The sequence below is a fragment of the Balaenoptera musculus genome, chromosome 4, assembly GCF_009873245.2.
Source record: "Balaenoptera musculus isolate JJ_BM4_2016_0621 chromosome 4, mBalMus1.pri.v3, whole genome shotgun sequence".
In the NCBI taxonomy this organism is placed as follows: domain Eukaryota; kingdom Metazoa; phylum Chordata; class Mammalia; order Artiodactyla; family Balaenopteridae; genus Balaenoptera; species Balaenoptera musculus.
In genome coordinates, this window is record NC_045788.1 from 61,791,852 (window position 1) to 61,927,621 (window position 135,770).

At 50.3% G+C, this 135,770-nt stretch overlaps 7 protein-coding genes and 2 non-coding genes across 42 annotated transcripts; 7 read left to right on the forward strand and 2 right to left on the reverse strand.

The window, feature by feature from the left end:
* Positions 1-4,717: 4,717 nt before the first annotated feature.
* PSMD2 (proteasome 26S subunit, non-ATPase 2) lies at positions 4,718-13,567 on the forward strand. The gene is made up of 21 exons (XM_036850647.1): positions 4,718-4,901; positions 5,349-5,405; positions 5,786-5,950; positions 7,049-7,170; positions 7,336-7,560; positions 7,843-8,001; positions 8,155-8,299; positions 8,481-8,541; positions 8,792-8,938; positions 9,109-9,215; positions 9,413-9,540; positions 9,760-9,847; positions 10,587-10,749; positions 10,875-10,976; positions 11,142-11,287; positions 11,528-11,611; positions 11,824-11,992; positions 12,085-12,179; positions 12,409-12,535; positions 12,958-13,076; positions 13,224-13,567. Exons 1-21 carry the CDS (start codon positions 4,767-4,769, stop codon positions 13,404-13,406), a joined length of 2,727 nt encoding a protein of 908 aa, XP_036706542.1. The 5' UTR covers positions 4,718-4,766; the 3' UTR covers positions 13,407-13,567.
* Positions 13,568-18,038: 4,471 nt separating this feature from the next.
* EIF4G1 (eukaryotic translation initiation factor 4 gamma 1) lies at positions 18,039-37,266 on the forward strand. Of its 8 annotated transcripts, none has more exons than XM_036850239.1 (34): positions 18,039-18,192; positions 19,013-19,069; positions 19,292-19,385; positions 19,677-19,763; positions 20,286-20,306; positions 20,888-21,064; positions 21,294-21,393; positions 22,476-22,588; positions 23,390-23,482; positions 23,681-23,747; positions 24,039-24,860; positions 25,117-25,205; positions 25,298-25,484; positions 25,577-25,710; positions 25,839-25,997; positions 26,148-26,336; positions 26,507-26,704; positions 26,914-27,060; positions 27,272-27,508; positions 27,718-27,822; positions 27,938-28,097; positions 28,301-28,401; positions 29,022-29,124; positions 29,732-29,834; positions 30,061-30,293; positions 30,437-30,555; positions 30,682-30,854; positions 31,160-31,285; positions 31,444-31,525; positions 33,080-33,178; positions 33,291-33,425; positions 33,551-33,632; positions 33,770-33,910; positions 36,639-37,080. In XM_036850239.1, exons 3-34 carry the CDS (start codon positions 19,326-19,328, stop codon positions 36,821-36,823), a joined length of 4,827 nt encoding a protein of 1,608 aa, XP_036706134.1. In that variant the 5' UTR covers positions 18,039-18,192; positions 19,013-19,069; positions 19,292-19,325; the 3' UTR covers positions 36,824-37,080. The 8 variants fall into 8 exon arrangements, with proteins under 8 accessions (XP_036706134.1, XP_036706135.1, XP_036706136.1 ...); XM_036850240.1 differs by having other exon boundaries at positions 26,151-26,336; XM_036850241.1 differs by lacking the exon at positions 20,286-20,306 and having other exon boundaries at positions 36,639-36,823.
* On the forward strand, positions 24,913-24,992 carry LOC118895065. The gene has a single exon (XR_005019841.1). It is a non-coding gene; the product is annotated as a small nucleolar RNA SNORD66 (small nucleolar RNA).
* On the forward strand, positions 28,146-28,221 carry LOC118895064. The gene has a single exon (XR_005019840.1). It is a non-coding gene; the product is annotated as a small nucleolar RNA SNORD66 (small nucleolar RNA).
* A 113-nt stretch (positions 37,267-37,379) lies between the features above and the next one.
* Positions 37,380-45,858, forward strand: FAM131A (family with sequence similarity 131 member A). 4 transcript variants are annotated; one of them, XM_036850258.1, is made up of 6 exons: positions 37,380-38,099; positions 40,369-40,511; positions 42,713-42,806; positions 43,041-43,223; positions 43,382-43,498; positions 44,789-45,858. In XM_036850258.1, exons 1-6 carry the CDS (start codon positions 38,063-38,065, stop codon positions 45,262-45,264), a joined length of 1,050 nt encoding a protein of 349 aa, XP_036706153.1. In that variant the 5' UTR covers positions 37,380-38,062; the 3' UTR covers positions 45,265-45,858. The 4 variants fall into 4 exon arrangements, with proteins under 4 accessions (XP_036706153.1, XP_036706155.1, XP_036706152.1 ...); XM_036850257.1 differs by lacking the exon at positions 37,380-38,099 and adding an exon at positions 39,409-39,718; XM_036850260.1 differs by lacking the exon at positions 40,369-40,511.
* Positions 45,859-46,479: 621 nt separating this feature from the next.
* On the reverse strand, positions 46,480-60,662 carry CLCN2 (chloride voltage-gated channel 2). Of its 6 annotated transcripts, none has more exons than XM_036850247.1 (24): positions 60,257-60,436; positions 57,848-58,004; positions 57,575-57,706; positions 57,103-57,231; positions 56,883-57,016; positions 56,700-56,777; positions 56,532-56,610; positions 56,304-56,429; positions 56,123-56,207; positions 55,931-56,032; positions 54,978-55,062; positions 54,685-54,840; positions 54,231-54,300; positions 53,889-53,999; positions 53,456-53,669; positions 52,995-53,128; positions 52,579-52,751; positions 52,338-52,452; positions 52,047-52,120; positions 51,755-51,814; positions 51,574-51,612; positions 51,297-51,401; positions 47,186-47,272; positions 46,480-47,054 (listed from the first exon to the last, which is right to left on the reverse strand). In XM_036850247.1, the coding sequence occupies exons 1-24, from the start codon at positions 60,329-60,331 to the stop codon at positions 46,860-46,862; spliced, it is 2,715 nt and encodes a 904-aa protein (XP_036706142.1). In that variant the 5' UTR covers positions 60,332-60,436; the 3' UTR covers positions 46,480-46,859. The 6 variants fall into 6 exon arrangements, 5 of the variants coding, with proteins under 5 accessions (XP_036706142.1, XP_036706143.1, XP_036706144.1 ...); XM_036850248.1 differs by having other exon boundaries at positions 46,491-47,054; positions 53,456-53,651; positions 60,257-60,437; XM_036850249.1 differs by lacking the exon at positions 57,575-57,706 and having other exon boundaries at positions 46,491-47,054.
* A 94-nt stretch (positions 60,663-60,756) lies between these two features.
* On the forward strand, positions 60,757-66,158 carry POLR2H (RNA polymerase II, I and III subunit H). 2 transcript variants are annotated; one of them, XM_036850263.1, is made up of 5 exons: positions 60,757-60,943; positions 63,738-63,821; positions 63,906-63,999; positions 64,800-64,883; positions 65,791-66,158. In XM_036850263.1, the coding sequence occupies exons 2-5, from the start codon at positions 63,773-63,775 to the stop codon at positions 65,906-65,908; spliced, it is 345 nt and encodes a 114-aa protein (XP_036706158.1). In that variant the 5' UTR covers positions 60,757-60,943; positions 63,738-63,772; the 3' UTR covers positions 65,909-66,158. The 2 variants fall into 2 exon arrangements, with proteins under 2 accessions (XP_036706158.1, XP_036706157.1); XM_036850262.1 differs by lacking the exon at positions 60,757-60,943 and adding an exon at positions 61,174-62,447.
* A 3,579-nt stretch (positions 66,159-69,737) lies between these two features.
* On the reverse strand, positions 69,738-75,899 carry THPO (thrombopoietin). Of its 5 annotated transcripts, XM_036850255.1 has the most exons (7): positions 74,733-74,826; positions 73,217-73,402; positions 72,855-72,982; positions 72,476-72,562; positions 70,805-70,972; positions 70,485-70,565; positions 69,738-70,368 (listed from the first exon to the last, which is right to left on the reverse strand). In XM_036850255.1, exons 2-7 carry the CDS (start codon positions 73,227-73,229, stop codon positions 69,985-69,987), a joined length of 861 nt encoding a protein of 286 aa, XP_036706150.1. In that variant the 5' UTR covers positions 73,230-73,402; positions 74,733-74,826; the 3' UTR covers positions 69,738-69,984. The 5 variants fall into 5 exon arrangements, with proteins under 5 accessions (XP_036706150.1, XP_036706149.1, XP_036706148.1 ...); XM_036850254.1 differs by lacking the exons at positions 72,855-72,982; positions 73,217-73,402 and having other exon boundaries at positions 74,733-75,899; XM_036850253.1 differs by lacking the exon at positions 73,217-73,402 and having other exon boundaries at positions 69,738-70,565; positions 74,733-74,940.
* Positions 75,900-76,891: 992 nt separating this feature from the next.
* CHRD (chordin) lies at positions 76,892-85,919 on the forward strand. 14 transcript variants are annotated; one of them, XR_005019810.1, is made up of 24 exons: positions 76,892-77,105; positions 77,338-77,441; positions 77,920-78,049; positions 78,188-78,331; positions 78,413-78,512; positions 78,636-78,723; positions 79,082-79,223; positions 79,339-79,479; positions 79,564-79,646; positions 79,723-79,870; positions 80,031-80,137; positions 80,262-80,381; positions 81,026-81,182; positions 81,529-81,749; positions 82,188-82,301; positions 82,625-82,897; positions 82,976-83,069; positions 83,186-83,242; positions 83,518-83,621; positions 84,094-84,196; positions 84,702-84,856; positions 85,019-85,121; positions 85,289-85,345; positions 85,470-85,611. XR_005019810.1 is itself a non-coding variant. In XM_036851864.1 (23 exons), the coding sequence occupies exons 1-23, from the start codon at positions 76,958-76,960 to the stop codon at positions 85,523-85,525; spliced, it is 2,892 nt and encodes a 963-aa protein (XP_036707759.1). In that variant the 5' UTR covers positions 76,892-76,957; the 3' UTR covers positions 85,526-85,663. The 14 variants fall into 14 exon arrangements, 12 of the variants coding, with proteins under 12 accessions (XP_036707759.1, XP_036707761.1, XP_036707762.1 ...); XM_036851864.1 differs by lacking the exon at positions 85,289-85,345 and having other exon boundaries at positions 85,470-85,663; XM_036851866.1 differs by lacking the exon at positions 85,289-85,345 and having other exon boundaries at positions 85,473-85,663.
* Positions 85,920-135,770: the final 49,851 nt, after the last annotated feature.

Sequence of the window (135,770 nt, forward strand, 5' to 3'; positions counted from 1 at the left end):
GTGTGGGTTTATTAAGTTTGGGGGGGGTAAGAGTGAAGCTTTGTCAGTGATTGCTGCTGGGGTCAGTGGTTCCTGGGTGATGGCACCAGCACATGTCCCACAGTCTGTATCCCGTCCCAGCATCAGGCTGTCCCCATAAAGAGCTGTATGTGGGTCTCTGTCAAGTTACTTGGAACTGTGGCTGCTCACCAAGGGAAGGAAGTTGCTGCCTACTAAGAAAAAGGAAAAGTGGCCTTGGGAACTCTAAGACCAAGGGAAAGCATGGCTTGAGTCTCTGCTCTGAGAGCAAAACTCTAGGAGGGGTGGCAAAGTGTATTGGAAAGAGGAGGGCCATCACGTCTGGAAATCTGGTTCTGGCTCCAGTTCTGCCAACCCCAAGCTGTGACACCAGGCATGGCTTATCCCCTCTTCAGATCTCAGTAACCTTAGCAGTCTGTAAAATAAGTGGGTTGGATGAGATGATCTCTGAGGACTAGATCAGCTTTAATGTTTTTTTTTTTTTTTTTAAATTTATTATTTATTTTTTATTATTTATTTTTGGCTGTGTTGGGTCTTCGTTTCTGTGCGAGGGCTTTCTCTAGTTATGGCAAGCGGGGGCCGCTCTTCATCGCGGTGCTCAGGCCTCTCACTATCGCGGCCTCTCTTGTTGCGGAGCACAGGCTCCAGACGCACAGGCTCAGTAATTGTGGCTCACGGGCCCAGCTGCTCCGCGGCATGTGGGATCTTCCCAGACCAGGGCTCGAACCCGTGTCCCCTGCATTGGCAGGCAGATTCTCAACCACTGCGCCACCAGGGAAGCCCCAGCTTTAATGTTTTAAGAAGTGAATTCAGGGGCTTAGCAAGTTCCAGAAGCCAAAGAAATATTAAGAAATGGCTTGTGAAGTTTGGGTGTTGCACAGAGTGTGAGATTTATAATGTCACTGTAATGATAGAGGAGATAGGCTTGGTATCACAAAGCCTTGCCCTTCCCTTGACACCTGATTTCAGAGGCCAGCTTGGGATACTGACCAGCTGGCCACTGTGGCATTAAAACTCCATATTTGCAACGGTCCAAGTGTCAAATGATGATGATGATGATGATAATGATGATGAGCAGCCCTCATTACCAAGTCCCTTTTTTTTTTTTTTTGCTTAAGCCTGTGCTAAGCACTTTAAAAACATCACCTCATTAAATTCCCACAACAACTTATAAGGAGGTCCTATCATTGTCTCTATCTTACAAGTGGCAAAACTAAGGAAAAAGATGACATAACTTCCAGTGTCAGTTAAGACAGATTGCATTAAAGTCAAATTTGGAACTCAGATCCTCAGATTTGGAATTCAGATGTTCTTAATCATCACCATTTAGTCTGCTAAGTCATGGCAGAATTTAGACTCAAGCATATACATCTGCCTTCTGGGCAATTTTATCATGCTTCCAAGTGAGGCCATTAGCAGCAGGTACACTTTCATGGCCCCCATCTCACCCGGGCCAGGTACATGTGACAACCATGCAGCTGCAGGAAACCTAAGCACATGCTGACCTGAAATTAAGCCAGGTGGCACTGTTTGTTGAGCACTCTGCAGGTGCTTGGTTCCACGGGCAAGGCAAAGTGAACATCAAGTGACAGATGTAACCTTCACCCTTAGTAGCCTGCCAAGCTGATAAATATGCATCTGCAATATGCTCTGATGTGTTAAAGCAGAAGGGGGAATAATGGATGGTGCTCCTGGGTGGACACATGAGAGCAGTTATTAGTAAGGTGCTGGGCCATACCCTACACTATCCCATTGGAAGTTTGACTAATTCCCATGCACAATACAGTAACATATGCCAAACAATATGATTTCACACTTGGAAGTGCTCTCGAAATGTCAAGTTGGAAGAGAATCTCCATAAAATAAGCACAGTTTCAGTAGACCTATTACGAATCACAAATGGAGACTCCTGACAGTTTCCCAATGCTGAGCTCTGGGCTCCAAAGAGAGCTCCCAATGGGCCATTATTATAAACAAAGATGACCTGAAGTTGAATGCAAAGCCATTCATTCATTCATTTATTCAACAAATATTTGTCAAGGCCTACCACAAGCCAGCTATTAGATTGGGTGCTAGGGGCATAAAGTTGAACAAGACACAGTTCCTGTCCTCTAAGAGCTCAGAGTGGAGGGAGGGAGAGGTATGTATCAAGCATTGTAGGAGAACAGGGAAGAAATTAATAACTTGAAAGACAGAACAGGAAAGGCTTCCTACACAGGTGATACTGAGCTGGAGTACAGAGGATGGGAGAATTTGCTAGCCGAAAACAGTGAAGGGCATTCCATACAGAAAGAACAGCAACAAGAAAAGACTGATCCAGCTTGAAGGGGCAGGGTATGTTCAGAAATGGTGACATGTTTAGGGTGATCAGAAGGAGGTAGATGAAAGGGGCATAATGAGACGTGAGAGCCTGGAGAAGGGAAGTTGTAACAGTAGTTATAAAAAAGGAGATTGTAACAAGTGCTTTCAGTCCTGGGAATTAACAGTAAAAGGGCCACAATGCAATCTGATTTTGAAAAATATCACACAAAGAAAGTAGTAACCCAGTGGAAACAGTGCAATGCTGTGTCCGGCCTGAAGCATTTCTGGTATTACATAAGTGACACTTTGGGTCGAATGATTCTCAGATGAGTAGAGCCATCCATAAAATGTGTAGCTCTATAGCTCAGGCCATACGTTTGGGGGAAGCATGGCTGGCCAGTGGGTGCAATTTGAAGGAAGGTGGTAGGATGGGCTGTCCCCTGATTGGAGAGCAGTTTGGTCACAAGGCTGGGAGTCTGGCCAAATGGTAGGAAGGAGTGCTTCTGGGAGAGCAATTTGACTGAAATGAAGCTTGAGGCAGGATATCAATGTTATCGTAAGGCCTTGAGAATAATTGCCAGACATCTGCATTTGGCCAGAGAGGTTTGGGGCTTGAGTGTTTGGAGGTAGGGAGCAAGGGGCAGCCCTGCAAATTTGAGGAAGCTGGAAAATGATAACTGCCTCCTCTCCAGTTGCCAAGTACCTAGCTAAGCACTTTATATACACTGTCTTACTTTATTCTCATAAAAACTTATGAGGGAGATACTTTATTACTCTCATTTCATAGAAGAAGAAACCAAGCTGAGAGAGGTTAGGAAGCTTGCCCAAATATCACAGCTGGTGAAGGGCAGAATTTGGTTTTAAATACCAGGTCTGTCCTCTCTAAAGCTTATGTTCTCCCACCCGCCCCCAACTTTTTATTTTGAAATATTTTAAACCTACAAAAAGGTTGAAACATAGTACACAGACATTCGTTTACTCTTCATCTGGAGTCACCAGCTGTTAATAGTCTGTGCTTTATGCCACAATATCACCCCGTCTCCTCTAAGGTACTGGTGGGGATGTGACTGGTATAAAAGACAAAATCTGAGATCTGATAGAAAGAAGTCATGGAAATAGGAGAGATTTAGGAGAAATACCTCTACAGATGACTGAAGAAAGCATGACAAAGTATGGAATCTCGAAGCCAGAAAACAGAGTAGGCAGACCAGCTATGGACCATCCAATTTCTGTCAGTAGACTAGGGCTGGGGCCATCACCGGTGATGGAAGTGGAAGGTCATCCCCAGAATCCAAACACTGAGTGGAAAAGAGCAACAAGTTTTAAAATGGGCATCAGACCCTTACATCAATATCTATACAAATGTTTAGCCAACATTCATTCAATGCTAACTGTGCTGTGACAGGTGGTTTGTTTGTTTTTTTAAACAAACATTTTCTGCATTCTTTAATGCCTCAGGACCCATAAAATAAGACTCCAGGCCAAATGGTGAGTGTTCCCACCAGATGAAGGGGAGAAGAGTTACTTCCTCTTTTCTCACCTTCTAGATATATACACATAGCCCGATCAGAAGAACTTTGAGGTTTGCCTGAAATACTCAAGAACTTGGGAGACTCAAAGGTCGAGATTCATATCCTGATTCTACTACTTACTATATGATTTCCGCTGTAAAATGGACACAATCCTACCAAACTCAGAAAGTTGTGCGAACAATATATATCATTTAAAATAAGTCCTGACATAAACAGTGTCGGTCACATCCCGTCTAAGTCATAAGAGGGAGAGGAAGACCAAAAGACAGACTGAGGACAAAGACCTTATCTTGTTCCGTTTTTAGCTCCAGAACTTCGCATTAGGGCATGGGGCTTGATCTATTCATTTCTACTCCATCTGGCTCCGCAGGTGGATTGAAGATGGTATCCACATCCTTACGGTAATAGTAGAGCACTATTCTTAGCTGGGGAGGTGAATATGCCACAGTAGTGTGGGGCTAAACATAGATTACACAGACTTCACAAAGACGGCAATCAAGTGTCCAGGATTTCAAGAATCTCTTCCGTTTGTCCCACCACGCGGCTAACGGGGGTGTCACTAGGGTGTACTATTCACACTGCTTTGGGGGAACCGAGGGGCGGTCTCGGCTCGCAGCCAGCTCAACTCCTACCGTAGCTGTCGCCCCCCGAGCCCCAGACGGCGTTCAGGAAGCTCCAGGTCCGAGCTGGGGAAGTGCCTATGGCGCGCGGGAAGCTGGGAATTGGAGTTTTCGTGCGGTTTCGGAGGGCGAGGTCCGAGGGCTGGACCTCCCAGGCCGCGGGGGTGGGTGGGTTGCCGCGGCGTTTCCGGTCGCAGGCGGGCTCTGGAGAAGGAGGGGCGCCGTGGGCCACGCGCGCGAGGACATCTGGGAAACGGGGCGGTGCGCGCGCAACGGGCCGGCAGTGGCGGCGGCGATGGAGGAGGGTGGCCGGGAGAAGGCACCGCTGCAGCCCCAGCAGCCCCCGGCGACGTCTCCCGGCGGCGGGGATGAGAAGCCGAGCGGCAAGGAGCGGCGGGATGCCGGAGACAAGGACAAAGAGCAGGAGCTGGTGAGGCGCGGCCCCGGGAGCCGGCGGAGGAGGCCGCGGGCTGAGTCACGGCGGCTCCGCAGGCCTCGGGCCCGACTCCCAACGGCCCCGCCGCGCCCGGGAGAGGGCGGATGGGGCGACCCTCGGGGCTCCCGGCACCCGTCTCTCTGCCCCTCATCCTCCATTCCGCGCTGTCACCGCCGCCGCCCCTACCAGTCCTCACCACCGACTCGTGAGGTGGGCCCGGGCGGGTCATTGTCACCCTCGTTTTTCAGAACGGCATTCAAGCAGAGCCTGGCCCAGAAGCCAGGCTGCCTTCCCACCAGGGCTTCCCATTCCCTCTCTTTCCTTGTCTCACCTGGTCCTTCCTAAGGAGGCAGGCTCACTCTCCACCTGCCCCAGGGTGAATGGGAGGAGGATGTGTTTGAAATTCCTTGTCTTGATGAGCTTCTTCCCCCAACCCTCCAGTCTGAGGAGGACAAACAACTTCAGGATGAACTGGAGATGCTCGTGGAACGACTGGGGGTGAGTCACGATGTTAATAAGAGCCGGTGTACATATGGATCTTTCTCACTTGTTTGCTTTATTCCACTTGGGGCAACAACTCCTATATGAGATATAGGAAAAGAGAGACTGTATTTTGGAGTCATATTACAACCATGTTGTGAGGGAGGGGAGTAAAAAAAGGTAATTGAAAGATTTTGTAGCTTTGTTTCGTGGGAAAGCAGTTCTTGAACTCTTAACCTGGGACGTTTGTTTTTGTGTCAGGCAGTGTGTGTGCAGGGAGTTGGGCAATCACAGATGGATAAGACACAGTTACTTTCCTAGGGGGTTGTTGAACACTTCTGTGTTATGACTTAAGGTATGAGACTCCTTTTGTCTGAGCCCTAACATCTCCTGATCAGGAGAAGGACACGTCCCTGTACCGACCAGCCCTGGAGGAACTGCGGAGGCAGATTCGTTCTTCTACAACTTCCATGACTTCAGTGCCCAAGCCTCTCAAATTTCTGCGTCCACACTATGGCAAACTGAAGGAGATCTATGAGAACATGGCCCCTGGGGAGAATAAGGTAAAACTATTGCAGAAGCTGATGGAGGCCTAGTTTACGAATCCTTTTCATCTAGACCATGGGGCTCATGGTGAATCTCAGGAAGCCTGATAGACCTAAGATCTGAACTAGTTGAACAGTGCCTGGGTCTTCCCTGGTGGTGCAGTGGTTAAGAATCCGCCTGCCAATGCAGGGGACAGGGGTTCGAGCCCTGGTCCAGGAAGATCTCACATGCCACGGAGCAACTAAGCCCGTGCGCCACAACTACTGAAGCCTGCACGCCTAGAGCCCGTGCTCTGCAACAAGAGAAGCCACCACAATGAGAAACCCACGCACCACAACAAAGAGTAGCCCCCGCTTGCCACAACTAGAGAAAGCCCATGCGCAGCAACGAAGACCCAATGCAACCAAAAATAAATTTTAAAAAATAAAATAAAATTAAAAAAAAAAAAAACAGTGCTCATCATAATCGAAATGGTCACATAAGAGCTGACAGGAAGACTGTCTTCAGAAAGGACAGTGTTTCTGTCATTTATGTTGGACCTTGGGATTTTATTATCATGATTTATTATTAACTTACTTTTAACCTTAATTTTTTTTTTCTCTACATTACATGCACCTTCATTTGTTTTACCTCTAAAATATATTCCCAGTTCAGTAACTTTCCTGCCTATTGGCACAACCCTAATCCAAGAAGTTTTCAGTTCTCACTGGAACTACTGCAGCAGCCTCCTAACTGACCCTCTTCCTTTTGTCTGTGACCTCCTACACAGTTCGTCTTTCATACAGCAGCCATAGTGATCTTTTCTAGAGTGTGAATCTTTTCTGCTTAAAACCTTTTAATAGTTTATTACAATTGGAATAAAATTCAGAGTCTTCATTTTTCTCCACTCTCCACTTGTTATCACCTTTCAGTCATGTTGGTTCAAAAGGGAGATTGCAACACTAACCTTAGGATTATTATGAGGCTTAGCTGATATAACATGTTTTAAGTTTTTAGTATGGGGGCTGATGATATAATTAACATTTAATTTTGGGGATAGTGACAGTGATCTTGATTCCATAATGTAACATTCCCCTTACCCTGGATTTGACTTCAAAGGACTGGTTTCTTTATAGCGTTTTGCTGCTGACATCATCTCTGTTTTGGCCATGACCATGAGCGGGGAGCGTGAGTGCCTCAAATATCGTCTAGTGGGCTCCCAGGAGGAATTGGCATCATGGGGTCATGAGTACGTCAGGTAAGACCTTTTCTTCTTGGGAATCTGAAGGGGTTCTGAGATATAGTTCTGAGTTCTGTCTTGGAGTACCAGTGTATTGAGTTTCCCAGATAGTGAATTCCTTGACCCACAGGGAAGTGCTTCCCACGAAGCTCTGCTCCTCTAACAGTCTGGGCCTATCCATAGGCATCTGGCAGGAGAAGTGGCTAAGGAGTGGCAGGAGCTGGATGATGCAGAGAAGACGCAGCGGGAACCACTGCTGACCCTGGTGAAGGAGATTGTCCCCTACAACATGGCCCACAATGCAGAGCATGAGGCCTGTGACCTGCTTATGGAAATTGAGCAGGTGGATATGCTGGAGAAAGACATTGATGAGAATGCATATGCAAAGGTCTGCCTCTATCTCACCAGGTGAGTGAGCAGGGTGGGGAATGGTGGCAGGCCTGCCCTCCCCAGCACGTCTTCTCAACTGTGACTCCTTTATTCTCCAAGAGTATCTGCTTCAAAGGTAGCAATCAAGCTATAGTGAATTTGTTAACATCTGTGAACTTGTTGAGGTCAGAGACAGCATGTCTCCTTAGTAGTCTCAATAACTAGCATATTGCCTGGTATGTAGTAGGCATTCAGTATTGGGTCAGTGAATTAAACGGGGTAAATGAATGCCTGATACCTTTATTATTTTTACCTTTGTAGTTGTGTGAATTATGTACCCGAACCTGAGAACTCCGCCCTACTGCGTTGTGCCCTGGGTGTGTTCCGAAAGTTCCGTCGCTTCCCTGAAGCACTGAGATTGGCATTGATGCTCAATGACATGGAGCTGGTAGAAGATATTTTCACCTCCTGCAAGGACGTGTATGTAAAGGAAAAAGTTGGCAAAGTGATAAGCTCATGGGTGGGACATTTGCATGAAGTGCTGGGACATGTAGTTTCTGGTTAGGGCTTGAAGGGCTTTTCTGTGCCCTTAGTGGATGGGGGCTGAGCAGATGTGATGGCTCTCTCCCACAGGGTTGTACAGAAGCAAATGGCATTCATGCTAGGCCGACATGGGGTGTTTTTGGAGCTGAGTGAAGATGTGGAGGAGTATGAGGACCTGACAGAGATCATGTCCAACGTGCAGCTCAACAGCAACTTCTTGGCTTTAGCTCGGGAGGTGAGATTCTTTGCCCTTTTTCAACAAGGTTTTTTGGTTGTGATTATACCTGGCATTTCGCCTCCCTGATTATGCCTCTGACTAGACTCTCCTTGGTTAGAATTGCCATTCAATGGGGTAACAGAAGGGACAGCTAGGGGAGGACTGGGGGAGCAGTTGTGATCCTCTGACTTCTCTTCAGCTGGACATCATGGAACCCAAGGTGCCTGATGACATCTATAAAACCCACCTAGAGAACAACAGTGAGTAAACATCTCCATGTGTGGGGATTGGAGGATTGTTAATTATGCCCCTTGTATTGAGAGTGATGGCTTGGCCCAACATACTTATCCTATAGAGCTCAGAATTCCCACATACTTTTTCCCTAGGTCACTATTGGGGTTATAGATAGAGGGTTCCAAGGGGCCAGCTCAGAATCAGAGACCAGCTGCCATACTGTGTTCCTATCTTGTCCTACTCTAAACCTTCATTTCCTCCTTCCCTCCTTTGCAGGGTTTGGGGGCAGTGGCTCTCAGGTGGACTCTGCCCGCATGAACCTGGCCTCCTCTTTTGTGAACGGCTTTGTGAATGCAGCCTTTGGCCAGGACAAGCTGCTGACTGATGATGGCAACAAATGGCTTTACAAGAACAAGGATCATGGTATATTTCTGTTTCTACTCTATCTTTGTGTAATTTTGGTCAATTTTGTTGTCCTCCTAGGTTCATGTGTTATAACGGCAGATCCCCAGGGCAGTTCTTTGGAGAGCTCTTTATAACAGTTTTCTCAGGGCAGGGCCATTTTAAGACTGATAGATTTTTCCTTGGTATAGGAATGTTGAGTGCAGCTGCATCCCTTGGCATGATTCTGCTGTGGGATGTGGATGGTGGCCTTACCCAGATTGACAAGTACCTGTACTCTTCTGAGGATTATATCAAGGTTGGTCTGGGTACAACCCACTAATGCAGACATCCCCTCCCATGTTCTAGGGCCCTCTCAGGACCTCCCTTTCACTGGTAAGGTCTACCCTGTTTTTAACTCGAGTTAAGGCGGGTGCTATAATAAGGCCCATGTTGCATCCTTTGTGGTGAGGAAGGTAGAGTAGCCCAAGTGAAGAATCTATTTGCATTTTGCAGTCAGGAGCCCTCCTGGCCTGTGGCATCGTGAACTCTGGTGTCCGAAATGAGTGTGACCCTGCTCTGGCACTCCTCTCAGACTATGTCCTCCACAACAGTAACACAATGAGACTTGGTTCCATCTTTGGGTAAGGCTTCTTGCTTCTCCTTTTGGTAGTACTTAGCCTGTAAGCTCTGTGAAAACAGAATCAGGCCCTTTCACCTTTGTATTGCCAAAGAGTATCACTGTGCCTGTTGAGTATTTGGCTCTTGGTGACTATTTGTTGAAATGACCAATCCTCTTTTTGTTTCTTCCTTGTCCTATCCTCGGGTGTGTGTCGGGGACTGCCTCTCCCTGGCTTTTGCAGGCTTGGCTTGGCCTATGCTGGCTCCAATCGTGAAGATGTTCTAACACTGCTGCTACCTGTGATGGGAGATTCCAAGTCCAGTATGGAGGTGAGTAGAGTTTGTTGATCACTTAGGGGAGATAGTAGGGAAGGTGCTCTGAGTCTTGCCGGTCTCTGATAAATGGTGAAAAAATGTGTGTGTGTGTGAGAGAGAGAGAGGGGGGTGTATCATTTCAGTGAAACTGCTTGGAATTGGGCTTCTAAGCCTCAGGAGATATTGAGGCTAAGAGTTAACATTTTAGTATTGAGTTCCAGCCCTTGGGATCCATGAGGAAGTACCAGACTAGAGTGGGGAGTAACTTAACCCAGCTTGGGGTGGGTACACTGTTTTAGTCATGAGCCAACTTTAAATTTTCTTACTTGTGCAGAATCATTTTAGTGATGGATAAATATAGTATGGTGGCTAAAAGCATAGGTTATAGTCAGATAGGCCTCAGTTCAAATACTGCCACCTCTGCTTACAAACAGTGTGATCTTGGACATGTAACTCAGTCTCCTTAGGCATCATTTTTCTCATCAATAAAAGAGGAATAACAGTAGGACCTGTTTCATGGGGTTGTGAGGATTAAATGTTAATAGTATGCAAACCAGTTGGCATAGTGGCTGACCTGTAGTAAGTATTCAGTGAATGGTTGATGCTACTGTTATTTTGACCTACCATCAGAAAGGGGTTATTACCTCATGTGGTTTCAGTGGACTGTGGGAATTGGCTATCTTGAATCAATATAGGTAAACAACTATTTTAATACCTTATTTTAATAACTTGATGTCGATATTCCTATTGCTAGGTGGCAGGTGTGACAGCTCTAGCCTGTGGAATGATAGCAGTGGGATCCTGCAATGGCGATGTCACTTCCACTATCCTTCAGACCATCATGGAGAAGTCAGAGACTGAGCTCAAGGACACTTATGCCCGTTGGCTTCCTCTTGGACTGGGCCTCAACCACCTGGGTGAGGGGATGTCTCTCTATTTGGGCAAAAGGCTGGTAGTAACTGGATACAACAGGGAGAGTTTATGAGTCAGGCTGTGCTGGAAGGGAGTACATGTCCTCTGACCCCTCGAATCTCTCCTTTAGGAAAGGGAGAGGCCATTGAGGCCATCCTGGCCGCACTGGAGGTTGTGTCAGAGCCATTCCGCAGTTTTGCCAACACACTGGTGGATGTGTGTGCCTATGCAGGTCTGTGTCTTTGTTCTTCCTCAGTGACTCTTCACTTCTCTCTTGGACCTCCTTTCTTAAGTCCTTCTGAATTGCCTTAGATTCTTTAGCTTCTGTTCCTAGAGCAAGCTTTTTCTTGGTGCCTTCTCATTTCTACCCTTTCTCTCCCTTACCACCCTGCCCCAGGCTCTGGGAATGTACTGAAGGTGCAGCAGCTGCTGCACATTTGCAGTGAGCACTTTGACTCCAAGGAAAAGGAGGAAGACAAAGACAAAAAGGAAAAGAAGGACAAGGATAAGAAGGAAGCCCCTGCCGACATGGGAGCACATCAGGTTCTGTGGGCAGCTGGGCATACTCCTAGGGAAGCTCTGAGAAAAGATAACTGTGGGTTTGTTTGTTTTAGAGCCTCTCTGGGTATCACTGTGTATTGAAATAGCATGAGACTGGGTTCCATACGTGAGGGGTCAGGGTGTGCCCCACAGGATGGCTTTTTCTTCTTACATGGGACTTGAGTCAGGGGTGAGTTTTTTGTTCCCTGAGCTTATTGGGCTCTGCTGCCTCTTCAATTGCAGGGAGTAGCTGTGCTGGGAATTGCCCTTATTGCTATGGGGGAGGAGATTGGTGCAGAGATGGCACTACGAACCTTTGGCCACCTGGTGAGTATCCCATGGAGAAGATTGAAGTATGTTAGTTTTGATGCCTGGGGTTTCCCCAGGAGATTTCCCTGATGGGTTTTCTCGGTGGAGAAATGGTCTTTTTGCTGTACCCTTTCTACAAAAATTAAGACCCCGTCTACATATCTGTTCCTGTAACCGAGCTTATTCTTTCTGATTTCTGTGATACCCTTGTTATTTTCTTTTATCACCAGCTGAGATATGGGGAGCCTACACTCCGGAGGGCTGTGCCTTTAGCACTGGCCTTAATATCCGTTTCAAATCCACGACTCAACATCTTGGATACCCTAAGCAAATTCTCTCATGATGCTGACCCAGAAGTTTCCTATAACTCCATCTTTGCCATGGGCATGGTGGGCAGTGGTGAGTATTGGTCAGAAAGAGATCATAAGCATCTTGGGGGAAGGGTTGTTGAGGCCCTTTTTTCAAGCCTTTGTAATGCTTAACATTTCCAGGTACCAATAATGCCCGTCTGGCTGCGATGCTGCGCCAGTTAGCCCAGTATCATGCCAAGGACCCCAACAACCTCTTCATGGTGCGCTTGGCACAGGTAGAGAATAGAACTCTTCTCCTTAGAGTGAGTGTGCCAAAGGAAGTGTCTGTGTGATGGAAGGGAGATGTGACGCTTCATGAAGGGGACCTTGAGTTCGGCCTGGAAAGGAGGGTGTGAACGAGCTGTGAGGTTTCTGTGTGGCGGGGTTAGGTGATTTCTCCTTAGATGTGACTTGTGACTCCCCACGTCCACTTCTCTCCATTTTGTTTTGTTTTCTTTTCGCCAGGGCCTGACCCATTTAGGGAAGGGCACACTCACCCTCTGCCCCTACCACAGTGACCGGCAGCTTATGAGTCAGGTGGCCGTGGCTGGGCTGCTCACCGTGCTTGTCTCTTTCCTGGATGTCCGCAACAGTGAGTCCCTGTCAGGAATCTTACATGGTGGCACATGGTGCCCTCTCTGCACCCCTACCAGGGCCTCCTTGGTAATTTAGGAGCAAGACTCTGAGTTAACTCTGCTGCTCTGGGTTCCTGAGGTTCTTTGGGCCTCATGAGACTTTCATCTCCCACACTTTTGATCTGACCCAAAAAGATTTTCTTTTGAAGATGAAGAACTGAGCCCAGTTTTTGCCTCTGAGTGACTGGGGGAAAGTGATGATCAAGTCCGCAACCTGTAGGCAGAGTATGGGGGTGGCATCTCCAGCTTGTAGTGGGGTGTATGAGGGGAGGGTTGTGGGTTCAGCTATATAACTGAGGGGTTAAAGAGTCAGGGCTGGAGTGGGGTTCCAAGGTTCAGGCATGCCGCTAACTGTATTTGTCCTGTGCTCTTCCCTCAGTCATCTTAGGCAAGTCGCACTATGTATTATATGGGCTGGTGGCTGCCATGCAGCCCCGAATGCTGGTCACATTCGATGAGGAGCTGCGGCCATTGCCAGTGTCTGTCCGTGTGGGCCAGGTGAGGGGCTGAGCAGAGGGGAGGGCTTAGGCTGTATTCCAGAGCTTGAGAATGCAGAGGTACCATTTCTCTGAAACTTGAATGGGCACTGGGTTGCTGCTGTACTCCTATCCAGAGTCCCTTCATCTCAGTCTTCTCACCCCACAGGCAGTGGATGTGGTGGGCCAGGCCGGCAAGCCCAAGACCATCACAGGGTTCCAGACACACACAACCCCAGTATTGCTGGCTCACGGGGAGCGGGCAGAATTGGCCACTGAGGAGTTCCTTCCCGTCACCCCTATTCTAGAAGGTTTTGTTATCCTTCGGAAGAACCCGAACTATGATCTCTAAGTGGCCACCAGAGGCTCTGAGCTGCAGCTGATATGTCAGCGGGTCATGCTTCCTTCCGTCGGGTGGACACTGCTCCAAACCTTTGGGGGAATTGTTATCTCCTGTTCTTTTGTTACTGAGTGAGATAACTTTGTTGAATAAAGACCTTTATCCCCGAGGTCCCTCTGTGTCTGTTTTCTGGGGTATTGTGGCTGGAGGCCAGACTGGGGTGGGGAGCGGATGTGAGAGGGTATTGTTTGTAGCAACTCTGAGCCTGGGCTAGCAGGGAGGCTGCCAAGAATGGAAAAAACTAAGCCCCTTTTCCTTCTCCCCTCCTTCCTAATCATCTTAGAACAGTGGTTCATCTTTAGAGGCATGAACCGTTGAGAAGCTGATACATGTAATGGATCTTCTTTCTAAGAGATGTATGTACACAAATTTTTATTTAAACTTTTACAAATAACTTTGCAAGGGGCTTGTAGATCCCAAACATCCCCCCTATTCCCACTTGCCAACGCACACCCACCTCAAGCCCATCATTCCCTGGCTTTGGACTAAGGATCCCCTCTCTTAAGAGGCAGCAGAGTTAGCTCCACTCTTCCTAACTTGACTTCCGTGCTACTGAATGAAATGGACATCTTTACCTCGTATGACCCGCTTGTCCTTTTGGGGAGGCTGCTATTTGAGAGATATGATCATGTTAACATCTACCCCTAGGCTGTCCTTGCAGGAACAGTGCAAGAAAGCTTGATCCTGACCTTCCTCTTAGTAGAGCAATGGGAAAGAAATGGCCTCCTTCCTGGAATGTAATCACTCCTGATCTGTAGTGCTCCTTCTTGGTGGGACTGGTATGAGTATAGCTACACGGCCGGTGGGGGCCTAGACCCCTGTGGGTGCAGTGGAGGAGAACATGTGGCCCTGTCAGATAATTGCTAGCATTTATCCAACACTTACTGTGAAAACACTTGCTGTGGGTTTAACCTCTGAATAGTGACCAGCATCTAATAGGTCATCAATAAATGTTGAAAGAATAATTGCTCTACATACCTCACAACAACTTTGAGAGGTAGGTATTATCCCTGTGTTTTGGTGAGGAATGTAAAGTTCAGAGAGGTTCAGTAAGTTGTTCAAGATCACATAGTAAGTAGTAGAGCTAGGATTGGAATCTAAGTCCATCTGACTCCAAGGCCCATGCCCTTTTCACTGTTAATCAGTCTCTGTAGCCTTGGAGACTTGTGGACCCCATAGTAGTCCAAGCTCTTGGCTAGGCTGGAGAAGCAGCAGCTTTGGATGGAGTATCTCCATAGTCTTCTCTCTAGTCTCACTTAGCAGCCTGTGTAAAACCTGTATAAAAGGTGGAAATGCTGGACTTGGGAGTCAGCAGACCTGTAAAGCCCCTTTAATGGGAACTGTCTTAAGCAAATCAGTGTGATAAGCCTCTATTATCTCTACATTGGGGATATAGTAATTGTCTTACCTGATTTCTAATGGTGGTGATGTTAAGAAACTAGAAAGTGATTTCCATCCAGTGGAACATTCCTCAACAATAACAAGTGACACAAGGGAAATTCCCTGGCGGTCCAGTGGTTAGGACTCTGTGTTCTCACTGCCAAAGGCTCAGGTTCAATCCCTGGTCGGGGGAACTAAAATCCCACAAGCCGCACAGGAAAGCCAAAAAAAAAGTGACACAAGTAACATGAATGAATGTCAAATTTATTATTTTGCATGAAAGAATCCAGATTTTTAAAAAGTACAAAAATTAAAAAAAAGAGTACATACTCTATCAGTTCATTTATATACAATTCTAGTGACAGAAAGCAGATCAGTGGTTATCTGTGGATTGGAGTGAAGAGAAAGATGATTCCAAAGGAAGAAAACTTTTGAGAGTGATGGGATTGGTCAGTATCTTGATTGTGGTAGTGGTGGTGGTGGTGGTGGTGATGATATTCAATATATCTGTCAAAACTCATCAACTTGTACTTTTTCTTTTTTTTCTGGCTGCGTGGCTTGTGGGATCTTAGTTCCCTAACCAGGGATTGAACCCAGGCCCTCAGCAGTGAGAGCACAGAGTCCTAACCACTGGACTGCCAGGGAATTCCCTGTACATTTTATTTTATTTTTTAAAATTTATTTATTTATTTATTTATGGCTGAGTTGGGTCTTCCTTTCCTGTGCGAGGGCTTTCTCTAGTTGCGGCAAGCGGGGGCCACTCTTCATTGCGGTGCGCGGGCCTCTCACTATCGCGGCCTCTTGTTGCGGAGCACAGGCTCCAGACGCGCAGGCTCAGCAACTGTGGCTCACAGGCCTAGTTGCTCCGCGGCATGTGGGATCTTCCCGGATCAGGGCTCGAACCCGTGTCCCCTGCATTGGCAGGCAGATTCTCAACCACTGCGCCACCAGGGAAGCCCCCCTGTACATTTTAAACATGTGCAGTTTATAACATACCTAAATAAAGTTTTAAAACATGAAACAAAATTAGAAAGTGATTGTAAACTGAAAAACATAAATAAAAGGATAATTCTCTATCCAAGTCAGTGATTGTACTTTAGAGTAAGAAATTTTCACAGTGGCTCTTAACCTTTCACATTTAATGTCATTCAGCAATAAATATCAATGGAGACTTACTTATTCTGCACTGGGCATTATTTTAGTTTGTGGATATGCAAATATAGAAAAACAAATCCTCACAAAGCTTATATAATGAAAAAGAAAACAATTGTGTTGTACTGGAGTGTGAACAAGTTATTCTAGGATCACTGAAATAGGGCCTAAGTGCCTGGGTAAGTGAGGGGAGATTTTTGAGGAAACTGATTCTTGGAGAAAGATGAGTTTATCCAGAGGAAAAGAAGGCAGGATATAGCTAAAGGAGTAGGAAAAGCAAGAGGCAGACAAGCTATTTGTTTTCGGAAACCATGGATAGTTTGGTTTGGCTGTGTATAGAGCTAGGGGAAACTGTGGTAGGAGATAGAGACACAGGCTCAGATGAGGTTTAGAAGAGCTTTGTTGTGCTAAGAAATTGACAGTGTCTCTCAATGGGGACCAATGAATGAGAGCAGGAAAGTGACATCGTCAGCTAGCTATCTGGGTGAGAAAGCTCACCATGGAGGCCTGGAGACCAGGCAAGGGGAATGAACTGAATTAGGGCAGTAGAAATGGGGAGGGGGGGGAAGGGCAGAAGTGCTTTTAAAGACAAAATCAACAGGACTTGATTTTGATTCAAACACCAATAGGACCTGATGTCTGATGAGACATGTGGGTGGGAAGGAATGTAGGATGAATCCAAATTTTCTGGTTAGGCACTTATTCATAAAAAAGAATACATGAGCAAAACATGTTTGGGGGCAAAAGGAGGACTCTATCCAGTGGGGAGAGATGACACATTTCTATCTGGGCATACACAATTTAAGATGCCTGTGGGGTGACTAAGTGAAGATGTCTTTTAGGTAGTACCTTGTTCTGACTGGAATTCGAGAGTGATTTCTGAGCTAGGAACGAATTGGCATGCAGGCAGTAACTGATTTTTATTTATTAGTTTGCTTAGGGAGAAAGAGAAATGAGAAGAGTAGAGAAGGGAGCCAGCCATACATGATAAAGTCACAGAAGTCAAGTGAAGAGTGTAACAGAGAACACTCTAGATCTGCATTTTCTTTCTCCTTATGGTTCCTCCTCTGTGTGTCTATTTTGCTCTCCTTTCTTTGGAGTTTCAGTTACTCAGATACAATGGGAATAATAATACAATCCATTTTGTAGGAAATTGTGAGGATTAAGTGAGATCACAAAGGTCATATATTGAGTGACCAGTTCATCATTGGTGCAAAGAAAATGTTTTCTTTTGGGATTATATGTGTTTGTATACAGAGAGGGGGGTGGGGAGGAGAGAGAGAAAACAGAGCTAGGTACCTAGGCAGTTTTAAGCACTTTCACAAAAATTAATTCCTTTAATCCTCACGATCCAATAGCGTGAAAGTACGGTGGGTAAAAGCCCAGAACTGAGCCAGACTGCCTCGTTTCAAATATCCCCATTTTACAACAGGTATTAAGTAGGTAGATAGATAGTAGGTACATTGCCAGGGGAGTAAGTGGCAGAGTTTGGATTAAAATCCAGGCTGACTCTGAGTAACTAGATGTGGCTCTAGTGTGTCCCTTCAGGCGGTTCAAAATCTTGGCTATCGGGCAGCAAGAGGTCTTGGGATTACTTCTTCCATCACTATTTGAACTTTCCGTGATAGGTTTTAGTCCCTCCCTGGGAGTGGCCGATCTCTATAAAAGATAAATCTACTAATTCCTTACTTAGAATGTTTCAATCCTTTTAACGTAACACTCAGTTTAATAGGTCTTTCAATGATCTAATTTACATTATTTCAAAGCTGCCTAATTCGTATTTCTTTCCGTATTTGTCCATGATTCACTTCCGCAGGACTGAGTCTTTAATTTCAGTGTTCTCAGCCCTCAGCCAGCACTTCGCCTAGCACACAGTATGCAGTCAATAAATGCTTACTCGAAGTATGAATGAACTAAAGAACCGCGGAACACAGACGCAGAGGGGGCTCGGTCTGGGGAGGTCCAAAGTTCGGGAGGGGACACGGGGCGGGCAGTGCCTGTCACATGACGAGGCGGGGCAAATCCCATGTGCTCCGCGGCGCCGGGCGAAGCTCCGCCCTCTGCGCCGGTCACGTGGGGGTGCCGGCTGCGCCTGCGGAGAAGCGGTGGCCGCTGAGCGGGATCCGTGCGGGGAGCCGGAAATGGTTGTGGACTACGTCTGTGCGGCTGCGTGGGGCTCGGCCGCGCGGACTGAAGGAGACTGAAGGTAAAGCCGCCATGTCCGGGCCCGACCCGGCCCCCCCACCCCCTCCCCCCGCATCCGCCGCCATCCGGGCCCGGACCGGCTACCCTGCGCCGCCGCCCCGGCGCCTTGGCCCCGTGGCCCAAGCCCGGGCCCCGGCCCGCCAGGGCCTGATCCCCGGCCCACGTGTGCCCGGCCTAGCCCGGCCTGGCTGCTGGGTGGGGGTGGGGGAGCGCGGGGCCGGAATATGTGGTCCCCGCGGGCTGGGAGGGCGCCGGGTTCCCCGGCCGCTAAGTGCCACCTCGGTCCGACCCGAGGAGGCCCCGCGGGCGCAGGCACCGCGGCTCCCGGCCCGCCGCCCCCTCCCCCCTTTGCGGCCCGGCCGCCGGGAAGTGACACGTTGTTCTTTGGCACTGGCCGGCGCTGCGCAGGGAGGGCGCAGGGGAAGGAGGCGGCGGCGGCGGGCAGGGAGGAGCCCCCGGCCCCGCCCGCCCTCCAGGCCGACCCTCACTTGCTTCAAACCGGCTCCTCTTCGGCCGCCGCCCGCCCGGCCTTTTACGGCCCGACTGCCGCCCTTCCTGGCCTCCACTCCTGGGCAGCGGCAGGCCTCGTCTCTGGCCCCGCGCGGGTGCCCCCGCGGTCACCCGCGGCAGGCGTGCCTCGTGTGCCCCCGGGCCAGGCCCCGAACCCGGTGTCCCCGGGTGGGGGGTGGGGACACCACGGCCGAAGCTGCTAGCTCCGTTTGTGATCCGGGAGCCTGGTGCCAGCGAGACCTGGAATTTCCGGTCTGGTTGGTCTTGGGCCCCGCGGAGCCAGGTTGATACCCCTCACCTCCCAACCCCAGGCCCTCGGATGCCCAGAACCTGTAGGCCGCACCGTGGATTTATTCTTAACCAAGGGGGTGAGTGAGGGGCTGTTTGAGCAGGTCAGGGGGGTGGTTGGAGGCGGTGTGGGTTTGACAGGGTGTTGGTGGGGACATAAGCTGGGTCTTTAATGCTCCTTCACCCGCTTGGCGCCTCCGGGGCTCGCTGTGGGCCCCAGCCCTTGCTTCAGCCCTTCCCCCACTCCATTTGCCTTCAGTTTGGGTCCCTTCCCATTTCTGAGCTCCTCTCTCTCCCAACAGGTGCTGGGGGGACCCTGATGTGGCACCAAATGAAATGAACAAAGCTCCACAGCCCACAGGCCCCCCACCTGCCCCATCCCCTGGACTCCCACAGGTAATTAGGGAGGAATTAGCAGTGACTGGGGTGCAGGTTGGGGAGACCAGGCAGCCGGGTCAGGAACAGGTTCCAGCCTCTGGATTTTCCCACCCCTTTCTGTGTCAGGGCAAAGTGCAGCTTCCTGCTGCCAAATTGAGACAGGGCCCCTGGGCTGTTCCCAGGGGCTGTCATGGGGAGGGTATATGTGGACTGTTGAGGCTCTTGCCACAGATCTGATCCCTTCACCAGCTTGAGTTTCTGCCCCACCTGGGTTTCCCCTCTTGCTGAAATCTGGTCTCCCCCCTTCAGCCAGCGTTTCCCCCGGGGCAGACAGCACCGGTGGTGTTCAGTACGCCTCAAGCGACACAAATGAACACGCCTTCTCAGCCCCGCCAGGTGAGGGGCTGTGGGGAGGGGAGTAGGGGGCATGGGTGGGAGCCACTTAAAGCTTAGGCCAGTTTGGGCCTAGGGTGGAAACTATGGAGGCCCTGTACCTGCCCCAGTTTCCTGACAGTTGCTATGTGTTCTTTCATGGGGCTCTGCACTTCGCACTGTTGATTACTTACGGTGGCTGGCCCCTCGGTTAGTATGTAGTCGGTGGGGATGGCATTACCAGGGGTCCTGGTGCCTTAAGAATTGGGGGCAGTGTTGGGCCCTGCTGCCAACTCTTTGGGCCCTGCTTTCCTATTTCCTCCTTTTACTGGGAGGTTGCCATTGCTCCATTCCCCATCCCTTCCTTCTCTTTGGACTGTGGGAAGATAAACACTCCAGCTGGTTCTTGCCTTTCTCTATTCCATAAATTCTTCCTCACTAAGTGGGAGAGGATTCTTGTCCTGCATCCTTTATTTTTTTCCTTCATCTTTTCCCCTCATCACCTTGGGGATAATTCTCTTCTTTCCTGTCCCCATGTGCTCTCAGGGAGGATTCAGGTCTCTGCAGGTAATACCCCTTTGCTAATCCTGGACTCTCTCCTGGTCTCACCGTTACCCTCCACCCTAGTCAGGGGCTAGAGACAGGGGCTGGGGTTCCTCAGGGTGGGGACTTGTTTGCTGTCCAGGTCCTCATTCTGAGGCTGACCAATGCATGTTAGGGGCTAAATCTTGCATAGCGCGTATCTGGGAACTGGGAGACTTGCATGTTAGCGGTTAGCTCTTCAGTACCTTAGGGTGGAGCAGTGCATGCTGGGGATTATGTTGCTGAAAAAGGCTTTACTTAGGCATGATGCATCTGGGTGTTAGGAAGCCTCTGCTGAAGGATAGACTGGAGGAGGTGACATGAGTATGCATGGCAGGGAGGGAGTAAATATGCAGAGTGCAAAGTGTATATCTGAGTTTGGAGGGCACATTGTGAGTACAAGAGGCCACTTAAACATCAGTTGGTCAGGTGAATCTTGGAAGTGTTGGTCCCCATGCTCCAAAGCCCCTGGCACTTCTCTCCAGACTAGAGACATAGCAGAATGGCCATTTTGCTGTCCACTTCCTCCCCTTCCCAGTGCCAACTGCCTTCCTCCCTCCTGACAGCACTTCTACCCTAGCCGGGCCCAGCCCCCGAGCAGTGCAGCCTCCCGAGTGCAGAGTGCAGCCCCCGCCCGCCCTGGCCCAGCTGCCCATGTCTACCCTGCTGGATCCCAAGTAATGATGATCCCTTCCCAGATCTCCTACCCAGCCTCCCAGGGGGCCTACTACATCCCTGGACAGGTGAGGCTGGAGGCTTGGGGGCTGGAGGCCACACAACCTTGTACCCCAACTCCCACCTTCCTAACCTTGACCCTCCAGTCCCATCTCTTCTCCAGAGGTGGGACTTTCTTCTGGTCATTGCCTAGAGTTGGCTTGTTCTGTCTTGCCGTATATTCTCTTTGTAGTCTGACGCGGTATTCGTAGCTCTGTCAACTCCTCTCCCCTCCTTCTCCCCCTTCCCCTCCACCAGGGGCGTTCCACATATGTTGTCCCGACACAGCAGTATCCTGTGCAGCCGGGAGCCCCAAGCTTCTATCCGGGTGCAAGCCCTACAGAGTTTGGGACCTACGGTAAGCAGGGGAGGGAGTCAGGTGAGAGTGAGTCCCAGGGAGCATCTAAACTCACCTACTAATTGCTAAGACCCTTCGCAGGCTTGTTTCTTGGTCTAGAAATGACAGGGGTAGCAGGGATTGGTGCTTAATATGTAACTGGTGTTGGGGGGTGGTGCGGAGAGGATTTTATACTGTTGCTGAGAGTTGGAGTCCTCCCCACGTTAAGGAATACAGTTCAAGCACTAGTTTGAAGGCCTGTTAGTAAATATTCCCTGTGACACTCATTCCATGGCTGGGGGGAGCCCATGTAACGTGGATCTGAGAGGTTTCTGTAGCTGTTTTTCATTTATATTCTAGGAAAGGATTAGTCTGTTCTTTATGGCAGTGGTTTCCAAAATTTTTTGACTGTCAGGAAAAATTTTGAGTATGTACTTTTAATGTATGTTTTTGTTTGTTATATGTATGCATAATTTAGACAAATAACACTTAATGTTGCTTGTCAAAAACAAACAAGTGGAGGTTTTGGATGATATTAAAGAATGTATCCTATTTTGGAGACCATTGCTTTAAGGAATTTTTCTCATCCTGGGCCTGGTTCATAATGTTACTTTTTGTTTCCTTGCCCCTTAGCAAAGGGCTGGAGACTGGAATTGGACTCAGGTTGAATGGAACAGGGTTGGCAAATCTTGTTTTTATCATTCCCAGCCAAAGACCTGATTCTGTTTCAGGTTAAGTAGTTGCTGCTCTCTCAGAGTATATGTGTGTGTTTTGCTGGGGGTGGGGTGCATACGTGTTACCTTACGGGGTAGAAGAGGAGCAGATATAGTCCTGGTAGCTGGTGTGTGGTGGGGAAGAAGTGCCTGCCTATAAGGGGTGTGTGTGTCAGTGTTAGGAATTCTTGTAAACGCAGTTCAGACTGGTTCCCCAGCTTTGATAGACACCTCATTCCCTTGGGGAGGAGGGTGGGGCAGGGCGAGGGGCCGGCTGTGGGTGATGAGAGGTTCTCCAGGGGGTGGGAGGTGTTCAAGCAGGCATTTGTATGTGGTTGGGCTCTGACCCTGCCACTGTTCTTCCTTTCCGTGTCCCTCCCGCCCCCCAAGCTGGCGCCTACTACCCAGCCCAGGGTGTGCAGCAATTTCCCACTGGTGTGGCTCCCCCGCCGGTTTTGATGAACCAGCCACCCCAGATTGCTCCCAAGAGGGAGCGGAAGACGGTGAGTAGCAGCAGCGGGCTCTAGGATATCTGGGAAAGGGAGAATCAAGGTCAGGCACGTTGTGGGTCAGGGAGCAGGAAGTTGAGGCAGATCTTCAGCTGAGAGTAGGCAAAGAATGGGGATCTGTGAAGTGCTTAGGTTCTTTGTAAGGTGCTAAGATTTCCATGTAGAAGAAGCTTACTGGAAGATTGGAGTGTCTGGTGGGGAAATGCCTTAGAGACCTGGGTTCTGGGTCCGTAACATCTAAGTTTGGTTTTGGGTTTCTGGTGGCTTGCCTTGGAAATGGTTTGCTTTCTGTGGCCCCACCCCCCAGTCCTGGAAGCTCTTGAGGCCTCCGCCTCTGCTCAGTCCTCAAGCCCTGGGCGTGGTGCCCAGAATAGGGTGCCAGGGCTGGGGAAGCCGCTGAGTCACCCTGGCTCCACCCACTGGATCTGGTCCCTGCCCCCAGAGATCAAGCAGACTAGCCACAAGTGAGCCGGATGGGTGCTAGATGGGGGTCCTGGGCCCCAGGGCATGCAGCCACTTCTTGGGGACTTCTGGTTGGGCAGGCATGAGGGAGGGAGGGGCATTGTGATGTACGTGGCTGCTCTGTGAGGTCAAGGGTGTCTTAGGGGTGGGGGCCAAGACGAGACTATAAGAGCAGCCGGATGGGTTGACAGCAGAACTCATGGGGTTTCTGACACCCACCTACCTGCTTCCCAGTGAGGGGTGGGGGGTTGGCCTGGAGTCCTAGGAGTGGGGCAGGGTGGAGAGGTGGGTTCCTCCTGCTTCCCACTCATCCTGTAGCTTTTTTTTCCCCAGATCCGAATTCGAGACCCAAACCAAGGAGGGAAGGATATCACGGAGGAGATCATGTCTGGGGCCCGCACTGCCTCCACACCCACCCCTCCCCAGGTACTGTTCTTTGAGTGATGCCCTGGCTGGGATGGCTGTTCTGCCCTGGACTCCTAGGTCCCTGGATCTTTTTCTTCAACTAAGGGATTCATTTCCCTGCTTTCCTGGATTTCTAGGCGGCTAAAGTAGAAATGGCTCTAGTAAAGAAGGGTTGTGGGACTCTTCAGGGCAAACTTGGTAACCCTTTGTGTCCTGCAGACGGGAGGTGGTCTGGAGCCTCAGGCTAATGGGGAGACACCCCAGGTTGCTGTTGTTGTCCGGCCAGGTAAGTAAGCAGGTGGGGCAGAGCCTTTATGGGGAAAAGGAGTGTGATCATTTAAAATGCCAAGGAAATGGAGTGACTTGCATTGGGTGCCAGAAAAGAATGACTTAGGTGTCAGGTAGTCGGATTTTAGGGTAGATTGGATTTTGAGTGAGAATGGAAAAGACCTAGGTGGGAGAAGACTGGTGTGTGTGTGTGTAGGGGGCTGTTAGGTTGGGAATGCTTGGCTGGGAGGACGAAGAGCAATAGCAGTGAAGGACTTGCCTCTAACTACTCGTTCTTCCTATGGTGCAGATGACCGGTCGCAGGGAGCAGTCATTGGGGAGCGGCCAGGGCTGCCTGGCCCAGAGCACAGCCCTTCAGAATCCCAGCCTTCATCACCTTCTCCGACCCCATCACCACCCCCAGTCTTGGAACCGGGGTCTGAGCCTAATCTCACAGTCCTCCCTATTCCTGGGGACACTATGACAACGGGGATGATACAAACATCGGTAGAAGAATCAACCCCCATGCCCTCTGAAACTGGGGAGCCATATTGCCTCTCTCCAGAACCCACTCCCCTCGCTGAACCCATACTGGAAGTAGAAGTGACACTCAGCAAACCAGTTCCAGAATCTGAGTTCTCTTCCAGTCCTCTCCAGGTTCCCACCCCCCTGGCATCTCACAAGGTGGAAATTCTTCCTGAGCCTAATGGCACGGTCCTGTCTGAGAATTTGGAACCAGAGTTGGAGTCGAGCCTGGAGCTTGCCCCTCTCCCTCCCCCGGCTTGTCCCTCTGAATCCCCCATGCCCATTGCTCCAACTGCCCAACCTGAGGAACTGCTCAACGGAGCCCCCTCGCCACCAGCTGTGGACTTAAGCCCAGTCAGTGAACCAGAGGAGCAGGCCAAGGAGGCTATAGCATTGGTGGCTCCCCCCACCATCCTTTCTGCCACTCCAGCTGTGGCTCCTCCAGCTGCTTCCCCTGCTCAAGAGGAGGACATGGAGGAAGAGGAAGAAGAGGAAGAGGAAGGAGAAGCTGAGGGTGAGAAGGGAGGCGAGGAACCGCTCCCCCTAGAGAGCACCCCTGTCCCAGCCCACCTGTCCCAGAATTTGGAGGTGGCATCAGTCACCCAAGGTAAGGTGTGGCTGGATGGTAGAGGTGGGGCATGCTGGGTGTGGTTCTTTTTCTTCATTGATGACCTCTCGTGCCATTGTGTCTGGGTCATAGAAGCCCTGTAATGGAACTTTTAAGGGTTAGATTAAGGAATTCTAAGTCAAGAGAGGGTGTGATGAAAAAAGGGAATATTGTACCATGGCTGCTTTTTATTTTTCCCAGGGGTTGGGGGTACTCCTTAAGTTATTCTCACTCCTCCCCCCCCACCCCCAAATAGTGGCAGTATCTGTGCCAAAGAGGAGACGGAAAATTAAGGAGCTCAATAAGAAGGAGGCTGTAGGAGACCTTCTAGATGCCTTCAAGGAGGTAAGGGAGCAGAAAGCGGAGGGAGAAGGGCAAAGTTTGGGTATGGAACAGTGGTCACACTGCAACCAAAACGGAATGTCCAATGGTTACAGGTGAACCCAGGAGTATCAGAGGTAGAAAATCAGCCTCCTGTAGGCAACAATCCCAGCCCAGAGCCTGAGGGCAGCAGTGTGCCCCCGCGACCTGAGGAAGCAGACGAGACCTGGGACTCAAAGGAAGACAAGATTCAAAATGCTGAGAACATCCAGCCGGGGGAACAGAAGTATGAATATAAGTCAGGTATGCAGAAGGAAGGGTTGAGAAGGGTTGAGTACGCTTATCAGGGCCCCAGGAGAAAGCAGTGTGATTGGTTCATCCTGTTTTCCTTGCAGATCAGTGGAAGCCTCTAAACCTTGAGGAGAAAAAGCGTTATGACCGTGAGTTCCTGCTTGGCTTTCAGTTCATCTTTGCCAGTATGCAGAAGCCGGAGGGATTGCCCCATATCAGTGATGTGGTGTTGGATAAGGTTGGTGGGCTTAAGGGAGAGGGTAAGTTTGGGCAGGCTGGCTGGCTGGGGAGGAGCCAGAGGTCTTGAAAGAGTGGTCAGTAGCTAGCCCTAGCCTGTTTCTCATACCTTCCCTGTCCTTTTTGCAGGCCAATAAAACACCATTGCGGCCACTGGATCCCAGTAGACTTCAAGGCATAAATTGTGGCCCAGACTTCACTCCGTCCTTTGCCAACCTTGGCCGACCAGCCCTTAGCAGCCGTGGGCCCCCGAGGGGTGGGCCAGGTGGGGAGCTGCCCCGAGGGCCGGTGAGTGGGACTGGCAAGGGGAGTTGGGGGTGTTGGCTTCCTGTATCTCATTGTGGGGGTGGGGAGAAGTCTGCCCTGGAGATGTGTGGTAGTGGTAGTAGGTTGTGCTGACTAGTTCCGTGGCTTCTCTTGTCCCTGCTCCTTGCTTAGCAGGCTGGTCTGGGACCCCGGCGATCTCAGCAGGGCCCCCGAAAGGAACCACGCAAGATCATTGCCACGGTGTCAATGACCGAAGATATAAAGCTGAACAAAGCAGAGAAGGCCTGGAAACCCAGTAGCAAGCGGACAGTGGCTGAGAAGGACCGAGGGGAGGAGGACGCTGATGGCAGCAAAACCCAGGTACCTGCGAGTCGTGGTTTGGTCTCTGTTCCTTCTTTGCAAGGTCTGCCCTCTGAGCCAGCCTTGCCCTCTCATCACTAGTATCTACTTTCTCCATCCCTCCTAGCAGCCCCTGTTCTTCTGAAAACTTCACTGGATTCTTTGTCTTCTCTGTTCCCTCTCCCCTCCAGGACCTGTTCCGCAGGGTGCGCTCCATCCTGAATAAGCTGACACCCCAGATGTTCCAGCAGCTGATGAAGCAGGTGACGCAGCTAGCCATCGACACCGAGGAACGCCTCAAAGGGGTCATTGACCTCATCTTCGAGAAGGCCATTTCAGAACCCAACTTCTCCGTGGCCTATGCCAACATGTGCCGCTGCCTCATGGCGGTTAGTTTCCACTGTTTTCTAAACCTTGTGGTTTAGCTTCCCACTTCTCTTCCTAAGACTCTGAGTCCAGCTTCTTGGTTCTCCTCTATCCTGTGCTGTTGGTGGCAGAGCCAGGGCCAGAGGTCTTCCTGGGTCAGGTAGTTGAAGACTTTTGGAGGGTTTTCCCTGCCCTGGACTGGTCTGAATGTGGCGTTCTCTTTGACATACAGCTGAAAGTGCCCACTACAGAAAAGCCAACAGTGACTGTGAACTTCCGAAAACTGTTGTTAAATCGATGTCAGAAGGAGTTTGAAAAAGACAAAGATGATGATGAGGTTTTTGAGAAGAAGCAAAAGGAGATGGATGAAGCTGCTACGGTGAGAGAGACTCCATTCCCAGTTCCCCTGCTCACCCGGGTGCTGCTCACTGCAGAAGTGGGGGTGGGGATATTGGTGTTTTGGGGGTTTCTCTGCCTTAGGACGTGAGTGCTTGCTGCTAGGTTTAGGAATCTAGATAGTGGAAGAGAGAACAGTTTTAGCTGAGTGGCTGGCTGTCTTTCTGATGTGATCCCTGTCCCATGACTGGCAGGCAGAGGAACGGGGACGCCTGAAGGAAGAGCTGGAAGAGGCTCGAGACATAGCCCGGCGGCGCTCTTTAGGGAATATCAAGTTTATCGGGGAGTTGTTCAAGCTGAAGATGTTAACAGAGGCAATCATGCACGACTGTGTGGTTAAACTACTTAAGAACCATGATGAAGAGTCCCTCGAATGCCTTTGCCGTCTGCTCACCACCATTGGCAAAGACCTGGACTTTGAAAAGGCCAAGGTAGGGGGTCCTGGGGTATGGGAGAGGACAGACTGAAGCGCGTGGGGTCTGCGGTCCACTGACAGACACCCTTCCCAGCTGTTGTGTCTGAGTGGCACTGTGTGCCACTGAGTACAGTGGCGGAGCTGAAGGCCTGAGGAGGGGCATGGCCTGTAGTTGGAGGTGAAGTTTTAGAAGTTCCTGACCTTGATCCCTTTGCTTCTTGTTAGCCCCGAATGGATCAGTATTTCAACCAGATGGAAAAAATCATTAAGGAAAAGAAGACTTCATCCCGAATCCGCTTTATGCTGCAAGACGTGCTGGATCTGCGACGGGTGTGTGTCCCCTCTTTCCCACTGTTTGCTGCCTCTGACCCCACAGTCCCAGTTCCTGACACTTTTGTCTGGCCCTGTCTGATGTAATTACCTTGTGACCGGCCTGTCCCCACAGAGCAATTGGGTGCCGCGTCGAGGGGACCAGGGTCCCAAGACGATTGACCAAATCCACAAGGAAGCTGAGCTGGAGGAGCATCGGGAGCACATAAAAGTGCAGCAGTTAATGGCCAAGGGCAGCGACAAGCGTCGGGGTGGCCCTCCAGGCCCACCCATCAGTGAGTTTGAGGCTGGGACTGAGGATGGACAATGTGAGGGGTTGTGCTTTCCACTGATGACTTCTTGTTAGTGCCACGTGTCTGGGCCACTGAGACCCCATGATGGAACTGAGGATCTGAGGAATGGAGGCTGGGGGCAGCCCTCGGGAACAGGGTTCTTGGGACTTACTCACCATTCCAGTATGCTTTCCTTTTTGTTTCAGGCCGTGGCCTTCCACTTGTGGATGATGGTGGCTGGAACACAGTGCCCATCAGCAAGGGCAGCCGCCCTATTGACACCTCACGACTCACTAAGATCACGAAGGTAGGGGTGTGTGTGTTGGAAGGGCTGATGTCAGTGATGGGAGGATAAAGAGGGGTCAGATGGGCCTTAAGCACAGGTTTGGATCTTAATCCCCTCACTTGTCTGAGGTGGGGAAGGTGACAGCTCAATTTTCCCCCTTAGACTAGCTGGTTAGATTGCTAGAGACGGGACTGCCAACTCTAGGGGGTGTATTCACATTGGTCTGGATCAGTGGTCAGCACCCTGACATGCACACCAAATCCAGCCATTCCCTCCTTCTGTACAGCCCACAAGCTAAGAATGAGAGTTTTCTACGTTGTTTAGTGGTTGAAAAGAATCAAAAAGTGAATGATACTTTGTGATAAGGAATTATATAAAGTTTAAATTTCAATGTGCATAGTTTTATTGGAACATAACCACACTCTTCCTTTTTAAATATTGTCTGTGACTGCTCTTGTGGTACAGCGGCAGAGTTGAGTAGTTCAAACTGCCTGGTCTGTAGTGAATGTTTACTGTCTGGCTCTTTACAGGGAAAGTTTGCATGGCCCCTGGTCTGGGCCCCTTACGGCTGTGTGTGGTGAGGGCTGGCGTGGGCTTTGGCTGGATCAGACCTGTGACTCTCACTCCCTTTCCTTCCTCAGCCTGGCTCCATTGATTCTAACAACCAGCTGTTTGCACCTGGAGGGCGATTGAGCTGGGGCAAGGGAAGCAGTGGAGGCTCAGGAGCCAAGCCCTCCGATGCAGGTATGGAGGCCACTGTAAAGAGCTGGGTGGTTAGGAATCAGCTCTCCTGAGGGCAGCGTCTTCTCTGTATCGGGGGCTTTCATTACAGAGTGGTTAGTTAGGTAATACAGGCAGTGTGTACTTGGCACTAGGGGCTGAACTACTCTAGTGTCAGGACTAGGACCAAGTGTCCTAAACTGGCGAGTAGGAGATAGGATGTACTGAAATAGGATTTTTTTTTTTTTTTTAGAGGCATCCTCTTTTTTTTTTTTTTTTTTTTAGAGGCATCCTCTTTTTTTTTTTTTAATTAATTAATTAAATTTATTTTTGGCTGTGTTGGGTCTTCGTTTCTGTGCGAGGGGCTTTCTCTAGTTGTGGCAAGTGGGGGCCACTCTTCATCGCGGTGCGCGGGCCTCTCACTATCGCGGCCTCTCGTTGCGGAGCACAGGCTGCAGATGCGCAGGCTCAGTAGTTGTGGCTCATGGGCCCAGTTGCTCCGCTGCATGTGGGATCTTCCCAGACCAGGGCTTGAACCCGTGTCCCCTGCATTGGCAGGCAGATTCTCAACCACTGCGCCACCAGGGAAGCCCCGGAAATAGGTTTTAATCTGGGTTTTCTCCTTCCCCAGCATCAGAAGCTGCTCGTCCAGCTACTAGTACCTTGAATCGCTTCTCAGCCCTTCAGCAAGCAGTACCTACAGAAAGCACAGATAACAGACGTGTGATACAGAGGTGAGGTTTCCTCGATGTCTTTGTTTTCACACTTGGAGTACTGATTGGGTTTTGACTGCTGCCATAGGAATCCTTACACCTGTAATGCTCAGAGCTCCTGGCTGAGATTGGGGCATATACCTGATGCCAAGAACAAGGCCTGACAGTTGCTCAGCATGTTGGATAGTTAAACAAGAGTGCCTGTTGGCAGTACAGGTGAGAGTCGATGTGCCTGTCTTTCTTCCAGGAGTAGCTTGAGCCGGGAACGAGGTGAGAAAGCTGGGGACCGGGGAGACCGCCTAGAGCGGAGTGAACGGGGAGGTGACCGTGGTGACCGGCTTGATCGCGCACGGACACCCGCCACCAAGCGGAGCTTCAGCAAGGAAGTGGAGGAGCGGAGTAGAGAGCGGCCCTCTCAGCCTGAGGGACTGCGCAAGGCAGCTAGCCTCACGGAGGATCGGGACCGCGGGCGGGATGCTGGTAAGGGTCTGGGGGGTGGGGAAGGGAAGGGTGTGGGCTGGTTTGGGACTAGCTAGTACCCAGACAGTGTCTTCAGGGCTCCAGACCCTGTTTGCTAGGAAGACTGGAACTGAAGAATCTCTGATCTGTTTTTCTTCGCTCAGTGAAGCGAGAAGCCGCCCTGCCCCCTGTGAGTCCCCCGAGGGCTGCGCTCTCTGAAGAGGAGCTGGAGAAGAAATCCAGGGCCATCATTGAGGAATACCTCCATCTCAATGACATGAAGGTAAGCAGTGGGAGCGGAGCGGTCTGAGTGACGGCAGGGTGGGCGGGAAGGGGCCTGTGCCGACAGGCATGGGTGTAGGGTCTGGGCCAGTGACTGCTCTCTCTTCTGTGTGCTGCGCCCCTGCAGGAGGCGGTTCAGTGCGTGCAGGAGCTGGCCTCGCCCTCGCTGCTCTTCATCTTTGTGCGGCACGGCATCGAGTCCACACTGGAGCGCAGCGCCATTGCCCGTGAGCACATGGGGCGACTGCTGCACCAGCTGCTCTGTGCTGGGCACCTCTCCACTGCCCAGTACTACCAAGGGTATGACTGACTTGGTGGGCCTCCCACTTTTACATACCCACAAATTTCCCTCCTTTGTAGGACCCGTGGAACCTTAGCTAAGAATGTAGGCTCCTCAGCCATCCTGGTCAACATAACTTTTGGCAGGGCTGGGGGTGAGCCATCTAAGGAGAAGAAGATGGCTTTAACTTGAGATAATTGCCCCATGTTTAGGAAATGTTCCTGAAGGGCTCCACATTTGATCCTTTAGCCGTGCCTTTGTTGCCCCAGCAGGAAGGTAGGAGTGCAGCTTGTCTCTCCTAGATGACTTTGAATTCTCTTTGCAGGCTATATGAAATCCTGGAATTGGCTGAAGACATGGAAATTGACATCCCTCATGTGTGGCTCTACCTAGCAGAACTGGTAACGCCCATTCTGCATGAAGGTGGGGTGCCCATGGGGGAGCTGTTCAGGTTAGTCCCCTTTGGTGGAATTCAGGGGAGGTAAAAACAGGAAGAAGAGGGAAGAGGGAGGAGAGGTGTGGCCACTTAGACGCCTGGATTTAGGGAGGGATGGGATAGTGTGTTGAGAGGGTGTGGAAGGCTGTCAACACTGGATTTTTCTCTTGTAGGGAGATTACAAAACCTCTGAGACCCCTGGGCAAAGCTGCTTCCCTGTTGCTGGAGATCCTGGGGCTCCTATGCAAAAGCATGGTGAGTGAGAGAGCCTTTCAGAGGTAGTGTATTGAGAACTTCTCTTCCCACCATGTGGTTTTGCGTGTTGGCAGTGACCCTGAAGCCTCATGGTCCTTTGGTGGGATGGTAGTGCTGTGTGGGTACCTGGAAGAGGAAATGTCGAGGCTGGCACTCTCCCTCAGACCAGTGCCTGTTGTAGGTTCTGGCCAAGGCTGGAGGAGAATGAGAGTCTAAGGCCCTAGGCCCTTGATTGATTCACTCATTCATTCAACTAGCATCTTTTAGAACATTTACCATATACTAGGCACTGGGAACACAGCAGTGAATAAAAACACAGTTAGGAAACAAGTTGGAAAAGAAAGAAGAAATGACAGCTTAATGAAGACAACAGTGTGGAGTAAAGTGTGAAATAAAATAGCTGAAATGGAGTGCTTTAAGTACTGTGAAGTTGCAAAGGGGTGTCTATTTGGTAACATTCACGATGGAAACCGCTTTGTTAAAATTAATTTTGATTAGCAAGGAGAAAGGTGAAATGATGAGAAAGGCAAGTTGGGTGTGGTACTTAGTGGTGGTGAGATGTTGGGAAGTGTAGTTTTTTAAGAGTTCAGTATCTGGAACTTAGAGGAGTAAGTCTTTGAATCGAGAGGAATTGTTCTTTCAGCATCATATTACTTGTTTTAGGTAGAAATATGTACCAGGATAGTTTCTGAGAAATTTAAAATAATAATTTAAAAGAAAAAGCATATGGAACTATATATGTATTTCATTGACTCTGAGGTGCCATAGATTCTACAACATCTTATCTTTATCTATGCACTGCTGAGAAAGAAAAGACATGGTCATATTTTTGAAATGTGGTAATATGCCAACTGTGAGACACCTCAGTTTTAGTGGTGTTAAAATGGGCATTTTTAAAATCCATGAAGTACAGTAATTTTGTCAAGGGTTGATGGCGTCATCCTGAATATCTGTTATTGTAAAACAGTGATGGCTTCAGAATCTCTTGCCCCTTACAGAAAATGAACTCAAACTGCCGTTTACGTGAAGATTTCTGATTTGTGTTGGATTGGGGGTGGGGACTTAACGTCTGCTTCTAAAATTTTCTGGATTTGGGAACCAAATAAGCATACTTGTTAGAAGTTTTTCTCTCCCGTAAGCATTTGTTACTTGGAATAATGAAAAACTAAGCTATTTTTTAAAAAATGTAGATGAGTGTAGAAGGCTAGGATGAGATATTTGGATTTGGTTGTTTACCTTTTGTGGTCCAGTAATTCTTTGAGAATCCTGTGACAGCTAATTGACATTTTCCTAGAGGTCTCAGGCCATCCCCCAGGTCTCATAGCACGGTGGTGGGTGAGTTCTTGTGACTTAGGGTGGTTATTTGACTGATGTTTGTGCCTGTTACTAGACCGTAGGCGTGGAAGCACTGTTCCCATTCAGTACCTCTGTAGCATCCTGAGCTGCTAGCAGGCACCTAGTGGGCTTTCAGTATGCATTTGTTGGATGACATTTGTGGAGCTGTTAGCGTCTTGGAGAGAAAGAGAGTTGCTAAGTTGGTCTTATGTTTTCCAGGGTCCCAAGAAGGTCGGGACGCTGTGGCGAGAGGCTGGACTCAGCTGGAAGGAATTTTTACCTGAAGGCCAGGATGTCAGTGCCTTTGTCACTGCGCAGGTTTGCAGCTGGACTTAAGTTAACTCTAGCAGTTGGGGTCAGCCAGTCCTTTCCTCTTCCCTCATCTCACGTGACATGTTTACCTCCCAACTGTGGGCCTTTTTGCTTGCAGAAGGTGGAGTATACCTTGGGAGAGGAGTCAGAAGCCCCTGGCCAGAGGTTGCTGTCCTCTGAGGAGCTGAGCAAGCAGCTGGAGAAGCTGCTGAAGGAGGGCAGCAGTAACCAGCGGGTGTTTGACTGGATAGAGGTATATTTCTCCTGGATATTGGGGGAGAGAGAGAGAGGAGAAGGTAGTGCAGGTGAGGGCAGCAAGAATGGAGCCTTCCAGGCATAATTCAGAACTTATGGGCCATCTGTCTTTCTTCTGCACAGGCCAACGTGAATGAGCAGCAGGTAGCATCCAACACATTAGTTCGAGCTCTCATGACAACGGTCTGCTATTCTGCAATTATCTGTAAGAGGAGCCAGGGAGTTGGTGGGGCAAGGGTGGGCACAACAGATATGGAGGGAGGGAGGTTTTGGTCTTGGTCTCCAGTTCTGAACCAGGCTGAGGGTGCATTATTCCACTTATCCCTGTCTTCCTCCCTGTAGTTGAGACTCCTCTCCGAGTGGATGTTGCGGTGCTGAAAGCGCGAGCGAAACTGCTACAGAAGTACCTGTGTGACGAGCAGAAGGAGCTGCAGGCGCTCTATGCCCTCCAGGCCCTTGTAGTGACCTTAGAACAGCCCCCCAGTAAGAGCCAGGCCACAGGGATGGGGTGGGCTGGAGGAACTACCAGATAGTAGGGGCAGTTGTGGAAAGGGTCTCAATCCAGGAGAAGTGGGTGGTCACTGGAGAGCAAAATATCCTGATGGTTTGAGTCCTTTCCCCTGCAACAAACATTTGTTTGTTTCCTTACCTACAAGTGCAAGACTCGGCCTTGAAGGTTAATTGACTACCTGTTTTGTGCCTAGCCAACTGTTAGATGCCAGGAGTGCAGAGGTGATAAATGGTAACGTTTTCCAAGTATCCTGTGCTCCCTCTGCCTGGTACAGGGCTGAGCTGCTTTTCTTTGCCTCAGTTAATCCTCACAACTATTGTTTAGGGTAGATGGTGTTCCCCCCCTTTTCCATATTGGGAGACTGAGGCTTAGGTTAACATGCTTGAGGTTAATCATTTAGCAAACAGGTATGTGCCAGGACATTGGGATATTAGAAGTGATTAAGTCAAGCATAGTTCCCATGTTGGCATAGAGTCAAGATGAATGTTGGAAAATGGGTCCTGCAAGGGTACTCTCTGGGAGAATTTACCTAGTCAGAGAATGAGTGGGAATTGACACATGGGAGTTAAATGACAAATGGGAGGGGGAGACTTGACAAGAAGGAACTGTGTGTTAAGGGAAGCCCTGAGGTAGAAAACATGACGCAAGGTAAAAACTGTTGAAGGAATATCAGTGTGGGAGAGCACAGCAACCAGGTGTACGTGAGGCAAGTTGGGTGGAGAGATGGATGTGGCCAGGTCATGCAGGGCTATGTAAGCCATGGGATGAGTTTTGGGCTTTAATCTTAAGGACAGGAAAAGCCCTTTATGGGATTTTAAGCAAGGATTTTAAACATTCTTTTTTAGTTTTTAGATCATCCTGGCCATTAGTGGGAAGAGTGGTTTGGAGTGGGGTGAATGTGAATGTGGCCGGATCAGCAGATCAGGGGTGTGTTGGTAGTGACTCAGCCTCACTGGTGGCAATGGGGATGGGAGAGGAGTGGGCAGATTCAAGACACACACTGGCCTGGGGGGCGGGTGATGAGAGATTGGAAGTCATATATGACTCCCAGGATAGTTTCAGCAGGTGAGGTGATAGTGGGGGGTGCCATTCACTGGGCGGTAGGGAACACTGGGTCAAGTTGAGTTTGGTCATGTTGAGTTTGTGGTCCTGGTGGGGGCGATCAGAGATGTCAGTCAGGTAGACAGCTGGGTATCTGATTTCATTTGGAGAGGAAGAGGTGAGGGCTGGAGGCCCATCTCTTGAACTGCTGGCACAGGGCAACACATGTGCAAGTCACAAGAGGGTATAAGATTGCCCAAGGGATACAGCCTTGAGGAGGTAGAGGTCCCACAGGTAGGGACCAAAGGAGGATAAGACCCTATGAACAAAGGACAGAGTGATTTTAGGAGAGGAAAGTGGTCAGTAATGCTAGATGTGCCCGGATTCCATAGGAGCAGATCTGAAAATTAGGGCCTCTGGAGTGTGAAAACATGGAGGCCACCCTGGCAGAAACAATATTTGGTACATCAGGGGGCAGGATCTGGATTGGAAAGGACAGAGTAATACCTGAATCAGGAGGAAAAGAAAACAGCAAGTGTAGACAAAAATCTTTGAATTCAACTAATCTCTTGTCAAAAGACAGATCTTTCTGGCTGTAAAGAGATAGCAGTTGTAAAGGAGGCCTTTTGTGTTTAGATGGGAGAAACTTGGGCTTGAAAATACAGGGCAGAGTGGGTAATTGATTGTATAGGGTCCCCGGGATGGGTGTGCATGGGATTTGGAGAACAAGCTTGGGATAAATGATCTGTTGCTGCCATGGCTGTGGGATGGGGGTGGGAGGCTGTCCGTAGGCAGCGGTTGTGGATCTGAGGGTGTGCATGCCCTGAGGAACATCCTGGTTTGCAGCTTCTCTTAGATGGCTCAGTCAGTGTTTCACTCAGGCCTGGACTCTAGGTCCTATGCTTTATTCAGAAGAAATGTATTTACTACTCAGCCTCCCTTTTCTTTAAGAATGTATTGTTTTCTTTGGACAGACTGGCAGTGCAGTGTGGGGAATGGAATGGATTATGTTCAGGGATTGTACAAGTGCTTTGGAAGGCTGACGGGTAGCTAGGGGTGAGGGAGAAGGAAGATCAAAACAGAGGGTGCTTGAGTTGAGCCTAAAGGAATTCACTAGGTAGGTGATAAAAGGTTACAAGAAAGAATGTTCCTGGCAAAGGTTACATCACACGTAAAAGTGACAAGGCCACAGAGGGGGTGTATATGTTCAGGAGGTGTATATATGTTCAGGAGGTGTGTGGAAAGTAAGAGAAAATTGGGGTTAAGGGTTTGTCAGATCTAATGGGGGCCAGTGAATGTTCCAGGTTATACCCTTGACTTTTGTGGGAGACACTGTGATTCCTCAAATTCAGGAATACCAATTCTGCAGTGTTCCCCATTAAATATATCATGAATGGAGAAGTTTGAAGCTGCTGAGGTGAGGCTGGGCAGGTTTCTAAGTTTTGGCCAAGTGACTCACTCTTGCGCATCAGTCTCTTAGATCATGAGATAAGCATCCCGTCAGAGACCTAGTCACTCTGGAATGGCCAGACACACAAATGTCAGCACGGTGGGTCAGGGCCTTGTCTCAGCAGTGGAGCTTAGGGGAGGGATCCCTGGGAGGGGGGATGGAGTGATTGTGGGCAGCGTGCCTGTAACTGCTGTCCTGCCTGCTTGCAGACCTGCTTCGGATGTTCTTTGATGCGCTGTACGATGAGGACGTGGTGAAGGAGGACGCCTTCTATAGTTGGGAGAGTAGCAAGGACCCCGCTGAACAGCAGGGCAAGGGTGTGGCCCTTAAATCTGTCACAGCTTTCTTCAAGTGGCTTCGTGAGGCGGAGGAGGAGGAGTCTGACCACAACTGAGGGCGGGTGGGGCCGGGGACTTGGAGCCCCATGGACACTCGGATGGCCAAGCCAGCCGCCCGGACTGCAGTGGGGGGGGCGGCAGCAGCGGCGGCGGCAGTGGGTGCCTGTAGTGCGATGTTGTCTGAGCTAATAAAGTGGCTGAAGAGGCAGGATGGCTTGGGGCTGCGTGGGGCCCCCCTCCAGGATGCTGCCAGGTGTCCCTCTCCTCCCCCTGGGGCACAGAGATATATTATATATAAAGTCTTGAAATTTGGTGTGTCTTGGGGGGGGGCACAACCGCCTGCCCCTGGTCCTTTTTTATTTTCTGAAAAATCACTCTTGGGACTGCCGTCCTCGCTGCTGGGGGCATACGCCCCAGCCCCTGCACCACCCCTGCTGCTGCCTGGGCAGGGGGAAGGGGGGGCACGGTGCCTGTAATTATTAAACATGAATTCAATTAAGCTCACTGCCTCTCTGCTTTATGGCCTGCTCACTCTGGAGAAGGGGTCTGGGTAGGTGGGCAGCCTTCTTTCCAGAGCTGGCACTGTAGCACTGTTCCCTGTAACTTGGCACCCCTCTCGCCTCTTCCCCTGTCCATGATCGGGTGGGCTAGGGAGTCTCTTTCCTGGAGGGTTGGCCCTCAAAGTGGACATGGTAAGGCTCACTGTTGATTAGGAGGGGAGAAGGGGAACACAGCTGTGGGGTACTCCATAGAACACACTTGCCTGTCTCGGCTCCCACCAGAATGTGATGTGGACTCCTGTGTGTGAAGGCCCTGGGTTTCAGGCTGTCTATAGCTGAAACCCATGGCTTCAAGGTCTCATCTTGAAAAGATGAGAACCCTGGACACAATGAGGTTTTCTGTCCCCATGCAGTATGACTGGTAGCACGGGCCCAGTGAGTCTTCGTCCGTGCCCCGTCCCTTCGGTCCCCACCCCTTCTGCCTTCAGGTCACTCCGCAGTCGGGTCTGTGAGCAGAGGACGAGCTTTTCTCGCCGGACTCGGCCCCAGACCCCCTCTGTGTGGCTGTGACGTCCGCTTCGCCCCGCCCGCTTTGGGTGGTGACGCGGGGGTGGCCACACCCCCGAGCTTACGTCACCAGCCCGGTTCCCTCTCCCGGGAGCGTTGGCGGACGCGCGGCTCCCACCCCCTCCCCTCTCACGGGCTCTCCCCTCCCCGGTGGCGGCCGCGGCCCGACCCTCTGCAAGGCGATGGCCCGGGCCCCGAGCGCGGGCTAGCGTGCCTGGGTGCCCGGCCATGGGCTGTATCGGCTCTCGGAGCCCGGCGGGTCAGGGTAAGAGGCGGAGGCCGGGCCGGTGTTGGGGAGTCGGGCTGCGGCTGCCCGGTGTGCGGGCCGCGGGGGGGTGGGGGCCTTGAGGAGGGGGCTGGTGTTGGGAGAGGGAGGAGCCTGCGCTGGGGAGGCGGGCCCGGCAAGAGGAGGGAGCGGGCCGAGCCGGGAGGGGGCTAAGCCGACTCGGGCTCGCTCCTAAAGGCCTGCTGCCTGCCTCTGGGCTTTGCTGGGTGGACTCGTGGTCTTTCCGCCTGCCTCCCCACCGCTGAGGGTGGCAGGAGGCGCACAGCCTAGAGAGGGGCTGGTCAACCCTCTCCAGCCCGTGGCGACTGGCCTTGCACGCCCACTCACGATCACCCCCCTCAGCCTACATCTCTCCTCTCACTGTCCTGGGAGTGGCCCTGTGCTGGGAACCTGCCTCTCCGAGCTGTGTCCCAACCCCCTTCAGGAGATAGTCTGGAAACGCTGGCCATGCTCCCTACCACGGAGTTTTTGACTAAACTTGTTACCCGCTTTAGAGTCTGCAGGTTGATGAAGCGGACCGCGGCCCCATTTGGGGGCACCTGTGAGCACCTGATCACCTCTCACCTCTTAAAACTGTTTTAGTTCCCTTACCCCACTCCCAACGAAAACAAAAATCATCCTACCCTGTGGAGGGAAACAGGAGCCCAAGGGAGGCTATCAGGGCATCCTTCCCACAACTGCTGATCCCTGCTTGGGCCTTGGTTCCCACAGATGGTGGTGCACACTGTGGCCTGGCCTTAGTTCTAGTGTCTGAGGTGGGCCAGCCTACTTAACTCCAGTGTCATGGATTTCCCCACGCCTAAGACCAGGCAGGAACTTGTGACATTGAGGGCCGGGTTTGGAATGGGTCCTGGGCTTTCAGGGCAGGCGGTCAGTCACACAGGCCTTAGTATGTGTGGTACTTGAGGTTCTTTGGAGCTAAGACTCTAGCTGAGATTTGTACTTTACTTGGGTTCCCATGAGGAATTCTGGGATTTGTAGTCCTAAATTAATCTCATGACTTTTGAAGCTGAGAAGCAGCAGGCTGCTCTGATTCCTCTGGCCCTGCTAAGGCTTGGAGTTCAGGAAGTCATCCCTCCTTTAGTCAGGAGAGTTTGGCTGACCTCATGACTAGACTCAAGAGCCCTGATTAGGTACCAGCTGGCGGCCAGGGATGGCCTGTAACCTTGTGTCTTCCTTCTGGTTGGTAGCATTTCTGGGGACCACCAGCTGGCTGAGGCTCAGGGACAGAGACGGCTGCTCCAGCTAAAGGTCAGTTGTTATGTACATTGCCTGTTGGCACTGTCTAGGGGATGAGCCTCATCTCCCTGAGCTCCAGAGAGCTCAGCTGGGCCCTGGCGCTCCCACCTCCTCAAAGCCATGAGGCAGAAGTGTTCTCCTTATGTGACTAGGCACAGGTTCCAAGTGGGGAGGGGACTGGCTCAGCATCCGGAGCCAAAATAGGAATAGAACTGGGAGCTGAGCCTGGAGCAGTTCTGGGCTTTTGGTTCTCTGCATCAACACAGCCAGCATGCCTATGATTTCTGTGCTGGGCAAAATGTTTCTGTGGCAGCGTGAAGGGCCTGGAGGACGATGGACTTGTCAGACAAGTCGCAGAGGTGAGGCCAGGGACGCAGATGTGATTTGGGAGGCGATGGAAAGCTCTGGAGTAGGATGCTTATGTGGCAAGAGGAAAATTACTCTGGCTTAGATTTTGGGAACCAGGCTGAAATAGGAGCAACCAAGTTGGGGCCAGACAGGGCATTAGGAAAAAGCCTTAGGGGACTGGGGCGAAAGTCAGAAAAAATCATGGGTTTGTCAGAAAAGAAGAGTAAAGGGCTGCGCACAAGCTGTGGCTGGCGAGAGGAAGGAACCAGAGCAAGCCTGTAAAGGGTCCAAGTTGGTGGTGGTGGTGGTGGTGGTGATGGTGGTGGAAGACTGTGGTGTGCTTTCCAAGAGGAATGGGTAGGCTGAGAAACTTGAGAAGATTCCGAATTTATCAAAGTTTAGGTTTCATACCTAGGGCTTTGATGGCATGATATATCTTGAGGAGGATGGTGGGGAGTGGCTGCCACAAAACGGCCCCGGAGGCCTGAAGTTCAGGGCTGTGGGATGGGGGCTTTCAGACTTGCGGAGCGCTCCAGGTGGATGCTTATATTCTGGGAGGTGGGGGAGGTGGTATGGAGAAATGGAACGGCAGCCCCGGATGAAAACGGGCATCTCGGCAGAAGTGGGAGCCCCGCTGAAAAGCGTTCCCCCCACCCCTCAGTGGCCTCGGATCCGGCGTGGGCTGTGGAGTGGATCGAACTTCCTCGGGGCCTCTCTCTATCTTCCTTGGGATCTGCTCGGACCCTCCGAGGCTGGAGCCGGTCCTCCCGCCCTTCCTCAGTGGACAGCCAGGACTTGCCAGAGGTGCTGGGCCCCTGGTGTTGGTAGTGGGGAGGGGGCCCGCATCCACGTGAAGGGGATCTGTGTGCCCCACCCCCGCTTCGCCAGCCTACTCCTGGCTCCCTTTTCCTGCGAGCGAGCGGAGGCGCTATCCGGCCGGCGGGGCCCCAAGGCCGCCCCCGTGCCGGTCTGCTCTGCTTGGCGCTGTGCCAGCGGGCGGGCTTGCTTGCGCCTTGGGCCCTGACGTCAGCGCATCCCGGGCCGTATCCCTGGAGACCCTGTTGCATGGTGATGGGTTGCCAGGGAGACATACACCTTTTCTCTGGGCCTGGGCCGCAGCTGCGCGAGCGCAGGCAAGGATGGCGGTGGCTGGGGGGAGTGATGGGAGGGAGGGGGGCGAGCCAGGAAACACCCACCAGGTGCTCCTCCCCCCAGGCCCGGCCAGAAGCTGCCGGCACCACCCTGGGGGCCCTGTCAGCCAGGTACTGAAGGGGAGGGACAGGGTGGGCCTGAGGTCAAGGGGCAGGTGGAGTCCCTCTTCTGAGGGGTGGGAACGAAACGGAGGAGAGCTAGGCAATGCCGAGGAGGGGGCGTGTGCCTCTGAGTTCATTCATTCATTGAGGGAAACGTTTTCCCGGGCTGCCAAGGAGTGCTGAGCCAGGGGTAGGGTGGAGGTAGGAACCCAGGTGAATCAGACTCAGGCTTTGCCATCCCAAGATCCCTCAGGAGAGATGCAAGGGCATCGCTGAGGTGGGGCTGCAGGCATCCAAGAGGACAGAGAGAGAAACTGGACTGAAAACATAATGGGAGGTGGCACTTGAGGGTCAGGCCTTAAATGGTAGGGAGCATTTTGTCAGGCAAGGACGGCATTCTTCGCCCAGCGGAAAGCTGCGTTCCTTTGCCTGGAGGGCAGGTGGGGAAGTGGACTTTTACTGGGCAGAGGAGATCAGTGGTGGATTCCAAGCAGGCCTGGAAGGAGGCCAGGGCCTCACGGAGTGGGTTCCTTCAGTGCCTGACTGTGAAGCTTGCACTTCACTGGGCCTTGGAGGAGTCCAGGAAAGATTTTAAATAGGGACATATTGTGACCAGTTGCACTCCAGGAAAATTATTTGTTTACATTTATACTTTGCCTCATTCATTCAGCCTATGTATTTTGAGAGATTACTGTGTACCAGGCGCTGTGTTAAACACAAGGGTGCAGCAGTGACCAAGAGAGACCAAATTCCTCAAAGAGCTAAAGATCAGCAAGAAATAAGGAAACACAGGAAATAGACCATAATGACACACACGGGGTATGTTGATTGAGGATGGTGACTTGTTACAGACTACAGAGGGAGGATGGACTACTGGTAGGGTGGCCAGGAAGGCTCTCTGAGGGAGTAATATTTCAGCCAAGACCCCAAAGATGAGAAAGAGCCAGACAGTCATGGGAAGGGGGGAGGGGAACACTTACATACACAACATTCTGGGCTGAGAAAACAGCGTGTTCCAAGTCTCAGCGTGAGTCGGAACTTAGGGGACCACCACTTGTGCTAATCTGGGCAAGGGGCACTGAGGGCTTCCTCTCAGTGGCAGTGGGAGTGGAAAGGTTGAGGGTAGTATAAGAGACAGTTTGGCGATGGAATCGTTAGGTCTTAACAACAGATACGGGTAAGCAAGGCCTGGGGGAGAGCTGAGGTTTGGTGCCAGGCTGAATGGACGAATGGTGGGGTGATGCAAAGTCAGGAAGTCTGGAAGCAGGGCCAGATATGGGGAGAAGGTGTTGGGCTTGGTTTTGGTCATGCTGAGTTTGTGGCTCTTGTAGGCTCTAGAAACAGCTAGAATGGGGGTCAGAAGACTGAGAGGAGGAGAGGGGCAAGGGGGGAGAGGACCTGAAGGAAGTCCCTCTTCCCATACCCTTGTCCCCTCCTCTTTGCTCTTCTCAAAGACCCCACTCCGTTTACTTGCCAACCTGCTTCCCTCCCCTCTGCAAGCTGGGACGGTGGAGGGTTAGCGGCGGTTCTGCTTCTTTGGGCCTGCCGGAGTCTCTGTTGCTCCCTGGGAGGACACAGTTTGCTGATCCTGGCTTCTTACCCTCTTACATATCCCAGCAGCCACTGGGACATCTGAGATGCTCTGGCATCTCTTCTCAGCTCCCACATCCGCTTGATGCCTTGGGTGGAGTATGGGCATCTGGGGGACACTGCTGTCAGAGGGGCACTCACCCTCTGATGCTGTCACCCAAGGTGAATGTTGGAGACACAGTCGCGATGCTGCCCAAGTCCCGAAGAGCCCTAACTATCCAGGAGATCGCTGCGCTGGCCAGATCCTCCCTGCATGGTATGCACCCCTTCCCGTGCCTCTGGCCATTTGGTCCTTTCTTTGCCCTTTTGCACATGCCCTTGGGGACTGTATCCTGTGAGCTCTTGCTGGGATCTCCCTTTTCCTGTCTTTCTCAGATGAATCCCAGCCCCCTCCTCTCACGCAAGGGCACATGTGGACCCTACCGCTTCCCTCCCAGATGCTCCCTGGTCTTTCCCCTTACCAGCTTTCCTCACTCTGCCCCACCTTCAGGTATTTCCCAGGTAGTGAAGGACCACGTGACCAAGCCCACTGCCATGGCCCAGGGCCGAGTGGCTCACCTCATTGAGTGGAAGGGCTGGAGCAAGCCAAGTGACTCGCCCGCTGCCCTAGAATCAGCCTTTTCCTCCTACTCAGACCTCAGTGAGGGTGAACAAGAGGCTCGCTTTGCAGCAGGTGGGTTTATCGTAGGGATGCTCGTGTGCCTCTCCTTGGGCCTGATGTGGGGGTTGGAGTCTTTCTACACCCCTGTGTCTACCCTCTCCTGTGTTCAAGCTGAGTCCTAGTCTTAGTTCATCCTCTCTGCTAAACGAATTCTGTGTCCTTCCTCTCAGGAGTGGCCGAGCAGTTCGCCATTGCAGAAGCCAAGCTCCGGGCATGGTCATCAGTGGATGGTGAGGACTCCACCGATGAATCCTATGATGAGGACTTTGCTGGGGGAACTGACTCAGGTGAGGGGACATCCCATTGCTCGTGCTGCCAGCTGGGGTGGAACTGCCTGATGGGCCTTGTGATTCAGAGCTCGGCCTTTGTTTTGGAAGGGGAGATCCGGAATGTCCTCAAGCTGTGGAAGGGGAGAGGGGAGGGACAGACTCTGTCCAGGCCGTCCTTGACATTCAAGGGGTAGGAGGGCTATCTACGTTTGTGGGTGGGCAGTCAGCAGTTGGAAATGGAGTGGTTCCTTTTCCACAGGTGCTGAGCCTTCTCTGCCTGTCTGTGCAGTTGGGCTTTGCAGTCCTGAAAAAAAAAAAAAAAAGGTCCAGAGACCTCACTGATACGTTCTCTGCAGCTGCTGTCTGAGAGGGTCCGCTTCCGGCTGGCCGCAGTGCAGCAGCGCGGCTCCTCACAGGGCCGGGGCCCCAGGCAAACAGGAAGGCTTGCTGGGCCTGGACCGCCCCCAGGGCCGCTGGCTCCAGCTCAGCATCCTTGCCTTCCAGCCAAGGCCTGCCTGTGGACCTTTCTCTGGGCCAGGGCGTGCAGAGGGGGCCCTGCGGGGGGCTGTGCAGCTGTGCAGAGGCCCTCCTTTCATCTTCCATTCTCTGAACCACATGGCTGACTTTCTCTGTAGCTTCTGGGCTCAAACCTCACAGGCCACCTTCCCCCCCCACACCTCTTTGCCTTTGAAGATTGCCTCCACCCGCCCCGACCCCTCCAGCTAATTAACAAGTTCTCCAAGGTGGGCAATACATTAGAGCAGATTGGAGACTGCTGCTGTGGTCCAGAGGGGACTGATTTGGATGCCTGAACCACAAGCGTTTTTGTTTAATTGAGTTCCAGGCCTGCTTTGACTCCTGGTATAATGATAATGACTAACATCTATCCAAGGCCACTGCTAGCCTATGTGGAATCTTTGTGCAAATTAGAAAAAGGCATGTCTTTATCTGGTGGGCACAAACCCATGCTAGGGCACGTTGCTTGGTGGGTAGAGTGAGGGCTGAAATTCAGCCCTCACTCACTGCCTTGGACAGGCTCCCCTTGTGCAGTGAACAACCTGCACCATGTATGGTATCCCTGTATATTTTGTTTCATACGGTGTACTAGAGTCTGTTGTTCTCTCAAGAACCCTGTAAATGTATAACCCCCAATTCACCATTAAGGGAATTGAGGCACTGAGAGGTTAAGTGACTTGCTCCAAGTTACTCAGCTCCTGTGAGGGTGGAGCTGGGAGGATGCGGCTTCCATCCCAGGTTGGCCAATTGAAGTGGGGCTAGCAGGGCTGTCTTCTTTCTCTCCCCCTGCAGACACGGCTGGGCAGCTGCCCCTGGGGCCCCACCTCCAGGACCTCTTCACCGGCCACCGATTCTCCCGGCCTATGCGCCAGGGCTCCGTGGAACCCGAGAGCGACTGCTCGCAGACCGTGTCCCCAGAGACCCTGTGCTCTAGTCTGTGCAGCCTGGAGGACGGGTTGTTGGGCTCCCCGGCCCGCCTGGCTTCCCAGCTGCTGGGCGACGAGCTGCTCCTCGCCAAACTGCCCCACAGCCGGGAAAGTGCCTTCCGCAGCCTGGGCCCATTGGAGGCCCAGGACTCGCTCTACAGCTCGCCCCTCACAGAGTCCTGCCTTTCTCCCGCTGAGGAGGAGCCAGCCCCCTGCAAGGACTGCCAGCCGCTCTGCCTGCCGCCAGCGAGCAGCTGGGAACGGCAGCGGCAAGCCTCTGACGTAGCTTCTTCTGGGGTGGTGTCCTTAGACGAGGATGAGGTGGAGCCAGAGGAACAGTGACCCACATCATGCCCGATGGTGGCATGTGTCCCCTGGCCGCTGCTGGGGGCAGAGCCTCTGTGCCCAAGCACGGGCGAGGCTTCCAGCAGAGCTCCAAAGCCTGGAGGGCTCCTGGGAGCACTCACTCCTCCATTGTGTGTTTGCATGAAAGTGTTCAGAGGAGGCAGGGGCCAGGCTGGGGGCGCATGTCCTGCCCCCACCCCTGGGGTTTGCCGGGGGTTGCCCGGGGCCCCTGGGGCATGGCTACAGCTGTGGCAGACAGTGATGTTCATGTTCTTAAATCAAAACCACCACGTGCACATTTCCTCCTCGGGTGATGTGAACCCCTATGGGGGCAGCTGTGACTGGGCTGCGTGGGGTGGAGCGGGAGGGAGCCCTGCCTCCCCGCCCCCTCCCCCTGCCTCTCCTCTGCTTCTCTCCTCACCTCCGAGTCCACGTGTAGTGCTTGACAGAACTGCCCCCGCCCGGGGTGGGGGGCTGGCTCTGACCCTCCTGGAGCCTCTGGATTGAGCTGTCCCCCCAAGGGCCCCTCGCCCAGCTGGGCTCGTGCTGTGCTTCACCTGTCCATCGTCTCTAAATCTTCTTTTTCCTAAAGAGGGGTCTTGGTCTATTCTTTCAGTCGGATCTTCTCTGGGAGGCACTGGAATGATGAAAGCCTGTACTCTCGGCCCTTTCCCTGGCCCCCCTGGCGGGGTCTGGGCCCTTTCCCAGCTACTTGTAGGACATGTGGTCAGGGTCCTGGTGGCTCTCAGCCCGGGGGCTGCCCCATTCACTAGAGAGTTCTCTTTAGGGTGGAGCTGGAAGAAGGGATGGCTCTGGTTGCCAGGGAGCCGTGATTTGGATGTCCTTCCAGAGAGGGCCACAAGGGGGCCACACGGGTGGCCGGGCAGCTGTCAGCAGGAATGGTGCCAACGAGTGACAGTCATGAGGGAGCGTCTCTCCTTGGGGAGGAAAGAGGGTAGTGCCTTTCTTGGCTGAACAAAAGGCCAAAGCTACCTTACTGGGGGACCGCGCCCCAACCGGGGTGTTGATGAGCGAGCGGTGGTGGCCTCTGCAGACCCTGCATTCCACGGACAGCAGGCTCTGGAGTTTTACGGCTGTCGGGCGGGGGTGGGTGGCTGCTGAATCTGGAGCCTTGTAGGCTTTGGCAGGTGAGAGCGCCCAAGGTAAGAACACGAGCTGGTGGGCACAGGCATTCTACACAGAAGTGGCTCATTAGGTGTTTATTTTGTTCTATTTAAGAATTTGTTTTATTAAATTAATATAAAAATCTTTGTAAATCTCTATATACATCCGGTCACAGGAGGTTCCAGTATAAACCCATATTAGTTATACCCCTTCCCTCAAAGGGGGAGCAGGGGTCAAGTGCCCACCCCCATCCAGTCAGGGCAGTGCCGACATTCCTGCCCTTGGAACACTTGCTGCAGGTGGGCACTGGGTCAGATTTCAGGTAGGATGAGCCAGGAGAAGCTAGCACCCCAGGTCTGGAAGCGGGGCTGGAGCTCCTGTTTTCTCAAGGCAGAAGGAACAGGAGAGCTGCAGGATCTGGGCCGACAGCCGTGGCTACTGCCATCCCAGGCCACCCCTTGAGGGGATCACTGGCACTTGTCGTCGCTGTCAGAAGGGCTGCCCTCCCGGGGGAGGCCGTGGCGGGAGCGGGGCCCCCAGAGTGCATGCACCTCGGTGGTCTCCGTGTCACTGCTGCTGGTGGCACTGTCTCGGAAGCTGGCAAGGGGCGGCCGGACTTTCACACCCTGTGCTGTGACAGAGCCCTCGATAGCCTTCCGGAGCTGGAAAGGTGAGAGGATCAGATGTGTGGACTCGGAGCTCCCTGCTCAGACTCCTCCCCAGCACTTCCCCAGGTGGCTGGACATAAGCCTCTGAGCCTTTTTGGAAGTGGAAGTGGTCACTATCATCTCACCTCCTTTAGGGTGACAATTCCAATGAGTCTGCCAATACTGGTGACATAAGCATGGTCCACTCCCAGCAGTGAGAAGATGGTGTGAGTCTGTGGGGTGGGGAGAAAACACATTGGACTTGATGTGTGAGGGGACAGCTCTAGATTATAGGCCAGAGGGACCCAGAACAAGGTGGTGGGGAGCAGTAGAAGGGGTGAGGATGGATGGTGAGGAAGGGGACAGAACCACTGGAGGAAAAAGAACAACAGAATGTTTCTGTAACCAAGCCTCAGAAACTTGACAGTGGGAATCTTTATGTTGCTTACATTGATGGAGCAAGGGACAGAGGAAGGCTTCTTTGTCCCACATTAGAAAGGAGGACAGAGGAGAGAACAACTGTTGAAATACGACATCAGATGATTGGCCAGGCACCGGGCTAGGTCTTTCCTACATTAACATTTAATTTCAGTAGTGTCCTGAGAAGTAAGTATGATACCCATTCTACAGGAGAGGCAACATGAGGGTCAGAGCTGAAGTGACTTGCTCAAGGTCATCAGGAAGAAGTGGCCTTGCAGCCCCAGCTCACTTTTCATCACATTATAGAAGGAGGAAGCACAGCCCCAGTCGTCCCATGCAGCTGTCCGATTAGTCACGGACTGAAGTTCCACACGCACCCCACTCCCCCTTAGGGGTATTGGCCCTGAATCCTCTGCCTCTAACTCACCTCTGTGGCTGATACACACTTCCCATTGGCTCTCAGTTGGCTGGCCAGTTTTGGTACCCCTCCAATCTTGGCCTGCAGCGCTCTACATCTCTCAAACAGTTTGCCTTTTCTGGGGCCCAAGTAGCATCCCGGGTCCTTTTGAGATGTAGCTTGCAGTCCAGGGGGACAACAGTCACGCCCATCCTCCCATGTTTTTCTTGCTTCGGGCCCTCACCCCAGGCTTTTGAATGTAATCACCAAGGGTTCAGAAATTGTCTGGCAGTTCCCCTTGTGCTCTAAGTGGATTTTCTTGGGCCAGATGTCTTGAAAAACACTCTACTGACTCAGCAGTTCCTGGAATTTTTGGCCCATCATTTATCGCACTGTTTTGAGTTTACTTGTAAGCCTTTTGGCTTAATATTTGAATCAAAATGGGCATTAATAACCCAGCTTCCTGAGTACCACTTACTCAGAACTCACTGTTATCATCTTAACACTTTAAAAAATGTTTTATTATACAGTGCTAAATTCTCCATCTAAGACATGACAGTAATTATAAAAGGAGATAAACAGAAGTTCAGTTTTAGAATACACTTTTCTGTGCTCCTTCCATGCCTATGTCATAACTGTCATGTGGTTAGCAAGTTCCTCCTCATATCTAACTTGAATCCTATGTGCTACAAGTTACTTTTAATTTCTTCATAAGACTTCGGAGGGAAACATATCGTTATAAGGTTTCCTGTTTCAATAATCCCTTAGCCTTGCCTTCTTATCATTTAATAATCCCTCTCATCTTCTCCCAAGGATCCTATTAAATAGTTCCCCTTGATTTTCTGTTCTCCACCATCCTAATCAGAGTGAGCTTCTGGCAGACTATATGCTTTTTAGATTTGCAAACCACTTGTCCCACTAAGCCTTACTGATTGACTTTCTGAACGTCCTGGCCATTCCCCCCAACCTCCTCACCATCCTCACCAGACAGGGCTGCAACATCCTAATGGGTTCTGCTTTCTGCCTCCCTTCCCTCCAGCTTGGCTCTGCCATCCTAAGAGCTTTCCCAAACTTGAGTTAGACCCCAGACCCCCCAGAATGGCCCATTAAGACCCTTCCCAAACTCGCCTCAGCCCGTCTTTCCAGCCTCAGACGCCGCCAGGCACCCCAGCTTCCAGCCTCGGATAATCACTCATCCTTTTCTGAGAACATCCATTTCTTCCACGCTTCAGCCCTTCCCTCACGACACCATCTTTTAAAGTCTCCTGTTGTTCACCTCTCAGTATAAGTAGTAGCAGTAATTCCTAACATATATCGAATACCTACTATGTGCTGGGCACTGTTCTAAGTGCTTCACATGTTATCAACTTTAATCCTCAGAAAAACCTATGTTGGCACAACGATCCCATTTTACAGAGAAGGAATGTGAGGCACAGAGGCTACGAAATGTGACAAGGTTTCGGGTTCAGCCCGCTGGCACCCTAGCTTCCCCCCTCCACCCACTGATGCTCTGCAGGCGGCCCTGAATGAATGAGGCACTCTGATGGTACGGGGACGTCCAGTTGCACAGGTTCCTAAACAGTCTCCAGTGTACTCCTCTCCCCTCTGCATGTTCCTTTCCTGGACTTCACTGGGCTACTACTTACTGACTCCTCAGGCCTACAAGGACATTTTGAATTCTCATCTTGTATGTTCTTATCACTTTCAGTTCTTTGTACTTTTGTTAGTTGGTTCCTCAAAGGCTTCATTTCGTCCTCTGAGTTTTAAGTTTGCAACAAACACCTACTTTGTTCTTTTTCATTTTCATTTAATTAGACACCAGGGAGCCCATTGGAGGGCCCATACTTCTTGGGCTTGGGAACAGTGAATTGACAGGGAGAGGGTCAGTTTCGCCTTCCGAAAGAATCCTGGGATTGGGGCCAGGAAATCTGGCCTCTGGGCCTGACTCTGCTATATTGACTCGGGCAAGTAACCTCCTCACTGCCTCAGCCTCCCTGTGTGTTAAAATGGTTAAATCCACAGGCTTTTGGGTCAGACCATCTTGGATTCCAGGCCTAGTTCTGCTACTTACTAGCTGTGTGATCTTGGGCAACCTGCTTAACCTCTCTGAATCTCAATGTCCTCATAAAAACTAGAATAGAAAAACCAGAATATCACAATACCCATCTTACAAGGTGGTTGTGAGGATTAAATTAAACATGTGAAGAGCTTAGCCCACTGCCTGGCATGTAGCAGGCACTAAAAAAAACACGTCACCATTATCATCATCATCGTGTGATGTCTGAGGATTAAGTAAGGTGATGGAAATGCTTTAGAGGTCTTAGGAAGAAAGGCTTTAAATAAAAGCCATATGTATTATTCACAGGCCTATCTTCTTTTTTTCTTGCAATTGCACTGCAGTTCCCCACTCATTTTGATCCGAGGTCTTTACCCAAAGGCTTATACGTTCCTTTATTACCTTTTGCTTTTTTGTTTTTGTCCCCTGTTCTTCCTGCCCTGCTTGTCTGCACTAGGCTGGCTCTTGGGCACAGTTTGTGTCTAAGCTAGCTGCCCAAGCTGCAGACCTTGGGAAAATTTCTCCCCTTCCCCCGTCTAATGTGCTTACAGGCTTGCACGTTAAATCTGTCAACAATTTAGCTAAACCCCCCTGGTTTTTGCCCAAGCGGCCTGCTGGGTGTGCCTGTACTCCCTGCCTTCGCTTAGAGGCCTGAAGGTGCCCAATGATGCCGGCTGCGCCATTCTGGGGGGGCCCGAGGCAGTTCTGCGAAAAGAGCCCCCGCCCTCTGTTAGCGTCAGCCTCACCCACTGCCAACCTGTCTGCACTCCAGTTTTCCCTGCATTTATGCAGGCCATTGTGCCCTTCTGCTGAGCTATCTTCCTGTGTCTCTACCAGTTTTCCTTTGGCCTACACTGAGTCAGACTTTCTGGGGTCTGACATTCCAAGCCCCCCACTAGGCACTTCTCATCTTTGTTTATCTCTTCTCTGCAGTGTCCCCAATCCTACTTGGATGTTTGTTCGCTTGTTTATTAGATTTTCTTATCCTGCCTATTTCTCACCCATTTTTTTCAGTGTGGGTGTATCAGCCTTGTCAGGCGCTGGCAGCCTCCTGCCTAGCTCTGACTCTAGAGGGTCAGGGGCCTTCTGGCTTCCACCCAGCTCCAGCCCTGTCTTTGTTGCCGCTTTGGTCCAGAGTTCCCTGGGGGCAAGGCTGAGCAGAAGAAAAATGATGCTTGGCTTCACCATAGGCAGGAAGAGGCTAAGGGGCCCTGCTCCTGGCCTCCCATCGTTTGGAGCAATGTGTTTGAAAAACATCTCAGCACAGAGCCCACTCTCTGCTGTCTCTTTTTTCCCCACTGGCTTGAGTCCAAACTTGTGGGAAGACTTAGCTCCCCACCCTGTGCTCCTGAGAGCCCAGGCGGCCCCGGGCCTCTGGCCCTACCTTGTGCAAAGAGGTCCGCTCCACCAGCTGGAAGGGGGCAGGGTCAATTTTGCAGTCACTGAAGTTGACAGGTTCATCTAGTTGCTGCTCCTCCCACTCCAGAATCTGAGGGGACAAGACTAGGAGGGTTAGGGAGAAAGTGCCAACAGCTGCTCTCACCTCCTTGAAAGTTGGCCTGCCCTTTTTCCTACCCCATGGTCCCTCCCATGGGGACAGCAGCCAATATGATGACTGAACACACTCAGGAAGAAGAGTCCAGAGTCCAGTCACACCTTACCTCCTCAGGGGTCATCTCGCCTTCCAGGTCCGAGTCACTCTAGGAGAGGGGAAGGAAGGTTGGCAGCTAGGGGCTTGGGGGAGGTGGTGTATCTCACCAGCTCAGGGGAAGCTTACCCTGCCTAGACCCCGGCCCTCCCTGTCTAGTGCTCCTGAGCTGCAGGAAGAAAGGGAGCACTTACCGCCAGGGAAATTCGGACCCGCTTCGGCTTGCGCTTGTCACATGTTTCCGACTTCTCCAACTTTGTTAGCGCCAAACCGGAGAGAAGAGGAGTGGATGTTATAGGGAGGAGGGAGGTGAGGGAAAGTGGTGGGGCTGGGAGGAAGGGCACAATGCAGGGACAGCTGATATCCAGGAGGGCAGAAGGGCAGAGAGAGTGGAGGCAGGCACTGCGGGGTTAACGGACAGCTGGTCTCAGCGTCAGAGAGAGAGCTGGAGAGAAAGAGCCAGATGGAGAGGCTCTAACCACTCACCTCTGAAGCAGGCTCGGGGGGCGGACTGCCACAGAAGAGGCTTCTGAGGGCGATGCCTGCCTGCTCCATGTTCCCTGTGTTCCCAAACACAAGGCCCTGAGGGCAATGTCATCCTTGCTGGAGAGGACCAGGAGAGGTGAGGAGGGCAAGGGGAGAGGCGTCCTGGTTCTACTCCTGGCCCATCTGGGCAGCCTCTTAGCTGGGATGTGCTCCAGTAAAAAGGTTGGGCAGGGACCCTAGTGCGTCTCCGGGGCTGGTCTCTGGCTCCGTCGTGCTAGCAGATGGGCTCACCTGTGGGACTCTCCTTGAGGTTCATGGTGTTGCTGGGCCCCCTCTTGAGAGCAGGCTTCAGGGGCTTGTGAGTCTCCCCCCGTGCTGCAGGGAAGCCCGAGTCTTCTGTGTTCACCTGCACAGGCAGGAAGGGGTTGGGGAGCCCACGGCCTCGGACCACCTCTAAGTCGCCCTCCCAAACAGTCTACACAATGACACTTAGGAAGTCTGGGTGCCCCTGCCATGGGGCTTTTCCCCTCACCTGGAAGAGGAGGGAGGTCTCAGGGCTGGGGGGACTCTCCTGATCGGAGGGTGAAGAGGTCCGGGCAGCTCGATGCTCCTGCATGTACTGCCGCCGGCGGGCTGGGCTCAGCTGAGCCCCCAGCAATGCCACCACCTGTGAGCACTCGATGGAGCCCAGGAGGATCATGGACTCTGGATAGAGCAGGTGGGAGGACTCAGGAGCTGGGGGTGAGGCCCTCCTACCCCCCTGACCTTCTCTCACACCCAGTGTGGGGCCTTGGACACAGACCACACTCCCTAGGGAAACCCTGGCTGGGTTTGCTAGCTTACTGCCTTTGGAACCAAGGAGACTGGTCCTGAGCTCCTGCCCCTCCCCCTTCCTGAGCAGCGACCCGGGCAGATGACCCTAGCACCTGGGCCCCCTCCTGGTCTCACCAGGGGACTCTACTAGGGCCAGCACGCGGCCCTTGGTCCTGTGCAGTGCCAACCGCAGGTCCCGGAAGGTGCAGCTGAGGGCCACGTGGGGAACATCCCGCACCATGATGTCCTCCACTCGCACCCGGTACTGCCTGAGGGCAGAGAGAGGCACGTGGTTTGCCGTCAGCATGGGGAGGGTAGCCCGGGCCGTGAGGGTATCCCAGGGCCGTGAAGAAGGCCCCAGAGCCTATGGGGACAAGGGCTAAGGGCCGAGGTGTACCTACTGCCTTCGTTCTGATCGGGTGGGTCAGCCACAGCTCCCCCAGGGAGTGGACAAGGGCAGCTCTGGCCAGGAGGGAGCAGGGTGGCTGGTCTCCCAGCCTCACTGGCTGAAGACCTTGCTGGAGGTGGGTGGGAGGGAGTCCTAGGGTGCCTTCTGCCCCTCAACCGCTCCCCCCTCGTCACCCAGTCCTCCATACTGGTGGCGGCCCCAGCCCAGCTCAGGCAGATAGGGCAGTTTCTTGATTCGGATGATGCTGTCATAGAGCGAGGGCTGTAGGCTCTGGGCAACAGCGTTGGCCAGGATGACGGCGATCATAACAGGCAGGATGTGGGCGATCTGGCCTGTGAGCTCGAACACGATCACGGCCGTGGACACTGTGTGTGTCACTGCTCCTGCCAGCGCAGCTGCCCCTGGGGACAGCCACCCTCAGTCTCCTCAGGGTGCCCAGGCCCCAGATGACCCCACCCCCCAGTCCTGTAGGGACCCTCTGGGCTGCCCAGTACAATCCTGGGGAGTGGGCTTCTGCAGCCGAGAGAAGCCTGGTTTCTGCCAGCAGGGGGCGCCAGAGCCTCTGGCCCTGTGGCCCAGCCAGGGGTTTTCCAAGACAGACAGGGACCTGGAGCACTCACCCACCACTGCATAGCCTCCGGGCACGATCCGGTAAGTGCTGCCATCTGTGTGAATCCCGTCTGGGAACCAGGCAGCCATGCTTTCGCCCACCAGACGCCCAAATGCTGCTCCTTCAGGGAGGGGGGTGGGAATTGAAACAGGTAGTGGAGGGGGTGGGCAGGGACACTAGGAAGAGAGAGGGTCAGAGGGTAGGGGAGGGGGCCGGTGGGTCATTCAGTGCAGGGGACTGCCCTGCAGGGGTGGGGGCGGGGGCTGGACCAAAACCCGCTCCCAGGCAGACGGGGGACAGCCAGGGGGCGGCCAGAGGGTGCAGGCTGGGAGAACCGCAGCTGAGGACTCACCAATGACAAAGACAGGCATGAAGGCCCCGCAGGGCACTGGGATGGTGGTGGCCAGTGCAGACATCCAGAACTGCAGGCAGGAGGTCGTTCAAACAGGTAGAGGCGCCTCCTGGCCCCAGGCAGCTCCCAGCTCCACCCCAGAAGCCTACCTTGCTTATCAGTCAGGCACAAACTTCCCAGCTATCTTGGAATCCCCCAGAGGTGAAGGAAAGGAGGACTCAGGAACCAGGTGGCTTGGGTTCAAATCCTCACCCTGCCATCTAGCTGTGTGACTTTGGGCCAGTTACTTAACCTCTTTGTGCCTCGACTTTCCATCTTTAAAACAGGGGTACTAATAGTACCTTTCTCACAGCATTGTTGTGAGGCTTAAAGGAGTTAACATACGGAAAGCGCTTAGAACAGTGCCCCACACCTAGTAAGTCTACGTTGGCTATACATATGTAAGGAGCCCCACCTTCATGAGAATGAAGATGACCAGGGTGAGGAAGACGTTGGCGCGTGGTGGGTTCCAGGCCTGTGAGGTTCCAGGTGGCTCAAGCTCCTCCATCAGGCCCTGGCGGACCCACGTCCGGTTGTCAAACAGGGTGACCAGTGTCTCTTTCTGTGAGAGCTGTAGGTGAACAGGGTGCCTCAGGCTGGGGGACAGACAGGATGAAGGGAAGGGGCCCACAGGAGAGCAGGGACTGTTGGCTTTAGAAGGGATGCATCCCAAGGGAAAGTACAAGTTCCTGTTCTGCCTGGGGTTACCTGTCCGGCCATGAACTGTCCAAAGCCAGGGGGGAAGGTCAGAGTAGAGATGAGCAGGGTCACCAGAGCCGGGAAGAGCAGGCGTCTAGAGATGTAGATTTCATAGCATCAAATACTCACTACAGACTAGTGATAGGCTTGGGTGCCCTCACATACCTCAGGGCTGCGGTCACAGCAGGGCCTTGGCTCTTACATAAAAGCACACAGTTCTGAAAGAAGGCCCCCTTTGCTGTTCATGATACGATGTCTCTGAGGGTGATGGCCATCCAGGGTTATAATGAACCCAAATGCCTTTCTGTTGGCTCCTGACTCCCTAAGTGGGTAGCACCAGCAGAAAATTCATCCCCCCAGCCCTCTCTGGACACCTCTAAGCCGTGACGCCTCCCCTTACCCTCAAGTTTCTTCTGCCTCTGTCTGTTTCTCTGAGGTGACTTAACAGTGAAGGTCACACAACATATACTCCAATAAAGAGGTTAAAAAAAAAAAGTGAAGGTCAGTGTTGGGGGAAGCCGGGGTCACTCATGAAGTTGACCGAAGGTGCCAAAGGGAGCAGGTTCAGTCGGTTGCCCCTTCCCTGAATGACGTCAGTCCCAACAGAAGTCATGTCTCAGGCCTCCCCACTCCCAATCCTCAGGGTCACAACTGAGAGAGCTGTGCGCCATGAAGGAAGAACTAAGACTCAAACATTCTCCAGGGAGCACTGCTATCTGGGCCAGGCCAAGGGCCTACAGGAAGCCTTAGCCTTTGATCCAAAATGCCCTCTGCCACTGACTAAAAATCCAAAAGTGCCAGTTTTCAGGCAATTCAAATAAAAGTCAAAATGTTCAATCAGTCTGGAAAACACCATTGAGTGCCTATTTTTGACTGGGCCACTATCTGCCGTCTCACCTGTCACCCCCCTTCCCCCAGGCCATGACCCTCACACAACCCAAAGTGCCCCAGAATCAACTCACTTCTTCATGAGGAAACGGTTGATGGTCTTCTGCTTCCTCATTACCTGGACAATCTTGCGGTTCAGGTAGACAAAGAGCGCTCCCCCGAAGCCACTTGCAATACTGGAGAGGGAACAAGCACCTGGGTGAAAGGAGGTCTCCCCTCTCTTACCTCCTCCTCCCTGACCCACCTCAGCTCCCTCAGCTCCTCACCCAATGACAGCAAAGGCCGGCAGCTCCTGGAGGTCGAAGGGGAAGTCAAGCCGGAACCGGGTTTTGAAGAGAGCTGTAATGGTCTCTGAAGGGAAGCAGAGTAGCAGAGGGAGGTGGCTGTAGCCTCGGAGGTCCCCACCTGAGCCATTTCAGGGCTCCTCTCATGCCCCAGGTCCCCCACCTTCATCACGGTTCCAGACTGCCAAGACCCGGAAGATGAAGGCACTGAAGGTGGCGGCAAAGAAGCCCCGCCAGTAGTTCCGCACAGCGAAGAAGGTAGAGGTGACCTCGATGCTGAAGAGCACACCTGCGGGGGCGGGGTGTAGGCAAGGAGAGCGCCCCTTGAGGCCTGGGCCTGGCCTATCGGCTCAGACCCAAGGTCAGGGCTGGGGCTGACCTGACTGCCCACCTCCAATGGGTGCCGCAAAGCAGCAGCCCACTCCCACGGCACAGGCGGCGGCCAGCATCTCTGTGTTCCGGGATTCGTTCTGGCGAGAGCGGTGGAAAGGGGAGTCAGCGCCAGTGTGGGCTCAGCAGCCCATCCCTCCCCTCTGCCTTCCCCCAAGGTCCCCCTTACCTCATAGATGCCCCCGAACAGGGAGAGGAACTTGCTGAGGAGAGCAGCACACATGCTTGCGATATGCACAAAAGGGCCCTGGGAGGTGGGGGCAGGTGGTGAGTGGGGAAGGGGCACACCCTGACCTTGGCCTGGCTTCTTCCTCCACTTGATGGACTCCTTTATTCCCCAACCTGCACTTACCTCTTTGCCAAGGGGCATCCCACTGCCGAGGGCACAGGTCAGCCCGATGACCTTAGCTACGAAGGTCTTGAGGGTGAGGTATTCCTTGAGCACCACTCCCCGCAAGATGGTCTTCATCTCGGGGATGCCGGACCCTGGAGAGGCACAATCCCAGGAGAGTCATTTGATGTGCCTGTTTCAGGAGGTCCCATCTCCGCCCTCTCTTTCTCTTCTATTGTACCGACAGCCTGAGGAGCCAGGATCTGTGTGAATCCGGCAGAGAAAGTGATGAGGACGACGGGGTAGGTGACCCAGGCCAGATACTGGAGTAAGAGGTTAGTGTTCAAGCCCCGGGACATCCACTGCTGAGCTGTGGGGAGAGGATGTGCCATTGGAGCTCCGAAGCGCACACCCAGTGCCCGCCTGGCCACTGGACATACTGGTGTGACAAGCTGTCCCAGGGAATATCACACAGAGCCCAGGCACAAGGGGTAGGGAGGGGGCTAGAGGGCATGCACGGAGACGAAGATCACTATAGGTAAGAGGGTCAGTTGGACAGGGGTGGCAAGAAGTTGTGGCCTATGTGAGTGGCAGTGATTATGCCTGAAGATGGGGCAGTCAGGCTGGCCGGGGGAAGTGGTCAATGGACAAGTGCGGCATAGAGGAGGCAGGTTGGTTCTCCCTAGCACTTCCCCACCAGCCCTTGTCCTCACCCTGCAGACAGGCAGCGATGGCATAGTCCATGGCCCAGCTGACCAGTGCCATGAGGAGCCCCAGCAGGACCAGGAAGATCCAGTCTTCACCAACCCTGGACACTAGGAACTTATGGCAGTGTACAGTACAGACTGGGAGCAGGGAAGGGAAGGAGGGGAGGCTGGCACCAAAGTGCTCCTACTCCTGTCCCCCCTCCCCCACAGGCAGCTCTAATGGTCTTGGACCCCCTCAGCACAGCACAGCCAAGTCCCCTGCCCCAACCCAGGTCTCACTACGGCATCGGGTGCAACGGCTCTGTCCGTATTCCAGAAGCTCTGGGGCAGCCCGAGGGGAAGGTGGACCCCTCCAGGGCTCGGGCCCTCCTAGACGGATCCGAGCAGCTTCCTCTTTGGCAAAGGCCCCAAGGTCCTGAGTATACCGGCCATACATCTGAGCAATAGGGAAGATGGGGGTCAGCGGACATGGGCCGAGTGGGGATGCAGGGAGGGCTCCTGGGGCCTCAACTCCCCTTCTCCCACTCCCCACATTATATACCCCTTCTTGAACCCACACTTCCCACTTGGGCTTAGGGTGTGGGAACAATGCACACTGCAGATCGTGGGGGCTGTCCTGGCTGGAGTGATGGGGACAGCCAAGGTACAGGGACACAGCTCTGGGGGTGGCTGAATAATCGGTCCCCTTCTCACAAGCCTGGGAAGGCGCGGAGCACTGAGGAGGAGTGGGAGGGAAGGCCCCAGAGGAGAAAAAGATGGAAAAACCTACGGCAGTCTGCAAGTGGGAAGAGGGAAGGTCAGAGAATAGGGGATGGTCAAGGGCATATGGGTAACAATAAGGGCCTCATGGAACCGGGGGCAGCTGAGTTGGGCCTAGGAACAGGCGGGGCCCCAATCCTTATCACGTTCCTGCTGGGCCTCTGGCCTGGAACCGACTCAGCTGCACCCTCGCACCCACCCTAATCCCCTTGTCCCCATTCTCCCCCCCCCCACCCCCCACCAGCCTGCCAGCCCAGCTGGGAGTGGAAAGCCTCTCTGGGTGGGGAGAGAGTGCTTGGTGGCCTCAGCCCCATTCTGGAGCTGCCCTGAGACCAGTGGTGGGTTGGGGGACAGCAGAAGCTGATGGCTGGACTGCGACCGTGAACGCTGGGGTGACGGGATGGAGAGTGGCCTAGCAGCGGCTAGACCTGCCAAGCTGGGTGTGTGTTAGGGGGCGGGGAGGAGTAGATTCCGGCTGCCACCCGCAGAGCTTCGGGACACAAAGGGCTCCTGTTGGGGCTGGGGGGGGGGTGGTGGTGGAGGGAGGGAAAGAGAGAGAGAGGGAGAGAGAGAGAGCGCGAGCACAGCAAAGGGACGAGGGCACCAGAGAGAGGAGAAAGAGGGGGAAAAGAGAGTCCGGGGAAAGGGCAGAGAAGAGAGAGAAGGAAACCAGAGGGGAAGAAGGGAGGAGGAAAAGAGAGAGAGTAGAGTATAAAGAGGCAGACAGAGCAGGAGGGGGAGGTGAGTGAGTGAGAGAAAGACAAAGGGATCGGAAGGACGAGAGGGAGAGGGAGAGGCTGGAGCAGAGAGTGCCAGGGAGAGAGCTTGACCCTGAGAACTCAGTCCAGAGATAGAGACCGGGCGAAGGAGATGGAGAGGTAGCTGGTGCCTGGCTTGCCAGACCAGTGCCCCACGCAGATTGACAGACACATCCCACCCTGTGCAGAGGCTTACCCCTCTACCCTGGCTCCACCCTCACCTTTGCCACCTCTCCCTGTCATCCTGTTTCATCCAGTCACTCTTTCTTGTAACTGGGCACCTCCCAGCCTCAGATACAGCCCGGGCCCCCTTCTCCTGGAAAAGTTCCTTCCCTGCCTCCTTCCTGGGCAAATTCCGGCCCACACTGGTAAAAAAGAGTTACAAGGCCCACTCCCTTCCCTAGAGTTTGGGTCCCCCACCCCAGTGACACAAGCAGAGGCAAAAGGTTTCTCAAACACAAAGTTGCAGTGGTGACTGTGAGTCGGCGCAGATCCCCAGGACCCCTGCTTCTAATGACGCTGAGGGACAGTCCTGGGGTGGGGGTGGGGCTGGACACCCAGAGTCAGATGAGCAAAGGTCCCAACTCCTGCTTGACCCATCCTCCTGTAAGGCTCCTGTGCCCAGGGTGGCAGGCCACATTTTTCCAGAGAATCCACTGAGGGGTTCCTGCCAGTGCTGGATTGCCAGCTCCCAGGGGTAAGGGCCGGGGCTGGGTTTGGGTCTGATCATCTTCCTAGCAGTGCCCTGCACATAGTGGAGACAGAAGGAATGTCTCAGATGGTGGAGATACAGTGCAGAGAGAGAAAGTTCAAGCATGTGAGTGGTGCTGGGAAGGGGTAGTAGGGTGCTGAGACTTGGACCCAAGTGGCAGTGGGGAGGAGCAAAGAAAACGTTGGTGGGGGGAGTAAAGGGAAGGACACCTGGAACAGGCGCCTGAAGTCCTTGTCGTCTGCAGGCCCCCAGCCTCAGCCAGAAACCTGCATGCAGCGTTCCACCCTTTAGCACTCCAGGCTCTCAGGCCCTCGAGCCTCAGTCTCCCCAGCTCAGAGGGCTAGGGCGGGGTTAGGGTAGCGCCCCCCCCCCCGCCCCCGTCCCCGTCCTCGCGCTTCCACGGGTAACCACGAGCAGCGGTCCGGGAGCACTCCTCAGGGCTCTGCTGGCTTCACTTACCAGGGTCTGCTCGTACTGCAGCGCCCGTGGCTCCATCCCTTCCTCCGCCGCCGCCGCCCCCGCCGCCGCCGCCATCTCCGCTCACAGCCCTCTGGCCTCCCGCCGCGGCTCGGGCTCTGGCCCGGACTCGCCTCCCGGCCCGCAGAGCCCGCGCCCACACCCGTCCCGTCCCCGCACCCCGGGCGGCCGAGTGCAGAGTGCGGCGGGCCCCGGGCGGGCGCCGCTGGCGCAGCCTCCCGCTCGCGTCCCCTCCTCGGCGGGCGGGCCGAGGGCGGTGCCCTCCGTACTGCTCCGCCCGCCGGCCCATCTAAGCGAGCCGGCCCAGCGCGGCCGGGGTCCGCGTTGGGGCCGCCTCCCGGGCTCGGGAGAGGCGGCAGGGGGCGCTTGGAACGCGCGAGCCCGGGCCCAGTCTCTGCCGAGGCGGGTGGCTGAGAGTGGCGCCCGGGCCAGGGCGGGGGCGGGTCCACTGGCACGTGGAGGGGCCGGACGGGGTCTGTGGCTCTCCGCAACCGGCCGGGAGGGGCCGGACTCGCTGGGGCTCTGTAGGGCCTGGGGCCGGGGGCTGCCTAAAAATCAGACTAAATCAGACTTTCAGGCCCAATCCCTCAGGAGCGGCGTCCTCTCTTGCTTCTCCGCAGGGGCCAAGGGCTCAGACCGGCCTGGCAGGGCCCCTCCACTCCGTCGGGGGTGAGAAACAAAGCTGGGGGGACTCGGAGGGGGACGCTAGGCCCAGAAGGGGGCTGCTTGGAACTGGGACCCTCGGTCTCTCTCATCCCCTTCCTTTCTCCTTGCCTTCTTCTCGAGGGAGGTGCACTTGGAGCAACTTGGCCTTCGGCTTGTTCGGGGGTGGAGGTGGGGAGGGAACGGGAAGGGGTGAGGCCAGAGGGAAGGGAGGTCTAGGTGCCTGGGAGTTGGGCGTGGGGGGACAGAGGTCGCTTCTCCCTGGCAGGGCCCAAGGAGAAATCAGAGTAGCTGCTGACGTCTAGCCGCCAAGGGGGAACGGCCTGCTGGCGCTCTGCGTTCTCTGTAAGGGTCTGAAGAAGGATAGAGCAGAGGGTGGGGTGAGCACAGATGGATGGGCAGTGTCAGAGATAGGAAAGGCCAGTGCCCAGGAAACAGGCAGTGTGCCGGAGGAGGCAGCACAAGGGTGAAGGGGCACGTGGGAGCAGCGGGGGTTCCCAGGAGGAGGGAGCAGTGTCCAGGAAGCGGGCAGTGTGAGAGCCGGCACCCTAGAGGAAGGGGCAATGTAAAGGAAGAGGTGGTATCGGTAGGAGAGGATAGTGTCAGGATAAAGGAGCACATAGGAGAGCTTGTTCAGGAGAGGGTCGTGGCGGGGGAAAGGGCAGAACCGAGCTTAAGGGGCAGTGCTCAAGGAGGGCAGTGGGTGGGGGTTAATGCCTGCTGAAGGGGCGGTGTGAGGGAAGAGAGTAGGGGTGGGGAAGGTGCAGGCTCTCCTCTTTCGCAAGGTGACATCATGGCAAATTCCCAAACTGGACGGACCCGGCTCAGGTGACAGCCATATGGGCCGAGCCGGCCCGGGCCGGCCTGCGTGCCAGCTGGAGAGGCTGGGTCCTGAGCCCTGCCGGGCCAGTGACCTGGGGGCGGGGTTCTGCTCCTCTCGCCCTTCGCACGGACTGTGCCCTCGGCGGGCACGCGGACCGGCACGGTAGGGCTCGGGCCGGGCTTCTCTGGGCCAAGGATCAAGGTCCCTGGCTGGGGTAGGCCCCCAAGCATTCCAGTCTTCCTGACCTGGCTTCTGAAGAGGGCGCAGTAGAGCCACTGAAGAGAGCCGGACAAGACGCCGCCTCGGCCGGAGGTGGGACCTATCGTGTTGCCGCCCGGGGCGGAGTTATTTGGACCTGAGACCCGCCCATAATACTGCAGCCTCTCGGAAAGAACCGTTCGGGGCGGAAGTTAAGAATCCCCGAGAGCTAGGTGGCGGAAGTGGCCGCGTTCCTGCTTGTCCGTGCGCATGCGTTATTCTGTTTCTTAGCCGCCGCTCTTCAAGTGCTGTCTTTTCCTTTCTCCTCTCTTTTCCTCCACGCGAGGGGGTGCGCGTACCCTTAGTTGTCGTGGTCGCGCGCTCAGCCCCTCCGCTATTTTCGTGGCCCCCTCACCATGGCGGGCATCCTGTTTGAGGATATTTTTGATGTAAAAGACATTGACCCGGAGGGCAAAAAGTTTGACCGAGGTAAGTAAGATTTGGAGGGGCTGTTTGGGGGAAGGGGCTAATCTCCTCGGGGACACGCCCCTGGGCCTCTAGTCCACCCATTTCACGTAGCCTACCCCTACCGGCAGGTCTTGGTGTAGGGACCTTTCTCAGGAAACATTTTACAGATGAGAAAACGGAGACTTCGCGCTCTCCCTGGCTTCACACAAGCTGTGCCCGGTGCCTGGATGGCCTTTTCTCCGGGCATCTTTCTAATCGCTGCCCACTCTGTGCTAGGCGCTGTACTGTGCACCTGACACACACTTTATCTTACTTATTCCTTTCAAGAGCCTCCATGAGGTAGGTGGTGTCTTACCCATTTTGCTCTGAGAGGGTAAGCAACCCACCCAAGGCTGTACAGCGAATAATCCGACCTCAGAGCCCATTGCCCTCAGAGTCTTTAGCTCTTTGTGAAATCCTCTCGGAGTTAGAGTTGACTGCTTGGTGTACAACTCTTTATTCTGTCATTGATCATTGACTGCTTGGTGTACAACTCTTTATTCTGTCATTGATCAATAATTGTCCTTGGTGTCTCTTCTTTTGCCTAGAGACTGGGATGTTTTTTGGGACAAAACCCAGTTCTTACACAAGTTGATAATCCCCTTAGCAGAGCACCTGGCACAGAAAAACAAAACCTTTGGATGAATGAATAACTTGCCCCAAATCAGGTTGTTTCTTAATCACCTAGGTAAGCCTAGAACCTGGATATTATTTGTTGCCGGAGGATCTTTGATTCTTTTCTGGGGATTCTATCCGCTTGCCATAGGTTGTGTCCCCTTTCCTTCTTGCATATGTGGTTCTTTTTTTAAAAAAATATTTATTTTTGGCTGCGTTGGGTCTTCGTTGCTGCACGCGGGCTTCTCATTGCGGTGGCTTCTCTTGTTGCGGAGCACGGGCTCTAGGCGCGAGGGCTCAGTAGTTGTGGCATGTGGGCTCAGTAGTTGTAGCTCGTGGGCTCTAGAGCACAGGCTCAGTAGTTGTGGCGCACGGGCTTAGTTGCTCTGTGGCATGTGGGGTCTTCCCAGACCAGGGCTCGAACCTGTGTCCCCTGCATTGGCAGGCGGATTCTTAACCACTGCGCCACCAGGGAAGTCCCTGCATATGTGGTTGTGATTGAGCCTGCACGTCTATGAGAGGCCAGTGGATACAGGTTGGGTTAGGTTGAGTATTCTATTGCATCCAGCCCCCACAAAGTAGGAGTCTGCCCTGCGCTGTAGGGTCTGCCCTGGGCCAGGCAATGACCTCTGCCACTCTTTCGCTATTTCCCTCCAGTGTCTCGACTGCATTGTGAGAGTGAATCTTTCAAGATGGACCTCATATTAGATGTAAACATTCAGATTTACCCTGTAGACTTGGGTAAGTATTGAACATAAACAACAACAGGAGGCTTTTTGCCATTTCAGCTGTTCTTCACCCTCTGATGCTGCTGTTATTTTTCAGGTGACAAGTTCCGGTTGGTCATAGCTAGTACTTTGTATGAAGATGGTACTCTGGATGATGGTGAATACAACCCTACAGATGATAGGCCTTCCAGGTGAGGAAGTGGAGCAGGGAGTACTTGAAATATGCCTGAGGACTAAGTAGATAGGTGGTATAGAAAGTCCCTTACTTAATTCATAAAATAAATGAGTATCAGCGGAATCTATGTAACCTTAAGGAAATTGCTGCATTTAAGAATTCAGACATTCAGGTGTTTATCCAAAGCAGTGATTACGGTGTGAGTTGTAGCTTTTTGATGGCAGAGGAAATGACCACTGAATGACCTAGGCTCTGTGGGCCTTGTGTCTTGGGAGGGAGTTTGGTGTGATGGAAAGGCTTTCGAGCCCCACTCAGTTCACATCTCAGCTCTACCACTTATTTGTTGAATAACCTTAACCTCTTTCTTTTTTTCTTTTTTCTTTTTGGCTGCGTTGGGTCTTTGTTGCTGCACCTGGGCTTTCTCTAGTTGCAGGGGGCGGGGGCTCAGTAATTGCAGCTTGTGGGCTCTAGAGCACAGGCTCAGTAGTTGTGGCGCATGGGGCTTTGTTGCTCTGCAGCATGTGGGATCATCCTGGACCAGGGATCGAACCCGTGTCCCTTGCATTGGCAGGGGGATCCTTAACCACTGTGCCACCAGGGAAGTCCAACCTTAACCTCTTTCAACCTTAGTTTTCTCATCAGTAAAATATCGATGGTCATACCCAGCTCACAGGGTTACTCTGAGGACTAAATGACATTATGTTTGGAAAGTGCCTGTTGTTATGATGCTGGCACTTAGTTACCAGTTACCATTTTTAAAGGGCCTCTTATTGTTGTTAACTACATTTAAGAATAACTGCCACTATTGTTCCACAGGGCTGACCAATTTGAGTATGTAATGTATGGGAAAGTGTACAGGATTGAGGGAGATGAAACTTCTACTGAAGCAGCAACACGCCTGTAAGTTCCACGGTCTTGTGAGAGCCCTTGCCCCCTCCCTTTTGTGAGAATTTGGACTATGCTCAGGCTTCCTGGGTTTCTTTCCCCAAGCACCTCAGACCTAGGTGGGACCCGGAAAGAAACTGTTTTGGGAACTGTTTTCAGTCTGAAATGTAGATTGCTCACTTTGCCCTCTGTCAGGACCTCAGGGCCTGGTGGTCCAAATGAGAAACTGGTAATTTAGCTGTGTGAAATGCCAAGGAAGGTTACTTCTCCAAGAACTAAATGCAGCATAAGTGATTAAACTGCTAGGCCTTTTTGTTTGTGTGTGTGTGTGTGTGTGTGTGTGTGTGTATGTTTTGCTACTCTGCAATCCAATCCCTAGTTCTTTGGTTTCTCTGCCCAACTATTTTTTTCTTTTCTTTAAAATCTTATTAAAACAACATGTGCCCTTTGTAAGAAATTTGAAAAGCAGAGAAGTAACGTGAAGAAGGAAAAAAGTCACCTATAATTCTATAACCAGAGGGAATCTTTTACATAAACATTCTTGAATGTTCTAGGGTTTTGTTTTTTTTTTCTGTGTACTTTTTTCTTTGAGCTCATGTTGTTTATTACAATGTTTTGTTCTGTTCTTTTTGCTTAATGTTATGTAAAACATGTTTCCCCATGTCAATTTTAAGCTATTCCTAAACATTTTAATAGCTATTTAACATTCCAGTAAATGGATATATCTTAATTGATTTGACCATTTTCTTTATTCTGGGCATGGAGTAGTTTCCACCTTTGCCAATATAAAGAACAATTTGGTTCCTGATGACAAAACTCTAGAAGGATGCCTTTGCCTTTTTTTTCTTAGGTTGGGTTGGAGAGCTGCTGAGTAACAGTTGTTCTGGAGCTCAGACTCATGGGACCGGGTCTTCTGTTTCAGCTCTGCCTACGTGTCCTATGGGGGCCTGCTCATGAGGCTGCAGGGTGATGCCAACAATCTGCATGGATTTGAAGTGGATTCCCGAGTTTATCTGCTGATGAAGAAACTGGCCTTCTGAACCACCCAGGGAGCCAGCCTTGCTGCTTAGTCACTCAGGTCATGGACGTTCGTTCAAGCCCGAGTGGCAGTTGCTGTTGTTCACCTGTTCAGGAGGGGCTGGCTCTCTGTCCACTGTGGGTGCATCTTTAGGAGGTCTGGACTCAATGGGAAACTGACTTGCCTGCAAAAGACCAAGTGGGAGAGCTTAAAATGAATCAGAAGTTGTTTTATGTATATGATTTTTTAAATTAAACTTTACTTTTTCAGACTCTTTTCCCCTCTTTTTTAACAAAGTTTTTTCCATTTATTTTAAAATCATTTTTTCCAGTTTGCCTATGGTATATTAATATTCTGGCCCACAGCCAGATGATCACATGTCAATGTAGGATCTATCCCAACATTTTGGTATCTGGGTTCAGGGTTATCTCCGTCTCCTGGCTGACTACCCCCAATATTGATCCTCCAATGTGATTTTCTGTCTGGGAGAGAGAGTGTTGTGCTTTTGGCTCCTGAGGGCACCACCCATTTGGCATAGAATCCTGAATAGGCAAGGAGCTCTGCTCGTGTTCTTCCAACACTTTCAGTTTCTCAGGAAGTCAGATCACGTTGACTTGAATGAGTTGCTTGCATAGCCTGGAAATGTTCGTCATTTTCATGGAAGCTTTGAGATGAGGCTTTTAGACATATGCATGGGACACAACTCTGAAGAGGAGAGGAAGAACGATTTGGTGGTTGTGGAAGCAGGTGGAGGAGTTAGCTCTCTGCTTTACATTCTAGTGGTGACCTGGAGGGAGGGTAAGTGGTGGTGGTTTTTACCAGTGACACTGAACAGGGAGCTGCCTCACAGACCAGTGAAGTAGACAGGGCAGCAATACCAATGAGGTTTGGCAGTTCAGTGCCAGTGCCTGGGACAATACAGCAGCCAGACTGCAGTCATTAATTTATCAGTGGGGGAAGAACAAAGTTGAGGAAATGGTGATGCTTACAAGGACTCCAGCATCGGAGCTGGGTCTTCAGCCTGGCATTTGAGGTCTCAGACAGTACATGGGACTCTGATTTCCCCTGGGAAGTTCAGGGTAACAATCCAGAAAGATCATAAGTGTGTATTAAGTAGTTGTCTCTTTTGATCTCCCAGTTTTGCCATGGGAGTTGGTCCTCCTGCTGGGATGCCTGGGGTATTTCCTTCCCCATCATTTTCAGGTCTTCACAGGAGGTGTTAGAAATAGTATTTAGGGAAATGGGTTGAAAATGAATGGCCTCTGCAGGGGGGAGGAAAAGGTGTTTCTTTTGCTTTACTGTGGGGTGGGGGTGAGGGGAGAGGGAAGTAGGAGATGAAGTGGGAGTTGGGATGAATTTTTATAGAATCCTAGAACCTCTTCCGTGCAGTCAAATTTTTTTGTAGGGGTTGGAGAAGGATGGATTTAGGTTGGAGAGGGAGAACCTAATTACCGATAACAGTTTGCGGGGTAGCTAATAGTTTGCGGGGTAGTGTAGCAGACTGTACTAGCTGCCCTGGGGTGGCAGAAGAAAGAGAACTGGTGTACAGTTGAATAGAGATAAGAGTGTCCTCGTTGTAACAGTTTTTTGTCTTTTCTGTAAAGGGAAGAAGGGTCTGAATCAGCCAGATAGAATGATTTGGGAATGGGTTAGATGCTCCGTAGAGGCAAGTTAGTTCCCACTGGAGAAGCCCATGGGTTATTTACGTTTGCCCTAGGGTAAGTCAAATGCCAGTACTGGATGCCTGGAACTTTCTGGCTATATACTTCTTGCAGTTTTGCCATCTTTGTCTCTCAGCTGACTGTCTGAAAACTCTTAATTCTTTGTCTCTGGTCCCTTTGGCATCTCTTCTACTGGGTGCTGGCTTTCATGTGCCATAAAATGTTTCATTTGATCATTAAATTTAACCTACTTTAATATTTCAGTAAGTTAAAATTTCCACTTACTATTCTCTTGACTCCATGCTGGAATTTGCAGTGTGGATGAACTGATTTTCTCCCATGCAGAAACTGACACCATCCGAGATTTGGACGGCACTTCTGAGCTTTGTGCGTTTGTTGACTTTTTCTCCATGGCAACTGTTCTGTCCATGGGGTGGGGGGCGGGGAGACACCTGGAGATGCCTAAATTGGTCACCCCACCAAGAGCTTTGGTTTTCTACTCAGAACCCTTTAACTGTTGATGTGTACTCCCTAAGGACTTGGAAATTTTTTCCAATAAATAGAGTCACTGACTGATATACTGGACAGTGCACCACACTGGGGAATGTATGGACTCCAGACTAAGTCATCCTAGGGTGTTTCTTTTCCTGTTCACAGGCTGTGAAACCATTGGGAACTTGCCGGGCTTCTCTGAGCCTGTTTCCTCATCCGTAAAGCAGAGATGATAATACCTACCTTATAGAGATGTGTAAGTGTTAAAAAAGATAATGTGCATAAGTTTCCTGACATACTGGCTTTCATTCTACTGTTTTGGAATGCCTTTAATGACCCTGGGGTTTTGTGGTAGTGTTTGGAGCCCTAGGTTTCTGGCTCCTCTACCTACATGCTAACTTTTCCTGTCCTTTGGGGAGTTGAGGTGAGAGAGGAAAAAGCGTCCATTAGTTTTCCTACAGACACCTCTAGAGGTAGTGTTGACCTTTGCAATGGAGTGCTTGGGGCAATATAAACCTCTGCTTCCCAAGCACCATGGTGGCATTTATTCAGAAAGCCCCATAAGCTTGGCTTCTTTTCTAGAGATCCCCTGGCAGAGTTTATGGTGTCACACAGGGTTGCTTTTTAGATACTATACACTTCTGGGAATTGGGAAATGAGCCTTCAACTTGCACTTGACTTGTGCTTGTCCCTCCTGCTGTGTGAGCTCTAGGAGACTGACTCAAGCCACTTCCTGCATTTCCCCCTGACCTCCACAGGAGGGAGGCAGGAACCCACGCCTGGTGAAGCTTCCTGCTGAGCTGCTGAAGTGCTGGCTGTTTGCTCAGCTGTCACATCCAGGTCTCATCTTGTCTGACTGACCCGTCTGCACAGCCTTACCTGGGGTGTAAGGCTCTCCAAAGCTTCCTGTTAGCTTTTTCTCAGGGAGGGGGGATGTGTTGCCCACGAGAAGAACATCTTCCCCTCGCTTTGCAGGTAGCTTTTGGGTCCTCTCGTTTATTCTGTCTTTATACAGTCTCAGTTTTGTCTATTGCGTAGGAACTGCTTTTCTGAGAGACTTCTCATTCATTTCTCAAGAGTAAGGATCTCCTAAGAAAAGGAGATCAGAGCCCCATTAAGAATGATAATAAAGGGGGTAAAGAGACTAACCTTAGTTTGAGCAGAAAACCAAAGCTTTTTTCTGTCATAAGCCCTACCTCTGTTCAGAAGCTAGGCCAGGCCAGGCCTTTGCAGCATTATCATATGAGAAAGAGTATATAAAGAAATAGTAAGTTATAAATTGTGCAGAAAATAGACCAGAGATAACTAACTGCTCTGGTGAACATTATTAATAGTTAAAAAAAAATAGGTTTTGTAGTTTTATGGCATGTAGTAAAAAATTATACTTTTTCTGTCCTGCATGTCTCCCTTCACCAGGGCTTTGGGTTTCAGGTGAAAGCAGGAAATCTGGTAAAGGCATACCTCGGAGACATTGCAGGTTCAGTTCCAGACCACCACAATAAAGTGAATATCACAATAAAGCGAGTCACACAATTTTTTGTTTTTTTTTGGTTTCCCAGTTATGTTTACATGATACCGTAGTCTATTAACTGTAATAGCATTATGTCTAAAAACAAAAGCAATGTACATACCTTCGTTCAAAAATACTTTATTGCTAAAAAATGCTAACCATCATCTGACGACACAGGGTTGCCACAAACCTTCAATTTGTAAAAAATGCAGTATCTGTAAAGCATAATAAAATGAAGCGCAATAAAATGAGGTATGCCTGTATAGCTGCAGTTGTCTCCCAGGGCCTCTCCTCCGAGTAAGGGGATTGTACTTGGGAGGCAATGCTGATGTCGGCAGTGCCTGAGTACCTTACTCTTCCTGAGACAGATTCCGGAAGTGAGGGTGGGCTGCAACTAGAACACGGCTGGTAGAGTTGGGTGTGATAGCAGAGGGGTCAGGAAGCAGGGGTTGGAGCTGGACCGTGGGGATGGGCAAGGTTGGTGAAGGAGAGAAGAGTGTGTACTGTCCAGGAGGAGGATGGGCTGGGGAAGGAGACTCTACAGGCTGGAGGTAGGGTGGCAGGGAGTCCATGTCTGAAGTTTCCGGAGGAATATCCGGGGCTCTTAGGGCCCTGGGTGTGGGTCCAGGAAAGAGTCCGTGAATTCCACTCAGGGGTCCATGTGTCCTGTTCAGGTGTCCAGGGATTTGGTCTAGGGACCTGGAGGTTTGGTTCAGCAGACCAGGAATCTTGGCTCTGAATCCCTGCAGCCTGTTCAGAAGTCCAGAGCCAGTAGTTCTGGCTGAGACACTGGAGTTTGTCTCCAACAATCCAGAAGTCCTGTTTGGGAGCTTGTTCAGTGTGAGGAATGGAGAGGTGTTCCCCGGGACAGCTGTGGTAGGTGGGGCCCGCTTGGCACAGAGGGTGGGTCCCACTACAAGCAGCAGGAAACGCACCTTTCCTCGGAGCAGTCGTTGGAAGCTCAGGAAGATGGCACTGGGATCCTTTTGAGCTGTAGTCCTGCCCTGTGCAGAAAGCTGAGGGCAGAGGATGGGCCTGAGGCCAGAGACCTGGGCCAGATATCATGCCTCCCTGTCTATGTGGGAAAGATAAGGTACCAGAACCCAGGCTTTGTGGCTGGAGGGAGCACTCCTTAGCAGGTCAGCTCTTCCACCCTCAAGATTTCTAAAATTCCCCTTTCTTCCCTCAGGTCTTCTGAGGGGACCGAGTCAGAAAAGAAAGACAGCTTCTATAGTTCCCTTGACTGGGGACTTACCTGGGTTCCTAGGAGGCCCTGCAGGGCCCCAAGGAGGAGGCGGACCTGTCCAGAAAGCTGCACCAGTAGGGATGAGAGGCAAGTGGGTCCCAGTTGTCCCCGCGCTGCCATCACTGCCTCCAGCAGAAGGGTCGCGGCTCCCAGAACGTCCTGTGCCTTGGTCTGCTCCTGGGAAAGAGATGGAAAAGAGAAGCGGACAGCTTCAAAGGGTATGCTAATAGCGGGTGGGGAGCCTGTAAGAGTAGCCAGCAGAATGAATCATAGGAGCTGAGAATTGGACAGGACCTAGGTCCCACCCAGTACAGGAATTCCTTCAGTCTCCCGACAATTGGTCATCAGCCTCTGCTTGAATAACGCCAGTGTCCAGTAACGCAGCCTGGTCTCACATGTAATTTCAGTGAGAAAAGCTCTTTTTTTTTTTTTTCTTACATTGTGCTGAAATCTGCCCTATTATAGCTTTTACCTCTTGGTTCTAGTGCTGCAAATCTACTCTTTCTGCTACAAAACCAGGATCATATGATATAAAAAAAAATTAATGTAGATATAAGACCATCATAAAGATTATAAAGATGAAGGGAAGGGGCTTGCTGATAAATGGCAGAGCTGAAACTACAAGGGATCACTAGCAATTACCCTTCCTCCCTGGCCCAGTCCCCCAGAAGACCTGAGGGAAGCAAGGGAATTCTAGGTATCTTGAGGGTAGAGGAGCTGACCTTCTAAGCAGTGCTCCCTCCTGGTAGGTTTCCTGAGTGAGTCTCAGACTGAAGCACTTCATGCTCTACCACAAGACTGACACTCTTCTCCAAGCTAATCACACAAGCTTTATTATTTTTTTAAACCATTCCTCGCATAACATATTTTCTAACCTCTCACTGTTCAGGTTGCTTCCTCCTTTTGGAAACATGCTAGTTTAATATGGTCCCTCTGAGTAAATTAGCACGTTTCTAAAAGAGGGTGGCTAGTACTCAGTGCAGTAGTTTAAGTGCAGTCCACTCAGAATAGAGTTTTTTAGGAAGATTTCTACAATGTGGATGTTAAACATCTAAAGCCACCTATGATCCCTACCTTTTTAAGTAGCTACTCCAATAATGTTGTTACAGTGCTAAGTTTGGGGTCAATCCAACCCTCCCAGGTCCTTTTCATAGTAAGTACTAGGGCTAGAAGTTTATATGAGGGAAGTAGGGACACCGTGGCCTGAAAGCTGGAATAGGACTTTATTCAATTACTTTTCACATCTAGAATTTTATATACATCTCTGTTAAATTTCACCTTGTTTTTGACCTAGCCTTTTAGCAGTTTGAAACTTAATCCTGTTTTTTGTTATTTTAGCTGTGTGTCCCAGTCTTGTGTCATCTGAGGATGACAGATCAGTCTTGCTTCTTCACACTAACTTAAGAAGGTTGAACAGAAATAGGTCAAAGGCATGGCCATGAGAGACTTCTATCCAGCTTTTCATGGTGGTCAACTTTGACTCTATTTTACATACTGGACCACAAGCCATCATCTTGTCCAGAGGATATCCCCATAGTAGAATGTATGTTGGGTAAGGGTGGTCAAGCTGAAGGTGAGATCTTTTTAGGGAGCTCAGGAATTTTGAAAAATCCATGGGAATCAGTAGGAAACACATGAAGACAGGATTCGGGAAACCAAGGAAAAGGATGGCTTTCTTACTGTCTGGGTTTTCCATTCTCCCAAGCTGAAGTCCACAGCAGGCAGCCGGACGGGTGTGGACAAAGGGTTAACGTCTGGGCACTGGCTCTGTTGAAAAAGATTGGTAGGGGGATGGTGGAGAGGGCGCTGAAATAGAGGGGGTTATGGTGGCCCAATTACCAGGACAGGCTTCCATGAGTAATATAACCAGACTAGAGCTTTTAAGAGAGGGTTTGATTGTAAACCATAATCCTTGTAAAGGGGTGGTAATCAGGGGGTGGTGGTCTTACCGAAGACAATATTGGAAGAGTAGTGATTGGAGGGAATGAGAGGAAGTGATGGGAGTCAGGGTATCTCACCAGTTAGGTGGATAGTGGGGAGAGTGCTTGGGGATTCTCACCAGTCTGCTGTGAAGGACATGGGAGTCACGAAGCAGTTTATTTAGGAGTCGGGGGTCACAGGCAGGAGGAGCCGGGCTGGACAGAGTTAGTCTTGCAGTTAGGAGAAGCATGACCACGAGGAGCAATTCTTAGATGAGGAGAGGTGAGGTTGAAAGGGGTGGATAAGGAAGAAATCATTGTTGGGTGGTGGTCCAGGAATTCCCACTTAGGACCCAGACCTGAAATCCAGGGAATCTGCCGCTCAGAGGCCTTATTCCTGGGAGATTGAGGTCCCCCTGCCCCCGCACCACAGCACATCTCCTTTCTCTTTCCCCTCTACCAAGTTCTGATTTGGCCCTAGGTCTCTCAAGGGTTTTCTTACCAGTCAGCTCCATTCTGGCCAGGCTGTCTGGTTGGAGTGGCTCCCTGTATGGGGCCTCTCCCCTGAATCCGTCCTGGGGCCATGGAGGCGGCTTGGGCTCTTGCACTTCTGGGCAGAGTGGGGTGGGGCACAGGTGGGGCACAGGTGGGGCACAGGTGGGCCAAGGAGGAGGGTCTAGAATCTATCCTGCAAGTGACAGGAATAATGAACATTATCGAGTTTCAAGGAAAAGACTCTGCCTGGCTGGTGGAACAGATGCTGGGAGGGTGTGAGATGCTGACCAGCCTAGAACTGCTAAAGCTCGGACTGCTCCCACATCATCTTGTGATGGTAGCATACGACATCTCTTTGTCAGGGTTCCTCGGGACATCTGAGGCAGCTCTGGTGCCCCTGCCCCCTGCCGAGAGCAGCAGGACAGGATATATACACACACATCTAATTGGCCTCAAAGTCTGAGCAACCCTGTTTGGTTGGAGAAAATCTGGGATGGGGATAGAGAAGGGAAGCATTGTGGCACAAGCCTGGAGAAGAGATTGGAAATGGGATACAGGGCCAGGACGAGGAGCTAGCAAACATGTACAATGTGCTCAGGGGTAGCTTGGGGACTGGGGTTGAGGAGGGAAATTGGGCAAAAATGAAACTTAACTACTAAAGGTCGGTGATTAAAAGATTGAGGAGGTGGTGTGGGAGAAATTAACCTCTCATTCTTTTTCTATTTACCCCAACATACAAAGCCTCTTGGAGTTTTTCTTTGCACTCTAAGCTCTGAAATACTGGGTTATCCAAGGTGAAGAGATGGGCTAACAGTCCTGGAACTTCCTTCCTGAAGCAAGTTGCCCAGGAATGAGCACATGCTGGGTGAGACGATGCCCACCTTGCAGGGCTTACCTCGCCTTAGACACCTACCATATCTGTCTCCTAGCCTGCACCTTCCTCCCTGCCCCCTCTGCAGACCCCTTCCGGTTCCTTTGCAGGACCCCACACATGGCTTCCTCCTTCTTTCACAAGTTGTGCAAAGAGGCCTGCACCTGATTCAATATTGGGATTTCCTGTAGGTCTGTCAACATGCATGAGCCCTCCTCCCATTACCCTCTCCTTGTGCCCTGGCTTGCCTGGCCCAGCTTCCCCAGCCCCAGGATTCAGAACCTCGTGAGCTAACTAGGAATGACTGGGTAAGAATGGGGATTGGGGCTGTGTCCAGCTTGATGCTATGTTCCCTAAGTCCAAAAAACACCTCCTTTCTTATTTTCTCCCTGGGCCCATGTCCCCTTTCCTTAGGGCCAGCCGCGACTGTGCTGTATTCCACCAAGTCTGTGATCAGTCCCTCAGAACCCAGCACCCCACCCCCTACCCCTGCTCTGTCCTGCTCCTCCCATTCTGGGAAGGCTACACTCTTCTCGACAAAGGTCAGTGCCTGTAGGTTCCAGTTTGCCTGCCCCTCCCCCAGCAGAGAGCCCAATTCCTCTTTCCTGTCCTTCCTACCCTCACTTAACTCCAAACCTTGCTTGCCACTCACCGGGTGGAGAAGGGCTCCAGGACCCAGGTGCGGAGCAGGCGGCACTCTGGGGAGCAGATGGGTAGGAAAACAGGTGGCGCTGGGGCATAGCCCCTCCAGGGCAGTGGGGTCACACGCCTGCCCGGGCCACTTCTGCCCAATCAGAGAGCAGGGAGCCACTAGACACTGGCAATGGCCCCCGGAAGTGACGCCTTCTCCTCCCACCCGCGCAGGACCTGGAGCCCCTGCCTGGACCATGGTTCGCTAGCGGAGCCCCAGCTCCTCCACCCACGCACACCACACAGAAGATTTGAACAGGGGGATCTGTCTTTCCCTAGGAGATGGGAAACCTGGGACCTGGTTGGGGGAGAAGATGGGAGGGAAACAGGTTTTTTCCAGGAGGATTCTGGCAGGACACTTTTGTCCCTGAGGAAGGGCACGGAGGTCTGGCTTTAGACAGGTGGGTCTCTCAGTTCCTGGGTGTCCAGATTTCTTTTCCCTGGACACCACACCTGCTGCTAAAATCTACTAGGACTCTTGCTTTCCTGCTTTTCTCGCCAATAACCCTCTGGGGGTCATGTCTTATGCCCCCTTTGCAAGTGGGAATGTGGGTGTCGCCTGTATTACAGAAGACCCTGTCAGGGGTCAGTGTTACCAGGAAGCAGTTTGGACAGTTTGAGAGGCCTTCAAGCTGAGAGGGTGCCTGTGCTGGATTAAGCTGTGCTCAGGTACCACTCTGTTGGGGCCCAGTGGCTCCGATGGCTAAGCCCACTTATCTCTGTGCCAGTGCCCTCTTTGCCTGCCTGGTCTTTCTCCCTCTTCCATCTCCTACCACTCCACATGTGACAAGAGGAATAACCAGGCCCATGTGTCCCTGTCTTAGGAAAGACAGCTGCTGAACCTCCCCCGCAAATACCTCCCGCTGGCCCCCCTCTTCCTTTGGCCCTGGCTCTAGTTCCTTTGCTTTCCCCTCAGTCCCACTCTCCCCACAGTCCGTCCTCAGGGGCCTCCTGGCCTGACCTTGTTCCCATCACCCCCTCCCCCCCCAGTTCTTCCTCAGGCTGTCTCCTGCTCCTCCTCCCCAGGATGGGGCTGTCTGCTAAAGAGTATGGCCTAGATCCCGGAATTCTCCAGTTCAGCCAGACGAGATGCCTCCCAAGATTAGGAAGGAGGGTGCTGGGATGGTTGGGAGGATGGTGGGAGAGTGGGGGGTGGGCAGGGAGGCTATCATGACCAGGAAACCAAGACAAAAGAGGTTGTGGGTAGGGTGGAGAGGCAGAGGGTCCCCAGGGTGAAGGAAGAGGGTGGGAAAGTGCGTCAGGCTGGGGATGATGATGGTTGGATGGGCCTGAGCACAGGTAACAGTAGGGAGAGAAACACTGTCGCCAGACAGAAAGGGGATACTATCTGTTTCTGGCTAAGTTCCTATCCTGGGGAACAGTAGAATGAGGAGAGAGCTCAGAGAAGAGGTAGGACACAGGCTAGGCAGTGAGAGTGGTGTGGGGTTTGAGAGGTGCTGTGGGCCCAGCGTCAGGCGAAGATGAGTTGACGGGCCTTTTCTGCGCGTAGTCATCCTTAAAGACAATTCTTCATCCTTCCTGCAGGAACCCAGTCCTAGCCCAGTGGCCGGCCCAGGCCTCGGGCAGTCTCTGCCCCTCCCTGGTCTGGGGCTCCCATCCTGGGCCGGACACGCACCTCCTGGTCCAGCTTGGGAGGGGGTGCTCCAGACCCGCCTCTCCTCCCCTCTTTGCGCCCCCTGGTCCCTCCCCTCCCCCTCCCCTCCCCCTTCGCCTACAGCCCCTCCCTCCTCCCCTGCCCGGTTCCAGCCCCTCCCTCCCCTCCCCCATTCGCGATCCGGGCCGCTGCTGCTGGGCCGGACCCCCCGGGCTCAGCCCGGCCCCTCGCCGAGCCGCCGCCGCCGCCCCGTTTGCTGAGGAGGAGGCCCCCGGCCGGGGCGCCGGGCGCGGGGCATAAAACGGGCCAGAGCCGTCGCCCGGGGCACTAGAGCCGCGTACGGCCCGGGTCAGCGGCCGCCCGCCCGCCCGCGCTCCTCCCGGCCGCTCCTCCCGCCCCGCCCGGCGCGGCGCCGACTCCGCGGCCGCCCGACGAGCCCCTAGCCGCACAGCTCGGGCCCTGGCCCCGGCCCCCTCCCGCCGTACCGCCCCCGGCCCGGCCCTCCTCCCACCTCCCTCCTCCCTCTCCAGCTCCCTCCTCCCTCCCGCCTCCCCAGCTGTCCCGTTCGCGTCATGCCGAGCCTCCCGGCCCCGCCGGCCCCGCTGCTGCTCCTCGGGCTGCTGCTGCTCTGCTCCCGGCCGGCCCGCGGCGCCGGCCCCGAGCACCCAGCGCTGCCCATCCGGCCCGAGAAGGAGCCGCTGCCCATTCGGGGAGCAGCAGGTAGGTGGACGCCCCGGGGGAGGCGCGGGCGGGGAGTCCTGCTCGGGGCAAGTCTGCGCCCGCCCGGAGGGGGCGCCGGGCGCAGGTGGCTCGGTGCGGCGGGCGGCCCGGAGGGGTGGGCGGGGGCCGCGAGGCGCGTCGCGCCCGGGGACCCAGGGCCCGGCCGGCAGCGCCCGGGGCGGGCACACGGCAGGAGGGGGACAGCTGCCTCCAGCCAAGTCCGTCCCCGCAGGCTGCTCCTTCGGCGGGAAGGTCTATGCCTTGGACGAGACGTGGCACCCGGACCTGGGGGAGCCCTTCGGGGTGATGCGCTGCGTGTTGTGTGCCTGCGAGGCGGTGAGTGGACCCAATGGCCGTGGCCGGGGCCCTCGCGGGTCGGGGACCGCTGGGGTCTTGGGACGTCGGAGGGACTCGAAGTTGCTGAAGAAAGAGAAGTCAGTCTGCAGATATTTGGGATATTTTTCTGACGGAGGAAGCGGGGAGGAAGCGCCCCCTTCAAGTCTCAGGTGTTGCCTATTATTGATCACCCACTGTGTGGCAGGCTCTTTGCCAACTCCATTTCATCTGTCTCTCGCTTAACTCCTAGTACAACCATGCTGGATAGATACTATCATTACTCCCATTTTTCAGATAGGGACCCTACGGCCCAGAGAGGTTAAGTAACTTGTCTAGAGTTATGCAGCTTGTATGTAACAGAGCAGTCTCACCCCGTGGGACGACCTTGCCCTGGTCCCGTGCCTCCTCCCGGCTCGCCTTTGAGTCTCACCAACGGCGTCTTGCCCTCACTCGGTTTTCCCGTCTTCTCTGCGAGCAGCCTCAGTGGGGTCGCCGCGCAAGGGGCGCGGGCAGGGTCAGCTGCAAGAACATCAAACCTGAGTGCCCAACCCTGGCCTGCGGGCAGCCGCGCCAGCTGCCTGGACACTGCTGCCAGACCTGCCCCCAGGGTAAGGCCCGCTCCGCGGTGAGAGGAGGGCAGCAGGGCCGCGATGCTTGGTCCTGGGCCACGCGGATGGAGCGAATGGAGCGGCCAAGTGGCCCTCCTCGTGCCCAGGTGAAACCCGCGTCCCCCACCCCCGGTGCAGAGCGCAGCGGTCTGGAAAAGCAGCCGACGGGCCTGGCCTTCGAGTACCCGCGGGACCCAGAGCACCGAAGCTACAGCGACCGCGGGGAGCCGGGAGCTGAGGATCGGGGGCGTGGAGACGGCCACACGGGTAGGCAGGGGCTGGGTAAGTGAGGACTGGGGTCATGGTTGGGGCCGGGCTACAACAGCGGGTGACGGTACTAGGGATATCTTCCTTCCCTCACAGACTTCGTGGCGCTGCTGACAGGGCCAAGGTCACAAGCGGTGGCACGGGCCCGAGTGTCACTGCTGCGCTCTAGTCTGCGGTTCTCCATCTCCTACCGGCGGTGAGAAAGGGGAAGGAGGGAGGAGGGGTCAGCTGGGGGCCAGGGAGGGAGAATTGGGAGAGGCTGGAGGGGTTGCTTCTGGCCTAGGCTCAGAGTCCGTGCTCAGGGGACTCTCATTTCCAGGCTGGACCGCCCTACCCGAATCCGCTTCTCAGACTCCACTGGCAGCATCCTGTTTGAACACCCTGCAGCCCCTACCCAAGATGGCCTGGTGAGATGATGCCGTTTATGAGTGCTTATCCAGTCTGGGCGCTGTGCTGAGAGCATGTTCTGCATTACCTGCTTGGGTCCTCACAACAGCCCAGTGGGAGAAAGGCACTGACATTATGATGCCCATTTTACAGATGAGGGAACTGAGGCTCAGTAGCAGAATGTGACTTGCTCAAGGTCACACAGCTAGTAAGTGGTGGAGCCAGGATTTGGACCCTGGCATCTGGCTCCAGGGCCCCTTCTCAAACTTCCTAAGAGGGCCTGGGGGCAGCTTCCCATATTCCTTCCTCACCAGACATGGGCCTCTCAGCAGGCCTGTCCTGCATTCTGAGCAGAGTCGTCTTGTCTCTCTGCTCCAGGTCTGTGGTGTGTGGCGAGCAGTGCCTCGGTTGTCTCTGCGGCTCCTTAGGGCAGAACAGCTGCATGTGGCACTCGTGACACCCAGTCACCCTTCAGGGGAGGTCTGGGGGCCTCTCATCCGGCATCGAGCCCTGGCCGCAGGTGAGGGGAGCAAACAGCTCCTGGACGTGAAGTTTGGAGTCTTCTCTACCCCCAGGAATGGAGTGGGCTGAGGAGGGGACTTTCTGGTGGGCTCTCATGGTCCTTTCTCCCACAGAGACCTTCAGTGCCATCCTGACCCTGGAAGGCCCCCCACAGCAGGGCATAGGGGGCATTGCCCTCCTCACGCTCAGTGACACAGAGGACTCCTTGCATTTTTTGCTGCTCTTCCGTGGGCTGCTGGAAGCCAGGAGTGGGGGTAAGTGGGATGGGGGCAGCACATGTGAGGAGGGTAGGGAGATCACCTATGTTTCAGAGGTATCCACATGTGCGGCTGTTGCAGGACCAGCCCAGGTTCCCTTGCGGCTCCAGATTCTACACCAGGGGAAGCTACTACGAGAGCTCCAGGCCAATGCCTCAGCCCAGGTGAGCAAGGGTCTGGCTGTTACTGCCACGGGCTCTGGCCTCTTGCTGTGCCCACCATACCCTGCTCTGCCCTCAGGAGCCGGGCTTTGCTGAAGTGCTGCCCAACCTGACAGCCCAGGAGATGGACTGGCTGGTGCTGGGGGAGCTGCAGATGGCCCTGGAGAGGGCAAGTGGGCCAGGGCTGCGCATCAGTGGACACATTGCTGCCAGGCAGAGCTGTGATGGTGAGGCAGGGCGAAGCCTGGCACCCCGGGCACACACAACTGAGAGGCACAGAGAAGTGCCAGAGGAGGGGCCGGGGGGGGTATAGGAGGGGATCCTGGGGGCTGGGGGTGTGAATGGCCATGCAGCAAGCCTGCCTCCACCTGTCTTGCCCCTCTGCAGTTCTGCAAAGTGTCCTTTGTGGGGCCGATGCCCTGATCCCCGTTCAGACAGGTGCAGCCGGCTCAGCCAGCCTTACACTGCTAGGAAACGGCTCCCTGATCTACCAAGTAAGAGTTGGGGGATGGAGGAGGTGGGAGGGCAGCAGGGCAGGGCGGGGCTTTGGCCTGCAATGGTTCAGGGCCCAGGCCTTCTCCGCTACTCCAATTTGCCCTCCCTGACCCTGCCCTCCAGGTACAGGTGGTAGGTACAGGCAGTGAGGTGGTGGCCATGACGCTGGAGACCAAGCCTCAGCGGAGGAACCAGCACACTGTCCTGTGCCACATGGCTGGACTCCAGCTGGGAGGATACATGGTGAGTGCTTCAGGCAGAGCAGAGCTGCAGGTCCCAGGCACCAGAGCTGACAGTGCGGGGGGCTGTGGGAAGCCATGTTGGATGAGCAGGGATGTTCTGCATCGTTCACTCACTCACAGGCTCTCTCACTGATGCATTGATTCACTGGACACATTTTTAGTGAGCCTCAGGCTAAAGACTGCAGTACAAAGAAAATCAGGTGTGGCCCCTGTCTTCCAGAAGCTCATGTCAAGTGGAAGGAGTTACACAGGGAGACCAGTGCAGCAGATCATATAACAGTAAACGTGATAGCAGTGGCTGCCATTTATTGACCCTTTCTATGTGTCACAAACTGTACTGGTTGTCTTGCTTCTGTTATTTTTGGCCCTCACAGTACTCATTTAATAGATGGCGAAGTGAAGGATCAGAGAGATTAAGTAACTCCTCAAGATGGGTGCATAGGTAGGAAGTGGCAGGGAAGGGACTTGAACCTGGGCCTGCCAGGTTCTTATCCAGTGTTACTGGTGTGTGGAAGTGTGTATGGGTTTAGTGGGGGCACAAAACATGGAAAGGGTTCAGAATCTCGGGCTTGTGTGAAAACTGAGGAGGGGTTCATCTGGGACCTGGCAGGCTACAGCTGGGGCTCACCCTTCCCTGCCCCCCAGGCTGTGGGTGTCTGCCCTGGGCTGGGTGCCCGGGGGGCTCATATGCTGCTGCAGAATGAGCTGTTCCTGAACGTGGGCACCAAGGACTTCCCAGATGGAGAGCTGCGGGGGCACGTGGCTGCCCTGCCCTACAGTGGGCACAGCGCCCGCCATGATAGTGAGTGCTCCAGGGGTCTGCCTGCCCTTTGGTGTCCTCTAACCTGTGACTCAAGCATGTGAGGGATGGTGCCAGAGGGCCAGAGCCTGGCGTGCTGTCTTTCTCTGTGCCTGAGCTCCAGGTGGCATCTGGAGAAGGTGGGGATGTATAGGGTGGCCCTGCCGGGAGACCCTCCCTGTTACCACACACGGTGCAGGGCTCTCACTTGCTGCTGCCCCAGCCCTGGGCCTGTGGACAGTGCCTGGCAGCTTGTGGAGTCCGTGTTGGGGGAGACGGGGAATGCCGGGATTGAGTCGCTGCTCTAGGCCACCTTCTCATCTGTCACCTCTCCTCTGTCTGGATCCAGCACTACCTGTGCCCCTGGCAGGAGCCCTGGTGTTGCCCCCCGTGCAGAGCCAGGCAGCAGGGCATGCCTGGCTCTCCCTGGATACCCACTGTCACCTGCACTATGAAGTGCTGCTGGCTGGGCTTGGTGGCTCAGAGCAGGGCACCATCACTGCCCACCTCCTCGGGCCTCCTGGGATGCCAGGGCCCCGGCGGCTGCTGAAGGGATTCTATGGCCCAGAGGTGAGGACGTGATGGTGGGAGGCAGTTTGGAAAAGATCTACTTTCTCGCATGAAAGGCTGTGTGGGCCTTTGTCAGGAGAAGCAGAGAGCAGGCAGCCTCAGGAGTCAGACAGACCTGGGTATGAATCTGACTCAGCCTTTTATTATCCATCCTCTCTCCTGCATCCTACTCTGGTGGGATCTCTTGGATAGTATGTAATATCCTGAACCTCCAGAGGGGTATGTGGGATGGACCAAGCCCTCGACGTGGGGTGGGTTGCCATGGAATCGGGGCCAGAGAGACCTGGCTTCTGTGCTCTACGCCATTGCTGCTGGGCTTTGCTATCCTGGAGGCCTTACTTAATCTCCCTGGGCCTCAGTGTCCTTACCCACGAATTGGGAGTGGTAGGCTCAGCCCTAGAGTGCCTTGTTCCCGTCCCTGATTCTGTCTACTCACAGGCCCAGGGCGTGGTGAAGGATCTGGAGCCTGAGCTGCTGCGGCACCTGGCACAGGGCTCTGCCTCCTTGCTGATCACCACCAAGGGTAGCCCCCAAGGGGAGCTGCAAGGGCAGGTAGGCAGGCAGTGCGGGCCGGAGGGGGTGGTCCAGGGTTGGGCTAGCACTGTGTGCCTTAGTCAGTCCCTTGCTTTCTCTGAACCCCGGGGCCGGTAGAATCACACACACTCCCTCCTGGCTGGTCGGGAGGATGAAGCCAGACGAGGTACTTAATGAGGCTAGCAGCTGACCATCTGTCCTTGGCAGCTGGGATGCTTGCTGTGGATAATAGCATCCTCCTGGGGTGCAGGGGCGCTCAGGGTGTCTTGGGCTGACTGGCCGCTGCTGGTGGAGACGCAAGGGGGAGCCCGGGCGCTGCCTCAACCTGCCTCTCCTCTCAGGTGCACATCACCAACCAGTGCGAGGCGGGCGGCCTGCGCCTGGCGGCGGCAGGGGCCGAAGAAGTGCGGGTGCCCGGGGCTCTGGATGCAGTGGTGGCCGAGGCGGCTGCGCTGCCCGCTGTGCTGGGCCCAGACGCCCCAGCGCCAGCCAAACCTGGTGGCCCCGGGCGGCTCCGAGACCCCAACACCTGCTTCTTCGAGGGGCAGCAGCGCCCCCATGGGGCTCGCTGGGCTCCTAACTATGACCCGCTCTGCTCGCTCTGCACCTGCCAGGTAGGAGGCCCTGGAAGGGCACACTGGGGCCTGGGTTCTGGGGCAGGATCGCAGTCAACCCCCAACCCCTCCCTGTAGAGACGCACGGTGATCTGTGACCCCATGGTGTGCCCACCACCCAGCTGCCCAAGCCCGGTGCAGGCGCCGGACCAGTGCTGCCCTGTGTGCCTGGGTGAGTGCCCTGCAGGAGCAGAGAGGGTAATGGAGGGTCCACCGCGTGGGGGTGAGGCCTCTGGGGAGGGAAGGAGGGGGCCACCGTCTGCTTTCACTACTTCTTTGGATCCACAGAGAAGCAAGATGTCGGAGACCTGCCGGGGCTGCCGAAGAACAGGGACCCTGGAGAGGGTGAGCAGAAGTGGGCGTGGAGGGGTAGGGAACCCAGAGGAGCTGTTGGGTGGGGACGGGGGCGGGGGGATGGGAGGGGAGAGTGTATATGGGGGCGGAGGGAGGCTGAGGGGCACAGGTTACAAGTGACACCTGATGGGCTTCATCAGATTCACTGGCCCACAAGTGGGCCCTGGGGTTAGACTACTGCGGGGTTGGCCTGAGGCTCAAGCCTTGGTTGTGGGCCCAGCCAATGAACTCAGTGCTAATGGCAGCTGGGCACTGTCCCCCACCAGGCTGCTATTTTGATGGCGACCGGAGCTGGCGGGCAGCGGGCACCCGGTGGCACCCTGTCGTGCCCCCATTTGGCTTAATTAAGTGCGCTGTCTGCACCTGCAAGGTATGGCCGCCCAGTCTTCTCTGGTGCTGGAACCCAGCGAGTCTGCAGAGCTGGGGAGGGGGCTGCTAGGAGAGGAAAGCCCAGTCTTGGTGAGGAGGGCTCAGGGATCAAAATAACATGAGAAGAGTTCCCTGGGCTCTGAGAGCTGGCTTCCTACATATAGGAAAAGGGCACAGGCTGATTTGGGTGTGAACTCTGGCTCTGCCAGCTGACTAGCTCCATGTAACCCTGGGCACTTTCTGTGCGTCCCTGAGTCTCACTTTCCTCTCCCATAAGCAGATGTGGTAGCACCTACCTTGCAGGGCCACAATGAGAATTTGAGTTCAGGTACATAAAAAGCCCCAGCCCAGGGCCTCTGAGTAAAAGGCCATGGATGTATTACTTTTGAGGTATGGGAAAGGAGAGGGAGGAAGCAGGAGGCTTATGTGCTCCTCCTTTTTCCTGATACCCCTCACTCAATGGATCCCTACAGGGGGGCACTGGAGAGGTGCACTGTGAGAAGGTGCAGTGTCCCCGGCTGGCCTGTGCCCAGCCTGTCCGTGCCAACCCCACTGACTGCTGCAAACAGTGTCCAGGTGAGGGGGGTGGGCACTGAGGCTTCTTGGGGCAGATAAGGCTTTTTGTCCTTGTCCTGGGTCGGGGGGGGGGATGCATGGTGAGGGGATGCCTAGTGAGGGTGGATGGAAGGGATGTCTCAGCTAATTCAGTATTTACCCAGCATTGCTCTGTGCCTAGCCTGGAGCCAGGGATCTACACACGCTGGAAAGAATGTGCATGTGTTAGTGGACTGTGATGGGATCCAGTTCCTGTCCCATCCATCCACCCATCCACCCACCCACCCACCCATCCATCCATCCATCCACCCACCCATCCATCCATCCATCCATCCTTCCATCCTTCCATCCTTCCATCCTTCCATCCTTCCATCCATCCATCCATCCATCCATCCATCCATCCATCCAAATTTATCACCTACTAAGTGCCAGAAACTGCTGGGTGACGAATAAAACCTGGATGGCCCTCACAGAGCTCACATCTACTGACCTCTTCCTCCTTGCCTCCTTCTCTCCCTGCCAACAGTGGGGTCAGGGGCCCACCCCCAGCTGGGGGACCCCATGCAGGCTGATGGGCCCCGGGGCTGCCGTTTTGCAGGGCAGTGGTTCCCGGAGAGCCAGAGCTGGCACCCTTCGGTGCCCCCCTTTGGGGAGATGAGCTGCATCACCTGCAGATGTGGGGTAAGTGAGGGCTTGTGTGAGGCGGGCACTGGGGACCTGGCCTGGGGGAGGGCAACTTCCCAGGGAGGGCAGGCTCCTGGGGGCGGGCTTCCCCCAAGAGGCTGAAGGCCGCTGTGCCCCAGCGCCTCAGGGACCCTCAGGATCTGGTCTGTCCTGCACCAGGCAGGGGTGCCCCACTGTGAGCGGGATGACTGTTCACTGCCACTGTCCTGCGGCCCAGGGAAGGAGAGCCGCTGCTGCTCCCACTGCACACCCCGGCGGCGGTGTAAGTGAGGGGTCTGGGGCAGCAGCTCCCGGCTGCCTGTGGGACGCCTGGGGAGGGAAGGGAGCCCCTGCCACGTGGCGGGAATAGCGCCCACTGCTGCACAAGTGCCACCCCGTCCCCCCGTCACAGCAAACTTGTGGACTTGTTCTCGATTACCTTTTCTTTAGGAATGAGATTTCTGACGCTCAGAGGAATCGGGCAACTAGGCTAAAGTCATGCAACTGGTGTGTGCTGACTTGCTTAAAACATTCTGACCTTTCTGGGACCAGAACAGAGGAGCTCTGCTGTGCCCTCCCTGCCACCCCACTCCCTCACTCCTCTTCTAAAGTTCACTCCCTCTGTCTCCAGCAGTTGCAGACACCAGGACAGTTCCAGAGCTGGAGAAAGAAGCTGAAGGCTCCTAGGGAGCAGCCAGAAGGCCGCGTGACCAAGAGGATGGGGCCTGGGCTGGGGGAGGAGGGGCGCCGAGGACCCCGCATTCTCCTGCGGGAAATCCAGTGCCTTTGGCCCCTCTTTTCTGCCTCTTCTCCCTCCCCCACTACCTCTGGGAACCACAACTCCACAAGGGGGAGGGGTAGCCAGGGCCGACCAGTGCCATGTCCACTCCAGCTTCGGCCTTGTCACCCTCTCGCCTCTGCCTTGGAAGCCCAACCCCTTTCCTTCTGTACATAATGTCACTGGCTTGTTGGGATTTTTAATTTATCCTCACTCAGCACCAAGGGTCCCCCCACTTCACTCCTGCTGCCCCTGAGCTGAGCAGAGTCATTATTGGAGATTTTTGTATTTATTAAAACTTTTTTTTCCAGTCTTTGGGCTAGTGGTTGTTTCTTTGTGACCAGGGGCCTGAGTGAGCCCCAGTGGAGAAGGGTCTGAGGGTAGGCAGGGAGAGAGAGGGCCACCGGCTCCTGGGGCTTCCCTCTGACCCTTGGGGAGCGGGAAGAGCCCCGGGGAAGGGGACAGGATGGCACAGCAGGGGGATGGCATGCCCGGATTCCGCAGAGGGGCTTGGGCCGTCTTTGACATGGAATAGAGCTTCAAGAACTCAGGCAACCTGAAGCAGGATTTGGACACTAGTTTCCAGTGACCTGCCCGGGCTGGCATTTTTGCTGAGTATTATAGTGTCTCACAACTGTTGCTGGTAGGATTTTTTTTTTTTAAATTAATTAATTTATTTATTTATTATTTATGGCTATGTTGGGTCTTTGTTTCTGTGCGAGGGCTTTCTCCAGTTGCGGAGAGCGGGGGCCACTCTTCATCGCGGTGCGCGGGCCTCTCACTGTCACGGCCTCTCGTTGCGGAGCACAGGCTCCAGACGCGCAGGCTCAGTAGCTGTGGCTCACGGGCCCAGTTGCTCCGCGGCATGTGGGATCTTCCTGGACCAGGGCTCGAACCCATGTCCCCTGCATCGGCAGGCAGACTCTCAACCACTGCGCCACCAGGGAAGCCCTGCTGGTAGGATTTAAAATTTGATCTGTTACCCTGGGGTCAGTCAGGCCTTCTACTTTGCAGAGAGTTTGACTGGGCTTCCGAGCTTCTCCGGCAGAAGGAGACGGAAGGTAAAAACAGGGGCTCTGGTCAGAGGAGAAATGGGGGTGGTTCTGATACACCTGGGTTTTGAAGAGAAAACTCCCTCACATACAGCCCTCCACTTTGCCACTTTTTACTTGAGAGTCACCTTTCAGCATTCTCCAGTGACTTCCCTTGGCCATCTTTTATATGCCACATGGGATTTGGGGTATGTCACACGATGAACAGCCACTCGGAGCCATCGCATGGTGGCGCTGCTGGCAGCTGCCAGTTCACTTTGGGCCAAGTCCGTGTCCAGGCGGGTATTTGAGTAATTTATGACTACAGACTGCAGAAGATGCCTCCTCGGGGCTGAGGGAGAAATGGGGGCTGGAGAGAGGCGGCCCAGGTGCTTACTGGGAGTGGAGAGTCCAGGGTCCGCCACTCTAAAACTCACGTCAGCTTCTCAACTTGTGGGAAAGCCTAAACAAGAGTTTGCATTCTAAACAAGAGTTCGTTGCTTTCAAAATAGGTTTCCGGACAACTGTTTCATTGCATTTTACCCTTAGTCTTTTATGAAAATAATGGGAGATAGAGAAACAAAAGTGTGACACCTCTGATACAACAAAAGGGACAGGAGGGGGTAATTTCATAAAGTAACACAATTGGGACAAGGAGGGAGTTCACCAGGCATGCTGGAAGGGGCACATTTTAGCTCATCAGATTTTAGGTAGTCAAAGAGGATGAGTGAAGGAAAAAACATAGAGCAAATTCTGGAATACTGGAGAGACATTGTTGCAGATGACAAAAGTGGAAAAATTCTTAGGGATCGTGGAATGATCATGGAGGTCTGAGAATGGAGTCGCCCTTATAACATTGTTTTGGCCTTGATATATGAGCTCATGAACAAAGGGAGCTGCCAGAATTATTTCTGCTCATCATAAAAGTAAATCACTGTGAATAATTACGGTAATACACAAATGTGTGAAAAACTCACCTGTTAGAAAGAAGGAATTCCAACCCCTAGATAACCACTATTAAGAAATCATTGAGGGCTTCCCTGGTGGCGCAGTGGTTGAGAATCTGCCTGCCAATGCAGGGGACACGGGTTCGAGCCCTGGTCTGGGAAGATCCCACATGCCACGGAGCAACTAGGCCCGTGAGCCACAACTACTGAGCCTGCGTGTCTGGAGCTTGTGCTCTGCAACAAGAGAGGCCGCAATAGTGAGAGGCCCGCGCACCGCGATGAAGAGTGGCCCCCGCTCGCCGCAACTAGAGAAAGCCCTTGCACAGAAACGAAGACCCAACACAGCAAAAAATAGATAAATAAATAATAAAAATAAAGGAATTGCTTTAAAAAAAAAAAAAAGCCTATGTCACTTTATAAAAAAAAAAAAAAAAAAAAAAGAAATCATTGAGTATTTTTCTGAGTTTTCCTTTTCCCAGCTGGAGCCCCACTCTGGGTCCTGCCCCTGTAGCACCTCTGTTCCCGCTTGTGTAGGGGCTGTGATGCCTTCCTTGACCCAGTTGAGGGTATTTGTATGATCAACTCAGGAGCTGGAACACATGTAAATCTGCACAAATAAGGAAAGCAGGAGATTGCATTTAAGGGAAATCTGATCCTTTGCATTTAAAGTGGCAGGGGAGCCAAACCCCCAGAAAGTCTGAAAAAATCCTCACCAAATCAGGGAACTTGGCAAGCTGATATTCAGTGATTTGATTTTCAGCGAATTGACCGGAGCCCACCAGCGGGGTCCGAGCTCCTCAGCTGATGGGTGTTGGGCAGGCCTGCGAGTTGTCCCATCGTCTGGGGGCAGTAGACGTCATCTGGTGGGGCTGTCTCCTGGTGGGCCAGGGCCCCAGCTGTCCCTTGGGAGGAGTCATTCATGTCCCTTCTTGTCCGCCTACCTTGGCTGGGCTGGATCCTGGGCTGAGACACAGCCTTCTTGTGAGACGCCACGCCTTTTCCTCCTCTTTTGGAGTCCCCCGTGCCTGGCTGAGTCCCTGGCCCTACTGTGGGGACAGAGAGTCCTCACTCTCCATTTGTGCAGTGGGACAAGATGGGGGACAGGTGGAGGTAGCGGGTGCCAGTGGGAGGAGAGTTGCAACAGGGATCCCACTGAGTCCTTCTCCAGGCAGGGGGCGGGGAGGCTGCTGTCCGGGTACTGGGCCGACAACTGCCAGGTAGCTGGTGGACCTCATGAACCTGCCTGTTGTTGCTGCCACTCTTCCTGGTGGCCCTGGTGGCCCTGGTGCTTACCATGGAGTCCTGGGGTCCTGACCAGCCCCCACTCTGAGGGGAGATGAGGGAAGATGACAGGAAAGCAGAGGCAAGTTTGAGTCTTTTTTGGGTGCTTTTTGGGAGCATTGGCGTCTGTATACATGCGTGCGCGCACACGTCTGAAGTGTGTTATGTGAGAGAGAGCAGAGCATCCACACCGCATCTGTTATTTTTATCCACGTTTGTTAGAATGTGAAGTTTTCAGCTTCCTTCATTTCTGTTTTATTCTCCCTTATGTGAATCTAAAAAAAAAGCAATGAACTTGTTCTTTAAAACCCAACCTTCTGTAGTCCTTTCTGCCTTCTAAGTGGGTAGCAGCAGAGACATATTCTTTATACGGGTCTGGAGGGAGAGTTGGGGTGGCAGATAGTAAGCAGCAAGACACGAGGCTACAGAGAAGGAAGGCCGGGGAGAAACATCCCGTGGAGAAACAGCAGAGGGCCTTTTATTATGTACAATTCATCTCACAAGTAATCAATTTAATCACTTATCAATAGCTACTAATTGCATGCAAAGGGCACAAAATGATTCCTAGGGAATAGTTTCTTCCTTCCATCCCTATCCCATTGGCCAACCAGGTCCCCTCCCCAGAGACTCCCTGTTACTTACCTCTTGTGTATAAGAATGTCTCTTAAGAACAGGGTTGTCCAGGATCCAAGTTTAAGTTGTTTCCATTGTTGTGATACAGATGAGTGCTTTTCAAACTTTGATGTGCATATGTGTTATCTGGGAGTCTTGTTTCAATGCAGACTCTGATTCAGAAGGTCTAGGGTGGGCCTGAGATTCTGCATAGCTGACAAGTTCCCAGGTGATATGATGCTGTTGGTCCAGAAACACACTGTGAGTAGCAATCACTCCACATTTTCAGCCAATGTGCCATGCTACTGTAAGTTTAGTCACTCAACTAATATTTATTGAGCATCTTTTCTGGTGCCAGGCACTGTTCTTGGTGATGGGGACTCAGTAGTCAGTTAAGCTGGCTAAAAGTCCTGCCCGTGTCGAGTTTATAATCTAGTGAGGGAAGACAGACAATGCATATAATAAGTATATAGTGTGCCAGAAACAGATGGAGCTATGGACAAAATAAAGCAGGCACAGGGGAACTGGGAGTTCTGGGGGAGGAGGACCTGAGTGTAGTTTTAACAAGGATGACCACAGAATGCTCTGGTGAGGAGACATTTGATTAAAGACTAGGAACGAGGGTAGAGAATGAACCATCCGGATATGCAATGATTTTTTAAAGAAATTGTGAGTGGGCCTAAGTTCCTTATCAGGAGAGAAGGGAAGAGACCTGCCGTAATCGTGAGATACATGTGAAATCAATATGTCAGTAGATATCTAAACTCCGAGAGCAGATTCTGAGAAAAGGAGCCCCTTGGAATATTAGGGAGAGAAGTGGACCTCCACAAGAACAGAGGATGAGGTCTTGATTCAATCGTATGAAATCCCTTCTTCTAACACTTGAATTATATACTATATAAAGATGAAGTATGACTAGAGTAAGCGTAAAAGAACTATCTACCAGCTGGTACAATTAGGTTACATACCTTAATGCGTCAGTTCTGCCTGCAAGTGTTTGCTTACAAGATACAACCCATCCAGGCACTTTTGAGTCTGGAAAAGGAATAAGGGAAGAGGTTCTATTCATAACGGGGAAGGAACCTTATGGCAAAATCTCTACCAAGGAAGAGGCTGCAATTTTTTATTTTTTTTTTAATATTCTTAAGCTTTTTTTTTTTAATTAATTAATTAATTTATTTATGGCTGTGCTGGGTCTTCGTTTCTGTGCGAGGGCTTTCTCTAGTTGTGGCAAGCGGGGGCCACTCTTCATCGTGGTGCGCGGGCCTCTCACTATCGCAGCCTCTCTTGTTGTGGAGCACAGGCTCCAGACGCGCAGACTCAGTAATTGTGGCTCACGGGCCCAGTTGCTCCGCGGCATGTGGGATCTTCCCAGACCAGGGCTCGAACCCGTGTCCCGTGCATTGGCAGGCAGATTCTCAACCACTGCGCCACCAGGGAAGCCTGAGGCTGCAATTTAAGCACATAATTTGTGGTTGGAAACGTTAGAGGCCAAAATGCCACATGAAACATGAAGAGGTTTTCAGGTTGGCAGACAAGTCAGGCTGTAGTTTGACATCTCACTGAATGCCACCTAAAGAAGCACCATGCTGGGAAACTCTGAGGAAAGGGGTTAATGTGGGAGAAGGGGAGCAGAGGGAAGGTGATGGGGGGTGGTACCTGGTGGACTCATCCTGGAAGGGTGGGCTCCAGATGTTGGACAAAAGATGCCTCATTCTCCCTAAGCAGCTGGAACCAGACCAGCTTCAGCTTGTCTTCCAAAGGAGTGGGGAACCCACCCGGTGAGAGGCCCAGCACCTCTCCTTCTGACCAGCCCAGCAGGTCCCAGGAGGTCTAAATCACGTTTACTTCCAGGACTCATCCCCCTATCCCCCAGCACAAATATTACTGCACCTGCTGGCTGATGCCTGAAATTCCTTCCACAACTGGAAGATGGGAGTTTTAAAATGCAAACAAGTGGTTAAGATATTAGGTCACATGCTAAAGTAGAACTACCAGTCAACAAATGTAAATAATTAGCGTCATATCCTGTTCCTTTTTGACAAGGGGGTGGGTTAGAAAAAAGGTAGACTGAATCGGGAAGATGGAGGGAAACGGGGATTTTGCAGCCCACCCTTCAGGCAGAGACATTGACAAGGGCCGGGCTATTTACCTTCAACAGCTTCGGGGAGGAATAGTTGCTGTGCGGAGAGGAATTTCTGTCCTGCACATCTGTGTGCTCTCCCAGCTTAGCGGGAACTCGGCCACTCAGACATATGATTCACATCAACTGTGTTTTTCATAAGTTTTAGAGGCTTTTTTTAAAAAGCAAGGTTGACGTCATTATGAAGGAACTTTTTCTCATAGGTTCCAACCGAGGTACCACTGGAAATGGCACCAGGGAAGACCTTCAGAAGTCGCTTTTAAATTCTCCCTCCCCTCCTCCAGAGAGAGATGAATGAGAGGACTTCCTGACAGGAATAAAAGAAGTAGGGTTTTATTTTTGTCTGATCATAAATGTAATGACTCTTCAAGAATGAGTCCACATTCTTTATAAATGTAATGTTCTGTTTTGGCAAACAGAACAGTATAAAATGAAGGAAATTCAAAGTTAATTACTTAATAAAATTAAAATGCCAGCTCAGAAGTAATCCTCGTTTATCTCTGATTTTTTCCCTGATCTTTTCTTCTGCACATGAATAGACCATGATTTCCTTGAACATTTCTAATGGTATTTCTAGTGAACCATCTTTTTTAATTATAAAAATAATGTTTGCTTGAAGTAGAAAATTTGGTTAAAGAAAAAACCCAGGAAAAATTCTTTGCAGAGAATCCAAAGTTTTTTGAAGTATTTTCTTCCTTCTGTGGGTTTTGTTGAGTTTATCCTGTGTTTATAGTTTTAGATCCCTCTTTTCTTCACTTGGCCCTATTGTCACACATCTCATGAGCTTTGGCCGTGGATTGTAGGAGTTTGAAGAGAGACAGTGCCTGTTTTTGCCACATCTGGGTGCAGCCAGACACGGAGGCCAAGGGACGAGCTGAAAATCCCGCAGCCTGAGAGCCTCCTCCATGGGATAAACTCAGCCCTCGGTCCGGGTCCAGCGAGATAACGGCAGGGCAGCTACTTGGCGCCTCTGATGAAGAAGGAGTGAGTTTGGACACCTACAGTGGCGCACAGTCGGGGCCAGCGGGAGCCATGAGGGCGCTGGGAAGTGGCAGTCAGAGGGAGGCAGGGATGCGCCACTGGTGGGGAGGGGCCGCTTCCCCGGGGTCAGTCAAAAGCGGCTCCAAAGCTGGACTGAGCTCTCCCAGCATAGCTGTGGTCACCTTAATAGTTTGCAACGTGTGTATTCATTTTAGTTGCCAAGAAGACTCAGCTGAGCGTTTGGGGCTCAGTTGATGACATTTTGTGAGGAGAAGGGAGGCAGTTGACAACGGGGGTGAGTGGAGGAGGAGGGACCTGGGGAACCAGAAAAGCCTGCTTTGCTAGTAACCCTTCTGGTCGCTTGACCTCCCTCACCTCAGTTTCCTTGCTTTGGAAAACTTCCCAGAAATATGGCCAGTCTTGAACTAGCAGCAACTTAGTATAGTGGTTTGAATCCAAGGCCTGACGCTTTTTGATTATGTGACCTTGGGCAAGTCATTTGACATATCTGAGCCTCAGTTTCCTGCAAAATGGTGATAATAATGGTTAGCTGCATGATTGTTATAAGGACTATAGAAAAGGTCTGTAATGTGCTTGGCATATAGCTGGTACTCAGTGACTTCACTGTACTTGGATCTGATGGGTGTGAGAATCATTAGGGGGGTGGAAAGTGCTAGGCGTGACCATGAAAGGGTGAGGTTATTCTGGGGTAGAGGAAACTGAGTACTCAGGTCTCCATTGTGTGATGGGACGAAAGAAAATTATTACTGTGGACGTGACCACAGCCCTTCCACTGTCAAAGAGTCCTTCATAGACAGCCTCCTTCTCCCTCTCCTTTCCCAGCCCAAAGGAAGCATTCTTTCTTGCTGGGAGTGAGGCTAAGCCAATCTACCTAATCAAGTGGTGAGAGAGTCGGGGGCAGGTGGTAAGGTGAATGTGGAGGAGAGTGCAGCCATGTACGTGGGGTGAGAGGGAAGAGGGCACCAGAGCGAAGAGATTCTAGCATGTTGCTGTGGGCTGTGGGAAACATTATGGGTTTCCCTTAATGTTTTTCAAGATATGAATAAAGATGGAATTCCTTTTTTTGTGGTAAAATATATATAACATAAATTTTACCATTTTAACCATTTTTAGGTGTACAATTCAGTGGCATTAAGGACATTCACAATGTTGTGCAACCATCACCACCATCCATTTCCAAAACTTTTTCATCATCCCAAACAAAAACATTGTACCCATTGAACAATAACTCCCCATTCCCCCCAGCCCCTGGTAACCTTTATTTTGCTTTCTGTCTTTATGAATTTTTCTATTCTAGGTACCTTATAGAAGTGGAATCATACAATATTTGCCTTCTGTGTCAGTCTTATTTCACTTAGCATAATGTTTTCAAGGTTCATCCATGTAGTAGCATGAATCAGAATTTCATTCCTTTTTAAGACTGAATAATAATATTCCATTGTATGTATATTCTACATTTTGTTTATTCATTTACCTGATGATGGGTATTTGGGTTGTTTCCACTTTCTGGCTATCGTGGATAATGCTGCTATCAACATTGGTGTACAAGCATCTGGTTGAGTCCCTGCTTTCAATTCTTTGGGCATCTGTCTAGAAATGGAATTGCTGGACTTAGTAGTTATATGATGAATCTAATGTTTAACTTTGGAATACCTCTTTAAGTGCCTTTGGCTGTGCATCTTTTGTTCTTACTATGTTTCTCAAATCCTCTCTTTCGGTTGTAGTCTCTCCCCCTCTTTCTTTCATAACAGTGATTTGTTGGAGAAACTGGATTATTTGTCTCTAGAGAATGATCCACCTTCTAGATTTATGTATTGTCTCCTCGTAGTGCCATTTAATTTGCTCCTCCATCCCCTATATTTCCTGAAAACTGAAAGTTAAATATAGAGTCTTGATTAGATTCTGGTTCTGGTTCATTTTCCACAGGAACATTTCATAGGGGTTCTTTATATTTCCCACTGGATCATATCAGGAGGCACAAATTCTACTTCTTCAATATAAATCTACTCTGAGAAGGAACAACCCAGGTACATGGCTTATGAGGATTAGAGTTCTTGGAGCTGCATTTCATGGGAAAGGAGTGGGGTTAGGATGTAACTGCCAGCAGCTGCAGTGCTCCTTCTTCAGCTTCCCTGGAAAGAGTGTCCCCTCTCCCACCCAAGCATCCTCCAGGACCTGGCCTGGCTCTGAAATGAAGCTTTTGTAGCTTACCTGGTGGGGCTGGAGGGGGGATATCTGCACCATGGACAGAAGGGGAAAGTAAGGGGTGAGAAGAGAGGGCCCCATGCCTATCTTTGGGCTTTGTAGTCAGCTGATGCCCAGGGAATATTTGTCTATAGTGATGATGGTCTATGGATGAAGTGAGGAAAGAAGGAAAAAGATATTTCAGACAAATGCTGGTGAGGATGTGAAGCAACTAGAACTCTCATACATTGCTGGTGGGAATGCAAAATGGTACTGTCACTTTGGAAAACAGTTTGGTAGCTTCTTGTAAAGTTAAACACATGTTTATCATACAATCGAGCAATTCCAGCCTTAGGTATTTACCTAGTGAGATGACAACTATGTTCACACAAAACCTCTGTAGGTGAATGTTTATGGAAGCTTTATTAAAACCTGTCAGCAACTGAGAACAACCCAAATGTTTTCAACAGGTGGACAAGATGAACAAACTGTGCTACATCATCGATGAAATAACGCTACACGGCAATAAAAAGTAATGAACTATGAATACGCGCCACAACATGGATGGATCTCAAATTCATTATGCTCAGCGAAAGAAGCCAGTCCCCAAAGGCTACATACTGTATGATTCCACTCATATGATGTTCTAGAAAAAGCAAAACTGCATGGACAGAAAAGAGATCAGTGGTTCTCAGAGACTGGGGCTGGGGGAGAGGTCGACTACACAGGAGCACAGGGAAGTTTTAATGGGTGATGGAACAATTCTATATCTTGGTTGTTGTGGTGTTTACATGACTATATGCATTTGGCAAAAACTCTCAGAACTAAATACTAAAAAGGGTGAATTTCATTGTATGTAAATTGTACGTTAATACAAATTGGGGGAAAGACAGCAGTGTTGTGATCACTTGTCATTTTGTGGCTGCCAATCAAATCTTCCAGTCCTGTTAGCTCCTAAATTAGCTGGTGATCATCCAGTTCAGAGATCACCCACTATGTCAGAGTTCTCCACTCTGAGGGGTCTTGAAAAGAGGCTGGCTCATGGTCCATTGTGTAAACCAAAGGGACAACTTGTCTCTCTCTCTGGGACAGCAGTGAGTGGGCAGGTGAGTTGAGCTCAACCAATCAGATACCCTCTCCTGGGATTGTGAATCTTGAGAATTCATGACCAAAGGTTTGAGGATGGTGGCGGGTGAATTCTGTTGTGTCAATAGCATTGGTGCGTGGACAGGTGGTCCTGTGCTGAGACCTTGACATTCTTCTTACTGCTCTGGAGAACTTCCCTGCTTCCTCCTCCTTATCCTACCAATTCCTATTTTGCTTACAATGGCAAGAGTTAGTTTCTGTTGTTTGCCACTCACGAAACTCGATGATACAAATAGGGTAAGAACAGGTGGAAATGAGGAGACTGGAGAAAATAGAAGTAAAGATGGGAAGGAGGAATGAGAAAAGAAAGGTAAGTAGAGGCAGGTGGACAAAGCTGAAGAATGAATCCAGGACAAGCCCGCATGAGGGAGGCCGGTCACCGGTACAAAGGGAGGGTGTCTAATTTGGTCCTGATGCTGCTCCATTGCAGGCAGTGTTACCTGGCCCCTCCGCCGCTGTGCTTTGTGGAGTTGGTGGTGTGCTTGGGGGTTTGTTATGGCAGGTGTGTTAACGTGCTCATTCTGTCCTTCCTGGTCTGGGGTAATGACACGGTGAGTAATAACGGCTGTCATTTATTAGGTGCCTGCCATGTGCCATGCACTCTTAATTTCATCCACAATGTCCTGGGGTAGGTACAATTATCCCCACTTTACAGAAGAGTAAACTGAGGCTTAGAGAGATTGGGCAAGGCATACAAAGACACACTCTGTACAAGTGGCTGAGCGAAGATTCAAATGCAGGTTTGACTCATGGGCCATGGATTCAATGGGTCATTTCAGTTTTAAGTGAAGGGAGAGGCTGTCCAAGTGTCCACAGACTCAGTGCCCAGAATCCAGGTGCCCTTGAGGAAGGCTTCACGGGGCCTCATCCAGTTTACGGCATTCTCTAGCAAGTCGTGTCTGTTTCACCATAGGTCTTTAAGAGGTCTGCAAGGGCTGAAATAGAGACACAGATGTAGAGAACAAATGTATGGACACCAAGGGGGGAAAGTGGCCAGGGGTGGTGGTGGTGTGATGAATTGGGAGATTGGGATTGACATATATACACGAATATGTATAAAATGGATAACTAATAAGAACCTGTTGTATAAAAAAATAAAATTCAAAACAAAAAAGTGAAAAAAAAAAAAAGAGGTCTGCAAGGTACAGATTATGTAGAGCAGTATTTCTGACCTGGGCGCTTTTACAAACACCTATGCCCAGCCCCTAAACCAGAGTTTCGGGGGGTGGGGTCCTGGTAGCAACAGATTTTAAAAGCCCCAGGAGATTTTGATGCAGGAGAGGGATGAGGACAAAGGCAGGCCTCAGAGGCACGGGCAGGAGATGTGACTGGCCCTTCCTCAGCACAGAGCTCTCCCCCAGAGCAGCCAGCCATGGAAGGGTGCAGCAACTTTGGGATGCATCTGTGGTCAAGAGCCGTGGTCCTAATGTTATATGTGCCCCTCAGAAGACTGTTCTAAGCTGGTGCCAGAGGGCTCAGAGATCTCCCATCGGAGGCTCCTAAGCCCCCCACACTTGTGGGTTCTGGGTAAAGTCACTGGTTTCCCCCTCAGTGTGCTGGGTCAGTTGCTGTCACCTACCAAAATGTCGGGCCAATGCCTTTCCTGGTATCGTGTTTCTCTAGGTATCCTGGGATCAAGGATGGGAATGGAGACAGAGATGGGGGCTGGGGAGTCTCATTTAAATGCAGGCAGCTTCCTGAAGCTTGGGCTCCCTCTTCTCAGCTGCTGTTTTCACCATCTCTCTGCTCCATTGTCCCTTGCCTCCCATCTCCCTGCCATGGGCCTCTGTCCCTGCTGTTGGCTGGGACCACTGATCTCTGGGTCCTTGTGCACCTCCCCCTTGGTGCCGGCTGCCCACGCGGAGATGACAGCCACCCTCATCCTCTGTCCTTGAGTCATGGGGCACTGCTCACTCTTCCTCCTACACCTAAGTGTGCCTTGCCACCTGTCCCCAGATCTCTGGAGCTCACAGTCCTCCTATTTCAGTTTAGCTTTTTGGGGGGAGGCACGTATGTCTGTGTCCCCTGCTTGAGTTCCTAATGGTGGTTCCTCCCCACACTGCCCTGGCACTGGTTTGACTCTGTAGCCCTCTGGGATGAGGCATGCCTCCTTCATCATCACCATCATGACCATTTACTGAATATTTACCGTGAAGCGAGGGGCACTATGACAAGAGCTAAACATACATGTGGTCCTCCAAACAACCAAGTGAGGTCCTTGGTATTATCATCCCATCTCCATTGTGCAGATAAGGAAAACAAGGTACATAGAAGTAATTTTCCAAAGTAACGTAGCTGGGTGAGTTCCTCATGATATACCTCTCCCTACCCCTTTAACCTCAGATCTTTGCATTCCAGGAGGAGGTGAGTTTGGAATATTCAGGAGCTGTCTCCCAGACACCTTGATCTCGATACTGCCCCTGACCTTCACACCGTGGTGGTGAGTCTGGCCCACTTCCTCCCTCACGGTGATTACTTTCCTGGGGTTCCAGGTGCCGCTTGTGTTATGGGCTTCCATTGGATCTCTTCACTATCCACCCAACTGTGCATTACCTCTGCCTATACATCTGTGAAGCTCAAATGTGATTAGAGTTCAAGTTATTTTTCCATGGGGTACCAAACACTACTTTAATGTTGCCAAACATTTTGTGACAACTTCATTGGCACACGGGTACCTACAGGGTGGTGTCACTCAACTCCATAGGCCACAGTGTGTGTGTGTGTGTGTGTGTGTGTGTGTCTAAGGTAAGAAGCCAAAATGTCAATAATCTCAATCCCTGAGTGTCAGGATTCTTGCTAAAAAAAAAGACTGTTGTTTTTCTTTACAATTTTTGCTACATCAGGTATTTAGTTCTTGTAAAATAAAAGTAAAATTAATGTAATCTGGGAAAAAATTTTAAAAGCATGTAAAGAAGAAAACTAAAATAATCTATCACCTCAATACCTAGAAATAACTACTGTTAAGGTTTTGGTACACCACCTAGACTTTTTCCTGTGCTATTATAGATACACGTGATTGGGGTCGTCTTGCTCTTCTGGTCACAAATAACAGAAATCATCCTCAGTAAGATTAACCAAAAAGGGAAAAATGTGTATGGAAGATGGAGGGGATTCCACCCAAACACGGGTGCTCGGCCGTCTGAGGCTGGAGCCAGGCACTTCTCTCTGCTCTGAACAGCACTGAGGTCAATGGACTTCTGGACGTCTCACCATGCTTGTCCATCTTCTAGTGCCTTTGGGGTCTCCTCTCCCACCCCTCCACCCCTGGTTCACGCAGACATGCAGGGGAGGGCGTCCATCACCTTCTTTGGCCCTCCTCTTCCCTCAGAGCTGGCATGTGGTCCAAGGTCAGTTAGAGTCTCCCGTGGGCAGAGCTGTGAACATGAGGGGAGAAATTCTCATTTCCCTGGCATTTCCTTTTTTTAAAAAATTTATTTGATCGAAGTATAGTTGATTTACAATGTTGTGTTAATTTTTTTCCTGGCATTTCTAAAGGCCTTTATACCTACGATGGGAAAGAACTAGATCCAAGTAGAGTCAAGAAGTGGAGAGAAGGACAAAGCTCTGCCACATGGACGTGGCACTCTTGTGCTTGGCCACTGCTGATCACGGCTGTCCCTTCTGCTCAAATTGGTTTGATCTGGGCTTCTGTCCCTTGTTTCTGAACAAGACCTGGCCAATACCCCTGATCATGGCTCATCCACTGTAGTTCCCTCTTTTGGACACAGGTCTTTGCTGCCTTTCCAAGTACATGGTGGTCTACCCACAGTGGGGGTGGGGGGTGGGGTGGGTTACAGATACTCAGTCCCAGCTGTGTTCAGAGACTTCCTGGCTGTGATCAATCCCCAAATCCCTGGAGAGGGAATTTGGCCAGAGAATGGAGTCACACAGGAGAACTGTGGTTCCACCTGTGTGGAGGTGTGGGTAAGTAGGAGGGCAGAAGAATTCACAGACAGAGAGAACCGTTGTGAGCTAGGCAGGTACCCCGAGGCATTTCCTAGGGGACAAAGTATCCTTATGCGAGGGGTACATTTTTGTGTGGGCTGCAGTGGTACTGGTGCTACCAATAACTTGGTTTCTCTTGCTCTGCAGATGCCAGGACTTGCCTTTCACTATGGGCCCCTCCCTCCTGTCTCCTCCTCTGGGACCTTGTGTTCCTTTTCTGGGTCCTCCTCCCCACTCTCTGCTCTAATTAATCAACGCCCTGCTCAGTAGAGACCTTGCTTTCCGGGTCCTTACCGTCTGGTATGAGAGACCTGACATGCATAAAGTCCTGTGACACTGAGCGGGGAGTGGTGAGGATGACGCCTGAGGCCAGCAGAGATCTGGGGACAGACACACTCCCAGCTGGGGCAACAGAGCAGACCTCACAGAGGAGGTGGCATTTGAGCCGAGCCATGGAGGATCCCTAAGCTGTAGGCATTGCCAGTGGAGGGAAGACCCTGGGCCCTGGGGTGGGAGATTTCAAGGGGAGAGTGTGGGTTCGGTGGGGGGAGAGAAGGAATATGAGGTGGGGGCATGAGGTTGGACAGACAGGCTGGGACAGCCTGGGGAGGGCCTTGGATGTCATATCTTTGCCAGAAGAACCAAGGGCCCCCAAAGCTCAGGGCTGAGACGATAGCTTGGAGGTAAACTGGCTCCCTGGGCCAGTATAGTCCTCAGATGTGGGCAAGCAGGTCTCTGCCCTGGGCCGGGCCTCAGAGGGCCCAGTGCTTTTGAGTGCCCTCCTTAGAATATTCTAAACCCACTTGGATGTCTGGGCTGGGCTGGGCTGGGCTGGCAGCACCGGCTGGGCCGGGTGCCCAGAGCCTGAACTGGGCCTGTGAGGGTGATGGTCTCCAGAAGCCTGTTCCTCAAAATTTTCCAAGTCCCACTCGATGACCTAGAGCAGCCAGAGCTGACCTCCTGGCAGAGCCCCCAAGCCGGGACCAGGAGCCACGTGGGCCCCAGGTCCTGTCAGTCTCCTCTGTGGTGTCTCCACCTCTCTGCTGGGGTGAGCCACATGCCCTGAGGAGTTCTGGAACTCATACCAGTGGTGTCGTCCTGGGGCTCGTGCCTGGGCCCCGCTTCCCGGAGGGCAGCCTGGTGAGTGGATTGCTCCTGCTGGCCAGCGCAGTATTTTTGTGTGGGATCACATGAGTTTGAGTCACACGGGACTCAGGACAAATTCAAGGCTCTGGGCTGCTGCCAGCTCTGGAGCCTGCATGTGTGTGTCCACGTTTCAGCTCTGGCCCGGCGGTGCTCTAACCACAGCGCTGCCCTGGGGCCACAGCACCCAAGAAGGGCAGGGGTGGCAGCGAGCGGTCCCTGTGTGCCCTCCCCACCCTGCCGGGGGCCTCCACGCCACCTGTCCGGCCGTCCTCTGGGGACACCCGTCTCTTCCAAGGACTTTCAGACCAGCTCGGCAGCAAGGGGCCTTTCCCACGGGTGTCTGCACTTGCTGTGAAGTGATGGGGAGTGTGAACAAGATTGTTCCTTTCACTCTGGCCATGGGCTCCCTCGCCTCTCCTTCCATGGTGTGTGGAGGGCGGGGATGTGGTCAACAGGGAAAGAGGTCACATTCTAAAAATTCCATGACTGTGACCTAAAGCGTTCCTGAGGGGTCACGGCTGGAAGATGTGCTCTTCTATGTTCACACTGTAAAATCCCCAATGGTAAATTTAACATAATCTGAAAATAAATAAGTGCTTTTTCTTTTTTTTACATACTTTGGGTAAGACTTGCATTTGTGATCATTATCAAGGAAGCACCGTTACAACCTTTGAGAGAATCACCGAAGCCACACCAAGGATGATGCAGTGGAACTTCCCTGGTGGCCCAGGGGTTAAGAATCTGCCTGCCAATGCAGGGGACATGGGTTCGAGCCCTGGTCCTGGAAGATCCCACATGTCGCAGAGCAACTAAGCCCGTGCGCCACAACTACTGAGCCTGCGCTCTAGAGCCTGTGAGCCACGACTACTGAGCCCACGTGCCACAACTACTGAAGCCCATGCACCTAGAGCTCGTGCTCCGCAACAAGAGAAGCCACCACAGTGAGAAGCGCGTGCACCGCAATGAAGAGTAGCCCCCGCTCGCCGAAACTAGAGAAAGCCTGCGTGCAGCAACGAAGACCCAACGCAGCCAAAATTAATTAATTAATTAATTAAAAAAGAAAAGGATGATGCAGTGATGGGATGGACATTAAATAAATAGTATTAGAGAACCACAGAGGCAGGGAGGTCTCTGTTGTTTCAATATAAACAGGCTCCGAAGAGCCACAGCATTGTGAGTAATAACAGCCTTGCTACCTTTTCCTTGAGGTGAGATTTATGAAGTTCGCTGAGAATGACAACCTTGGCCGTAAACAACATGAAGAGATGGCTCCTGGACTAGACAGGAAGAGACGGGGCCTGTATATTACAGAGAGGCTTTAGTGCTCTGACTGGACAATAAACAAATAATTAAGTACCTCTTCAGTCCATCAGCGTGGCTCATGTGGGCCCATGAATTTTGGTAATACATTATCAAATCAAATTGTTTATGTTGACAGCGCCACACAAAATGTTTGCCCGGGGCCTGCCTTCCCTCGGGGAGGGCCTGCCGTGGGCAGTACTTGGGAGAGTGCAGGCCCTGACCCCTCACCCCTGTGGGCAGCTGCATCTACCCTGGCCTTGAGGGAATGGTCACTGTCCTCCCTTGGGACCAAAGGCCTGCATCCTGGGCCTGAGTGCCTGCCTGGCCCTAGGTACTGGGTGGACACAGGGGACAAGAGACGTGTGATGGCATAAGAGACCTGGAGTGGGGGAGGGAAAGGTCACAGGCCAGGAGGAGGAGATTGGCAGGGGAAGGCACATGGGTCAGTGTCTTTTGGCACCAGGTGAACAGAAGCCAGGGGTCGTGTGGACTCCTCCATCCCTCCCTCACCCCCTAGGGGGGGGTCACCAGGTCCAGCCAGTTTGCTGCAAGCTGTGCTGCAGGATGGGCTGGGCTGGTGGGGCTGCTTCCCAGGGAGTGTGGCCCTCAGGATCTTTGGGGTTTTCTTCTTGGGCTGCTCAGATTCCTGCAGATGGCCCCTCCAGTGTCGCGGCTGGGGGTTAGGAATGTGGCTGCCAGTTTTGGGGAACAGATGGGCGAGGAGGCTATGGATGGGGCGCATCTCAGTATTCAGCACGTAACCCCGCGTTTGATCCCGCTTTCAGTGTGGGCCCCTGCCCTCACTCTGCCTGGCGTGCCAGTCCAGAGACCCTCAGTTTTACCCTTTCAGAAAAAAACACCTCCAGTGTCTGTTGGAATGAGGGAAACAATGGGGTGGGGTGGGGGCAGGGATCAGTCCTCAGTTCTCCTGTTTTTGGCTCCAGCTTCACCAGCATTTCTCCTCCCTCTCCACTTTCAGAGATACCTGGTGCCACCAATTCCTGAACCATTTGGCTTTTCTGGGATATAAATAGGATCTTTTTCTTTACTGCCCCACAGCTCAGGATTGAACTTTCTTGGTTCTGGTACATTGGTTACCGTCTGTCTAGTTGCTTTCCAGCTTCCAAAATGTTGCCTTTGACATCTCTCCTGTTCTCTCTTTCCTTATGGATTTTAATATTAAAAACATTAAAAAAAAAAAAAGGATTTCAGAAAGCAGTGGAGATGAAGGCATGGGCCCAGTGCACCATCATTAAGCTACCAGAGTGATCTTTCAAAAGTTTAAATGTGATGATATCTCCATTCTGTTCAAAAACACTTCCATGGCTCCTGATTGGCAGCAGGATAAGAAATAGAAATCTGGTGCATGGTGTTTTTGGTTTTTTTAAAGACTTTTTTTTTTATGTGGACCATTTTCAAACTCTTCATGGAATTTGTTACAATATTGCTTCTCTTTTATGTTTTGGTATTTTGGCCACAAGGCATGTGGGATCCCAGCCCCGCGACCAGGGATTGAACCCGCACCCCCTGCATTGGAAGGCAAACTCTTAACCACTGGACCGCCAGGGAAGTCCCTAGCGCATGGTGTTTTTAAGGCTCTGCCTCAAGTCAGAGTTTACTCCTTTCATGGACCAGACTGTACTTGATTCCATTAATTTTAATGAAACAGAAATTTTAGGACACCTAGAGAAAGAAAGAGTTAAAAGTTCACTTTTGTTCTCTGTTAAATGCCAATGCTAAAACAGTACTTGGCTGTCACCTGCATAACTTTTTCTCTGGGAAAATTTAATTGCTGAGTGGTACTGAGTCCTGAGCTGGCTGGGCTTGGGGCTCAATGATGGTATAGTGTGGTGTGTGTGTGTGTGTATGTGTGTGTGTGTGTGTGTGTGTGTGTTCACACCTGTGGCCTGCAGCCCTGAGTTGGTGCAGGGAATTTCCGGTTTATGTTGCCAGCAACGAGAAGGCAGACGCTTTTTTTGTATTTTTTCCGGGGCATAAATTGCAGCTGGTGATAAAATTTGTTCAATCCACCTCACTCTTATATCACATTGGACCACACAAATGCTTGGTCTATGTTATCCCATTAGACCTACACCAAAGGGACAGGCTTTTCCCCAGATGTCTAGAGAGACATACATCCACAGGGTGAGCTGGCAGGATCATCCAAAAGGTGGGGGTCTCCCTTTGGTAGATGGTGCTCAAAGATAGAACGTACTGATTTATTTACTCTATTACCATATCAAAGAAAAATGCCATCGTGAGAGGCTCCGATAGAGCGCTAGGACCCATGGTGACTTTGCTAAAAATCTCTTTAAGAACGCAATAAAGGCTCTTGTCCCTCTTCCTCAAAACAAGACTGTATGATCCGGCCACGCTAGATGGTTGTTCTCTTGCTCTCTATACATCCCTGCTCGACGAGTGCCTGTTTCATCCACACGGTGTCCACGACTTCCTACATTTTTACCCTCGCCTCAGCTAATGATTGTTCTAACTTTAGATCAGAGCATCTCCACCTGATAGCTTATCAAAGGAGCAGTGAGGGGCATGCCCTTCTGCTAGTTTTCCTGGTAACCGATGAGCCAACCTGACGTCAATTCCCCCACAACTGGTAATCTCCCCCTGCCCCCAGGAGCGTAGCCTGCCGCCATGTCCTGCCTTCCGTCTGCCGCACCCAGCGGGGTGTCTGTCGCTCCAAGACCCTGCTTCAGATGTGTAAGCTCCCGCATCCATTAAATCATTGGTGTCTCTGTCACTGACTCCAGGCTTTTTCTTTGGTGTTGAAGCTGGGCAAGCACATGGCTTATAGGCCTGCCGGGTGCAGCCCAACAGTTGGCAGAGCAGCCAGGAGACATAGGACACTTCTGTGAGCGCCGAGATGTTGGGAAACAGGGATGGGGAATGGAAAGTTGTGGGGAGGCCTGGCCACTAATGTGGGGCCTGGATGTTTCAGGGGTAATTCTCAGGTGGCCATCCACTAACATGTGGAGCCCCAAAGTGTTAGAGAACATAAGTTCATGTGCCTGATGCACAGTGAGGTCAAACCAATCGAAACGTTGGAGTTTGGAGCAGAGAAAGGTTTATTGTAGGGCCAAGGAAGGAGAATGGGTGGCTCATGCTCAAAAACCCCAAACTCTCTGATGGTTCTCAGGGAGAAGTTTTTATAGGCAAAATTTCGGGTGAGGGCTGCAGGGTGTGTGACTTTCTTCTGATTGGCTGGTGGTGAGGTAACAGGGCCATGTTCCAGGAATCTTGTGTTCAGCCTGAAGTTACCATCCTCCACCTGAGTGGGGGCCTTAGTTTCAGTAGAAGAATTCAAAGATATTATTCTGTATATTCCTTGAGGAGTAACAAGGACCCTGCATTAATCGCTGCCCTAGAGTTTCTTTTTTTTTTTTTTTCTTTTCTTTATTTTATTTTTGGCTGTGCTGGGTCTTCGTTTCTGTGCGAGGGCTTTCTCTAGTTGTGGCAAGCGGGGGCCACTCTTCATCGTGGTGTGCGGGCCTCTCACTATCGTGGCCTCTCTTGTTGTGGAGCACAGGCTCCAGATGCGCAGGCTCAGTAGTTGTGGCTCACGGGCCTAGTTGCTCCGCGGCATGTGGGATCTTCCCAGACCAGGGCTCGAACCCGTGTCCCCTGCATTGGCAGGCAGATTCTCAACCACTGCGCCACCAGGGAAGCCCCTTTTTTTTTTTTTTTAACTTATTTTATTTTATTTTTTTGGCGTTGGGTCTTTGTTGCTGCGTGCGGGCTTTCTCTAGTTGTGGCGAGCAGGGGCTACTCCTCGTTGCAGTGCATGGACTTCTCATTGTGGTGGCTTCTCTTGTTGCGGAGCATGGACTCTAGGTGCACGGGCTTCAGTAGTTGTGGCACGCGGGCTCAGTAGTTGTGGTGCACGGGCTTAGTTGCTCTGCGGCATGTGGGATCTTCCCAGACCAGGGCTCGAACCCATGTCCCCTGCATTGGCAGGTGGATTCTTAACCACTGCGCCACCAGGGAAGTCCTGCCCTAGAGTTTCTTGATTGCTCCACCTTTGTTTCTGCATTCCTTACTTCCCTGATTAGCAACTGTTTGAATCTGCTCTTTGGTGTTCAGGAAGGTCTAGGAGGCTGAAGTCTCCCATCCCCCCTTCCCACAAATAAGAAACAGGGGACTTGGAAAGACTTTCGTGCCCAGGAGGGCCCCACAGGGTCCTGCTTGGTTTCAATCCCCCCTTTACTTTGATACTCCTTAATCCTGACAAGAACAGGTGTTGGACAAGACAGAGAATAACATTTTGGATACAGAGGTTAATCATAAACTCATCAGAGGAACTTGGTTTTAGGGGGACTCGGTTTCAAAAGCTCCTGGGGTGATCCTGAAAGTTGCAGGGGTAATCCTTGGGTGGCTGTCTGCTGGTATGTGGTAATCCCTGTGGTGGCCGTCCTTGACGAATGGAGGCCGCCTAGAGAGTACGGAGAACTCATAGACACCCCTAAGGCTGTTGTGGAGATATTGGCTGTCATTACCGTGGGAAAAAGAAGTTAGACAATAAGGTGGTGGCCCCAGCTGTGGGCTGGCCATTGTTTTTTTGTTTGTTTTTTTGTTTTTTTAAATTTATTTTTTGGCTGCGTTGGGTCTTTGTTGCAGTGCGCGTGCTTCTCATTGAGTTGGCTTCTCTTGCTGTGGAGCACAGGCTCTAGGCATGCGGGCTTCAGTAGTTGTGGCATGCAGGCTTAGTAGTTGTGGTTCACAGGCTCTAGAGCGCAGGCTCAGTAGTTGTGGTGCACGGGCTTAGTTGCTCCGCGGCATGTGAGATCTTCCCGGACCAGGGATCAAACCCGTGTCCCCTGCATTGGCAGGCAGATTCTCAACCACTGTACCACCAGGGAAGTCCCTGACCATTGTTTTTTATATTAAGAAAGGCCACAGAGGCTGAGCTGACAGCGGAGGCAAAGGTTAACTTGAATGCTGATTCACGTTCCTCTGAAAGTGAGGCATGTGCATGTGCGTGAATGATATGTATTATTGTCTATTCCTGTTATTTGTTTAAACTGAATTGGCTATTTAGAAACTGAAAAAAAATACCTGAAAATGTCCTGCCTGCTGTCTGCTGCACACGGTGCAGTGCCTCTCCAGGACCTTGCTTCAGACATGTAAGCTCCCCCATCCATTAGACCGCTGATGTCTCTGTCTCTGATTCTGGGCTCTTTCTTCGGTCTCGAAGCTGGGTAAGCACTGGGCTTGTAGGCCTGAGGGTGCAGCCCACCAAAGACATTGATTTTCCTGTTCAACCACATAGAACTACCCGCGCTTGCCAGGCAAGGGCCTACTTTCTTTTATGGGAAGTTTTGTACAGTTTATTCCCTCTGCCTGGAATACCTACTCTGACTTTTCTACTCCAGCTAGGTTGGCCTACTTGCTATTTTTCAAACATGCCTGGCATCTCGCCTCAGGGCCTTTGCACTGGCTATTCTATCTGCCTGGAATGTTCCTCCCCCATGTCTCCAACGTGGCTTACCCATCATTTAATTGTCTCCACTAAAGTCCTACCTCTTGGTCATCACTGTAACACTCTCCACCCAGAGACCACCAGGAACTCACCTGCAGTGGAGCCAGTTGGGTTTATTGCTCGTTGCAGTGGAGGAGAACGCATACCATGGGGAGCTGCGAGGTCTCAGTGTGGGGTGTCAGAAAGGACTTATGGGGTTTGGGCTTGTTTCTATCTAGATCCATCACGGTCACAGAGTGGCCTTGTCTGAGGTTGATGTTCTGTGGAATTGTTTATATTCCACAGGAGAGCACCACAGCCTAGCTGTGAGTGCCAGGCCAAGACCTGGACAGCCGCGACTGCTGTTCTCTTTAGCATTATGGAATCCCCAGGGCACAGGACAGATGCTGGAGGAGAGGGCGGCAGATGTTGAAAAAAAAAGTGTTCAACGAATTGATGAAGTTTGTCCTCAGCACATTCTAACTCCACATTCAAGTGCCCAGCCATCAACCTCTCCTCTGGGAAGCGTCCCTGATGATCCTAGGCTGACCCTGATCTGTGCTTCTCCTGTGCACTGCACCTCTCTTTACAGCAGTCATGAAACAGTCCTGCAGAGAGGGTCTGCAGTCAGCCTTCCCACCCTGGGAGCACAGAGCAGGTGCCTAATAATTCACTGACTGACCAGCTGAAAGCCCAGCTTGGCTGTGCTTATATCGTACCTCTGGCAGGCATGTGTTCTGAGAGTATGGTCTGCAGGCCACTGGGTGGGAAATAGTTAAACAGGAGCCGCCCAGGCACCAGCAGTCAGAGGGTATGTTTGTGAATTTGTGATTCTCAGGGACAGCTTAGTCTGGAGGACTTTGGCCCTCATGTAGGGCCTCTGCTGTATGGACTCCATCTGGGCCTGGTTCCTCCTCAAAAAAATCTCCCCATCACAGCTACCCAAGGCCAAGAAGAGGCTGATTGAAGCTTATAGGTCCCAGGAATAGGATAGGAAGGGGCTATAAGAGCCTAGGCACATCCAAAATAGGGGGCACGTATATGGGAGATGGAGTTATCTGATTATCTGGTTCTATCCTCACAGCAACCCATTAAAATAAGAAAGTATTACCCTTATTCATAGATGAAGAAGCAGAGGCACAGAGAGGTTAAGTAACTTACCCAGAGACACACAGCTAGTGAGTGACAGAGGTGGGATTCAGACTCAGGTCTATCTAATCCCCAAAACCCATGTTGGACCCCTGCACAGACTGCCTTTCCACAATCCTCTTGGTGGCCTCGATGGGGGTGGGGATCCTCTGGACATTTTTGTGTTAAGCAACTCATTCAAATAGCTCTCTGGACCAAGTGGTGCCTAGAATCAAGGTTCTGATGCTCAGAAGTGCCAGGCAGGAAGTAGCTGCCTTCACAGAACTGGCCCAGGTTGGGTGGGCTAGGTTCTGGTAGAGCAGGAGAGACAGTAGAGAGAATTCCACCTTGGGGCCTGTGTAAGTGAGACCTTCAGGTTGCCTGTGCCATCTCCACAGGCCCCAGGTCAGCTGGGATTGGACGTGCATGGAAAATCTTAATCCGGTGGGCATTTCCTTGGCTGTGGGCGTCGCAGCTTCTTCTTGTGGCCACTGGGGTCCCAGGGCCACTCCCTGCTGTCATGCTCAGGCAGGCCCTGTTCTGCTCCGAGGAGAGAGGAATGGATGCTGCTGAGGCCTCGTCTGTGTCCTGCGGCCTCCGCTTCAAAGAACAACTCGCAGAGTGTGTGTGGAGTAAGTGGGCTTGTGAGTAACGTGGGGACACGCGGACTCTACCTCCTTTATCCTGAGGCAGGAACATGTTCTGTCAGAACCACAGATAGTACTCATAGCAAAGCCCATGTATAAAAGCCTACTGAATTTTTATAAAATGATCTTTCCTCTTTTACATTTAATAAAAGGAAACACAGGACTTCTCCATAGGTATGGCAACCACACAATTCTGTTCCCAACTTCCAGCCAAGATGGCATAGTGAGTTCATTCTGTGGCCTACGCCCTCTGTTCCAAATAGAGAGCAATAATAAATAAAATAGAAAAAAATGATAAACAAAAGGACATAGTTGGGCCCTAAACCAAGATAGATATCTTTGTGTACGAGAAGCAGGTCAGAAATGCAGTGCGATGAGTGGGGCTGAGGGCCTGGTAGCCTCGGGGTCTAGAAGAAGCAGTAGCTGCCAGAGGTTTAGCTCCTGGTTACAAGTTCTGTGTGAGACAGGGGACAACAGCCAGGCTCCTTGAAGCCAGGGGTGGGGTGAGGCTCTCTCTGCTTGTGAAAAGAGGCAAGGGAAAAAAAAAAAAAGCCAGCTGTCCATGTACAGCCTGAAATGTGGGAAGATGAAGACAGACTCTTGACTAGGAGCTGAGCCAAGCCACCCTCTGGCTACATGCCTGGGTGTGTGATGTCCTCATACCACAGCAGAGTGGGAGCCCTAAAGTGCTATTCTAGGACCTGGTTTTCAGCTGGGCTTGGAGTCCCAGCTCAGGACAGAGACAGAGTGAAAAATAGATATAAAAACAAAATTCAAAAATTCTCCAACTTACTGAGATTCAAACCAAAATACAAGGAAAAAAACTTAATGGTAAGAAAAACAGTCAACAGAATCAACATTTGGAATTTGAATTCATTCCAGATTAATTTAATTTTGTGAAAATCTTATAAAGAATTAAAACAAGTGTTTAGGATGCCTAAAAAGGCAAATGAAAGCTTAACATTAACAAGAAATGAATGGAGGCAGATAGAAATGAAATGAGAACAAGGAGATACAAAAAGAATCAATTAGAGATCTTGGAAATGAAAACACTGATCATTAAAAAACATAGTAGACAGAATAAATGTAGACTAGAGATGAAGAGAGAGTTAGTGAGTTAGAAGACATTACTTAGGAATTAACACCTATACAGTACACGCAGACAAAGATTAAAAAATGTAAGAGCAGTTATGAGACATGATGGATAGATTGTATGAAGGACAATGTATGTCCAATAGGAGTTTTGGAAGAAGAAAGTGAATGGAACCACAGTGAAGTAACACATGAGGGAGTAGTAGCAGAGAATATTTTGGGGGAAATTGCAGACAAACAAATGCAAAGAGAAAAAGACCTTACAGTAGACCTGAAAAAAAGATTACTTATAAAGGAACTTCTGGCCTCAGCAAAAACCAAGGCCAGAGATGTTGGAGTAGTAGCTTCAAAGTGCCAACTGGACTTTTATGCCCAGCTAACTTATAGTTAAAATTAAAGGAAAAAGGGACATTTCCATACATACCCACATTGAAAGAATTATTATAGGATGTACTTCAAGAAGAAAAGATGAACCTAGAAAGAAAGGGAAGGGTACAAGAAACAATGTTAACCACAGAAAGTGATAAAGATATGTTGATAAATCTAAATGAGCATTGACTGTAAACAAAATTTAAAAAATTCTCAAAGATTCTAAGGATGGTCCCCAATGACCCATGCCTCCTAGCCATGCCCTTGTGTTCTACCCTCCCACACTGAATAGAGCTGACTTGTGTAACCAGAAGGACATTGCAGGACATAATGGTGTGTGATATCTCGGTTTAAGTGATGAAGGACATTGCAGCTTCCACCTGGTTTTCTCTAAGCTCACTTGCTCTGGGGGAAGGAAACTGCCATGTGGGAAGGACACTCAAGCGGCCCCAAGGAAAGGTCTGTGTGGCAAGGACCGAGGCCTCATGCTAACAACCAGCACTAAATGCCAGGAATGTCAGTGGACCACTTTGGAAAGGGGTCATCCAGCCTCAGTCAAGCTTTCAGATGATTATGGCCCTGGCTGGGATCTTGACCATGACCTCATGAGAGGTTCTCAGCCAGAACCACCTAACTACACTCCTGAATTTCTGACTCACAGATACTAAATGAGATAACAAATGTTTATTGTTATTTTAAGCTGATTAGTTTTGGGTGATTTGTTATACAACAATAGATAATTAATACAGGCGTACCTCATTTTATTGCATTTTGCCTTATTGTGCTTCGCAGATGTTGTGTTTTTTACAAATCGAAGATTTATGGCAATCCTGCATTGAGCAAGTCTATCAGCACCATTTTCCCAACAGTATTTGCTCATTTCATGTCTCTGTGTCACATTTTGTTTATTCTAGCAGTATTTTAAGTTTTTTCATTATTATTATGTTTATTATGGTGATCTGTGATCAGTGATCTTTGATGTTACTGTTTCAAAAATTTACAACTCATTGAAGGCTCAGATGATAATTAGCATTTTTTAGCAATATTTTTTAATTACGTTATCTACATTGTTTTTTAGACATAATGCTACTGTGTGTTTAATAGACTACAGTATAGTGTAAGAAGAATTTTTTTTAAAGATTTTTTGATGTGGACCATTTTTGAAGTCGTTACTGAATTTGTTACAATATTGCTTGTTTTATGTTCTGGTTTTTTGGCCACGAGGCATGTGGAATCTTAGCTCCCTGACCAGGGATCGAACCCGCACGCCCTGCATTGGAAGGCGAAGTCTCTACCACTGGACTGCCAGGGGAGTCCCTGTAAGCATAACTTTTACTATGTACTGGGAAACCAGAAAATTTATTGCAATATTGCAATATTTACTTATTTATTGCAAAATTTAAAGCAATATTTATTGCTTTATTGCAATATTCGCATTACTATGGTAGCCTGGAACCAAACCCACAATATCTCCAAGGTACACGTGGATAACTTCTAACGAAAAATTGCAGCCCCTTGTCCCTTCTTACCCCACCCCAGTTCCCAACCCCTAAAGGCAAACACTTTCAACTCCCTTTAGCTAGTATTTTGTTGTTTTTTGCATCTATGTTTCTATATACCTTGTTTATATTTTTCATTAGGTATTATATATTGCTTTTCTATTATGAAAGATATTATTTTTCTCCTTTCCAAATTCTCCACCCCTTCCCTTTCAAAGTAATTACATCATATTTTCTAGTTATTCAATACTCATATTAGTATTACTATATCAGTACTATTCACAGCTAAACTTTTTATTGTGATATGATTACATTTCCTTTCTTTTATCACTTTTTCTTTTCCCTGGTGATAATAATGATCTGTTTTGTTTGATTAGATTTCTATTCCTATGAGTGACTCATCTCTCAATATGTCTGAACATGTTAGGTAATCTTTTTTTTTTTTTTAACATTTTAGGTAATCTATTAATTTCATGTTTTCCTTGGGGACATTTCCTCCCAGAACCGTCTGTCCTCCTGTTTCTGTTGCAGGTGGCTGTGCCTAGGCCTGTTGTCCAGCTGTCTTCCTGGGACATCCCTTCTCTGTCACCATGGGGATTCCCTTTGCTTACACCCTGTGTCTTGTGTCTTCCTCTTTCTTGATGTATTCCCTCATTTTTATGGAGTATATTCTTCAGTGGCTTCCTACACAAGAGTGTGTAAGACTTAGGCATATTTTTTTGAGCACTTTCATCTCTGAAAATGTCTCTTCCACCATCACATTTGAGTGATGGTTAGGCTGAACATGTAATTCTGGGTCAGAAATAATTTTCTCTCAGAATTTGAATACACTGCTCTATTACCTTTTAGCTTCTGGTGTTACTGTTTAGAAGTCCGTTGATATTTTGACTCCAGATCCTATATAAGGACTCTTTCTTCTCCTGGAAAAATTTTAGGCCCTTTCTTTTATCATTATTGTTCTGCTATTTAATGATTATATGTTTGGTGGGATCTTTTCAAAATTAATTTTCCAGAGAATGTGGAGACTCTCTTACTCTAGAAACTCATGTCCTTTCTTCTTAGAAGTTTTTCTTAAATTATTATTTTTTAAAAATTAATTTTTAATGGAGTATAGTTGCTTTACAATGTTGTGTTAGTTTCTGCTGTATAGCAAAGTGAATCAGCTATATGTGTACATATAGCTTTTTTGGATTTCCTTCCCATTTAGGTCACCACAGAGCACTGAGTGGAGTTCCCTGTGCTATACAGTAGGTTCTCATTAGTTGTCTATTTTATACATAGTATCAATAGTGTATTTATGTCAATCCCAATCTCCCAGTTCCCGCCTCCCTTTCCCCTGTGGTATCCATACCTTTGTTCTCTACGTCTGTGTCTCTATTTCTGCTTTGCAAATAAGATCATCTATACCATTTTTCTAGATTCCACATATATGCGTTAATATACGATATTTGTTTTTCTCTTCCTGACTTACTTCACTCTGAATGACAGTCTTCAGGTCCATCCACATCTCTACAAATGACCCTCTTAAATTATTTTTTTGATCTTTTCTCTCTCCATTTTCTCTTTGTAGATTTTTTATTATTTGGGTGTTGGACCTTCTGGATTGATCATTTAAAGGTCTTACTTTTTCTCTTCTATTTTTAATCTCTCTTGCTCTCTCACTTTCTCACCTTCAGATTCCTTAGCTTTATTTCTAAACCTCCTTTTAAAATTTTCATTTCTTTTCTCATATTTTTATTATCCACATGTTTCTGCTTATCTCTCTGAGGATATTAATTATAGATTTTTTAAAAATATTTATTTATTTGGCTGCGTTGGGTCTTAGTTGCAGCACGCGGGATCTTTCGTTGTGGCACTCAGGCTCTCTAGTTGTGGCGCAGGGGTTTAGTTGCCACACGGCATGTGGGATCTTAGGTCCCCGACCAGGGATTGAACCCACGTCCCCTGCATTGGAAGGCGGATTCTTAACCACTGGACCAGCAGGGAAGTCCCAATTATAGATTTTTGAAGCAACTTTTTTCCTGTTCTCAAATTGTCTTTATTTCTTCAAAATTCCTTTTTATTTACTTGTTTATTTTTGTTTCTTCACACAGGAAGTTCAAATGTTTGATGATATTTGCTTGTTAATATTCAGGATAAAGCTTGTTAATATTTAGGAAAAAGCTGACTGTGAGCTCTGTGTACACGGGTGGGGTTTGTCCAAGGTGGGTTTCACTGTAGGACTGTCTGGCTGGACCATTTTCTCATGGGCCCATGAATTGGATTTCTGAGACTTAGAATAAACAAAAGAATGTAAACACATGGAACAACTGTGAAATATTAACTGCATACCAGGTGAAAAATGATGTCAGTCAACATCATGAAAATTGTGTTCTCCAATCACAAAACAAGTAAATTGTAAATTAACAATGAAAATAACATTAAATCTCCCACATGTTTAGAAGTAAGGAGTCACTTCTAAAGCAAGTTAAAGAAGATATCACAATGGAAATTACCAAGTATTTAGAACTGAATGATAACAAAAATACTACATATTAAAGCTTGTAGGATGAAGCCAAAACAATTCTAATTTTTCAGGCATTTATTACAAACAAGACAGATTTAAGATTAAGCACTCAGTACAAGGAGCTAGAAAAAGTATAACAGAGTACCCAAGGAAAGTAGGGGAGGAGAATAGTAAAAATAATGGAAGTTAACAAAGTAGAACACAAAGAAACAAAACACAAAAGCAGTTCCGTGAAAAAACAAAACAGACAAACTCTTAGCAAGACTCATCAAGGAAAAAAAAAAGGAAAAAGTCATAAATGAACAATACTAGAAACAAAAAATAGGCATAGCTAGAAATGAAGTAGAAATTTTATTTATTATTTATTTATTTTTAATTAATTATTTATTTATTTAGGCTGCATTGTGTCTTCACTGCTGCACATGGGCTTTCTCTAGCTGCAGCAAGCGGGGACTACTCTTCGTGTGGTGGCTTCTCTTGTTGAGGAGCATGGGCTCTAGGCGTGTGGGCTTCAGTAGTTGTGGCATGCAGGCTCAGTAGTTGTGGCTTATGGGCTTAGTTGCTCTGCGGCATGAGGGATCTTCCCGGACCAGCGCTCGAACTCGTGTCCCCTGCATTGGCAGGCGGATTCTTAACCACTGTGTCACCAGGGAAGTCCCAGAAATTTTAAAAAATAGTAAGAGGATGACAGAACAACTCAAGTCAATGAAATTGAAAACAGAGAAAATGGCTACTTTTCTAAAAAATATGAATAATCAGACTTGACCCAAGAATATATAGAAAGTTTGAATTAACCAATAATAATCATGCAACTTATCAAACATCTCTCTCTTCAAAAGACATGAGTTTTATTGAACCTTTAAAGAACTGCTTCAGAGAATTGAACCAGGGAAATTAATTTTTGAGGCTGGTATATTCTTGATACAAACCAAGCAAGGTCAGTTCAATAAAAGAAAGTTATAAACCAATCTCACTGGTAGCCATCCTCTAAGATGGCCCCCAAGGACCCTCATCTCCTGATATTCACATCCTTGTGTAGATTCCCACACTGACTCCTTGCATAGATTTCCACATTGAATCGTGGCTTGTCTGTGTGTCCACTAGAGTGCTGCAGGAGTGACAGCATATGACTTTGGAGGCTAATCCATAAAAGTCACTAGAGCTTCTCTGCCTTACTCTTTGGATAGCTTGCTCTAGAGGAAGCCAGCTGCCATGTCATAGACACACTCAAGCATCCCTGAGGAGAGCCACGTGATGAGGAACTGAGCCTTCTGCCAATAGCCAGCACCAGTTTTCCAGTCATGTGAATGGGTCATCTTAGAAGTGTTTCTTCCAGCCATAGTCAAGCCTTCAGATGGCTGTAGCATTGGCCAATATCTTAACTGCAACTCATGAGAGACCACAAGACAGAACCACCCAGCTACATTGCTCCCGTATTCCTGACACATGGAACCGAGATGTAATAAATGTTTATTGTTGTTTTAATCAGTGAGTTTGGGACAATTGTTATTATTACAATGGAGAACTGATACATTCACTTGAGCACCTAGATGCAAAAGTTAGAAATTAAATACTAGCAAAATGAATTAAGTGGTGTATAATTAGAGTTTATCCCAGAATTCAAGAATGTTTGACTTAGGAAAATTTATTAATGATTCACTATATCAAAAAATTAAAGGAGAAAATATATGTTCATCTTAACAGATGCAGAGAAAGCGTTTGATGAAATTTAAAATCCATTCAGGATAAAACTTACCAGACTGGGCTTAGAAGGAAGCTTTTTGAACATGGCAAAGTTATCCATCAATAATCAACAGCAAGCATACTCACATAGCACAATTTCAGAAGCATTTCTTTTAAACTCGGGAGTAAGACAAGGATGCCTACTATCGTCACTTCTTTTTCACATTGGAGAACCTTGCCCGTGCAACAACCCAAGGGAAAAAAGAAGAAGTAGAAGAATTGGAAAGGAAGAAATGCAAGTGTTCTCTTTTGCAGAATATAATTGTCTACATAGATAATTCAAAAGAATTTACAGATAAACTATTAAAGTATTAAATTAATTCAGCTATATTGCTTGACACAAGGTCAACATAGAAAAATTACTAGTCTTGACTTTCTTTCCCCCCCCCTCAGCCATGCCGCATGGCTTGTGGAATCTTAATTCCCCGACCAGGAATTGAAAGCGCCAAGTCCTAATCACTGGACCGCCAGGGAATTCCCCCCAAATTACTAGTCTTCCTACTCATCAATCATGACCAGTTAGAAAATGTAATAGAAAAAACAAAGATCTCATTCATAATGACAAGATGAAGTTGTGAAGTGCCCAGTGATTAATCTAACAGAAGATAGGAAAGTTTTTATGGAAAAGAATGACAAAATATTGTGGGAAGAAGCCAAAAATGATCTGAAAATAAATGAAGAGACATATGTTCATGGATCAGAAGACTCAATGTTCATGCCAATTTCTCTCAAACAATCTATAAATTTAATTTAATTTCAATCAAAATTCCAATGAAGTGTTTTTTTGATGGAATTTGACTAAGTGATCTTAAAATTCACATGGAAGAGCAAGAGCTAGATAATTTTGGAAAAGAACACGAGGAGGTGGGATGGAAGGAAGACTTAACCTACGAGATAAGAAGACGTAGTGGTATCGTAAAGGAATAGTAATTAGAGAGTGGGGTGGTGAGGCAGAACAGAGAGCCCAGGAAGAGACCCACACACACATGGAAAAGATATACAACAGCTGATATTTCAAATCAGTAGGGGAAAGAAATTACTTTTAAAAATAAATGATGCTTGGAAAATTGGTTATCCACATGGAAGAATATCAAATTAGGCTCCTAGTTCCATACTCCAAAATAAAGAACTAAAAAACTAATCTTTAAAGCTTTTAGAATAAATATGGAGAGGTGACTTTTGGGCAGGTAATGATTTCTTGAAATAGATCACAAAAATAGATCACAAAAGGAATGAATGATGTCTTACCTGTTTTAAACGAACTACTTCTGTTCAAAAAAGACATCTTAAAGAAACTTGAAGATACGACTCAGACTAGGGGAAGGTATTTGCTACGCAGAGAACTGACAAAAGATTAGTATCTACAATTTGTAAAAAAATTCTACAAATGAAATAGGAAAGAGATAAAAAATAGAATAGAAAAATATGCATAAAGTATGAAAGGGCAATTAAGAGAAAAAGAAATCTGAATGGGCTACTTCATTAATAATCAAGGAAATAAAAATTTAAACTACACGAGATAACATTTCACACCCATCAGACTGGTAAAGTAATTAAAAAGGGATACTACCAAGTATTTACAAGGACGTAGAGTAGATAAACAGAAACTCTCATAGGCAGCTAGTGGGAAAATAGATTGGTACAACCACTTTGAAGAGCAATTTGGCAACGTCTGATAAACTTCAGATGTGCATGTCCTTCAACTCTGCAATTGACTTCTAGAGAAATCCTCACATATGCACTAGGAAATAGTACATGTATAAGAATCCACTATAGGGGCTTCCCTGGTGGTGCAGTGGTTGAGAATCCACCTGCCAATGCAGGGGACACGGGTTCGAGCCCTGGTCTGGGAGGATCCCACATGCCGCAGAGCAACTGGGCCCATGAGCCACAACTACTGACCCTGCGCGTCTGGAGCCTGTGCTCCGCAACAAGAGAGGTCGCGATAGTGAGAGGCCCGCGCACCGCGATGAAGAGTGGCCCCCGCTCGCCGCAACTAGAGAAAGCCCTCGCACAGAAACGAAGACCCAACACAGCCAAAAATAAATAAATAAATTTATTAAAAGAAAAAAAAAGAATCCACTATAACATTGCTCATAATAGGGAAAAACTGGAAATCATCTACATATCCACCAACGAGAGAATGAATAAATAAATGGAATACTACAAAGCAGTGAAAATATACATATATAAATATGGATAAATCTCAAAAACATAATGTTGAGAAAAAAATCACTTTGCGAAATGACATATAGAGTGTGATACATTTTGCATGAAATTTGAAAACATGGATATTATATATAGTTACATATATATAGTATACAGTATAAACACACAGGGGAAAGATAAATATCAGAATCCCATAGAGCTGGGTGTTGGATACTTAGATGTAAGTGTCTTTACTTCTTTGTTTGAAAGATTGTAGTAAAAATCATCATAATCCAGATCTGTATAACTGTCAGTTCAGACAGAAGGACTCCTAAGCTCCCTGTGTGTCCATATTTCGTGACACTGGGGTTGATGGTGGCCTCTCCCACTAAATCCTGAGCTCCCTCAGGATTTCCTTTCCATATTCCTAGAGCCTGGCATAGTGTAGATTTTCAACCCATGCTTGTTGACTGACTGACTGACTGACGACTGACTGAATGAGTAAATAGAGAAAGAGGGGAATGCGGAAAGAGGAAGGTTAGGAGGAGAATGGAGAGAGACTGAGGCTTTCACTGCCACTCTCTGACATGGACTGTGGAGAGATGTAGACAGGCTTGAGAAAAGCTCGACAAATGAGCTGTGCTGGTGGACGCATGATTAGAGGGAAGCCAAGCAGTTTTCCTGAGCCTCTCACTGGAGGATAGTGGTGGTGGAGTCACCACCTGACATTTTATCTGTTTAGATAGGAACCCTGAAGGGCACATAGGTTTAAGGAGATGATGAGTGTAATTTCAGACAGTGATGTGAGACCTCCAGGTGTAAGTATCCAGTGTGTACTAGGATATATGGGTCTACAGCTTAGGGGAGACACCAGAGCTAGAAGTGCAGAGTTGGTTATTCCAGGAGAAGGAGATGAGTAGTGAGGCAGTGATGAGCTTCCCTGGGGAGGTGGGTGGCTGCAGATGGACCCTGGGGACCATCAGCATTTAAGGACTGAGGGAAGAGAAAGAACCCAGGCAAGGAGGCCGAGTCCAGAGAAGGAGGAGAACAGGGGCGCCAAGAAAAACAGTTTCAGGAAAGAGTGCAGTTCGGTGAAGTCAGACAAGGAAGAAAGGTCCAGAAAGATAAAAACTGAATAGTGTCCTTTGAGTTTGGCAAAGGAAGGCTACTTGTGGTCTTCGCTGGAGGAGTTTCATTGGAGAGGTGAGGGGGAAGCAGATTGCATTGTGTCATGAGCGATGGTGAGCTGAATGTGAGCACAAGTGGAAGAGTGAATCTCCAAACCCTCTTTTCCCAGATGCCTGGACTTGAAGGGTGGATAGAGATAGGTCAGTAATATCACAGGATGAATTTGGGGGGTGGGACATAGTTGACTCTGAATAAACTAAGGGAAGGAATTTGAAGACAGAAAGAGGCTTAAATATGGGAGAGAGAGGGAGATAACTAATGAGTCAAAGTTTTGGCAGAAATGGACGAATGCACTAATACTAATACTAACAATGCTAATTAGTACTAGTAACACTAAGACTAGCAAACACTTATAGAGCACCTACTATGTACAGGTGCTCTTCTAAGTGCTTAACATATTTTTAACTCATTTAATCCTTACAACAAACCTATGAGGTAGGTACTGTACCCCATTTTACAGATGAGGTAAACTGAGATACCAAGAGTCAAAACAATGATCATCATTATCATTTATTGAGCTCTTATTTATTAGGGGTATGACTACTGACCACACGTCTGTAATGTATTAATAGATCAGTCTTACATATTAGGCATAGTAAGAACATAGTGAGAGGCAGTAAGGACACAGAAGGAAAGTCTGCCTTGGTCTCTGGTTTTCGAGGGAAGGAGAGAAGGATGACTGTGGACACAGAGGTGGGTATAGACATAAGGGAGGGGTAGAGAGAAGGCAACAGAACTTTGAGGCAGTTCAAGAAAACGGCTTTGACTTCTTTGGTAAAGTAGAGAAGGAACATTTATTATGGAAAACACAGATAACAATAAAAGAAAATAAGAACAATTCCAAGCCCTTGCTATAACCACTTTTAATATTTTGTTGTATTTCCTTCTAGAGTTTTCTCTAAGCATACATATGTAGGCATAAATACATAACAGTGGAAGCCAGTCCTTCCTTCTGATTGAAAGAATAAGAACAAACCAACCCAATAGAATCTACACCTTGTAATTTTGGAGCTGCAAGAAGAACAGTTCTCAGTGTAAGGAGATAGCTGTGTGACCTCACCCCCTTGACCTGAGCAATCTCCCTATAGGTCTTTGGTTGTGCAAGTCATTCAAAGACCCTCTTCTGGCATGCAGAGGTTTGAGACACTGTGACCTGGAGAAGCCAGGCTGTCTTGCACAACGTATTGAAAGATCATCTTTGTAGTGGGGCAGCAGATTTGCATCTCTGCAGACTGTTTCCTTGGAGAAATGTTTCAGACCTATGTGTGAATTTAGCTCAATCTTAGAGGCAGGACAATATACCTATTATGAGCCTGTTGCATATAAAAAACAAAAACAAAACATTTATATGTGTGTTTGTGTTTTTGTTTCAAGGTAGATTGTCCTAGATTAAATGTGTGTGTGTGTGTGCGTGTGCACACGCACATGTGTGTTCTTCATTGAGAAAGTGCCCAAAACACATTCTGGCCTCAGGGATGCAGCCCCCATCAGAAACTGGGGGTAGGATTGGGAGGGGCTTCCTGGAATCCCTGAAGGGATCATTCAACAGATGGGTGCCCAATGAGTGGCCCAGTTGTCTGCGGAAATGACATGAGGGTATGACAGCTCCCTTCGTATTTGGAGGGTATAGAAGACCAGCCAGCAGATCCTTGAGAGTGGCTGTAGGAGAGAGGGAGGTGAGTGGCTCTGACCGTAGGAAGTGGAAGGGGTTGGACCCTGTACTGACCCCAAGTCTTTGGGTCAGCTTGAGGATAAATAAGAAACTTATTTGAAGGGGTGTAATCTCCGGACCCACAGTGATCAACAGAGCCAAGAATTCAGACTGCACCTTTTAGACTTGTCCTCCAGAAACACTTGTTCAAGCAACAACACTACTTTTATAAAGATAGGATCCTGCTCTACATAGTCTTCATTAATAATATATTGTAAATATCTCTCTGTATAATTAAGCATCTGTGCCATGGTGTTCAATAGTCATTCCATTGTGGATAGAACATGGTTTCTTAGCTGTTGTGCTGGAAACGGCCACCAGAGTGGACCTCACTGGAGACCAAACTAAGCCCATCTTGGGATCTGGCCAGTGCCATATCTTCCCCCTCCTATAAGGACCAGCTTAGTCAGTTCCTCCATCTCTCACCTCTCAGCACCTCCCTGTGATGGCTCTGGACCACCTGTTGATGTCCCAGCATGCCTTGTTCCCAAGCTCACGGAAGTCATGGAGAAAAGGAGGCCCAAACACACTGAGAAAACGCTGAGGCAAAGGCATGGCTGGGATCCCAGCACAGACTCCCCATCCTCCTGCAGTTACAGTCTTGGCTGAGCTGAGCCCTTTCCTCACAGTGTTTGGCTTGGATGATGGACTAGGTGAGTCAGCCCTCCCGGCGCCCTCCTGTCACCCTCCTCTGAGTCGAAAGTCACATTTAGATGGGGTTGTTGCCAGATCAGTAGAATTATCTGTCCTTTCCACAACCCGGTCCTCCCATCCCTCTCTCTGCAACTAGGTCCCAGAATGTGTCCTGTGAGGGTGTAGGCTGGACTAAGCCACAGGAGCTGACCTATATCAGCTCTATAGTAGCCCAGAACCTCTTGGGGCCTGGGTCTTAAATGAAGGAAGCACTTCCCTCTGGGTCTTCAGATTCTTTCCTTGGGCTCAAGGCCAGTGGCCACGTACCTCCCAGATGACCCCAGACAGACCTGATTGGAATCCCAGCTCCATCACTGACTGGTTGGGTGACCCTGGCCTTACCTCTTTAAGTCCGTGGAGATGAGTTTTCCTCACCTTTTTTTTCCTGCCTTTTTTTTTTTTTCCCCAGCTGTGTCACGCAGCATGCGGGATCTTATTTCCCCGACTAGGGATCGAACCTGCGCCCCCTGCCGTGGAAGCATGAAGTCTCAACCATTGGACCGCCAGGCAAGTTGCAAGTTTTCCTCATCTTTAAAATGAAAAAAATGTTATCTGTACCTATGAACGTAAAGAGTCAATGCATATAAATGTAACAGGGCCTTAAAACTAAATTTTCCACGAGGTACTAATATGTATCATAGATGTGAAAATCCAAAGCGTGATGCCAAGTCACCTTATGGAGATTTTCTAAGGAAATGCCAACATCTGTTCCAAGACTTTTGAAACCCCTTGGCTCCACTGAGACTCTGAAAAAGTAGAAACAGAGGAGGCAGAAGGATTTTGTGAGGAGGATTTCCTTGAAGAAAGCTGGGCTGTGAGTCCCATCTTGGGGGCAGGGTCAGTGCCTGCTTCCTCACCTCAAACCTACTGAGGATGATTGTCTGTGAGGACGCTATACCAAGAGCTTAACATGTGACCCCTAGGGCTGGGGCGCGGTGGCCTGGGCTCTGGTCCCACCTGGGGAATCTGGAAGGTGAGAGGAGGGCTCACTAGCTGCGCTGGTTGGGCTGCTGCCGCCACCCTGGGACCCCCTGCACTCCCAGAGTTTTTTTGGGGGGTACAGGAAGCATGGGAATTGCTGCTAGACAGAGGTGGGCCTCACAGCAGTGAGCCTGTGAGGGGTCCATGTCTTGGGTCCTGTGTGGAGGGACCCCACTAGCTAAAGGTTGGTGCTGAGGAAGGGGCCCCACGTGACCACCAGAAATGAGATTGGACTTGAGATACATCCACAGGTTGGAGAGAACTTCGGGAGAAAGAGGCTGAGTGGGGAGCCTCGTGGAGAGGGCATTAAAGCACTCCATGAGAGAGAGGCAGAATTTAACATCTGCCTGGCAAGGAAGCCTGAAGTCAACTGCCAGCTGTTTCTGCCCCTTCCCCGCCTGCTCCCATGGAGCAGCAGAGTTGTAGCCACGGCAACTGGCTGGGGAGACCCAGTGGAAAACGATGGAAGAAGCCAACTCCTCTCTACTGTCCCCACTGCGGGGTGCAGCTGGGCAGGCCCAGGCTGGGGGAAGAGAGAGGATTTAAGGTAAAAATAAGTTGAGAGTTTTGATGAATACCTTGCATTAGCATTCCAATTACTGAATTGAGACTGTGTTTGCAACCCAAAGTGACTGCAGACCCTGTTCTAAAAATGAGCAGAAACTCTCGGGCCTGCTGAAGATGTCACCCAGGCCCTGGAGGCTTTCCTCCTGGAATACTGTTGGTGCAAGGAAATTGCACACCAGTTAGGGTTCTGAACGTAGCATTTAGCAGCTGGGACGCGCACAACAATCATTCTTTCGCCCCTGCTCACCTGATTGTCTCTGGTTTGCAGTCCACTCTTGCCCTGACACACTTTCCTCCAGCTCATATGTCATGCCTGAAGCATGTTGTCTGTCTGAAGGTCGAGGTCAAGTGCTGCGGGCAAGGCCATTTCTTGCCACTGATTATCTTGAGCTTAATCTCCCTAGAAGACAGGTGACATCCGTGACAGGCACAGTCTTCCTGCGGGAGAGAGGAACATGAAGTGTGTTCCCCATTTCTCAGACGGAGGAAGCCCTGCCCAAAGAGTGAGGCTGGGAGATGGGGCCAGGCAGGCTCACCTCTGCCGTAAAGCCCCCGTCTGCCGGCTTAAGCTCCCTGCCCCACTGGCTGCTCATCTCTAAAAAAAAAGTTGATAAGAATAGTGCAGACCTCACAGAGTTCAGTATGAAATGAAATCATGTGTTAGGTTGAACTCTAGGACACTGCCAACATTCAATGCTCTTTCACTCTACAGAAATGACAGTTTCAGATGGTTCAGCCTAACGTGTAAACAATGCTTTGTGAACTCTGAATTGTTAGTTTTTGTGTTTAAACAAAACAAAACAAAACAAAATTACAGTAACAAAAAAATCCTTCCATCCATGCTCCCTAACGAGTCTCCAGAATTCTGTTTAATGTCTCAAGGAACTGGGGATTTGTGAAGTGGCTACGAAGGACAGCCTGAAACCAGTGAATGTGCGAGACCTTAGTTCTTTGCCAGTTTCTCCCAGTACCCAGAGCTCCCCCTCTCTCTTCTCCCATTGCAAACACTAGCACAAACAACAATTTCCCCCCACCCTAGACAGCTGAACTTTCACTACTATGGGTCTAAATGGGCATTTATTATATTTATTCTGCTTAGTACTCTGTGTGTTCTCTCAATTCTGAGGAGTCAGTTTTTTTAGGTTCAGGAAACACCCATTCTTTAAAAAAAGTATCTCTCATCGGATGAATACATTTGACTATGTAAAAATTTAAAACTTTTGTATGAAAAAACACTATAAATGCAACTGAAAAAGGATTTAGGGAGGGGGTGGGTGGGTGGGTGAAATGGGTGAAGTGTGAAAAAGTATAAACTTCCAGTTGTAAGATAAATAATTCCTGGGGATGTAATGTACAGCATGGTAACTATGGTTAGTAATACTGTATTGTATATTTGAAAGTTGCTGAGAGAGTAGATCTTGAAAGTACCCAACAAAAGAAAAATATATATAACTATGTGTGGTGATGAATATTAACTAGACTTATTGTGGTGATCATTTTGCAATATATTGAATCATTATATTATACACCTGAAGCTAGTATAATGTTATATGTCAACTATATCTCAATTGAAAAAAAAAGGCAAAAAGACAATTCATAGGAAAGGAATCCCAAATGGCCAGTAGACTATGAAAGGATGGTCAAACTGACTAGAAATCAAGGTCATGCAAATAGAAATTATAATGAGGTATCACTTCTCATCCATCAGACTGGCAAAATTAAAAAGTATGAAAATATTAAGTATTGGTGAGGTTGAGGAGAAATGGGGACAGCCATACACTACTTATTGGAGTACAAATTGAAGAGCAGTTTGCCAGAATCTAGTAAAATTTGAAATGTGCATATCCTATCACCCTGCAATTCTACTTCTAGATATACACTTGGAAAAACCTTCACCCAAGTGCATAAGGCACATATTATTACATTGTTTCATGGTGGTAAAAATTTGGAACTATTGCATAAATCCATCTATTAAATAAAGTACTATATAAAAAAATGTGGTATAGTCAGGAATACAATGAAACATTCTACAGCAGTCCAGAGAAATTAACTGGTCTTCTCTCCATAAATGTGGAGAAAGCTAAAACTTACACTACTGAGTGAAAATCCTGGGTTGTAGCACCCTATGTACAGTATATTATTATTGAAGTAAACTTTAAAGCCACATGCAACATTACATATATTTTATAATACACATCATATATATATATATATATATATATATATATATATACACATATACACATATATATATATATATAAATAATGGACTGGAAAGATATCCACCAATTCATGATGGTGGTTGCTGCCTGAAGGAAAAAGGTGGGGAAGGGGGATTGGGGGTCAGAAAGACCATCAGCTTTATCTGTAGTTTTGTTCTCTAAAAATATTACTCGACGTGCAGCTGGTAAAACATTATAAATTGTCAGTACTGATTAGTGGGAACACAACATTATATTATTTTCTATTCTATTTTTTAGTTTTAATATTTCTTTAAAAAATCCCTCTCTATTCTACTTTCTTTTTCTGGAACACCTATTAGAGGGATACTGGAACTTCAGAATTTATTTTCCACATCTCTTAAATAAATCAATTCATATTTCCCTCCTCTTGTGCTGCATTCCAGAAGAAGCCCTCAGGTCAGTTTTCCAGCTCAGTAATTCTTATAAGCTGTCATTATTTTGTTATCAGCTCATCTGCTTATTTTTTTATTTCTTTTATGGTATTTTTTATTTTCAAGGGTTCGCATTGCTTCTTTTTCAGCACAGCCTGCCTGTTCTTGTTTCTTGGGTGCCAGACCCTCACTTATTCCTCCGAGGATTTGGATTATGTTTAGGTCTTGCTGTGAATACACTTTGCCTCTGTAAGTTCCTTTTTGCTGCCTGCTCCACTTCTTTCATGGTGTTGGCCTTACCCAAGAGTTTGCTGACTGTTGACTGGGCTTGTCTTCGCTGGAGCCGAGTTGGGCTCTCTAGTATCTGTTTGTGCTACTTCCTTGGGGAAGGAGTGGGACGTGAGTGAGTGGGGAAGGGGAAGGTTGGGCAGCTGGGAACAGGGGATGGCCTAGGCTGGTCTTGTAGCATGGGTGCTCCAGTCTCTGGTGTGCATGGGACCCTGCCTTCTCTGACTCCAGCCCACATCCACTGTGTTGCCAGGAGGGAGATGCCCCAGTCACCTCTGACTGGTGGTGTTTGCGTGAATGTGGGCAGGGCTTGGTTTATAGAGACCAAACACTGCTCCTCTTGGTGGTTCTCCGTTTGAGCTGCCCTGGTCCTGTCCAGCTCCCAGGCACCCCTTCCTCTGGGCATGGTGCTCTCCCATCCACATTTTGGACTGTGTTTTCTTTCTTCAATCCAATCCCATCATCATTTCGTCAGCATTTTATCTTTAGAAAATCTCCACAGTTTCTAATCCACCAAGGGACCCTTTCATAATTTTGAGTTGCAGATTTTAAAAATATCTTTTCTTTCATTTGTTAGGAATATATCTTATTTATAGGCCACCATCTGTGAATCTCAAGCTTGGAGAGAGAGCTTAGGGCTAGCCATGTAGATTTGGGAGTCATTTGAATAAAATAAAACTTGAAGCATGGAAGGGTAAAAGATACTCAGAGAGAGCCTGTGCAGAGAGAGAGAGGAAAAAAGCCAACCTAGGATAGAATTTAGGAAATTACCCATGCTTAAGAGGTTGGGATAAAACGAGGAACAGTGGGCAGGAGTGGTGGGAGAGGTAGCAGGAGACTTGTGGAAGGGCAGGAGGGAGAGGAAGGGTATGCACTACGGAGAGATGATAGCATCAGCCCCGAGAAAAGGTCGTGAGAGCAACAGTGAGGATGCTGGGGGCCTTCGAGAGCTGCCTCACTGGAGGGCTGGGGCCAAAGCCAAACAGCAATGAGTTAAGGGCCAGGTGACGAGAGGAAAGCTGAGGCAGAGGGTGGCATTCTAGGACAGCAGTGGGGAAGTGGAGGGGGCCCTGAAGGCAAAAAGCCAGCCAGGAGCAGGTTCTGGGAGACCCTCGGGAAATGCCCTCCATTGATCTGAGGCCTCCTGACTCCCACACATGAGGAAGTTTCCCTTGGTATAGGAAGCAGATGGAATTAACAGCTTTGATTATTATTTCTGTGTGTAATGTACACAGCAAGAGGTATTTTAGAAAGACTTGTAATATCCTGTTATAAATCCATCTCTGTTTAGAAGCCATCTTTGTTTGCTTTTTGGCTTTCTTTTCATGAACATTTTTCCATTTTGTCGTTGATGCAAGATATGTAGCATTAGGTGTCACACTTTTTACCCTGGGGAAAGTAATAAAAGGTGTAGTAACAGTTTCTGCCCTTGGAACAGGTAAGTGGCTGTTGCTCAGAGGTTGGCCATGCCCTTCAGGAAAGACTCCTCTCTGTTTACTCTGCTTCCAGGAGAGCCACTCCAGCTCTGAGATCCACAACTGCCTAGACTAGCAAAGAACTCGGACCTTTGGCATAGGGCCAGATCAGTGGGGTTAACATCTGGGAATTGATTGGCACCGTGAGAGGAAATATGGGGTAGGTTAATGCTGTGAATGGACTCTGATTAGTTGAGCCCTGACACTTTCATCTTGAGGCAGGAAAGACAGGGCCAGGTCCAAGGCCAGCCTCCTCATGTATAGGCATTAGGCAGAAGGCAAACCACCTCCTTGTTTTGCACTTAATGAGGCCATGACACATGGAGGAATGGCATCTAAAACAGAAACTTTGTAGCATCTGAGCAAGAAACTCTCACCATGAAAACAGTGGAGCATGCAAATGCACAGGTTGCTGATGACCCACTATGACTTCCCACGTATGGTGCTCAACTAGAAAGGGAAAATTTAAGGGAAAATAGCTCTTAGAGCGCATGAACGGTGGCTTCAGGAGACAAATGCACAGGACCAGAAGCTGATGCAACCTGGTGCAATCCAGGCCACACCTCAACCTTCCCCTCAAAGAATATTCCATCCCTAATCAAAAAGACCCCCACCCATTCAAAGGGCTGAAAATAAGATGGGGGAGGAAAAAACTCCCCCATCTCTCAAGAGTGCACCCCTCACTCGCGAGGACACCGCACTCTTCTCTGACTGGGTCCTTTGCTTTTGCCTCAATAAACTGCTTCTTTGTTCTTTGCTCCTCAGCCTCAGTGTGTATGTGTGTGTGTGTGTGTGTGTGTGTGTGTGTGTGTGTGTGTGTTTCTTTCTTTGTGTTTTGTGTTCCGTGCCCAAATTCTTTTGAATGAGTTGAATAAGAGCCTGGACTTTGGATAAAGCTTTCCCAGTATCAATCTCACTGTCATGAAAGAATGACATTACTCCCTAGCCCAGAGTGGAGAATCCTGCGTAATTTAGGCGGATTATGAAATTGAAGGAGAGACAGGGAAGAAAGGGGAGAATGTAAAATAAGGCCCTAAGCACAAGTTTCCAGGAAGAAAAGGAGAAAGGTGTAGTGAACATTTGGGGGTCTTTTTTCTAAGTGGCTTTATTGATGTGTAGTTGATATTCAATAAACTTTGACATATGTATACACTTGCGATACTGTTACTACTATCAACATAATGAATGTATCCATTACCCCCCAAAGTGTCCTTGTGTCTTCTTGTAATTCTGCCTCCTCTCCCCTGCCTGGACAATAATGGATGTGCTTTCTGTCACTATAGAGAAACTTGAACTTTCTAAAATTTTATGTACATGAAATCATACATATATACTCTTTTTCTGACATTTCACTCAACATTATTGGTTTGAGATTCATTCATGCTGTTGTATGCGTAACAATAGTTCTTTTCTTTTCATTGCAGAATAGTATTCTATCGTATTGACATACCACAATTTGTTTATCTTTTCATCTGTTGATAGGCATTTGACTTATTTCCAGTTTTTAGCTATCACAAATAAAGCTGCTATGAATATTTGTGTATAAGTCTTTGTACGGCATGTGCTTTCATTTCTCTTGGGTAGCTACCTGGGAGTGGAATGGCTGGATCATATAGTAGGTGTATGTTTAACTTTTAGAAGAACTACCAAGCTGTTTTCCAAAGTGGTTGTTTCATTTTGCTTCCCCACCAGCATTGTAGAGCATTCCAGTTGCTCCACATCCTCAATAACACTTGGTATAGTCGATCTCTTTACTTTTAGATATTCTAATAGGTGTATAGGGGTGTCTCCTTGTGTTTTTTTTTTTTTACTGAGGTATAGTTGATTTACAATATTATATAATTTTCAGGTATACAACATAGTGATTCACAATTTTTAGATTATACTCCATTTATAATAATTATTTATAATTTATAATTATTTATAATTATTTTAAAATATTGGCTATATTCTCTCTGCTGTACAACATATCTTTGTATCTTATTTATTTTATACCTAGATCCTCATGATTTTAATTTTAGGTGGAGTTGTTTTCTTTACTTATTTATTTTTATTCTTTTTCATTTTCTTTTCTGTTATGGTTTATTATAGCATATTGAATATAGTCCCTGTGCTATACAATAAGACCTTGTTGTTTATCCATTCTCTGTGTAATAGTTTGCATTTGCTAGTCCCAAACTCCCAATCCAACCTTCCCCCTTGGCAATCAGAAGTCTGTTCTCTATGTCTGTGAGTCTGTTTCTGTTTTGTAGATAAGTTCATTTGTGTCATATTGTAGATTCCACATATAAGGAATATCATATGGTATTTGTCTTTCTCTTTCTGACTTACTTTGCTTAGCATGATAATCTCTAGGTCCATCCAGGTAGCTGCAAATGGCATTATTTCATTCTTTTCTATGGCTGAGTAGTATTCTATTGTATATGTGTACCACATCTTCTTTATCCATTCATCTGTTGATGGACGTTTAGGTGTTTCCATGTCTTAACTATTGTAAATAGTGCTGCTTTGAACATAGGGGTGTATGTATCTTTTCAAATTATAGTTTTGTCTGAATATATGCCCAGGAATGGGATTGCTGGATCATATGACAACTCTATTTTTAGTTTTTTGAGGAACCTCCAGACTGTTCTCCATAGTGGCTGCACCAATTTACATTCCCACCAACGGTGTAGGAGGGTTCCCTTTTCTCAGGTGGAGTTCTTTTTCTAATTTAATTTAATTTATTTATTTTTGGCTGCATTGGGTCTTTGTTGCTGCACGTGGGCTTTCTCTAATTACATCGAACTGGGGCTACTCTTTGTTGTGGTGCGTGGGCTTCTTATTGAGGTGGCTGCTCTTGTTGTGGAGCACGAGCTTTAAGAGCGTGGGCTTCAGTAGTTGTGGCTCGCGGGCTCAGTAGTTGTAGCTCCCGGGCTCTAGAGCACAGGCTCAGTAGTTGTGGCGCACGGGCTTAGTTGCTCCACAGCATGTGGGATCTTCCTGGACCAGGGATGGAACCTGTGTCCCCTGCATTGGCAGGCGGATTCTCAACCACTGCGCCACCTGGGAAGTCCAGGGTGGAGTTATTTTAATTTAGGGTTTCGTAAAAATAACAAGAAAGATGAATTGAGAATTGTTCTGTCCATACAGCTGCCCTGAGAACAAACAGGTAAAAATAACTAGGTATACTGTTTTATATATGGACTTATGTATATTATATAGCACAAATAATAAATGAACTTTAATATTTATTTTCAATCTTTCCTCTTTAAGCATTTAGTCACGTTTGAAGCTAGATGAGGCCAAAGAGAAATAAATCTACCTGGTCATGTGTTCAGCTCTAGCTTTTCTGTCTTTTTCCTGCTATAGTGCCCTCTGTCTTGCCTCTTCCATGCTCTGAGAATTTCTCCAGCCTCCTTGGGAGTCAGAATGAACCCTATGCCACAACCAAGTGCTTAAAATTACAAACAGAACTTGAACGTTTGCTCAACATTTAGAATTAATTATCATGGACTACTTTTTTTTCTGCTAGGTAATGGTTTGTAATCTGTTTTGGGTCACGGATCCTTCTGAGAATCAGACAAAAATATCAGGAGGAGGGAAGGATAGGTATACATACAAAAGAGGTCCAACTCTGGCGAATGCTATGGGACAGAGGTGTGCAATGCAGGAATACAGAGAGGGACTTTTTTCCTTTCAATTGTTCTATTCAAAATATGAGTGGCAGGGGCTGCCACATGCTGTCTGGAGATGCTAGAAAACAGAGTAGAGGCCTGCGGGTCAAAGCCCTCTGGAAGTGCTCCCTGCCCTAGACTTTTTGTTATGGCAGCCAGTAAATCCTGTTGTTTGAAGCAGTGTGGTTTGAGCTTTGTAACCAGCAGATGAAATCACCCTAAAGGGTACGAGGGGTGTCACAGAGCAGAGTGGGCTTCCTTCCTCTGAGAGAGCCAGGGGAAGGGCTGGGGAGATCTTTGGAAGGCAAGGAGGGCGTTGATGGGGAAGGGCCTCAGGTCCCAGCAGTGGCTGCAGGAGTGAAGGACACGGTGGGTGTGGGGCCTGGAGGTCAGGAGAGGTTGGACGCCACCCTCCTGCCCCTCCCCCAGAGAGCCCTGTCCTACCCCCTCCCCCCGCAGTGAAGCCCCTCCATCCTGAGGATGCAGAGAGGATGCAGGCTCTCTGTTGGAACAGGCAGCCGCAGGACCTTCCGAGGAACGAGAGCAGCTGGAGACGGCTCACAGCTGCACCTCCCAGGCAGCCATGTCCCAGCGCATGGAGATACTCCAGCTTCTCCTTTTCCGGTTTGACAGGATGACTCTGCAAGTGTGGCTCTCATTTTGCAGTACAGGAGCGAATCCTCTAAGTGGGTCGTTGCTAGAGGGGTGGTGGAGGACCAACCCTCCTCATTCGTCATGGCCATTTGACTCTCCTAGCAGATGTCACTGCTCTCCTCCTCCTGCTTCTCTCTGGAGGTGGGGAAGTCCCAGTGTCCTGGGCACATTCAGTCTGCCCTCTCCTTGCCCATGATCATCTCCCTAAAACACGTCAGGATGCCATTTCTTGGCCTCCAAATCTTTGGTGTTTCCCCATAACCTAACCCTCTCTCCATGCTCTGGCCTTATTTTTCCAATGTCAATCACTCCTCCGAAGAAATCACACATTTCTTTGGAGCCTCTGTTAAGAGCTAGGCACAGTGTTGAAGATGTAAAGATGAGCCGATAGCTCGCAGCCTGGCAGTGGGGCACGGGGGCATCCTTGAAGCACATGGTACAATAGTTCCAGCATCAAGGGTTGTTCTGGAGCCACACGGCCCTAAGAAGGGAGAGTGGACTGGGTACAAAATGATCCAAAAAATGTTTTCAGGGGAAGAATTGGGGGAGGGCATCCTAGACAGGGGGATGAGCACGTGCAAAGGCCCAGAAACAAGTTTGTGGTATGTTTGGGTAAAGGCAGGTGGTTTTGTCATCTAGACTCTGGAGAAGGAGGGGGTGACATGGAGGGGAAAGGCAGCCCGTGAAGTGCTTTGTACAGGCATTCTCTGCTCAGGCGGCGGGCAGGTGGAATGGCTGTAAGCTGACCACACCGACATTCTGCAGAGCTGGCTCCGGGGCCTGTGTGGGACTTGTGCGGGAGGCAACACTGTGGCGGCCCAGGAGGACCATTTAGGAGACTTGTGCTGTCCACACAGGTGGTGACAAGGGCATAGGCTCTGTCAGCAGTGGGGGAGCTAGAGAGACGTTTCCCACTCTGGCAGGTGAAGGCTGGTGGGGGACAAGGGGTGTGGCTGGCGTTGCTGTACAGAATTCCTGGTCAGGTGGTGGGGATCAGAAATGTGAGCTAGGGAGCAGGGCGGGGCAGCTTGCCGGAGCCTCACCCTCCGTCCTACTCCCAGGTCCCCGATCCCACCCAACGTACTTTCCCAGCCCTGCAGACGGGTCTTCTGTCTCTAAACACACCTTGTCCTGTCAAGCCTTTGCTAATGGTGTTCTTTCTGCCTGACACGCCCTCACTGCTCACCCTTCTTCACCTGGTCAATAATAATCATGGTTCATAATATAAAAATAATTAGAACCACTTTGGTTTTTTTTTTTTTTTTTTGGGCTGCATCGGGTCATTGTGGCGCACAGTCTTCTCTCTAGTTGCAGCGTGAGGGTTTTCTCTCTCTAGTTGTGTCACACAGGCTCCAGAGCGCGTGGGCTCTGTAGTTTGCAGCAGGAGGGCTCTAGGCTCGCGAGCTCAGTAGTTGTGGCATGCGGGCTTAGTTGCCCGGCGACATGTGGGAACTTAGTTCCCCGACCAGGGATCGAACCCGCATCCCCTGCATTGGAAGGCGGATTCTTTACCACTGGACCACCAGGGAAGTCCCTTAGAACCACTTTTTGAGCCCTCACCTTGAGTCTAGATCTGATGCTGACCTCTCTGTCCTTAACCTGTAAATGCTCACAACAAGCCTATGAGATAGGCATCATTACTGAAGCTGTAAGATGAAGAAACTGAAGCCTAGAAGTGGTTAGGTTGCACCCAGACAGTAAGTGGCAGAGCCAAGATTCAACTTCATGCTCTTAAAAACTATGCTAGAGGGACTCCGAGGCCCAGCTCCCATAACACCTTCTACACGGAACCATCCCTATTGTCTGCATCCGGCCTCTTCTCCACAAAGCAGGATTTCCGTGTTGCCTCTTTGGGGCTCCCAAGCTCTTTGTTGATGACCCTGGGCTCTGACCTTAAGCAACTGTGAAATTGCGGAATGCTAGGACCAATTCCTACCAGTCTCCAGTGGCTCAGAAAGGGCAAGTGATTTTCTTACTGACACACAGCTAGAAAGTAACAAGACTTTGTAGGAGAATGAGCAAAGACTGCTCAAAGTACTGGACCATTTGGACCGTGGTGAAATAGGCAGGACGTGAGCACAGATCCTGAGAAGGTCCCAGCACCTTTGACCAGCCACTTCCACCCTTCACAGATAAGCAAACCCTTCTTAGGGTTCAGTAGACATGCTCGAAGGTTTCTGAAGAACAACGTTGCTTATAAAATCTTCTAATGACCCGATTGGGTAGGGTGAGGGGTGAGTGTGAGGGGTCATAGGTCCAGAATGATGGTCTCCTAAGGCAAAGAAGCAAGAAGGAGGAAGCTCAGACCCAGAGGGAAGCGGTAGGGGTGGAGGCTGCCGGAGAGGGAGGGAACCACAGCAGCCGGTAACATCCCCATTTCTTCCTAAGACAAAGGCGGCTCTTCTGTAGGAGCCTTAGAGAGAAGTCTGGGGCTGCCCAGTCTCTGGGGTAGAGGGACTATCAACTCTGGCTCTGGGGACAGACATTGCTGTCTCTCTCTGGCTCCTGCCTGACCCCGCTGGGGATCTGTACCCTCCCTCACCTCTAGCTCTGAAACAAATACTTCCTCAGCCCTGCTGGCAACTCAGCTCCCCTTGAGTCTGACACAAGGTGGCCCATCTTCCTGAGACTTGACTTCTGGGCGTCCAGGACGTATTACTTGGGTCCAGCTCTCTCAGTGACATGTTGGATGGAGGGCCCAGGGTGACCGAGACAGGCGGCACCTGGCAGCCAGCTAGGGGAGCCGGGCACCTGGGTTTCTATGAAGGCCTTTTCCTGCACAGAGGTACTTTCTCTCTCAAAACCCTGACCATCATGGGGTAATGTTTACGAGACAGAGAATTAAGAGAAGAAAAGCAGGATTCAATAATGTGAATACTATTGTGAGTTTAGCAATCGACACAGAAGGAGAGAAATGCACCGACACACCCAGAAGGATTATCCTGGGTAGTACTATTGTGGGAGATTTGTCTTCTCTCTACTTTTCCAT

Excerpts from the sequence above, each read along its gene's own strand:
- PSMD2 (XM_036850647.1), top strand. The coding sequence starts at position 4,767 with ATGGAGGAGGGTGGCCGGGAGAAGGCACCGCTGCAGCCCCAGCAGCCC. Across the intron at positions 7,171-7,335 it reads TGGGGTCATGAGTACGTCAG|GCATCTGGCAGGAGAAGTGG; the intron begins GTAAGACCTTTT and ends GCCTATCCATAG. Across the intron at positions 9,541-9,759 it reads AGACTTGGTTCCATCTTTGG|GCTTGGCTTGGCCTATGCTG; the intron begins GTAAGGCTTCTT and ends TGGCTTTTGCAG.
- EIF4G1 (XM_036850239.1), top strand. The coding sequence starts at position 19,326 with ATGAACAAAGCTCCACAGCCCACAGGCCCCCCACCTGCCCCATCCCCT. Across the intron at positions 27,823-27,937 it reads ACGTGCTGGATCTGCGACGG|AGCAATTGGGTGCCGCGTCG; the intron begins GTGTGTGTCCCC and ends CTGTCCCCACAG. Across the intron at positions 31,526-33,079 it reads GGCTCCTATGCAAAAGCATG|GGTCCCAAGAAGGTCGGGAC; the intron begins GTGAGTGAGAGA and ends TATGTTTTCCAG.
- FAM131A (XM_036850257.1), top strand. The coding sequence starts at position 39,631 with ATGCCTATGATTTCTGTGCTGGGCAAAATGTTTCTGTGGCAGCGTGAA. Across the intron at positions 39,719-40,368 it reads TTGTCAGACAAGTCGCAGAG|TGGCCTCGGATCCGGCGTGG; the intron begins GTGAGGCCAGGG and ends CCCACCCCTCAG. Across the intron at positions 40,512-42,712 it reads ACAGCCAGGACTTGCCAGAG|GTGAATGTTGGAGACACAGT; the intron begins GTGCTGGGCCCC and ends CTGTCACCCAAG.
- CLCN2 (XM_036850247.1), bottom strand. The coding sequence starts at position 60,331 with ATGGCGGCGGCGGCGGGGGCGGCGGCGGCGGAGGAAGGGATGGAGCCA. Across the intron at positions 52,453-52,578 it reads AGACCTCCCTCCTCTTCCAG|GTGAACACAGAAGACTCGGG; the intron begins GTGAGGGGAAAA and ends CTGCCTGTGCAG. Across the intron at positions 47,055-47,185 it reads GAATTGTCACCCTAAAGGAG|CTCCGGAAGGCTATCGAGGG; the intron begins GTGAGATGATAG and ends TCACCTTTCCAG.
- POLR2H (XM_036850262.1), top strand. The coding sequence starts at position 62,375 with ATGGCGGGCATCCTGTTTGAGGATATTTTTGATGTAAAAGACATTGAC. Across the intron at positions 62,448-63,737 it reads GGGCAAAAAGTTTGACCGAG|TGTCTCGACTGCATTGTGAG; the intron begins GTAAGTAAGATT and ends ATTTCCCTCCAG. Across the intron at positions 64,884-65,790 it reads ACTGAAGCAGCAACACGCCT|CTCTGCCTACGTGTCCTATG; the intron begins GTAAGTTCCACG and ends CTTCTGTTTCAG.
- THPO (XM_036850252.1), bottom strand. The coding sequence starts at position 74,969 with ATGGTCCAGGCAGGGGCTCCAGGTCCTGCGCGGGTGGGAGGAGAAGGC. Across the intron at positions 72,563-74,732 it reads CTGGAGCCCTTCTCCACCCG|AGCCAGTGCCCAGACGTTAA; the intron begins GTGAGTGGCAAG and ends CTTTTTCAACAG. Across the intron at positions 70,566-70,804 it reads AGGGCCTCCTAGGAACCCAG|CTTTCTGCACAGGGCAGGAC; the intron begins GTAAGTCCCCAG and ends CTCTGCCCTCAG.
- CHRD (XM_036851861.1), top strand. The coding sequence starts at position 76,958 with ATGCCGAGCCTCCCGGCCCCGCCGGCCCCGCTGCTGCTCCTCGGGCTG. Across the intron at positions 78,724-79,081 it reads CCCCTACCCAAGATGGCCTG|GTCTGTGGTGTGTGGCGAGC; the intron begins GTGAGATGATGC and ends TCTCTGCTCCAG. Across the intron at positions 81,183-81,528 it reads GCACAGCGCCCGCCATGATA|CACTACCTGTGCCCCTGGCA; the intron begins GTGAGTGCTCCA and ends GTCTGGATCCAG.